We start from the raw sequence: 144,179 nt of genomic DNA, 5'->3' as shown, positions 1-144,179 counted from the left end.
TTGAACTTACATTTATTTAATAAGTGTCCTATCATAATGTTTCTTCTGGAAGGCTACTTCCTGGTGGTTTCTTTCTTTTTTCCATTCCATGTACTGATATATTAGTAAACTCCATTTGCCTTTCTTCCTGTTGGGCGAACCAGCTACTAAGGGGCACTATTTGGGAGTGGAAAGAAGGAACAGGAGGGGCCATCATTTCTGCCATGCATACGAGTCTATTTTTGCAGCTCTCTGTGATCAGGTATCGTTATAAATGAAGCGCATTCCGTACAAACATAAAAGAGAAGGAACACAAAGAACAGTGTCCTCTGTAACATGGTTAAAAACAGGGATATAAAGAGTGAAGTGGCACTAATAGAAATGAGCTTGACAGAGTAAAATTCTTCTTTATTTTCCACTTTTGAATAAAGGAAGGAGTCATATTTCGCCTATATTTCTTATTAATGTTTAGCCCCCAAAATTCTGTTAGAATGTAAAGCACAATAATATAGATAGGAAAATATACTCTTTATCATTGCACTAAAAACTTGCACTTGGTTTTACTTTAATCTTAAACAAAATAAACCAATGGGAAAAGCCATGAAGTTACTTCTAAGTCCTGTTGTCTGTAATGCCACCTCTAAACTGATACTGGAAAGTTTGCATTGGCAGTTTTCCTTTGAGACCCACTTTCCTACTCATTAACTTATTTTATCTTAACATGTAGTGTTAAACACATCTCATCTCTGAAAATCAAATTAAAGTATATAGCCTGGATGCACTTCCATCATGCCTTGAATCAGAAAGTTTGCTTATATTTGGACAAGCCACTTAAGCTCTCCAAGCATGTTTCTTCTTCTATAAAATGAGAATAGTAACACCTACTCACTTGAGAGCCAGATTAAGCGACTTGCCCACGGTAATATCAAATGGCTGGCAGAGGCAGAAACTGGAACTCGGGTCTTTTGCTGTTTTTAGGATTCCTTAAAAGTTATTATAAATCATTTCTACTGTTTTATATATAAGTATATAAAATTATATATTCTGTAGAAAATTTTTTTAAGTAATGAATTAATTTCATAACACTTCATATAGGCTCATTATAAATAATAGACAATTTTTTAAGTACGCAATAAAATATCCAAGCCACATTCTTCTACCCATTGAGATGAATGGAACAGCCAACGTCTCTCATGCCTATATGTATATAGGAACAGATTAAAGAGCAGAATTTTTGCTTTTTGTCTGTCAGCAAAGGCCCAAACCTGCAAACCATGGATGGGAAGTACTCTGATACCCTACAGAAGCATGGAAATGCTGCCAGATACTAAGGGTTTCTAACTTCAATCTCTTGCTTTCATTTTTTTTTTCCTTAATTTTTGAGAGATCTTTTAGAAAACAGTGTCATTTATTCTCAATTAATTGTTTTCATTTAGCAATCTTCAGATTTAGTTCTTTCACTTCAGAATTATTTTTGTATTAACTCTTGAAGATCTTTTCTGCTTCTTTGTTAGAATCTACTTCAAAAACATCAAGTATAGTTATGCTTTATATTCTGTTTTCTTTACCTATAATTACGTCTAAAATTTCTTTAGACATTTTTTTTTCACTCAATGCAATCATTTCAAATCCTTTCCTCGAGGTCAGTAATTTGAATATTAGTCATGTATATTCTGTTGTTGGCATTTTCCATTTACTTATTTATTCATTACATAATTGTGCCGCTTAGGTGGCACATTTTTTCCTCATCTCCGCCATTTCTTGAATCATCTTATTCTTTTGATTTATCAGAACTGCCATTTTACCAAATTTGTGCTTGTGTTGATCCTTTTATAGCAAGAAATGATGACAAGCACTTGCTTTCTGAGTCTTGAGTTATATTTTTTCCAGTCTCAGTTGTCCATTTTTCTTTCTCATGTTTCCTTCTTTCAAACTCTTTAATTACAAATTGTTTTCATAGTTGACAATTTTTTCATGAATATTCAATGTTAATGTTGGCTGCTCTAAATATGTACTTTATTTATTCTGCTATTCTGTTGATGAATTCTCTAAAATTCTCTTCCCACCTTATCTGGGCTGCAGTTTGAAAATGAAGGGTGAGTTTGGTGACATATCAACTTGGGCTTAGTGCAATTGTGAAAGGGCCGTAGTAATATCCTCTTTTTTGACATTTTCTTAACTATGTCTTATCATTGTTTACTTGATCTGAAAGGGGATATAGTCTATTCAGTGAGGGTATTTTCAGGCCTTTTATTGTTACCTTCATTTAAAATGGAGCACCTATACTTCATCTGACTCAGTCTATACTGATTATTAACTGTTGTTAATAATATTAACAGGCTCATATTGTCCCTCTCCTCAAAGCTACTTCTAGTCCATCTAAGACAAAGGGGAGAGAAAAAAGTCCAGAATTTGATTGACTCATTTTATCTCTCTAGAAATGATTTTGTGGAATTGGGGCCAAAAACAACAAGGCTTAGTTCTTTTTTCTTTCCGTGACTACATATATTGTTTTACTTTTATGTCATAAAACATTTCCCCCTTTTCCCTGTTAGATTTCTTTTTTTGATTTCCCTGTTTGATTATCTTTTTTGCTACTTTTGTTTGTTTTCATTCAGTCAAGTACTAGAGAAGGAGATTATGTGATTCGTCCTCACTCCATCCTTTTTACCTAGGTATTATTAATAGAAAATACAATTATCCTGCACTCATCATGTTTTTATCTTTTATTCATTCAATATGAAATATTTATGAAATACCTACTTTGTGCTGAGCACTGAAGCTATACTCCCACAGGCCAGAGGAGAAAAGGATTGCCATGATGCAAAATCTGCATGATCTCTTTCTCCAACATCTCCAAACATTGTCAGCCAGTACTTTTGATTAGATCACTTTGGCAACTCATAAACTTTTCAAGCTCCCTAGTTAATTATACACAATCTTGTCTACATCACCTGCATGGCTGCTACTCTCTCTCTCTTATGTTCTCTAAAAGCTTTGACAGAAGCAGAAAGAACTCTGTGCCACAAAGGAAGGCTGTTCATTTTCAAATAACTATAGAACTGAGACTACAAATAACAATAAAAGTAATTGGTATAGACCTTGGGGATACGGGTTGATATTTACATGTGGATATTACGAAAATGAGAGAAACAAACAAATCTATTAACTAAGTAAGTATCTGTAAATTGTTTTTATTCCCAGGATCCTCAGCTTTCAAAGACGTCCCTTCAGTCTCTGCACACATACACGAATAAGAACTCAGAGTGGCTGTGACCATGGACCTACTTTTCTCCTAAAGCTCAGTCGGCCCTGATTTAGTGAGGAAAGGATAATATGACCATTAGTTTTGTTTACTGCTTCTGCAAAGAGGATTGTCAAGACTGAGTGTGATTGGCAATCTCTTCAATTTTTATTGAGCAGATCTAGGGATGTTATCAAGCAGCATAGCACTTTCCAGATTGAATGCTGCCATGCATGTAGCAGCGTATGTGCCTGGTGTGCAAAACTAGAATGTCTTAGTGGAGCATGTGAACACATAGTATTTGTTCTGTAATCAGAAATACAAATTTCTGCACAATAATACCCCATTATGTGTAAAGTATTTCTTTGCAGTAAGTATAGACTGTTATATTCTGTTACATAGCCATGCCTAACCACATGTTGCGATGAGCACCACACCCCTCCTTGTAAGACTGCTTTATATGTGTATGTTAAAGTTTAAATGTATGGTAAACATCTTGCTTCAGCACTTTTGATGGTATCTCACATTTTATGCAATTATTCCAACAAAGCAAATGTGGAAATTGGAGTATTTGTATATCTTGCAATGAACTAAAGCAGAGACTCTCTTAGATGCTATAATCTGGGAATAAGTTAATGTTGGGCAAAGAATGTGATATTTTAATTTTTTAATGTAAGTCAGTCAAATATAATGACTTTCTTAAATATGTAATTAAAATAACCTTGACAAAAGGTGAGATTTTCAAAATGTATTAAGAATCTACGTTTTCTCAGACTCCATCACTTAAAATTTTATTTCAAGATTCAAAAATCTTATTACAGGCTTGAAATATTTGGGACTGATAGCCCATTAAATTCCTGAAACTTTTATGTAGATGATTATGGTAGTTTAGTTAGCTATTATTCTTAACCCAGCACCTATACTTTCTTCTCTTGATAACAAATCATGATTTTCCAAAGAAAAATTATTATCTCCCCTGCTTTCTGCCAAGCTCATGAGTAGAACATGTGATTCAATCCTAATTTAAATATATTCTAAATACAATCAGTATAACACAGCATCTGGACACATTTAGTGCTTGACTCTTGAAGGGCAAAGATATGTTCCCAACTGGAACATTCATACCAGCTATCTGATTCTTCTTCTACAATGTCTGGAGCAAAGGCCATCACAGTCAGAGCTGTTACAGGAAGTGTCTTCGATATAAATCCATAAGAGCTTGAAATAGAGGAAATTTTGAGGGCTTCCAGTCAAGATGGTAGAGTCAGTAAACACTGTGCTTGCTTCCTCCCAGACCACATCAAAATTACAATTAAACTGCAGAAGAACCATCATTGAGAACTGCCTTAAGTTTAGCTGAACATAAGTTCTATAACTAATGATATGCAAAAGAAGCTACATCAAGACTAGTAAGAGGGGTGAAGACAGAACAGGCTGGTCCCACACTCACATGTAGTGGTTCAAAATCAGGAGGGGTATCTCAGCTGCAGAATTCCTTCCTGAGGATCAAGGAGTCCCAGCCCCACACTGGGCTCCCTCGCCCAGGGTTCCAGTGCCTGGAAGAGAAGTCCCCACAACTTCTGGGTATGAAAAACAGTGGAGTTTTGGTTAACTGAGACAGGCTGCTAGAGTCTCAGGTGTTTCTCTTAAAGGGCCCAGGCACAGGCTTACTCACTGATGGACTCATTCACTCTGAGCTCCAGCACTGGAGCAGCAGCTCAAAAGGCACAGGGGACATGCAGGGAGGAACTGAATTGTCTGGCTGCAGGGTGAGGGCTGGAGGAGCAGCTTTCTCCCAGACAGAAGTACTGACAGAAGGCATTCTTTCTTTGTTGAACCATTCCCCTACAAGCAGGTTGGCACCATATCTGAGTCTCCATCAACCTAGCTAACACCATTTTCCCCATGCTGGTGATTCCCTGAGACCCCACCCCACCCAACATGCTGGTCCACCCAAGCCACTTCCTGTGGCTTTTCCATACAAACAGCCTGCCTTGGCTCATGCTAAGACTTTCCTAAAATCTCTCAAAGATTCACAAACCCCAAAGAAGCAGCATCTGGCCTCAGTATGTCCTGTATCTCTTGGTGGGCAACCCAAGCCCGGCACTAGCAGCAGACAGCCTCAGTTTCCACCTTAGCCTCTCCCAGGCACCACAAAGCCCAGAACAAGTGGAAGCCATCTGAAATCACTTTGAAGCTAATACCAAGTGTCCCACAGGCAGCAGCTGACTTTGGCAGGCAACAGAGCCCCTCCCAAGAGGCCCCAGAACCAACACACTTGATAGCCAGCTTCAGACCCCACCAGAGAACCAGCCTACAACCTCCACAAATGACACATCCAAAGGGCAGACTCAGCAGGCACCAGAGCCCCACTAAAGCAAGTTCTGTTCCATAGGATCAGTCCCTACACAATAGCTCCTCCAGTGTAATCACAGCCAGTCCTCACAACCAATCAGTCTAAGGGGCAATCCCTTCTATTGACATGCCAACAGCAATCAAGTCTCAACTACAAGAGGAGGACACATATAACCAACATAAGGGACACAACTGGAGCACCCCACTCAGGTGACCAGAGAGACTGCACCACTGGGCCCCACAAGATACCTGCTACATAAGGCCATTCTTCTAAGACTGGGAGATATAGCAGCTCTACATAATATGTAGAAACAAAAATAAGGAAGCAGCTAAACTTGGGAGACAAAGAAACATGTCCCAAATGAAAGAAGAGAACAAAGCTCCAGAAAAAGAACTAAACAAAATGGAGACAAGCAATCTATCACGTTCAGAGTTCCAAAGACTGGTTATAAGGGTGCTCAATGATTTCAGGGAGAACTTCAACAAAGAGATTGGAAGCATAAAAATGGAGTCAGGAAACATAAAAAAAGAACCAATCAGAAACGAAGTATACAATAATTGAAATGAAGAATACATTAGAGGAAATCAACAGTAGATTAGATGAAGCAGAGGACAGAATCAACTATTTGGAAGATAAGGTAGCAGAAAACACCCAATCATAACAGCAAAAAGAAAAGAAAATCCAAAAAAATGAGGACAGTTTAAGGAGTCTCTTGGAAAACATCAAGTGTACAAACATTTGCATCATACGGGTATCAGAAGAAGAAAGAGAGCAAGGAAACCGATTTGAAGAAATCATGACTGGAAACTTTTCTAGCCTGGGGAATGAAATAGTCATACAAGCCTAGGAAGCACAGAGAGTCCCAAACAAAATGAACCCAAAGAGACCCACACCAAGACACATCATAATTAAAATGCCAAAGGTTAAACACAAAGAAAGAATCTGAAAAGCAACAAGAGAAAAGCAGTTAGTTACCTACAATGGATCTCCCATAAGTCTATCAGCTGATTTCTCAACAGAAACTTTGTAGGCCAGAAGGGATTGGCAGTAAATATTCAAAGTGATGAAAAGCAAGGACTGGACCTACAACCAAGATCACTCTAACCAGCAAAGCTCTCATTTAGAATGGAAGGGTAAATAGTTTCCCAGACAGGAAAAAGCTAAAGAAGTTTATCAACATCAAACCAGTATTACAAGAAATGTTAAGGGGACTTCTTTAAGAAGAAGAAGAAATAAAAAGATCAAAAGTAGAATGGCAATAACGACATATCTGTCAACAATTACTGTAAATGTAAATGGATTAAATGCTCCAATCAAAAGATAGAGTGACTGAATGGATAAGAAAACAAGATCCTTAAATATGCTGCTGACAAGAGAGTCACTTCAGACCAAAAGACATATGCAGACTGAAATAAAGAGATGGAAAAAGATAGTTCATGAAAATAAGTGTAAATGCACGGTGAAAAGTTCACAAACTTAATTGTCAGACCGCGTAGAAACAAACAAACAAAGCTGTGTTAGTAATATTTATGTTAGACAAAGTAAACTTTAAAACAAAGGCTATATAACAAGAGACAAAGAAGGAGCCAGCAATTCCTCTCCTGAGTATTTATCTGAAGAAACCGAAAACACTAACTTGACATATGCATTCATATTTTCATTGCAGCATTATTTACAATAGCCAAGATATGGAAGCAACCTAAGTGTCTATCAATAGATGAATGGATAAAAAAAGATATACACAATGGAATACTACTCAGCCATAAAAAAGAATGAAATCTTGCCACTTGCAACAACATGGATGGACCTAGAAGGTAGTAAACTAAGTAAAATAAGTCAGACAGAGAAAGAAAAATACCATATGATTTTACTTACATGTGGAATCTAAAAACCAAAATAAACAAACAAACAAAACAAAGACAAACTCATAGAAACAGAGAACACTTTGACCTTTGCCAGATGGGAGGGGCATTAATTAGACAGATGATAAAAGGGAAGGGATTAAGAAATGCAGACGTAGTTACAAAATAGTCATGGGGATATAAAGTACAGCATAGGGAATATAGCCAAAAATACTGTAATAAGTATGTATGGTGTCAGACGGGTAGGTTTATCCAGGTGGTCAATTCATAAATTATATAAATGTCTAATCACTATATTGTATACCTAAAACTAATATAATATTGTATGTTAACTCTAATTGAAAAAAATAAAAAATTATTTTTAAAAAGTTGAATGGAAAGTTGAGAATGAGACCAAGATATATTAAGCCAATGTGTAGAATCTAAAATAGTTCCAAAACGTGGAGCCTTAATCATGCAACAGCAATTGGAACATTATATATATATGAATCAAAAAGCCATGTGTGTATATATATATATATATATATATATATATATATATGAATCAAAAAGCTAATAAATGGTAGCTTAAGCAGATATCTGATAGAAGGCTGTTGTCCAAGAGTAGCTTTTACCATTTCTTGCAGCGTTATGCTTAGATAAATCAGCTCCACTTAAAGGTAATAAGTATTCACTTGTTATACAACAATATGTAGATCATAAAATATCCGTAGAGCTAAAATAGGCACTTACAGATTATTGTGGATCTGAGCATAATGCTGTCATTAAGTTTAAACGTAAGCTTTATATACAGCCTAACGGGAATCACAAGAGATGAAGGACTGAGGACAGGAGGGTTCCTGGAAAACATGTGTACAGTGATATTCCCAGAAAGGACAGCAGAGGAACACAGTGGGGGGTTATGGTTTAGTAACGTAGACATTCTGGGGAAAGTTTTGGAGGAACTGAAATGCTGTTAATCGTATTGTCAAACCCCTGGCCCTCCTGCAGACCACACTCAAATACTACAGCTTCATATTCAGCCAGGAACCAAACAGAAGAATGGGAAACTTCTCCTACTAGACAGTAAACAGAAACAACAGCCTCAGAATCGCTGCTCTGCTGAATTCCCTCCTCATTAAATTGTATTTTTAATGACCAGAGGCACAAAGGATGTCAGCGACTTAAGAATCACTCCTGCTCTGCAGAACCCAGCTGCCCGAGACTAATTCCTGCCAGTACTTGAACAGGTCTCCCAGCAACACACCTTCCCCTGACTAATTACAGGACAGCAGGGCTTCTCATCCCTGTCTTTTCTTCCTTGTTCTCCTTTGTCACTTTATTCCTTCTCTCTTTAGACATTCCTCCAACTCAGCCCCGGTATCTCTAAATCTTGAATTCTCTGTGTCCTACTTCCTCTTCAGAGAGGCTTCTCACAGCCAGTTTTATCAGGGTTCACTCCTTCTTTGCAAGCATTTTGTTTTGCCTATTGTTGTACAATGAGTTCCCTTCTGTGTTCTCTCTCTTTTTTTCTCATTCTTTTCTAATTTCTCCACTTTCCCCCTAGCATTGGGGGTTTCTTCATTCCTCAGCATATTTCCTAATCTTAAAAAGAGTAATTTTTCTGATAATTTACCCTCCAGGAAAGCAGCTAAGTATTTAGTGCTACATAAGTTTCAGTAGACATTCTTCCTTGCTCACCTTTCCTCCATTACTCTCACTTTCCTTTTTAGCACAACTCTGATTTGATTCAAGTAACCACCACTATTCCACCAGCAAGGTGGTCCTGAAAAAGTTAACTCCACTCGGGAGTCAACTCCAGAATTGATTCCTAATTAATATAAGCTAACTGCCATCATCTCATTCCTTTTTCCAAGTATAGTCTAAGAAGAAGGAATTGAGACATGAGAGGAAGTCTGCTGGGGACTTAAGGGAAAACAACTTCCATGGTCATAAGAAGACCCCAGATAAAAGCCTCCTCTTTCTTCTAAAATCCATCATCATGCTTGGATATGAGGCCTGGACCTGTGGCACTTGCTCATCTCCAATCTGAAGTTAGAGCCAGCACGGGCGCAAGGAAGAGCAGAAGCCATTAGAGAAGCAGCCCCGGGTTACTACCATCGCCATGGGACCTCCACGCATCTCGGTACATGGGATAATAAATGTCCTTGCTGTTTCAGAGAATTTGAATCAAAGTTGTCTGTTGTTTTCAATCAAAAGTATCCTAATTAATACAAATATCACCTACCTTGGAAAGAGCCAAACTGTAGCTCCACCCTAAGATGACTTACGCAAATTGATTACTTGCTCTAAGCTCCATTCATTATCTTAATAGATATGACCAAAAGATCCATGTGAATACAAATGAGGGCATATTAAAATGTGAGTCCTGAGATTCTTAGCCCTTCCCTCTTGATATCAAGATGACAAGTCCTGGTCCCCAGTTGTCTACGTGCCCTAAGGGAGCTTACATGGATTCATTAATCAGCCAGGCCTTACAGCTCCACGTAGCTGCTGTTTCAAGCGGGGCCTTCATGCTCATTCTCTTTCTGCTGTGTAGATGTTAGTGGAGCTAGAGACCTATATGCCTGGAGAGCAGTGGATCTGAAATACCCCAGCCCCTCTACGCCAGGGATCTCTGTCATCATTCTTGCAAAATAAGGAAGAGAATGCCCCTTGAGTGTTAAGTTAAGGAGGTTCCCACATGATTATTTGAGTCCCAAATAACTATTCATTGTAGTCATCCCACAGCAAAATTTCTGTGCTCTGAGGAGTCTCAGCATCCAGAGATGTAACTTTCAATTTACACATGGTGTCTGTAGCAGATATTGCAGACTGTTTTGTGTTTTGTTTTTTGCACTCTAGAAGCTAGAAGATTATAAACATTTCTCAGACCCCTTTCTTCAGCTCAGGTTCTGTAGATAGGAACCCAGCTTCTCTAAGCAGATACATCTACATGAGATTTAGAAGACAAGAGTGATGTGAAGGCTACACTTTTGTTGCTTTTGCCTTTTTTTTTTTTTTCCCCTGGCATGGATGCATTAGGATTTTCTGCAGCAGTGATACCAGGGCTCCCTAGCTTAGTGGCATCGGGAGTCAGGGCATGGGGTATTCATTTTGCGGGCGTGGATCATGGCTGAGGTGAACAGATCTAGAGCCAACAATGGAGCTGGCATCTTCTGGTTCCTCCGCTGGTGGATGAGGTGTGCTGTTCCGCTTCCGGCAGCTTACTGATTTCTCCGTTCCTGATGGCGATGTGACGATTGCCTTGACTGGCCAGTTCCACAGTATTGTTCAGGATGTCATCCTTAGAAACTCAGCCTAACTCAGGGTCCTCTGGTCCTTCCAACATTTTTGTAAGCATCTATGTCAAATCACTTTCTGCTTTATTTCTATGATCTGGAACGGAAACTCTGATTGATATATACAGTCCATTACTCACCAGGATGCAAACAAACCAACAGAGTAGCGGACTGAGAGCAAATTCCATTACCAATACCATACTGATACCCGCAAACCCCAGCATGCCCCTTTGAAGAACAGGCCATATTGCTATGTTTAGCTTATAATGCCAGACTTCTCCCTTCCTTATAGGAATTTCACTCACAGAGGCTCCATTTTGTTCTTGAAAGCTGGCATCTGTCAGGATCACATGAATCTGTCAAACATATCCATTTGCACTTGAAATCTAGTACCTGACAAGTTTGAGCCCTTTGCCCAAAGACAGAATCTCTGTGGATCTGTGGGTATAAATGGGCACAATAGAGAGTGTGTCCATCAGCTAATTCCACTTGCCAGGAGCCTCTGTGCTCTAGATCTCACCTGGACAGATCGGACTGCTTATAATTTTAATTCCTAGGAGTATCTGTCCAGCTAAGACACCCTGTTACATCTATGAAACAGACATGCTTTCGTTATGAGGACCCAGTAAAATGACACAGGTGAAAATTCTGACCACTGTACCTGTATCACAGTAAGTGCTAATAAACAGTTTCTTTGTCTTACCAGCTCAATTTGGAGTAAAGTAGGTAATCAGAGCAATTCTTATAAAATGATTTGTGATTATTTTATATTTTCTGGAGAGCATCTACGGGGCCTGATTTAACATTATATATAGTTTTCTTTTTCATGTATTTTACACTCAAGTGCTAAAAAAACATCACTTCCAAGTATTCTACCTCTTAAACATATTTTGTAAGCTTTCCTAAATGGAGCTCACCATTTATCCATTAATTCAACAAATATTTGAGTGCTTTGAGTTGGGCCCTGTTTTACACATTGGAAATACAGTTGAAAAAGCAATGAGGTCCTTGCACTTACAAAGTTTTCATTCTGGAGGAGGTTACAGACAATTAATGAATAAAGGCATAAAATACTCCTAAGCTCATGCTATGGCCAAGACTAATTAACTTTTCTGTTTTTCTCTCTTCTTTTTAATCTAGCTACAATCTTCTTCCTTTCTTCCTTCCTTTATTCCTTCTTTCCTTCCTTCCTTTTTTCTTTCCTTCCTTCCTTCCTTCCTTCCTTTATTCATTCCTCTCTCCTTTCCTTCCTTCCTCCCTTCTTTCCATTAGTTAATGGTACCCAATAATTACTTATTGCCAGACACCATTCTCGTAAATAGAGATATAGCAGAGGACAAAAAACTACAAACATCTGTGTTTCAGAGCTTGTATTCTAGCCAGAGAAGATAGACAATAAATAGTTTAAAATAAACAAATAATAAGATTAGCACATACTGCAAGGAAAGAAATAAATTTGATGATTTTTTTTAAAAAGTGACTAATGGATAGGAGGGAATTACTTTTGATAGGATGGTCAAGGGAGCTGAGAACTGAAGGATAAGAAAGAGTCAGCCATTTGAAGAGCAATGAAAAAGGCATTACAAGCAAAGATTAGCAAGTTCAAAGACCACAAGGCAGAAACATTTGGGTCTTGAAGAAAGAGAAAGGAGATGAGTGTGGCTAGAGCTCAGTGAGCAAATGGGAGAGCGGAAGAGATGAAATTACAGGGTGGGCAAGGGGATGGCCATGTGGGAAGTCTTAGGGCAAAGTAAGGAATTTGGGCTTTATTATAAATGTGTTGAAAGACATCAAAAGGACCTTGTTCTCATATGCTTGTTTTCCATCTGCACATCCCTTATGGTTCTCAGACTTTGGGATACCATGGTATTAAGTATGCATGTCAGAGTGTGACAGACTATGGCCCGTGTAAGAATGCCAACTTTCCATGTCCAATCAGAGCATTAAAAAAAAGGAAGTAACATGATGTACTATCATTGCATTTTTTAAAAAAGAGCATTTTCATTAATACCAACAAAGCAAAAAGTTAATAAAAGCATCATCTCAGAGTTTTTATCATTTTCTTAAAATTAGTGTTACAAAAAATTCACTGCATTGTCCTTTTTCTTCGTTATTTCACCTTAGACCAGTAAATGACAAGTGTCCTCAGGCTAGAGTTTTGGAAATACTTCTCTTTATAGTTGTCTATTTTGTCTTTTCCTACAATTGTTTTCCATTTTAAACTCCGAAACACCTTCATATTTTCTTTTAAATCCATTCTTTCAATGTACTCATACAGGGATAGTCTTTTATTTAAGCTCCGGGCTTAAGAAAATGATTTTTGAAGTGAAGCAACTCCATGCTTCCAGATTTTCATATGACCATTCCTAATTTGGACAACCAGGTGTTTGAGAAAGGACTGTGATTTTTTATACAACTATTTATGATGTTGTATTAGTCAGGATTCTCCCAAGAAACAGAATCAAAAAGATATTGGGATTTGTTATAAAGTGTTCATATGATTATGGAGACTGAGAGGTTCCATGATCTGCTGTCTGCAAGCTTGAGACCAAGGAAAACCCACCAGTGGTGTAGTTTGAAGGCCTGAGAGCCAGGCAGCCAATGGAGTAGGGTCTGAGTCTGAAGGCCTGACTCAGGAGCATGGAAAGCAGGAAAAGAATGGGTGTCCCAGATCAATCAGTCAGGCAGAGAGAGGATTTGACTCTGCTTTTTTCTTCTATTCAGGCCCTCAATGAATTGGATGATACTGTCCCACATTAGGGAGGGCCATCTGCTTTATTCAGTCCATCAATTCAAATGCTAATTTCTTCCAGAAACCACCTCACAGATTCACCCAGAAATAATGTGCAGGTACCCCATGACCCAGTCAAATTGACACATAAAATTAACCATCACAAATGTATATGCTGTAGTGTGAAAAACATCCCCTACTTAGCCTTCAATCACCCTACCACTGGCTTTCATGGATTGGAAACAAGCTTTTTTGTCAGTTAGCTGTGATGGGATGCAATCAGTTATCCATGCCTGCAAAAGGGGCCCCATGGAATGTGGCCCCTTGGAGTCTACCTTGGAGACTCTCTTGGGTAGCAGACACAACCTATAAGTCATTAAATATCAGAAAACATGTCTTAAAGCTTCTATTTTATAAAATGAGAGTATATTTGGCGAAGTGCTTGGATTTTCAACACATATTTTAGTCTTAAAATTTTCTGAGATTATCTCCTCCAAAAACAGTAACTTAAATTGTAATTAGCAATAAATAGTCTCATTAATTTTAATAAAAGAAAATCCATAAAATCAGAGTATCTTAAGAAAGAATATTTTGGAAAATAGTATGTCAGCTTTAATTCCTAATTAATTGAAAGTACCTGTACACAGTTCAGTATTATAATTTTCATATTACTTCATAGATCTTAAACTAAAACACTGCATATTTTATATGAAAAGAAAAAATCATGGCCGTTGAAATTGTTACTGTGTCATTATTGATTGCAAGCCATTATGTGTACTCTGCCATGCTCCATAAACTTGATTTAAAAATTGAATAACAATAGAATTTTTACCTTAATGATTCAAAAAGAAACATGGACGGTAAGAAAACAAATCTATATATTCCACATACTCCTTTGCTAAAACACTTGAGACTACTATTTTTAGGAATGTTTTTTTTAACAAAATCAATTTTGAAAAAGAATGTAGTCATTTAAAATGGTCTCTCACTTAATACAGCACAGGTAATAACTGTTCCCTAGTTATCTTTAAAACCAGAAGACTGAGTTCATATCCTATTCTGCCACTGCATTTTGTGTGACCTTAGGCCAGCCACTTAAAAACTCTGAATCTTAATCTCTCCTATTTAAAAAAATAAAAATAATAGCTATACTTTCTCATAATGTTGTTATAAGGACCCAATGAGATTGTTTAAAATAATATACATTGTAAACTTAACCAAATGTTAGTTGTTCCAATTATTGTATGGATGAATAATTAGCATATATATCATATAATTATCAAATAATTATCATTTATATCATATATAAAATACTAAGCTACTTCCTTCCTGTTGCTGCTCCACATGAGATTTAACCTTGGACAAAGCCATCCAGTTCTCCTAGATTGGTCCTCAAACTGGGATGCGTGTCTCTCTGAGAGTACATGAACACTCCAAATTGTATATAGTTATTGATAGTTGCAGAGGAATCCATTTCCAGATCCTCTACTTCGATGTGTATCCTTTCCCAGCATCATATAGCTTCTTATTTCTCATTTCCCTTTTCAAAGTATCTTTCTCCTATTTCCAAAAAAATAAAGTGTATTCTTCTCATCCACCCAGAATCTTACCGTGATATACTGCACCAGAGTGTGCAGAAAATACACATATATGAAAAAAGTGGGACATCTCTAGTTATTTCTCGACTTAGAGACAACAACAAGATTTTGATGTATATCTTTCCATCCTTGATGGATAAATAGATAGATGTGTGTAGATGACTAGATAGAAATGTGTATGGCAATAACCACGCACATCATTTTATAAAAATTGGATCACATTTGCTGTTTCGTAGCCTGCAATATTTGCATTACTATCCTTACAAATCCATCTTTATGTGTGTGTCCAGTTTTCTCCTTAGGGCATGTTTATAGACTGTTTATGTTTTTATGTGAAAAAAGTGAACTCTTACATTGATTACAACGGGACAGTGTGTATTGTTAACCATACACATAATTGCAATCGCGTGGTGAAGATGAGAGAGATTTTCCTACAGAAAGTTAAATTTACACAAGGATAGGTAGTAACAACTGTGGCACTCTTATTCTATCTGGTGGATGAAAAGTTTATTTTTAAATCTATTATAGCATTTGTATCAAATTCAGGACATTAAAAATGTGAGAAAATATGTGTTTTTTTGGAAACTGGGAAATTTGGATATTATTAATTTGTTGCGAATTAAAATGGGGAAGGGCAGACACTCTCTCACTTTCATTTCAATGCTTTCTTGTCTGTCGTTGCCCTTTCTTCCTTCTAGGGTAATGACTGGCTACGCTATCATCTTCTGTAAATAGTGAATATTTTAGGCTTTACAAGCCTAATGGTTTCTGTCACACTACTCAACTCTGCCACTGTAGAACAAAAGATACTATAGAACATATGTAAACAAATGGATGCAGCTATATTCCAATAAAACTTTATTTACGAAAACAACATCAGGCCAAAATTGGCCCATGGGCCTCAGCTTGCAAACCCCTCTTCTAGATTGTTCGGACACTGGAATCATTTTGTTTTGGGGAAATTTCATGGGAATTCCACCAAGGGTTAAATTAACCCGGGGTTAACATTTTTATGAGAATGTGACTTCCCATCTTGAAGCAAGATACATCCCTAAATTGATTTAAATTTCCTTTATGTCGCTTACCAAAATATTATGCATTTTAAAAACTGTCCAAATTGCTTCTCAACTGCTTGCTTCTATAGTGCACATACCGGGGGTCATGCTTTCCATTCTTTAGTCAGCTCTCAGGATACACTACTTTGTATGGAGCCCATTCAAAGGAGAGTGTTCTTGTCTCTTCCCACTTGAGAGTACAGTTGTGTGGGTAGCTGATTGTGTGGTTCAGCTTCTATTTTTTAACTTTGTAATTTTTTTAGAGAAGCTTTAGACTTAAAACTGAGAGAAAAGTACAGAGACTTCCCATACACCTCCTGCCCCACCAAGCGCAGCCTCCCCCATTATCAATGTCACTCCAGAATGGTACGTTGGTCACAATTGATGAACCTACACTGACACATTATAATCACACAAAGTCTATAGTTTACATTAAGTTTCACTCTTAGTGTTGTACGCTCTACGGGTTTAGACAAATGTATAATGACATGTATACATCATTATATCATATAGAATATTTTCACTGTCCTAAAAATCCTCTATACCCTGCCTACTTATCCCTCTTTCACCACCACCGAAGGCAATCACTGATATTTTTACTGTCTCCATATTTTTACCTTTTCCAGATGTCAAATAGTTGGAATCAGAGCATATGTATCCTTTTCAAGTTGGCTTCTTTCACTTAGTAGTACACACTTCAGCATTCACTGTGTCTTACCATAGCTTAATAACTCATTTCTTTTTTGCACTAAATGATATTCCATTGTTTGGATGTACCACAGTTTATTTAGCCATTCACTTACTGAAAAACATTTTGGTTGCTTCCAAGTTTGGGCAATTATGAATAAAGCTGCTATAAACATCCTTGTGCAGATTTTTGTGTGGACATAAGTTTTTATTCCCTTTGGGTAAATATCAAAGAGCATGATTGCTGGATCATATGGTAAGGGTATGTTTAGTTTTGTAAGAAACTGCCAAACTGCCTTCCAAAGTGGCTGTATCATTTTGTATTTCCACCAGCAATGAGTAAGAGTTCCTTTTGCACCACATCCTCGCCATCATTTGGTGTTGTCAGAGTTCTGGATTGGGGCCATTTTAATAGGTGTGTAGTTGTATCTCACCTATTTGTTTTAATTTTCATTTTTCTGATGACATATGATATGGAGCATCATTTCATATGCTTATTTGCCATCTCTATATATTCTTTTATATATATAATATATATGATATATATATATTATATATATATCATATATATAATATATATACCTGATAAGGTAATTGAGCCATTTTTTAATTGAGTTGTTTTTATATTGTTGAGTTTTAAGAGCTCTTTAGATGTTCTGAATGACAGTCCTTTATCAGATATGTCAATTGCAAATATTTTCTCCCAGCCTGTGATTTGTCTTCTCATTCTTTTGACATAGTATTTTGCAGAACAGAAATTTTTAATTTTAAAGAAGTCCAGCTTATGAATTATTTCTTTCATGGATCATATCTTTGGTGTTGTATGTAAAAAGGCATCACCATATCCAAGGTCATCTAGGTTTTCTCCTGTTATCTTCTAGGAGTTTTATGGTATTGTATTTTACATTTAGATTTATGATCCACTTAATTTTTGTAAAGAATGCAAAATCCATATCTAAATTCATTTTTACATGGTAATTTTATTTTTTATTGAGGTATAATTGACATAAAACATTATATTCATTTCAGGTGTACAACATAATGATTTGATATTTGTATGTATTGCAAAATGATAACCACAATAAGTCTAGTTAACATCATCACCATACTCTGTTATAAATTTATTTTGTGATCAGGACTTTTAAGATCTACTCTCCTAACAACTTTCAAATATGCAATACAGTATTATTAACAAGATTTTTTTTGTTTTTTTTGGCATGTGGATGTCCAGTTGTTCCAGAATCATTTGTTGAAGAAAGTTTCTTTGCATCATATTGCCTTTCCTCCTTTGTCAAAGATTAGGTGACTATGTTTATGGGGGTCTATTGCTGGGTTCTCTACTTTGTTCCATTGATCTATTTGTCTATTCTTTTGCTAATATGCCACTGTCTTGTTTACTGTACCCTTTTTGATTGTTTTGTTTTGTTTTAGTTTAATAAACATTTCTTCTTTTAGTTGAACAACCTCTATATACAAAATAAATGATTTAAGATTTTTGAGTGGAAAGGAATTTAGGTCTCAAGAGGTTTTATGAGTCCGCTATAAGTTTTCTGGAAATCATTTGACTGAACCTTTTAAGACTCCTAATGGCTGCAGCCAGACAGAAAGGAAAGAGCCTTTCTCCCTGATTACTGCAGCTTTATAGTAAGACGAAGTTGGGTAGTGTTAGTCTGCCAACTTTGTTCTTCTCCTACAATACTGTGTTGACTATCCTGGGTTGGTTATCAGTTATCTTACGCACAGAATTTAAGTATTAATAACTGTTCTCTCTTACAGGCTAAGGCTTCAGATCAACTGGAAAGAAAACCAAAGAGGGTGAGAGGGTTGAGGGAAGAGGGTGATAGATTTGATAACCATAATTCTGAGAAGCCAGTTTGGCCTTAATGCCTTAGCTCTCTCCCTTGCCCTCTTAAAAGAGAGAGACCTGCTAATGATTTTCCATTTATTCCCAGAAACACTTTCTCCCTTTCACAGTATATAGCTAAGATATAACGTGAGGCCTTTTCTCCATTTGGCACCCCTTTTTATTACTGCTGTAATCGGGAACAGTAACAACCAACACTTATTTCGTTGGTCCCAAGACAATCATATTCATTATTAATGTGTGTGTCATTTTCTCCATTGTATATATGATGGTATGTTTGGAGCTTTTCCATTTTCATACAGTTTCCTTAGAAACGTTTGCCTTGCAGAAGAATGAATTGCATCGCAGAAGTAAGAGTTTGGTATAAGGGTCATTCTGGAGTAAGTTTAGCTGAACTCAGATAGAATGGAACCGCCATATGCCCCATGTTTATTATATAACAGTGGTATCTTCTATTGTAGGAGGGAAACATGCAAAAACAAAAGATCAACTTTCCCAATTCAATTTAAAAAAGTAATAAGATAAAATTTTAAATCTATTGACATTGGTAGAAGAATTATTAGGGACAGACCATTTATCCAGAATCTAGGAAATTTAATCAAGCTCTTTACTCATAATATATGCTTCACTCTATCCTACAAAAAGAAGAGGAGGAGGAGGAGGAGGAGGGGGGGGAGGAGGAGGAGGAGGAGGAGGAGGAGGAGGAGGAGGAGGAGCTCCTTTTCCCTAACCCCATTGCCTTAGGTATCTTAGGGATTCTCTGCTGCACAGAACTACACAATTAACAGGTAATCAATCATATTCATTGAAAAGAAGATTCCAGTTTTGTTTTTACCATTAGCACTAAACTGTATGTTTCTCTTATACCGATCTGTATTTAATGTTGGGTGGACTCATTTTTTTCCTTCTATTTGATATATTTCTTCCTTCTAAATTACATAAAACCTCTTCTAATTACTTTCTTCTTTTAAATGTTCATAATTCATATCTGTTATGGAAACATTAGAATTACAGGTAGGAAGAGGGGGTGAATCATTCAAAATTCCACTACTCGGTGATAACCACTGTTAAATTGTTGGTTCTTCCTGACCTGTGTATCGCATACGTGAATACATACAAGTAAATTTTAAAACATGGAATTTTATTCAACATGTTCCCCTATCCCTGCTTTTCTTTGAGCATTTTCTATATTGATAAATATAGACTCATATCCTAATTTGAAAGGATTTCACAAAAAGGATTCTATCATATGTATACCTGATAATTAATTTAGCTAAACCTTTATTGTTGAATGTTAAGATTGCTTCACTTACAAAAATGTCTTTGAAAAAATATTTTTGCATGTTTTGTCTTTCTTTAGGATAGAATTTAGAAGGAGTTACTGGATTTAAGAGCATTTAATTTTTAAGGCTATTGATGCATTTTGTCAAATTATTTTTCAAAAAGGCTGTAACAATTAGTTGGGAAATTTTCCCAAGATGTACTGTAACCAGCCTCCAAATGAGGACAGGGCCGTGAGACCAAAGAAAGAAGCTTCTAACTCCAGAATTAAACGAAGAGTTTAAGGGAACTTACCAACGGAAGAAGAATCTTGGGTGGCAGGAAGACAGAAAGGGGATGGGAGCTTGAGATAAATAGCATCCAGGAACAGAGGTGTTTGTAGCCAAGTGGCACATGCTTGTTAATAGTTGTATATTCCAAAGTAATAAACAACTTACTGGGCCTATTTATCTGTGTGAGAACATTCCTTTCAGGTGTACTAGCTGTCACTGAGAGCAACTTGTTTCTTAAGATGGCATCAGTCATGTCAAGCACCCGAAACCATTTGCCTACTATAATTACACTTCCACCTGGATTATGTAAAAGTTCCTATTTACCCCCATCTCATCAATACCAAGTATTTACATACTTAATGCTAACTTCCTTCTAAAAGACATCTTTTTATTATCAAGTGGTTGATATGGGTTTAAAAGGACCAAAAAAAAGAAGATCAATATAATTTTTGAGAATCCCAAAAGAATTATTGGTTATATGTCATTTACTGAACCATCAAAGAGCCCCACCTCAAATCTCTAACTGTTATTAATATAAATCCATATTTCTTTATTATTGTAGTTAAATTAAATGTATTAAGGATTGCTTGTTTTCAGCAAAGCCACTATTACACTCAGAATGTAATTCATTTCACGATCCTGCAGCTATCAATTGAAAAAGCTTTTAACCAAGTCCCTAAGGCTGAATATTGGCATCCTTTCCCAATAGTTTAATGAAATAAACAGCAAAGAAAATAGGCTTAAATTGAGCTGCCAGTTTAACTTGGAACTTCTGCCATCTTCTGACTGAGATTTGACCCAGCTATTTTTTTACTTCTAATTGCTTCTGTACAGGTAATTCTTCTCCAGTATTCTTCAAAAGAGAGATTGCTAGACATTTTTCTTCAGCTCCTCGAAATAGCAAAAGAAAGAGAAATCAAATTCTGTGGGCTTTTTCATCCCCCATTATGAGTTTTAAAAAATGTATCAGGATGTTAAAATTAGATCTTCTTATCTCAGTTTTGACTAATGTGATACATAGCAGATATCAAATTACAGGTACAGCCCATAAAGGTGTTAAGAGAGCAAGTATAAAAATGGAAGGATTTGTAAAGAGATTTCTTTGAAAAGATCGTGGCTTTTCTTTGATACCCCAACCTATTCCACCCAAAATGAGAGGAAGGCTTATGGACTTCATCTTTTGCTTACTTGGGGCAGCGGGGGGGGGGGGGGGGGGGTGCGGGGAGGGGGCAGTGGATCCATTGGCTTCTCTGAGAAATTTCGGTTTTTCTCTGAGGCTAGAAAACAGTAAGGAATGTTGCCTTAATCCTCATAAGAGAAGGATGAAATGGTCTGGAGATAAAGGTTAAAAGTTACTGCATTGCCATGGGCCAGGACTCCCAGACTGGCAGAGCAAGAGACAAGTGTTCTTCCTGTGGTCCTGATATGAGCCAGACGGGAGAGAAGACCAACCTGGAGCCATGTTAATAGAACTTACGGAAAACCTGTACTGTTTTTAGTTTTAAATATAAGAGAAAACTTGTTAGTGTCCTGGAAAGGGATACTCAGGAACAAAATTTCATTCCCACTTTTAATTAGCATCTACTTTCAGAGTTTGAACTTTGACACTTCTGATCAGTCATTTCTGCCGGCTGTCATTTTAGATGAACTTGATTGTTAGACACACAGTATTCCCAGTATTCATCATATTATTGTCCCACTCTTTCCCTCAAGGCTCAGCTCAAGTCCCATCTCATTTGTGAGAAGTCTCAATGGTTTCTCTTTCTCTGAACTTCTGCATGGTTTTGTCTATACCTCTTTTTTTTTTCTTTTTTTTCTGTCTTGGGTAAGCTGCATCAAATCAGGCATTATCTATTATTTTATATTCAAGCCCTGCATTAACAAGTTTGAGACTAAAGACCTTGTTTTGTTCTTCTTCATATCTACTGCAGCCATGTACTCAGTTGTGAGACTAGTCCAAAAAGATGGAATCTAGAATCAGGTGGAATGGCATCATGGAACTTAGCTACATAGCAGCTTCCAAGAAATAGCCAAGATCCCCACAATGCCCGAAGGGAAGAGCTGATATTCAAAATATTTAAGCAGAATGGGCTCCCAACCAATCAGAAGGGACACTGACTGCTAAAACGTATCAGTGTCCAATGGCTAAATATTCTCCCTGCCTAAAGGGATACTAGTTATGGTATACGACTCAGGGATATGAGCTCTGGAATTAGATGGACTGAGTTGAATCATACTGCTATTTAACCTGAGGGTAATTGGCTTTGCTTCTCTGTACTCAATCTTCTTATCTTTAAAAATAGCATAATAATAGTACTTTCCTCGTAAGGTTGTTATGAAGATTAATACACTGCATAGACAACACATTTAGAATTATGCCAAACACATAAATGCTAACTTTTCTGGGCTATGGGGTCCAGTCTATGCATGTAATTGCAGGAGCAGATAACTTTTCCCTTCTTCCTTTCTAGTTTCTTTGGCTAGTCTAATAATTAAATTGACATAAGACAAATTAATCGGAGAAAAACAAATTTCATATGTACGGAAGCCCTAAAGACATGAGACCCAAAGACAGTCAGGCAGTTGATGCTTATATCCCATACTGAGCTAAGGCGAAGGGGGTAAGATTCTGGTGCTTCAGAGGGGAGGAAGACAATTCACAGGAAAATGAGAAGAGCAAATGTTTGGTAAATAACAGTTTGTCACACTGTGCAGATAGGTCTTTCTGATAAAAAGTTATCTTCAGTATTAGCTTTCTCCTGCTATAGGCCCTCTATCTAAATTATTTTAGGTAGATAAGGGGAAGGTAAACAGCTGTTCCTAGGGCTGTAGGGCCTTGATAATCAAAACAATCCGCATGCCAAAATGGCATATTTGGGGGTCATGTATTCTGTTCCCCCTCATAACACAGTAGGAAGCACTAGGCAGAGGTGAAACTTGCACTCAGACAAATTCTATGCTGTATTCCATTAGTTGATCATTAAGGAAGCAAATCCCCCTCCAGACAGTAAAAGAGGCACATAACTCCCGGCACGAGGCTGAGGCTGGGAGGTCTATGCACAGAAGCAGCTCACTCTGAGGTTTCATTCGGGTCTAGCTCTTGTTGCTGAGCTTTCAGCAACAAGATTTACTGGAGAGCCCCTGCCCCTGGTGAGAATGCAACCTGTGACGAAGTCTTTTAACACAAGCTCAGGGCTGGGCGAGGCTGCTGATCTCTATGCTGATGGTCGCTGGTGCCCACAGCTAAGCAGAGCTGGGGAAACAAGGACCTTCCTGAGCTCCCTACAACATGTGACTGCTCAAGAGGATGGTGCTGCTGCTGATGATGATATTCAAGGAATCATTTAATTATTCGTCCCATTAAAACATTTTCGTGAGGGATTCCTATGACCTAGGCACTGCTTTCCTACGGGAGTTCAATAGAGAACAAGACAGACACGGTCTGGCAGGGCCAGGTAGATTCTAGGCTACTTTCCAAATGCATCACCCTTAAAAACTTGTAGTGACAACATAGAAAAGCAGATGTCCTTTACTTTGATAAGGACCTTCTACCTTCCAAAAATGTGTTTGGCTGGTAGCCTATACATCAGGGTGAAAAATATTCAGATTATAAATTTCACAATCTTACCCCAAAGCTTCAACTCCAGGCAGCACCAAACATTCTAACACTTCTAAATTCAAATCAGAAGAGACGCTTTAAAAAGAAAAAAACATCCCTTCCTCCTGAGAGTGCTAGAAATGTAGGGCAGATGTGATGTGCAAAGTTTGAATAGAAATACCCATCTTAGCACATTTCATTCTTCCCTTAGAATGATAACAGCATACTGAGTCCTTTCTTTTCTCTAGGGTGAGTGCTAGAAGGTCTTAGAAAATAAACATGCTGTGCCGAGGAGAGAAAAGCTTTGTTCTTCTCTTTGGCGTCTCCCAGTCCTTTTTTGGTGAGAAGTCACGCTTTTTAATAATGTGGTCGAGAAGGGAGCGTATACTCTGCCTCTGCAGATTGAATTTTTACAAATGGAGCTGGAGGGGTCAGAGACCAAGCAGATGAAGGACTCCAGAAGGCCAGCGGTGCCTTCAAAAGCCAGCATGACACCCATTTCAATTTCATGAAATTGAATTTGCCCAAAATGATAGATGCTTTGGAAATAGAGAAGTCCAGGTCAACAGTGCTTAACAAACACACACACACACACACACACACACACACACACACACACACTTGTTCTTTCATTCTTAACCCTTTAAACTAGTCAAAGGGTGGAAATGAAACTCTTTTTCAAAAACTAATTGAGCTTGTTTTTCTTCCTTTGGCCTCCTAATGAGCTGATCGGCTCTCTCACTTGAGGAAGTAAATGTCCTCATTTTCATAACATCAGGTAGCAAAGGGCTGCCCAGCAGGTGTTTGGTAGCTCAGCATGAAACACAGCAAGTATTAGGTTCAAGAAGATTAAACTGAGAAAAAGAGTTTCATTTCCAGCTTTAATCAGTGGCTCTGTGGAGCACCCAGGTCAGCAGGCAGTCTGCATTCCGTACTTGCCTTTCTTTCACAGCGAAGGAAAATGGAAGGTGGTGATGAGAGAACCAAGGCAGCCTGCAGGTTGTCAGTGACCCAGGCATTCTGGACTGATGCTTCTCTTTATTACCTGCCCAACACACACGTGCTTTGCTTTTTCTAATCCTAACTCTATATGAGCTTCCCTAGAGGTAAACCCTGACAGCAGAAGTGCTGTTTGTTTGTTTTTTTAACGTTAGCAATAGATTTTATTTAACCCAGAGTATTCAACATATCATATTGATGATCATATTGATGTGGAATCAATATGAAAGTTATTGAGATGCTGTGAGATGTGCTGATAGTTTTAAAATCCATTCTAAATGTCACTGTGACCTGAGCAAAAGAGTTGCTGCAGAAATGTTAGATCATGATTATAAGAATGGAGAATGGGAACAGCAGAAATCCCAGCTCACAGTATCCCAATGGTATTCATACATTCATTCAAGCAAACCTTTGAATGTTAAGTATCTATTGAGGGATTACTATGGGACAGACACTGATGGTCTTCACAAAAGTGAGTAAGAAATGGTCATAGCCCTTGCTCCATGGAGCTTACATTTGAACGGGGGAGACAGAAACAAATCAAATGAGTGTGATCTTGCAATAGTGATCACTGCTAACAAGGAGAAGTTCAAGGTGCCATAAGACGACATTTTAGAACTTGATCTAGACTTAGGGCTCTGGCGGGGGCTGTTTTCTAAGCAAGGAATGTTGACTGAGATCTGAAGGATAAAGGAATTACAAGACGTGGAGGGTGGAAAGAAAGCAAAAGTGTGTTTTCAACAGAGAAAATAGCAGGGACACAGCACCTTGAGAACTGAAGGCAGACCTGAGTGGCTGGACTACAGAGGGCTATCAGAACCAGTACAATATAAGGCTGAAAGGGCTTTGTATCTCATGTGAAAGGTTTGGGACTCAACCCCAGAAGCAGTGGAGAACCATTGAAGATTGTTTTGTGAGGGTGAAGGTGGAAAAGTTTTGCATTTCAGAGAGTTATCTCTGGTATTTGCAGTGAGAATAGATTGGAGACAGCCAAGTTTTTGAAGGAGGTGTCAATATAAGAAACGTCCAAACCTACAGGGAATTTTTATAAGAGTTTATCTGAGACACACTGACGACATATGCTGGGGAACAAGATTTCAAATGCTCTGGGGAATAACAGTTTTGCAGGGTTTTTTATGCATTTGAAATTAAGGGGGGAGATGTATGAAGTTTACATGAGGGTGGGAGAAAGCAAAGCGAAGATTGGATTACAAGATTATGTGCTTAAGGGTTACCCCTTCCAGCGGTATTACTTCTGGCATTTCAAAGGTGTGTTAACCTAGATGCACAAGCACAATGGACAGGGCTGGCTTAAAACTCTTTCCCTATAGAAGTTATATAGCTGGCGCTGTGACTACCCACCGTGACCTGCTCAGTTAGGAATTTATGATCAAATCACCCTGTGAGGTTACTTTCCATGGAACCCCTTTTTCATCCACAAAATGGATGGTGCTTGGGCTGACAGTAGAAATGGAAAAAAGTAAACAGAGCTGAGGTGTATTTAAGAAATATTGGCATACTATTTTTGTTATTCACAGCTTGAATCAGATAAACGCTTTTTACTCATTCATTCGGTCATTCATTCAACATTTCTTAAATGCCTGCTATGTGCTAGACTGTGGAAGAACAAGCACAACGCATGAAGATACAGTTCTAATTGGAGAACACTGTAAGGTCCACTTAGCAGAGCAGTCAAGAGCATGGGCTTTGGAATCAGATGGACTGGGTTGAATTCTGATCATGCTTCTTACCCACTATGTCACTTTGGACAAGTCAAAAACTCTGAGCCACTTTTATAAATGGACGTAAATGCTACCTACCTCATCCAATTGTCTTGAGGATGAAATGAGATGATGGATGTTAAATTAATGATAAGATGATTGCATTTATTAGGTTGGTGCAAAAGTAATTGCAGTTTTTGCAATTATTTTTAACCTTAACCGCAATTACTTTTGCACCAACCTAAGAGCAAGTTTTTAATAAATGGCAGCTATTTTTCCAGTTCCTCAGACCATTGAAATATCAAAGATACATGAAAGTTGGTTTATTTGCAAATACAGTGCTTATTTAAAGGATCCGTGGTTATAAGGAGGACACTTGGAGTGTCCTTTCTAGTTAGTGACATGAATTTATCACAAGCTAGCCTCCCATCATAGACGTTAGGCTATACTTCCCAAATCCTGCCCCAGTGTGTAAACTGGTATAGAAGACATTAGCAACATAACCTATGTTACATAAATAACTCCTTCCATATCCTCAATAAGTAGGATTCTCAAGACCCACCCATTTCTGTCATGGCTTGTAAAAGAATGACAATTTCAATAGAGTAAATTTGAAGATCTAATTGGCTTTATTAATTGCTGAGTCAAGCAGCATGCCATCTAGTAATCAGAGAGGTGCTCTGAGAAGCTGTCTGATATGAAAGGCTTTTGTAGGCAGAAACGAGGCAGGACAAGAAAGTTATTAGGAAAAGAAAAGAAAGGATTGTTTCAAGCAAGTTTACCTTCCTTGGGGAAAGGTGGGGTCTTATCAGGCAGATTGCCTTAGCTTCCTTTGAGAGGACTGAGAGGGCCCACAGATTACCTCACTGGTGCTAACTAGAAAATTCCAGACTACCAATTAAGCTTACATTCCTGGAGAAGGTTGAAACTGCAATTAGGTCAGGTATTAAGTGTAGGTTTGGTGTCGTGGGCTTTTAACATAATAGGTGACTCCATTTTGTGCCTGGGATTTTCTCTTTAAGAGGCTAAAAATAATATGATTTGCTCAATAAAGGTAGGTATAGACTAATATACAGAGTAAAGCCAGAGTATTAATTTGATCTGAAAAAACTTGCTGTTATAATCTTCCTTATCATAATAAAGCCTCATAGTAATAATCAGCACTTTTATGTGTGATTGCTCATGACTTTGAGCAACTTTATCATAGATCTGATACAGCAGTAAGTAGACAGTATTGTGGATCAGCTGGTTGAAGTCAGATTCACTGAGTTTTGAGCAAGGAATCAATGAAGAAGATAAAGTATTGGAAAATCTCCTTCCACCAAATCTTATTCCATTCAGAAGTTTTCAAAAGCATTCATGAATAGCAAATGACCATAGAAAATTTCAGGATAAATAATACTAATTTTGAAAGCAGTCTGAAAATTCTTGGAGAAGTGAAACTGCCTATACTTGCTGTAGGAATATTTATCAGACAAGGAAGACATCTGAAGTTTAAAGTTAAACTCTAAAGTCAATAAAACCCACGTAGAAAAAAAATCTTCCAAAGGGAACATTTATTATGTAAATTCCATATTATGTAACTGTTTCATTTCCTTGGAGTTAGTGTGGTTTGAACTGCGATCTCAGAAAGAGGTTGTTACCGTGCAAAAGGTCCAGCCGCTCGCCGCTAGAAAGCCAAAACTCAAGAGGCAAGGTTGGCGGAAAGAAAAGCAGATTTTATTCCAAAATGCCAGCATCAAGGGAAGACAGTGGACTCCCTGTCCCAAAGACTGCCTTCCTTCTCTTCATATGGCCCAAAGCTTTTATAGAGGCACAAGGAGGGGTGGAAGGAAGAAAGGAGAAGTTGGCCAGGCAACTCCAGGTAAAGGTGCTTTCTAGCGGCTGGTCTGCCCCAGGGTCTGGAGTGAATCTTACACAGTTGCAAAAAACCCCTCCCAAGTTACCCAGCCAGATGTGCACGCTGGTCCGAAGTGAACAGAACCACTGCAACTGGGATGCACAGTAAATGTTCAGTAAACAGAAGCATCAAGGTCTGGTGGGAGGGGAGGGAGGCAAAGAAAGGAGAAAAAAACTTTCAAGAAGTCCCAAGCCAAGCCACTGTCAAATCGATTTACATCAGAGTTTTAAATTTCAAAAACAGAAGATACAGGGTCACAGTTGCAAGATCACGATTTTTAACATTGATCCTATAGGAGATAAGAATTCTACTCACAAAGGCACACTTGCAACCATCAGCCAGAAATGAATTAAGTCAGTGGCTTTCAAGCTGTTCTCAGGTCCTAATGTTTCTTCAGAGGTGTATCAGGGCTGCAGTGGGCCTGGGGGAGGCGAGGGATTCCTGAATGAGTACAGCAAATTGTGCATCCATCCCCAGCCTCATCCATTTTATATGCTAACCTTTGGTACACAATTTTACAGACGAAAAAAGTCTGCTGCTTTTTAAAAAAGTTTGAAAATGACTGAATTAGAATTTTTGCCAAACAGAGGGAGTAGGACTGACCGTTGTAGGGACCCAAAGCCTCAATACTTTTTTTTTTCTCTCTCTACAACCATCCTGTTTTTCCTATTACTCTTCCTCTTTGTTTCTTCCCTTTCTTCTTTCTCCCTCTCCTCCCCTTCCTTCCACTTCTTCTCAATCGCAATTAAAGATTTGTTCCATACTTTACAGCACTGGTAAGTCTCGTTGAAAATTTTATATACTATTCAATACTTATTTATCTCTGAAGATGCTTGGTGCTGGGCATTTAGTCAAGCTGCAGGACAGAGAGGAATGCACAGAAGCAAATCAATAATGGCAAGAGGCTCTGTAGCAACACATGCAAGTAGAGGGCAGATTAGTGCAGAAGTATAGAGATCCAGAGCAGACTGCCTGGATTTGTAATATTCTCACCCACCGTGTTCCTAGCTGTGTGATCTTGGCAAGTTGCGTGATCTCTAAGCTTCAGTTACATTATCTGTGAAATGGAGATGACATCATTCTCTACTTCATTTGGCTGTGGTGAAAACTAAATGAGTTAATACACACAAAAAGCTTAGAATAGTGCTTATTAGCCTGTGGTAAATGTTCAGTGAACGTGTGTTTGCGTGTCTTAAAAAAGATGTTGTAAACGCAGGGAGACCTGGACAAAGTAAAGAATTCTGGGAATCAGTGATATTTAAGCTTAGTTTTAAATAATGACCAAAAAATTATCGTCAATAAACAAAGAGGGGGAAGTAATATTCTGAGACGTGAGAAGAGCTTTCCAAAAGCCCTACAGGGAAAGAAACCATCATTCACTGGGGGTTAGTAATAACAATAATAACTCATCATAAAATTTATAAAACACAGACAAGTACAAAGAAACAAAACTAAAATTTTCCTTTAATTTCACCATTTAGAAATATTACTAAATAATTTGCCTCTCTCCTTCTACACTCTGTAAAGCCCCAATTTTAAAGCTGTGAGTTCATAAAAATCCAAATGCCTTATAGACCACTTATTTTTCTGATTACAAATTTATTGTGTATATTTCTGTATGTCAGTATTCTTCTACAACACATTTTAATAGTTACATAACATTCCATTTGAAGTTATAAATAGTATGCTTGTTTACAATATTTTTAGCACATTTTACTGATTTCCTTTGAATAATTTCCTAGAATTGCTGAGTTAAGGAGTATACCTATGCAAGACTTTTGATATATATATATGTAGAGTCAAGATACCTTCAGAATGATTGTGTTGCAAACAGGGAAGTTGCTGAGTGTCCTTTTGTCACAATAATGCAGGCACTTACTGGAGGATATGCGTCTGGCCAAAAGTAAGGACATTTTATAGGTCAACCCCGAGTTCATGTGTAACTGGGGACACAGCAATTAATCCCACGTCCAAAGGAAAATATAAGACAAAAGCCAGGAGGCAAGGAAAAGGACACTCAGTTTCGTGGCATTGCTGATCATACATTTGTTTCATTTAAAAAGTATTATTTCTACTTGGTAAATTAGTTTGCATTCCCCCAGTCCACTCCCATTAGAGGCTAAAATGCCATCTACCTTATTCCTGTTCACTCCCAGTGGAAGAGTGTGTGTGAGAGTAAATTTCCATCTTTGCTATTGGGTAGGTCTTGGACCTAAATCAGTTTGGCTTTTTCAATTAAAAAGCACTTTTGCAGCCCAAGGTGAAAATTTTGTGAAGACCATTTTGTAGGTTAGAGGGATGGGGAAAGTTCCGTATTTGTTGAGAATCTATTGGCCAGCAATTTACCTACACATATCATGTAATCCCTCAATTCTTGTCTATAGAGTTATTTTTATAGTCATCACTATTTTTTTTAAATTTATTGGGGTGACAATTGTTAGTAAACTTACATAGATTTCAGGGGTACTATTCTGTATTACATCATCTATAAATCCCATTGTGTGTTCACCACCCAGAGTCAGTTCTCCTTCCATCGCCATATATTTGATCCACTATTTTTTAAAAGACAAAGTTGGAACTCAAAATGATTGACTTAAATAATCCCGCTGCAAGTAACTGGCAGAACAGGGGTGCCACCCCTTGGACTCTGCTGGAGTCCAAGGCCCGTCCTCTTCTCCACAGCCTCCAAGAAAAGGAGATAACCTCAAATGTAAACTCCACACAAGCTTATTCTACCAGATACTTCAGGGAGCTTCAGCCTTTTCCACTGTTCCTCAGGATAACTGGGCAGCCTGAACTGATGTGTTAAACATCTGAATTTAAAAACAAAGGGCTGAGGGAGTAATGGTTCAGTGCCTTGGAAAAGGCCAGGTGATGTAAGCAACAAAGAACCTCACAATCTGAGTGTTTGCTTACTATGTATCTGAGGTCTAAAATGGTATAGGCTGTTTTCAGAGGCTGCTTTATTCTTTGCTTTCTTTACATTACCACCAGCTAGCCCGTCACGGTGATGACACATGAAACCAGAATATCACTTAGGGACTGGGATTCAGGTCCTGCTTTCCAGGCTCTCAGTTAGAGCTCTGTGCAGAACTTCAGATCAAGTCTAGCCAAGACGAGTCATTGGCCTTTGAAACCTGAAAGGACTTCTACATATGAGTGTGGGTCTGCGTGTGCTGGGGGTGAGGGGTGAACTAGATTATAATTAAGATGAGAGGTTTTGAGAAAGAGATTTGCTTCATGACTCTGCTTTTGGGAGAGTGAGGCGCCTTCTGCTCCAGGTTGTCTCCATTGGCTAGACAGCTGAGTGGAACTCTGACCTTAAAAGGATTCTCCTTCCTGTTCCTGGGACCTCAACTTCCTTCTGAACTGAATCTACTTCATTGAGAAGGAAATAGAAGCCCAGAAAGGGGAAGACATGTAGCCAGGGCCACACTGAGAGTGGACGACGACAAAACCACAGGACAGAGTAAAATTCTTACTTTGAGCCTGGTGTGAGGGCAGCAGAGTTTTGAAATTCCTGACGCATTGTCAGTGGACCCCACCCCGCTCAGGGCAAATACTTTCCACATATGTTCACACTTCTTGGTTTAATTCAGCACCTTTGCACATCAGCTAGAATTAAGCAGGTGGCAGGAGGTAAATGGAGGGGCTTCAGAAGTAAAAAGCTGCCTTCTTAAGGTCAAGGAAGGCTGTAGTTGGATCTGAGGTTCTGAGTGGGGTCAAGGTGCGGAAGCCTGGGCTTCTCAGCAGGATTTCCCCCTCCCTTTCAGCAAGCTGTTACTCCAAAGGACATTCAAGGGGGCTTAACTTCTCAGCCCAATCACCCATCCTAATTTATAGTCTTTACACATCATCTTTTCTGTCTTTAAACAAAGACTAAGGTTGAAGTCTTAAAGGCTAAACTTTCCAAAAGATAAGTAATTTAAAACTCCGTGGGCCTGGGGTCAAAGGCAAGTCATTAGTTATCTTCAGTATACATGATGAAGCTTACAAGCCAATAAAATTCACTAAAAAGATAAGGGAGGGGAGCCAAAGATGAAGACTCTCCCTAATCTAAAACTGACATGTTATAACAAGAGACAGAATTTTAGAGTTCATGCAAGCAAGGCCATGACAGGTACTTTCTGGGTACCAGGCCCTTAGGGTATTGGTAGAAGTAGCCCGTTGTAATACAATTGGATGTGTGCAGTACATGGCGCATGGAGCATATGTGCCCAATATTTAAATGGAAAACAGCAAATGAATAAACATTTCATCCCTAAATTTTTCACTGAGACAATCAAGGAAAGAAAAGGGTGTCATCACTTATGCACTCCTGTACATATTCAGCAAACATATTTTAGCCCAGTATAAAGATGAAAGAATTCTTCATAGAAAATATCAATTAGTAGAACAAATTATCTGTCCAAAGGTTTAGGTTAGAAACCAAACTACAGTAGGGGAAACTAAGAAAGTTCTGTAGTTATAGAATTGAGCATACAACATATTTTTTTTTTCATTTGGTGAGCACCTAAATAATAAATGAGCAAAGTGGTAAGAAATTTGGCATGGCAACATCTTCAATATTTTCATGTAATTAAAATTATTTTTCCTGTTTATTAAACTGTTGATTTGGGAATTTTTCAAACATTTACAAAAGCAGAGAGAACACTATAATGCAATCTCAGGTACCTAACAGTTTCAACAAGTGTCAACATTTTTCCATTATTATTATTATTATTTCATTAATACCTACTCTCCAATGACACACACACATTTATTTTTTTCTTTTGCTGGACTATACTACAGTAAACCCAAGATATTGTGTTATTTCATTATAAATACCTTACCATATATGGTAAGGTATTAATGACATATATGTCATAAATGACATAAATGACATAAATGACATATGACATATATGACAGATGAGGCCTCTTACTTTAACATAATCATGACACCATTATCATACCCAATAAATTTTTTTTTCAATTCCTTAACAACGTTAATTTCCAACCTATGTTCAATTTTCCCTGACAATTAAAAAAAAATTTTAATTGAAAGTCCATATATTAATAGGTTCCTTAGGTGTCCTTTAATATATAGCAGTTCTTCATCTTTCTTTGTTATATATCTATATATATATATACTATATACCTATATTATATAGATATAATATCTGTATTATATGTCTGTTGAAGAAAACAAGTCATTTGTTTTGTGGAATTTACCACATTTTAAACTTGGCTGAGTGTATCTTCATGGTATCATTTGACATCTTCCTCTGTGCTCTATAATTCTTGGTTACTTGAGGTTACACCGAAAGCAGAAGACAGCAAACTGTAGCCTATGAACCAGCTATTTTTGTAAATAACTTTTTTTTTGGAACACAGCTATGCTCATTTATTTGTTTATGTATTGCCTATGACTGCTATAACAGCGGAGTTGAGTAGTTATGACAGAAATCATACTGCCTGTAAAAATGAAAATATTTACTATGTGGCCCATTAAGAAAAAAATTGCCAACTCCTGCTCTAGAGGCTTGAATAAATTCAATGAATTCTCTGAGTTCCAAACATATTCCTTCATAGCCCCCATTACTAACACCACACAATAAACAGGGTCCAATATGTCAAACGATAGAGTAACTCCTTTATTTTCTGGATGGGTTGTGTGCATGAGGAGCCCAAAGTGGCCAGGTGGCAGTCACAGCTTCCAACTCAGGAAATGGTGCAGAGTCATGCCCCAGAAGAGACATTTCTACCCCCGCGGGAATCAGGATCCTAACACAGCAGAGCTTAAGGCTGTAAGGACAGAACGCACAAATACCCTGATTGAGTCACTGGAAATGATAAGGTCAAACTTACTTCCATCTTTGCTTCCTGGATCCATTACTGAAGCCATGTGGACAGGGCACCCTATTAGCCACTGATATCTTTAGCATCCTGAATGACAGTGCACCACTCGTGAATGGTCCTATCTCAGGGATAGTGTTTAAGTTTAGCCTTCAAAAGTCCATTTCAGTGACGATGCTACAACCAGTCTACTTTGTGCTAGTATAATTTCCTGTCTTCACTTCCCCCTGCCTATAAAATCTTTCATTGTATATAGCTTTTTGGCGCTCCTTTTTATCTGCTAGATGAGATGCTGCCCAACTCATGAATAGTTGAATAAAAATAATAAGATCTTTAAAATTAAAAAAAAAAGTCCATTTCAGTACTGTTGGGACACCTGCTTCTTAGTGATAGAGTAAATAGTACAATTAATGAATCATGTGGTCATGTGTCCATTGTTGCAGTTTCTTTTCAGTAGTTTGTTTCCTTAGTCTGAAGCAATATTGCATCAGCTATTATATCAGGTATCATCTCAATAGGTCATGATTTCCACAAGCCCTCAGATGGTAGTGCTGAGAGAGACACTGCTGGCAATGAAGTCATATCCATCCTTGCAGCAGGTATCAATTGCTTTAAGAACAAATTTTTTTCCTTTCCATGTTTGAAGATGTCCAATGTAAACACTTCACCAGGTAGATGGCTGGTGAGGGCCAGGGCAGTCACGCAGAGCTCCGTGCTCAGAATGGCCCACGCTGGTCTGCTATTGCTGTCTTGAAATTCTTAATGCTTTCTGACCATGGAGCCCCACATTTTCATTTTGCACTGGGCCTTGCAAATTATGTAGCCAGATCTATGGCTCGTCTTAGAGAGAAGAAATCCATGCATTGGCCCCAAGAATATTGTCTACTTCTACAAAAAAAAAAAAAAAGGCTGAAGTGTTCATGGTCCCACTGCACAAACACTGACATGGCTGAGGATAGAAGCTGGCTTGACATCTACAAGAGAAGTCATTCCATCCTCCTCTTAGTTCCAGGCCTCTTCGGGTAGGTAGTAACACCTCGGTGGGGACCAGTTATGCCTTCATGTCAGTACAGGGCCGTCTCGTATCCAAACTCACCTTTATCCCATGGTGATCTTTGCTGTCAGGGGATATCAGGAGAGACCACATCAATTCTACAAAGAGTTTCTAATAACCTTGAAACTCAACAGGGAAGAAGTCAAGATTTATTCCCTTTGCTTCTGAGAAACTCAGTCACTTCTGTTGACCTCTTTCCCGGAGACTGGGTACATGCCTTTTGAGCACGTGCAGCTATTGCCAGGTTTCAAGAACTCCTATTATGCCTTTCCGCAAGGCAATGGGTACAGCTTGCCTAACATTTACGTGTAAGAGAGACTACCCAACCACCCCAGGGACTCTTCCCAAAGCATTATCTGCTCCTAAGGATGCCTTCCATCTACATCCCTCGGCATATTAGAACTGGAAGACTTTAAATGGCAACGTTTCTTGCTTAAAAAAAGGAGTCCTCATCTGGAGGCATCCCACTACAAGATCATAAAGGGTAGGATAAGCCATATTAGCCAGTCTATCCTTTATTTTAAAGGTAGAATTGGGCCTTATGGATTTTAATTAGAAGAAAGACTTTGATTAGATTCTATCTGGGGAAAAAATTACTCTCAGTGTTAGGTGGAAATTGAACTTTAAAATAGCACATTTGGAAACTGAGATACCTGTGGAGAGGTTGCTGGAAGTTATTGTAGGACAGACTAGTGACAGAGATGATAGAAATAAGTAAATCGAATGCAGATATTTAATCTATAGGACTTATCTCTATATGGGACAAGAGGAAGAAGCCGGGATCAAATGAACACCCAGGTTTTTAACCTGGACAACTGGACAAACTCCCGAGTTAGCTATTCACACTAGGAATGCAGAGGGGAAGAAGGCCGCATGGGAGGTAAGGACCATCGACTCAGTTAGGGATGTTTGGGTTTAATGCCGATTAGGAGAGCTTTTTAACCACACTCTAGATTGAAACAAATTCTCCCTCCATCACAATACAAGCTGTCTGGTGTTAACTAGAGAACATTCAAATAGGCATGTCCAGATGTCAGTTGGATAAATGGATCTGAAAACTGAAGAGAAACGTCTGGGCTGAAGACATGAATCTTTGCCTGATGAAGACATGACTCTTCATCAGAAGACAGATAATAACTAAATCCATGGGACTGGATGAGCTATTCCAGGGAAAGTGTAGATTAAAGAAACAAAAGGGCCACCATTAGGACTTTCAGTAATACGAGGATAAAGAAAGAAGGGTCTTCATAAGAGGCTGAGAAAAAGCGGCCGGAGAGGAGATGGGAGGAGACCATAAGAGTAAAACATTGCAGAAGCGACAATGATATAATGTTGAAAGGAAGGAAAAGTTGTCCGCAGAGACAAATGCTGCCAAATGCTGAGATAAAATAAGATCTGCCACAAGGAGTTCGTTTTCTGCTTAAACGCCTTCAGAGACTCACCTTTCCCTACAGAGAGATATTCACGAGCACAATGTGACAGTCGGGCTCTGCTCCGGGAGAAGACACATTCGTTTTTTTAGAGAGGACATTTAATACCAGGAATGGATAGCACAAGTGTTGGAAGTCTGAAAGAGCAAAGGGGACCCAGAGAATAAGCACTGCAGGAAGCAAGTCACAACTCCTAGGAACGAGGAGCCTGAAGAGGGTCTTTCCAGAACAGAAGAGCTTGGAGAAGAAGTTCCAAAAGCCTGAAATTCAAACTTCTGGGAGGAAACTTTGAAAGCTGGTATGCAAAGCATTCCAGAAGGTGAAGAATCCCCCACAAGCTTGATTGATTATCCAGGGATTTTAAGGCCCATGTGGTGAAGGACCATGGCATGGCTGGTTCACGGACTGCCAAAGGGTTGCCACCCAGCTGCTGCTGGCAACCAAGGGGCATGGAAAGGCTGGAGCCAACTGTCCATGACTCCTGAGAAACATAGACAGGACTAGGACTACAGAAACGACGTCAACCTTTCTTTTCCTTCTCTCACTCCCCAGCCTCTTTCCAGTGCTACCCAACAGGTAGCACTGCCCTCACAGGACAGCAGCTGACAAAAAAAAAGTCTGGGAAATGCAATTTTCAAAGCCCCAGGCCCAGCATCACAGATCCCGTGTAAAAGGGTGGGTTTGTTGCTGAGAGATAAACAGATTTTTAAAAACCAGCTCACAAGGCACCTAAGATCCTGTATAATCTGCATCCACAGAAACAATATAGCTTGAGTTGTGAAAATCAAGCATTACCATTTGCCAGCTGTGCAAACACAAGCACGTTCCATGCCTCTAAGCTTCTATTCCTCTGTTATAAAATGAGAATTTAATAGTACGTGTCTCTTATTGTACTACATATACAATCCGTAAGAAGTTCATGTTCTACAAAAGCACACACTAAAAATAAAAAGACTGAGGGGAAAAATGAAGCTGGGCAAATCTCTCAAAGCTGTGAAGCATTGCAATCAGAACACTAATAAAAGCAATAGTTGGAATCTCAGGAGGTAACTCACGACGATCTAAGCAGGATACTCAGCATAGTGGAAGGCTGCTTCAGGGAGTATTTAAAAGCATAAACTTGTAGAGTGGAGATGTTATTGTGTAGGAGCCAAGAAAATGCAGATAGAAGCAGAGCTCTGAGCCACGGGGCCACAGTGAACGTAGACAGAGGGACACGTATGAGTACTTGCCATGAGCCTAGAGCCTGTGCAAGGCGGGGCTACGCCGGAAAGGAGCCTCAGGTCAGGCTCTCATTTTTAATTTCTTAAGATACAGCGTTAGGGCCCCAGCCTAAAACATAGTTGGGCTGAAAGCCCAATCATTTTCTGATTTATTTGGAATTCTGATTTTATTTGGTGAATACTGGGTTGAAGGTTCTAATTTTATTCCTGTTCTACCAATTTCCTTTGCCAGAGAAAAACGTGTTTGAATCAACCAGCTTCATCATACGGAAATCATTCTCCAATCATGTGTGAGTTAACCGGTGTTACAGAAACATGTACCATGGCAGAACAAACTATACCAATATTATAGTGTTTTGTGAACAGTACAGAGGAAAGCCCATGAAAAGTGTGCAGCAGAATACTGGGCCCCTACGAAGATATTCACATTAGAGCTGCTGTTCTTACGCCCTCACCGTCATGTTCACCTGCTTTCTCTCGTGCAACCTAAGCTCCGTCCTTTCTAAACTACTTGTAGTATCACCCGCCATGTAGTCTTGCCGTTCCATGCAGCTGCATGGCTGTTGCCCTCTGTCTAAAATGTTCAACAACCCCCCGGCCCCACCCTCGCCCATTCCTTATCTGCCCTTAGCCTCATACTCTCTGCTTAGATTCCCAGAGAGCCCCGGGCATCCCCCTAGAGCACTTATTACACTGTTGGCTGTCTCTCCAACGAGACCTGGAGCTGCCAGAGAGCAGGCACTGTCTCACTGTCTCTATAGCCTCAGTGTCTATTATAGTGCCTGGAATATAATACCGTGTTTCCCCCGAAAATAAGACTAGCCAGACAAATCAGCTGTAATGTGTCTTTTGGAGCAAAAATTAGTATCAGAACCGGTCTTATTATACTATAACATAAGACTGGGTCTTTATAATAGAATAGAATAGAACAGAATAGAATAGAACAGAACAGAATAGAATAGACTACCCGCTCTATATTAATTTTTGCTCCAAAAGACGCATTAGAGCTGATTGTCTGGCTAGGTCTTATTTTCAGGGAATCTGGCTGCTGACTAGCTTACAAGGAGGGGACCAGTAGACCTTATGTCTGGGATTGGATTGTGGAGGGGCTCATATTCTGATTTTATTTGCTCAATACTGGGTAACTTGTCAATGTTTTTGGCAGAATAGTCAAAACTGTCCCTCAAACGGTTGAAAGCAGCATCTCTAAGTCAGACGGACTGGACAAGGGCAGACTGTGAGCAGGACACTTCAGGACGCTAGTGTTATGGGTGAGCAGAGGCAATGGGATGAGACAGGGAAACCACAGTGGGAAGGAGAGAAGGTAGAGACATCCAGGAGACAGAATCTTCAGGACTGGGCCATTGTTTAAATGGTGGGAAACGTGAAAAGGAACTCTCAGATTTTATGCTTAGGTTTCTGGAAAGATGATGGCCCTGTTTGCAGAAAGAGGAGGAGAAGAAAGAGTTTATCGGGAGTAAGGAGAAGTTGAGTTTGATTTCACTCATGTGGTATTTCATTTGCTAATGGGGGGGCGGGGAGCCTAGGGTTCAGCTCCTCTCAGCTCAAGTTAAACTATATCGGTTAATAAGTCTTAAACTTTGACAATGCACAAACCTCTCCAGTGACAAAAAACAAGTCCTTGTGGTCCCCTCTTTTGCTCCTTTGACTTAATACTGAACGAATAATGTGTGTTTCTAGCTAGACACTTGCTTATGATCATTTCACGTGGCAATGGAAAAACAAGTTGGAGTGCGGATGGGACAATTATGGTGAACAGGAAGGGCTAGGGACAGAGGTGCTGGCAGGAGATCATGGGTGAAAAAGGAATGGAAACAGGTGGGGACGGACTAGAGGCCAATGCCAAGTCTCTGGACTCCAGCACCAGCAGTGCCACCCAGCCAAGCTAGTGATGGCTTTAAGGAAGACTCTGACCTCTGTCTTCAAAGTGCCTATGTGAGTGAGCGGCAGTGATGAAACAGAGCTGCCCTTTTGTTTTCTGCTTTCACATCTCCTGCCTGGGAGACTTGCATCCATCCTACCCACAGCCAAAAAAGTCCTGGGTCCACAGGTCTCTCATTAAGAAACATTCTTTTTTTTATTTTTTAAGTTGAAAATATTATGCCAGTAATAAATGCAAACTGTAGGAAAAAACTAGAAAATGCAGTAAGGGAAGAAATGATCACATCACTCTCAGATAAGTACTGTTGATATTTGGTCTTTAACAGAAATTTTATACTCTTTGTATATGTGTGAATAATGTATTCACACATATTTCTTACTGTTTTCCCCAGATTTCGGGTGGAAAATTAATGGGCAGTTGTCTAACGTACTTAGTGGATGGTTTCCAATCCACTGCACAATTTGGAGTCTGAGTCCCCTGCTGACAACAATCCACCTAGTTGGAGCCCTGGCCTAACTAGGTCAGCTGCCTCCAGGCTTTCTACTGGCCCACAAACCCCTAATGAAGAGGCTCTCTCTTGCATAAGTCCACGAGCTGATATTTTTAGCCCTAAGAGTCCTAAACACTAGTGAGAAGTCCCCATCTCCTTGGGACTATTTCGGACTCTAAGTGTACTCTACCTAGAAGGACTGCAAAGGCCAGCCATTGGGTGGGGGCTCTGGTGAAGGGAGATGGAGGAACTCTTATTTGGAAAACGCCCACTGTGCCCGCCAGTGGGCACTGCTGAGCCGTCCAGAAGAACCATCCGTTACATCAAAGGTTCGGACGACCCAGGGGAGAGGCATCTGCCTGCATCCTGTTTGAAGCCTGAAACCAGATTGGAGGCAGAGGTCCTTCGCTCAGAACTTCTCCGAGATGCCTAAAAATATAGAAACAAGCCAAGGGTCTCAAAACAAGCTCCTTGAGAAGGACTGCAGGTGACGCTGTAATCACACTCTGCAGGGTGGAGCTGGCAAAATCCAAGAGCACGGACCAAGTGTGAAGCTCCATTCTGCCTTCCCATGGATGACCAGCAGGTGGCAGAAGAGCACAACACAAATCAGGAGGACTGTTAGCAGGATCTGGGAATCACAGAACTTAAAACCATCATACCTTTTTTTTCCATTAATTAATTGAAACTTTTTTTTTTTTTTTTTACTTCCTGGATAACTTAACGAGTCCTACCCCAAGTGAGCAGCCTATGATTGTTTCCTAACCCTTTGGAGATTTGGAGTCTACGAATCCTCTGTCTTCACCCACTGCAATTCCAGTTTTTCACACTCCAAGTTAGGATATCTCTGCTACAAGAAGCACACCATCTGACAAACTGGTTTTGATGTTTATATGCCTCCAGGCCTGGACTTCTTCCCTTACTCGGCAACTTACTAGTTCTGAGTTATTGGAAAAGTGACTAAGGCCCCATTTTCTCACTGGGGATATTAACCATTATGAGAATTATTTAGGGAAAAGTAATAATGGGTTTGCTTTGTTTCCAGCACTGTTCTAAGTATTAAGGATATAGAATTGAAAGAACAATTCCAAGCCCTCTTGAAGCTTATAAGCTTATATTTCAGTAATATACAGGCAATAAAATAGTAAGCAAAATAAACATTAATATAACTTTAGTTAGAGAATGGTTTTATTTCAAAAAGAAAGACTTGAAAAGGCACAACTTTAGATAATTTGGCTTTGGATGGTCTCCTTAAGGTGAGGAAGTCAAATTGAGCAGAGAACTGCCTGGAGTGAGGCAGTAACCCCTGCAAAAATGTGGGAGAATAGCCTTTCAAGTTGCCAAGTACTAAGTGAGAAGTAGGTTTGTAATGTTTTGATAATCAGATTCCAATATGTTCTTATCCAGATTAATTTATTTGACCTCTTGACAAGGATTTTGGTGGGTCCTCCTTATTTGTGGGTTTCTTTATCTTCCTTCTCTTTTTAGGAGGAGCAAGAAAATACTAGTATAGCCCATTTTAACATTTATATTAGGTTGGTGCAAAAGTAATTGCGGTGGTTTAAAAGGTTAAAAATAATTGCAAAAACCTCAACTACTTTTGCAGTAATACATTACTGCCATGCCATGTTGGAAGAAATGTAACTTTTTTATTTCTACAAAACACTAAACTTACTTAGGAATCTCCTTTTCTGCTGAGAGGAGACTAAGAAATCTCCCTTCCTTTCCTTGTCTACTCTCCCCTCTTTTCCATACCTCTCCTCGCCTCAGAAGTCTACCCCGTCTGGATTGCATCAACAGGCCCTTTTTGTCTGGTTGGTTTTGTCTAATTGAAGCTCTGGGAGGAAATGGGAGGGAGGTGTGAAGAGGGAGGTTGAGGTAGTCATTCCCTTGGCTCTCTCCCCGTCCAAAGATGAAAAGCCTCCAGCTTTCTGTGTCCCTCAGCTGAGACTTACTGCTCCTCTCAAAGTGGCTGACTCTTTCTCTCATTATGTCCTCTGGTGGGAGCTCCGTCCCCTCATCTTTTGGGGCCTGCAGATGGTATAGTTTGGCTGTTACTTCCTTTTGTAAAAGGAATCCATAGAGACATAGGTAAGTTGGAATGGATCTATTACGTGCAACCTGTTCAACCATCTTGTCACATTCCTTTCACCAATTAAGAAATGTCTTCATGAAGGGACACCTGCAGCCTTGAAGGGCTCTGTGGTGGCTGTCCTCGAGGCTGGACATGACGGTGCAGTATGATACAATGGAACTGGGTTCCTGACTTCAATGGGGAAAATAGGATATTGGCATGGTAGAGGCCAGGTGGTGACAGGTAAGAATCAGTGATAAGTTGGCACACTTACCACTGTGAGCCACAGGAAGTTAGTCAGAATGTTTAAAAGTAGCTTTAAACTACCAAAAGAGGAAAAAAGACAGCTAGAAAAATTAAGAAAAGAATGAAAACTAAAGCATGACAATCTGTGTCTTGCTCATTGCATTTGAGGGGAAATCTGTCTATTTCATGCAGTCGTCTACTTGATTTGGGTGGGAGCTGTCACCCTCTGGGAGACCATCAGTTTGTAGAAGATCCCTAAGAATCCCCAGCTTGTGATCTGGTAGGAGCACCACAACTGCAGCTCTCAGATCTTTGATGGTGGCAGTTAGCTCTGCAGTTGTCCCAAGGGCTGTTGCAGCTCAAGGATTTCCCCTTGTCCTTTCCTACGATAATAGCTCTCACTCTTTGGGTCAGAGAACAAATGTAGTGATTCTGCCAGTTACAAAGAAAGCCTATTCCCACTGTATAATCTGGGACTGGGAAAAGAAACTCAAGGTAAATCTGAGGCTTAGGCCATTTATCACTGATCTTCATAAAGTCTAACCTGTGGTACAGTGGCGTTTCCGATCTCTGCGAGTCATTGTAAAGTCAGAGTTAGTATCTAATAACCCCTGGAAAAATGTATTTCCCTATCCACAGTGCATATTAATTGAGTAAATGGCTGCAGTTGCTCTCCGTTGAAGGTCTTTGGTTTTATAAACTGAGTTCTAGGAACTTGCTAAAAAGTTGTGAATCTCTACTATGGGTTCTCATGTCTTCGCAGCAAACCCCCAATTTTTCTTTCTATATGACAAGAAACACCTTTTTAGGTTGCCCATCTATTCCATTTCTAGTGATCAATTAGCCATTACCTCAGATCCCTGTGGTTAAACCAGTCGGGCAATTCTGTATTCCTAGTTAGCAGGTATGATATCACAGAATAGGTAAGAAGTTTCCTTGGGTAAAGGTCTGAGAGTGAGACCAGTTATGGGCTGGAGCATGAGAAATATCTGAGGATTATTAGAGATACCCACCATTGGAATTTGTTGATTTCGAGGGAGAGATTATGAATTTGTGGAAGGTTTAAGCTTTACATTGTAGGGCCTATATCAATCAAAAATTTGCAAGGTTATCCTTTAATATATAGAAAAATTTCTTCTCGTGAGTTAGTCAACATTTTTATTGTTTAATACAGTCAGTTTACCCACATGCTTACTAATTCTTTTGCTGAAAAAGACATCTTGGGTCTCACTTTGTCCCTCTCGGTTCCATTTCTTTCTCATTGATAACATCCAATGGTTCTTTCAGCAAAGGTCTATCAGTGGTGAACTCCCGGTGCACTGTGATTTTCTCTCATGACTTCCCAGGTATTATTCTATCTTGGCTTCTACTCTTGCTTTTGAAAAGTCTATTTAGAGTTTAATTGTTCTTTCCTTGTAGAGAGTCATTTTTTTCTGATTTCTATTAATATCTTTTTTCTTTGTTTTTATAGTTTGAACGTTTCATCATATGTCTAGGTACGGATTTCGTTTTATTCACAATTTGGACTTATGATTCTTGGACCTTCACATTCATGTTTTTCATTAATTTGGGATTAACATTACATGTCTGTAAGGGATTTTTATTTTAGAAAACTAATTTCCTCGACTGTGCTGTTTTAGAGTCATATATTTTTCTGGCTTTAGGTGTGTATACTGTGTTTCCCCGAAAATAAAACCTAACCAGAAAATAAGCCCTAGCATGATTTTTCAGGATGCCATCCCCTGAACATAAGCCTTAATGCATCTTTTAGAGCAAAACTTAATATAAGACCCGGTCTTATTTTCGGAGAAACACAGTATTTCTGGTGAAGCTAAGGGTGCTCCATCTGTCCTGTATCTCTTAAACGTCCAGGTAATACTCAGCATGAATCCCTTCCTTCCTTCTAAGCCTGATTTTTCTCTCTAAACATTTTCCCTCTCTTCTACTATGCTATACTCCTTACAGTCATAACGTCTCTATAATTCCCTTATTCTCCCGCACTCTTCGCCTCCACATCTGCTGAGCTATTGAATCCAGCTATGCATCTCAAGTGGGAGCAGTTTCTCTGCCCAATCTTCATGACCTGAGTGTGCAGGCCAGGTAGCCTTGTACCAGACTATGCTGGGCACATCGTGCTGAAGTTGTTGAAAGGGGAATTAAGGAAATTCGAGTCAATCTGCAACAAGACCTCTAATGGGTCACTTGCCCTGGAGAAAATAATGAGCGTGTCTCACTCTAGTGCCCTCTACTGAAGATCGAACACCTCCCAGCTCAGAAAAAATAGCCACCTACTGTGTACCTTCCATCCATTTCACCAAGATTTCATTTCCTTTCAGAATTTTCCTATTCAAATGGCCTCATTTGTTAGCTATGAATCAACGCTTCCTCTGATGTTTGGACAACAACCTTATCAAGTGTAAGTGATAAATGCATCTGGGTCAACTGTGTACGTGGAAAAAAACAGAAAGGGATTGTGGTAAGTGAAATATTAAGATGGTCTGCCATGATTCCTTCCCCCTGGTATCCATGCCTTTGTAAATTCCCTTCCCCTTGAGTGTTGGTAGGACCAGTACCTTGCTTTTAATCAATATAATATGGCAAAGGTGGAGGAATTTTTAAAATGTAATTAAGGTCTCTAATCAGTTGAATTCCATCCTGGGTGGGCCTCACCTAATAAGTGAGCTCTTTACAAGAGGGTCTAGGGTGAACAACCCACAGTAGCAGAATATCCCTCTCTCCCTTGCTGGCTTTGGAGAAACAAGCTGCCATGAATTCTAGAGCTGAGTAAACTCTGCTAACAATCGTATGAGCTTAGAAGAGGACCTCGATACACAGATGTGGCTGCAGCCCGGGGAATGCCTTGATTGCAACTTTGTGAGACCCTGCGAGGAGGAGCCAGCTAAGCCGTTCTAAGACTGCTGACCTATGGAAACGATGAGGTAATAAAGTGTGCTGTTTTAAGCGACTAAATTTGTGATGATTCATTACGCAGCAATAAAAACGAATACAGAGGCCCCTAGCTCGTATCATACAAAAGCAAAAACAAAACAAAAGACTAAGTCTAGATGTATTGTAAAAATAAATAAAAGAATATATTTATAATCCTAGGGTAGGGTAAATTTTTTGAAACAGACTCAAAACACTGCTAACCACAAAGAAACATATTATACTGTATTACAATTATGCATTTCTGCTCATCAAAAACTTTCATTAAGAGAGTAGAAAAGCAAGCCACTGAATGGCAAAATATGTTTGCGATTCATATATCTGACAAGGACTCCTATCTAGAATATATAAAAATAATTTTACAAATCAATTGAAAACAAAAGCAAACAAACAAGTTAAAAAAAAATGGGTGAAACATTTAATCAAGTACTTTTTAAAAATGGAGATCTGAATAACAGAAACATGTATGAAAAGCTGTTTCATTTCATTTCGCATCAGAGAAATGCAAAACAACGGTCTACCATACTATTTTACATTCACCCAAATGCCTGAAATCAGCAGCAGACAATTGCCATCCTCTGGTGAGATATCATGAAATCCTGGACTAGAATGATACACAGAGGGATGAACACTGTGGATAGGCTTAGAGGGTGCTCAGGAGAGAGAAGTAGTAGGATGTGGTGATACACTGGGCATGACAAGCAAGTGAGATGGTGGGGTCACAGTCCCTGGCCACGTGCCAAACCTTTAAAGCAAAAGGTTTAAAGGCCCCGCAGCAGAAAGCTGGACATCAGGCCATGTGGGGATTTTAGAGAAGTCCGGCGCAGTTTCACAGAAAAGTATTTATCCATCAGAGACTCAAAAATTTTCACTGACAGCCTTCCCATGAAATGACAGGGCCTTGAAATACCAGGCTTTGAGCCTGTGACAAAATACTTACTAAAAACATTTTCATTAGAAAAGGCATCAGTGTTCAGTTGATGTACTTTTATATCTTATATGAGTATATGGATAAATATAGATAGATAGATAGGTCTTGCTTTAAAATAAATATACGTGTGTCTACTTATAGCTATATATACATATAGAAATGTAGATTTCTCTTCAGCACATATCCCAGTGTTGTCAATAGAGTGTACAGTTTCACCTGTCAATAGCTCTACTTCCACCTACCACAAGTTGATAGTTCCCATCAGTTTTAACCACATGAAACTCCTTTCCCAGAGGTTTAACTCCCTATTGTGTCTAAAGCACATTTGTTGCACGTGGCCCTGCTTCAAAGCCTGTTAAGTGTGGCTGCAGGAGAGCTCTTGAAATTCAGATCAGTGCAGCAGAAGAACCCAGAGTCAACAAGAAAAAATACAAGTGAGAGTGAAAATGCCCCCCTTTTATCTTTACTGTTAAGATCAATAATCTCTGTAAAGAGAAATATTGGTAAAGAAACATGGCCTTAGAAATTTGGAGTTGAAAGTTACCTCAGAAATTAAGTAAAGCAAGCTTCTCATTTAACAGTTGAGGAAATTGGAGACCAGAGGGGGAAAGATCTACTAAGGTCACAAAATCACTAAGGACAAAAACAGACTGCAAATCTAGTCTGTCTAGGAATCCTCAAAATGGACCATTTTATCAGGATGCAAAAGAGAAGACTTTCAGGAAAGTTTTGCTGGACATGTCAGCCAAACAACTGCCAACAGCATTCAATGTAACTATCTTTTTATATCGAGTTCTATTTTGTGAGAAGGAATCTGAATATTCCTCTTGTATCAAATTGCCTAAAATTTTCAGGGAGAATTTCAAGGAATTCAACAAGGTTGGCTGGAACCTCTTATGTAGATTAAGTTTTCTTTACCTGTATCTTGTCTCAGGGTCAATAGTTACTGCTTGAGGTGCAGTGTGCTATGTCAGGAATTTCTAACAGTGTAAATGGCATCCATTATTTCTAAAGAAGAAAAAATATATGTTAAATATTCTTTGGTTTTATTGGGTTAAAGATCTGTATCATCTTTAAGATAGTGAGTTTCCTTCAACTTGAAGCTTGATCTTTCTTTTTCAGTTTAGTAGGACTGGTTCTCTAATACCAGAAACAGAAGAACCATCTTTCCTCCTTCTGTAAATCAATCACATTGTGTTGCTATTTTTGTGGTAACAGTCACACCACTCTGAAGTCAGTTCCTTTTTCTTTCCATCAGTTGAGATGCTTTTAGCTATAAGTAAAACTCCCCATTAAAATGACTTAAACTATAGGAAAAAAATATCTCCTCTCTTAGAAGTTCAGAAGTAGGCAGCTACAGGATTGATTCAGCAGTAAAATACCGTTTTTAGGGACCAAATCTTTTGCATTTTTCTCCTTTGCCTTCCTGATCATATTGGCTTGGTATTCTGGTCTTGGTGTTTCTGATCCTGTCATCTGTTGTTCCAGTTGATTCTCACTAAAGGGGTCCATGTCCTTGTTTAAGTGATTTTTGTCCATGACGGTATATTCCTTGGAGTTGTGAGGTCTTCTGGATCTAGGTTGAAGGTGGGTTTCCCCAGAGACCACTTGCATTTGCTTCTGTGATGTACCTTAAAGGCTCAACCAATCTGGGACTCTTAAAACTAAATATTCTGCTTGTGCTTTTCTGGCCACGCAAGTAGTAGGAATTCTGGCCCCAAATCTATATAAATGAAAATCTTAAAATACAAATCTGAGGGTAGGGAATCTCAAAGGAAGCCCTTTTTTCTCTTTTATTTTTTTCAACTCAGTCCAGAGCAATGGCTGAGATAGGAACATACGCCCTGCCATCTTCCTCTGCTGGGCACAATTTTATCCTGTTCACTTCTGAGGTCCTCCACTTGTGGTAAGGTCTCCCTTCTTTTTCTCCCTCTGTGTTACCCTCTCAAAACGAGGCTATAGGTCCTGGAGATCAGTTGACGCCAATGTTAGCACACTCCCCTGAAATTTCCTTATTGTCCTTTCAATGTAGCAATACATTAAAATGATTTTTCTACTCTAGCATTGTTTCAAGGTATGCTATGTTGAGAGAGATTTCTCTGAACATCTAGTTTACCATGTTGCTGGATAAAGAAAGCTTTTATGTTATTTTTGAGAAGCAGATACTTAAATCCAAACAATAGCTATTTGCTACTAGACAGTGTTTTCAGGTGATACAATAGGAGAATATCTTGATATTCTTTAAAGTACACCATGATTTCCAGATGTTCTATACCTGAACACGTTTGAAAATGACTAGTGCATTAAAGAGATAAAAATGAAAGTAACAATTATTATCAGGAGGGCTAGTCCTTTATAGGATGACCATATATTTTGTTGTCAAAACTGGGACACCTATGAGAGTGAAAGGGGTTATTATTTATACATAAAGGAAAACTTGGCCAGCCGCAATCAGATGGATAATCACCCTGTTTATAACCCTATATCTAAAGCATAAATTTAAAGTACCTACCACATTTCTATTCTCCAGTGTCAAAGGTGGATTCTGGGAAGAATTTAATGGTTCAGACATGATATGAATTATTTATCTCAATTATTATTTAAGAAGATACAAGTAAAATTTTTCTCCCCAACTTTTTCAATTGATGGATAATCTTGGATAACTAAATATTATAGTGACAAAAAGAGGAGGTCCCAGATGGTGAATCAGGTAAATGCTATGCCTGCTGCCTGCCTGTAATCAAAATTACAACTACATTGTAGAACAATCAACCTCAAGAATCATCTGAAGACTAGCCAAACAGAACCCCTATAACCAAGGATATAAAGAAAAGGCCACATCGAGACTGGTAGGAATGGTAGAGATGTGAAATGGACTGACCCCAAACCCATAGGTAGTGCTTGAACACTGGGAGGGACATCTCAGTGGCAGAGGTACCCTCTGAGTGGAGGGGTCCCAGCCTCACACTGGGCTCCCCAGTCCAGATGTCCTGTGCTTGGAAGAGGAGTCCCCACAACATCTGGCAATAAAAAGCAACAAGGACTCTTTCCGTCCTGGTGAGACAGAAGGCAGCTAGAAACCCAGACATCGTCTTAAATGGCTCGTGCATAGACTCACTTGCTTGCAAATGCTCACCTGGGCTCCGGTGGAGGGGCAGCAACTCGAGAGGTGCTAGAGGCATACAGGAAAAGACAGTTGGGTGGCTTCATGGTGAGGGCTTTGTCCCTGTGTGGAGCCTACTTCATGTGTAGCCTACAGGAGGGCACCATCTTTTCTGTACTGAACTGAACCTCCCCCAAAGGGCCAAATCTGAGACCGAATTGGTCTGCAAAAACCCACATGTGCACATCACCTTGGTGATGCCCTGGGTCCCTGCCCCACCCAGCTAGTGCTGCATTGCTGAGGGCACTCCTGGTTCCTGAGCAGCCAGCCCTGCCCCACAAGCTTCAAAAGCTTTTTACAGCAGCAGACAGCCTGCAGCAGCCTGGGGAAATCTCAGTCGTGGGCAGTTAGCCACAACTTAAGCTGTATTCTCTTTTAGGTGGCTCTTGGGGATCTAGGGAGATGACGCAAGCAAGGGCTGGCCATGGTGAGCCCAGGGCATTTTGCAAGGTGTTCATGGGCTCGGCGCTGGTGCAGCAGCTGAATCTGCATTGACTTTGTGAAAATTACTGGCCACACCTCGTGACTCCCTGGGGACCTACCCCACCCAGCTAGTTGCTACATCACTGGGTACAATTTCAACACCGGGTTAACCAGCCTGGCCTGTGCACCTAAGAAGGCTCCTCCAACTGCTGAGCTTTATGGGCAGCCAGCAGGTGGCAATAGGCCTACAGGGGTCCTGGGCCTATTGCTAAGCTACCCCAGGCCCGATACTGGTGGCAGCTGGCCTCAGTTCACAGCGATGCCACCCCAAAATGCCTCCAAGTCTAGTACAGGCAGCAACCAACCACATATAGTTTTGTTGCTCCTACCAGGTAGCCCCAGGCCAGTCACAGATGAGGCTGAAATTGGCCTGCACAGAAGCCTCTGCCAAGAGATACCAGAAGCCACACGCCCTGAGGCTGGCTTCAGACCATACCATAGCACTACCCGCTTAGTCTCACAAACGGCACACCCAAAGGGTGGTCTCAACAGGCACAAGAGCCCACTGGTATGAATCCCTCTCTGAGGGGTTAGGCCCCACATAGCAACTCATACACTGTGGAAATAGCCAATCCACACAGCAAGTCAGCCTGGGAGTCAATTCCACCCATTGATGCATCAAAAGCAAGCAAGGCTCAACTACAACAAGTGAATACAGACAACACACACAAGGGACACTCCTGGAACACACACACAGGTGATAAGGGAGACTGTGTCACTGAACCTCACAGAATACATGCTACATTCAGCCAGCTGAGGAAGACTGAGACACATAGGAGAACTACCTACTACATAGAAGGAAACACAGAGAGTTAACCGAAATAAGGAAACAAAGAAGTATCTCCCAAATAAAAGAGCAGGAAAAACCTCCAGAAAAAAAAACAAATGAAATGGAGGCAACCAACAACCAGAAACAGTTTAAAACACTGGTTATAAGGATGCTTAACACTTTTGCTGTGATATTTGTGTATGTTTTCCTGTGGCTTGCACTATCAACAACAAGGATGTTTTGTATGCCATATTGTAATAAATTTTTTATGTCATCAATGCAATTAAATTCTAATTTATCTATACTTAAATCTAATTGATGCCACTTAGTATGTTTTGAGTATTTTTTGCTAAAATTCAATATAATAGTAAATGTATTACCATATAACAAAGGTTTTAAAATTAAAAATAATGTCATTTATGTACAAAGCAGCTCAAAATGTTATTATTAAATGCATCAACTTTTTTTGTGTGTGGATTTTTAACACGTTTTAGAAAAAGAACCTTGAAATTAATTAATGTACTGAAGGGTTAAGGAACTTAGTGAGAACTTCAACAAAGAGATAGTAAGCATAAGAAAGATATAGAAATCATGAAAAGAACCAGTCAGAAATAAAGAATACAATAACTGAAATGAAGAATACACTAAAAAGAATCAACAGCAGATTAAACGAAGCACAGGATGGAATCAGTGATTTAGAAGATAAGGAAGCATATAACACCCACAACAAAAAGGAAAAACAAAAAAACAACAAAAAGGAAAAAAAAATAATAATAATAGTTTAAGGGACATTTGGGACAACGTCAAGCATAACAACATTCGCATTATAGGGGTACCAGAAGGAGAAGAGAGAAAGCAAGGGATTGAGAACCTATTTGAAGAAATGATGACTGAAAACTTCCCTAACCTGGTGAAGGAAATAGACATACAAGCCCAGGAAGTGCAGAGTCCCAAACAAGATAAACCCAAACATGCCCACACCAACACACATTATAATTAAAACAGCAAAGATTAAAGACAAAGAGACAATCCTAAAAGCAGCAAGAGAAGGACAACTAGTTACTTACAAGGGAGCTGCCATAAGATTATCAGTTCATTTCTCAACAGAAACTTTGTAGGACAGAAGGGAGTGGCAGAAAATATTCAAAGTAATAAAAAAAAAAAGGGGGTGCCTGGGGTTTACAACCAGGAGTACTCTATCCAGCAAGGCTATCATTTAACATTGAAGAAGAGATAAAGAGCTTACCAGAAAAGAAAAGGCTAAAGGAATTCATTATCACCAAGCCAGTATTACAAGAAATATTAAAAGGACTACTTTAAAAAGAAGGAGAAAAACAAACAAAAAAGATCATAACATGAATAATAAATGGGAACAACTATGTACCTAATCACTTAAATGTAAATGGATTAAGTGTTCCAATCAAAAGACGTAGGGTAGCTGAATGGATAAGAAAACAAGACCCATGCTAGAAATTGAATGGGAGATCCAAGATGGTGGAGTAGATAAACACTGTGCCTGCTTCCTTCTGTGAACACATTAAAATTACACCTAAATTATAGGAAAATCAACCTGGAGAACAAGCTGATGTCTAGCTGAACAGAATTTTTATAACTAAAGATAGAAAGAAGAAGCCATATCGAGATTGGTGGGAGGGATAGAGACTCTCAAACCTCTGTGTGGTGGTTGAGAACCAGGAGGGATATCTCAGCCATGGAGTTTCCCCCAGGAAGAGCGAGGGACCACAACCCCACACCCAACTATCCAGGCTGGAGTACTGGTGCTGGGAGGAGGAGCCCCAAAACATCTGGCTGTGAAAAACAGTGGGGATTCCAATCATCTTGGTGGGACTAAGGCTGCAGGAAACCCAGACGTCCGTCCTATTAAAGGACCGGCACACAGACTCACTCGCTCGTAGGCACTCACCTTGGGTTCCAGCGGATGGATGGTGACTTGGAGACATACCGTGGCAAGGGCAGACTGAGGTGTGTGGCTTACGGGGAGAACTGGAGGACAGTCGGCATTTTTCCTGTGTGAGATCCTTCTCCCGTGCAGCCGGCAGGCAGGCGCCATCTTTCCTGTGTTGAGCCCACCCACACACGGCCAAATTTGAATCTGATTGGCCCGGTGAGCTCTGCTGCTCCATCCTGCTGACTCATTCTGAACCTACACTACCCAACTCCCCCATCGCTGGAAACACTTTGTCTGTGAGCAGGCAATCTCACCCACATTACACTCTTTCTTAGAAAGCTGTTGGAGTCTGGCAGGCCCCCAGCAGGCAGTGACTGGCCTTGTGTGCTCCGAGACTTTTGCTGAGTAGCTCCCAGCTCAACACTGGCACCAAACCAGAATTTACATTAACCTGCCGATCACAACACTTCCCTCTGTAGTGACTCCCTAAGACCCTGCCTCACCCAACTTGCATACCACACAAGGTTTTATCAGTGGTTGAAATTAAGAAAGCCAGCAGGTAGCAGCAGGCCTCGCGGTGTCCTGGCTTTTTGCAGAGCTACCCCAGGCCCAGTACTGGTGGCAGACATCCTTGGTTTGTAGTGTGGCCTCTCCCACACACCTCCCAGTTTAGCACAGGCAGCAAAAAGCCACGGATCGCTTTGTAGCTCCTACCAGGTAGTCCCTGGCCAGTCACAAGCAGTGGCTGACCTGTGCCTGCACCAGAGCCCCTCCTATAAGAGGCCCTAGAACCAACACACTTGGAGGTTGGCTTCAGACCACAGCAGGGTACCATCCAATTTGCCCCACACGTGGCACACACCAGGGCAGTCTCAACAGGCACCAGAGCCTCCTGGGGCAAGTCCCACTCAGTAGGATAAGTCCCCCGCACAGCAGCGCATAAGTTGTGCATGTGGCCAAACCCCACAGCCAGTCAGCCTAAGGGTCAACCCCACCCACTGACATGCCGGTAGCAATCAAGGCTCAACTATAACAGCAGAGCACACACGACCACACAAGGGACACTCCTGGAGCACCCGGTTCAGGTGACCAGGAAGACAGTGCCAGGGCCCCACAGGACACCTACTACATAAGGCCATCTGGCCAAGACTGGGAGACATAGCAGATCTACCTAATACACACAAACAAACACAGAGAGGCAGCCAAAATGAGGGAATAAAGAAATACATCCCAAGTGAAAGAAAAGGAGAAAAATCCAGAAAAAGAACTAAACGAAATGGAGGTAAGCAACCTATGAAATGGAGACAGAGTTTAAAACAATGGTTATGAGGATGCTCAAGGAATGTAGTGAGAACTTCAACAAGGAGATAGCAAGCATTAAAAACGACATAGAAATCATAAAAATAACCAGTCAGAAGTGAAGAACCCAATAACTGAAATGAAGAATGCACTAGAAGGAATCAGCAGCAGACTATATATAGCATTTCAAGAGACAATTAAAAGCTGTAAAAAAGAATCAAAAGGATAAGAATGCTTTTGATAGGTTTAACTATAGACTTTTCATAGAAATGACATAATTGGTGACCTCAAAGGTAGATGAAGCGAAAAATAATCATAACATAAAGACAAAAAAAATGGGAAAAATACACATGTGGGCCTACGCCAAAATAATTAACATGTGAATTCAAGAATCCCAGAAGGGGAGGATAAATAAAATGGGACAAAATTGATATGTGGAGAAATAATGGATGAGCATTTTCCATATCTAGTGAAACCTGTCACCCACCGATAGAAGCTCAATGATACCAATCTGGATAATTAAAAAGAAAATCATGTTATACTCAAACTGCTACAAACAAAAGGTAAAGAGAAAAATCTTAAAAGCTAACAAACAAAAAGACAAATTACCCTAAGGGAAACAACAACTAAAATAATGGCTAACTTCTCAACTGTAACTATGGAAGCCAGAAGACAATAAAGTGACAACTTGAGATGCAGAAAAACTACCAACTTAGAATTCTATAGTCAGCAAAAAAAATCTATCAAAATTGAAGGTAAAATGAAACAAAGCCTGAGAGAATCTATAACAGTTAACCCACATCCGAAAGAAAGTTCTTTAGGAAGAAGGGAAATTATCCCAGATGGAATCACAAAGATACAAGAAGAATAAACAGCGTTACAAAGGGCAAATTTAAAAGACTATTTAGTGTTTAAAGCAACAATGTAACAATGTTTTATGTGTTTATGAAATACACAGAAATAAGATACGTGACAAAAATAGCAAAAATGGCAGGAAAGATATTGTTACTTAAATTCATTATATATTATAGAAATGCAAACTAAAAGCACAAGAAACCAATATGCAACCATCAGAATGGCTAAAATTCAAAGGTTGACAATATCAATGTTGATTAGGATAAGGTATATGAAGCAACAAAACTCTTCTAAATTTACTGATGGCAGTGTAAATTAGTTCAACCATTATTTGGCAGTATCTATTAAAGCTAGAACCTATAAAATGATTCAGCAATTTTATTCCTAGGTAGGTTATCAGGGGGGAAATGTATAAAAATGTATTAAGTTTTACACTGATGGCTTGTGTACTTTACAGTACCTAAGTTATATCTCAATTAAGAAAAACTAAGATCACATGTGTAATAAAGAATTCTATGAAATCATGAAATTATAATAATCCAATAGAAAATTAGGTAATGAATATGAAGGTAGAGAAGAACAAATGGCTTATAAACATGAAAATAAGATCAACGTCATTAAGTTAAAATTAAAATATCAAAAAGATACTTCAGAAAATTTGAGTTGGTTTCTTACACTTGCAACCAAGAGTCCTGACAAGTATATTTGCAAAAGTGAGCCAACATAACATTATACGAGAATGCTCTCACTTCAATACTGCCCACAATATAGATTGGAAACAACATAAATATTCACCAATTGTGAACTATTATACAAATCATTGTACTTTGATACAATGGTATACTAGGAAACCATTAAAAAATAATGAAGTAGGTAATTTGGATTTATCTAGAAGTATCACCAAGATATATTAAGGGAAAGGGGTAATTTTATAACAGCAAGTGGAATACGATCTCAACTATATGAATTTTTTTAAAGTATGTGGCATATTAATACCAGAAGTTATTTTGGAGAATAGGAACTAAAGGAGTGGAGGGAAACTTGCACTTTTTATTTTATATTTCTCTGTATGTACTGTTTGAAATTTTTCCTGTGTGTATCTGTTCTATTTACATTTTGAAAATAAAAATAAATAAATAAATAAACAAGAAAGAGAACATATTTGAATACTAGCCTACGGAGTGGTTAAAAACTCAAATTGCTAGAAACCTAAGTGACAAAGCACATGTTTGCAAATCACTGTAAATCAAGATTACTTAAGAAACTAAAGAAGTATACTAAAGAGCTCTTGATGTTTAAAATGAGTAATTTTTCATCACAAGGAGCTACAATTCTAGAAAGAATTTGTGTGGGATGATGTATTGAGTAAGTACCAGAGAGAGTAAGAATAAGAGGGAGAGAACTGCATCTAAAATATTTTGAAATTCCTTCCAAAGGCAAGGTATTAGGTTTGTAAGAATTTTTGAAGATACAAAGGCTAACAATGGATAAATTATTTACATAAACTACAAGAATTACTTCTTTATATTTTCAAATCTTTGCTGAAAGTAGTTATCAGACAGTAGATAAAATAATCCTAAAATAACTTAAATTCATAATGATTCTATTTGGACTTTCTATGTCTCAAAATTCTGACGTTGCTTATGATGCATAATTATAAAAATAAAAATATTAACTATCATAATTTATACTTTGTGACTTTAGGAACATAAAGAAGAATTAGGATAATTAAATTTTATAGAACAATTAGTGATACATATCTCAGCACTTGTTTATAACATTTATTAACACACCAATCATGACTAAAAAGAAAGTGTTAACTGCACGCCAACTACTTAATGACAAGTTTTAAAAGTACAATATCTACAATATAAGTGTTTCACTACAAAATTAAATATCTTCCAAGTTTTTCTCAGTTCCAGGTTTTTGAATGAACATGTCATTTAAAACATCCTGTCAGTGATCCTCACGAAATTGAATGTAATGCCACAGATCTTCAGCATAATTAACTTAGAAAACTAGATATCAGCAGCTTTCCAAAATAAAAACTAATTGATAAACTTTGTATCAAAATAATTCATTCAGTATAAAAACCCATGGAAACCACTTCTTGATGCTCATACAAATGCATGCAACAATGTCTCGGTTCCAGTACAGACCTTTGTGTTGTGTTGTAAGTTGCTCTTGCAACATCATGAATAGGCACAGGAGTGCTTTACTGTTTTAAACTAGTTGCTCAAGAAAGAGTAAAACTATTGAGTGTCTAGTTTCCTTTTAGCAATAGATCTTCCTATTTTTTTTTTTTTTTGGTAACTATGTTTTTTTTCTTAAATGCAACTTCTTCTGATCATATTAGAGTGGACAATTTTAATTTTGTGTTTGAAATTTTGAGAATGTGTTTTCTCAATAATGGAAACTTTAGAAGAGTTTGCAACCATCAAGATGACACTTGAAAGATGAAAAGTAGAACAAATTTCTTTTTAAAATGACAGGAAGTAATTTGGAGAGAGGTCTTTTTTTAATTCCCGTCCACGTGACACATGGTTGCAGTACGTCATGATCCATTTAGCACACTGTCCAAATCCACATGAACACCTACACACAACTCTTACAATCTAGTCTGTACACTGTACCAACCAAAGTCGCTTTGAAATCTGGTATCAATTTGTGGGGGAAATATATCTTCCCTCTGCTTTTGGGTACGTAAGATGGATATTCCTAAGGGAATATGACCACATGTTTGATATCTGGAAAGAGGAAATTGATTTTATTGGAGAGGGATGAGAGGAGGTAAAAGAATGCCACGATTGGGGCCATAAAACCTTATTCTAGGTCCAGGATGACACACTGGTTTGGGAATTTTATCCATGACCTTATATTACTTGAGACTGTGCTTAAAAATAATATCTGTTCCTATCCCTCTTGTCAATATATAGCTCATCTATAAATGGGAATATAGGGCTCCAAAATAAGACCTCTACTCTTACTGATAAGTGTACCTTGATTTTTTTTCTCTTTGTTCTTGGGGGGTTTAACCTAGGAAATCTATAATCTCATTAACCTTTTAAAATGATTTACGTTCAAATAATCTGTTTAAACTTGAAGCCATAGTTCAAATTATTAATTTCTGAGTTTCTTTTCATGAAGTTCACATTTATAGAGACTGATTAGTAGCTTGTGTTACAATTTAAGGCCTTTAAATGAAATATTCAAAATTCCCAAAATACCCTAAATTTAAAACTCCAAAGCCATAGTTCAGGTCCTCTCTCCCTTAAAATTTCTTTTCCAGAATCTCTGGGAAGAAATGGAGAATATCTGACCATTTTGAAGTATAAAGCAAAAGCATTCTAAATGTTACCTAAGTTCTTATGAAAATCCACTATTTAATGGCACATAATTTTCATAAAGACCCAATAATATATAGTAATATACAGTGAAATGAACTTTCAAACATGAAAATCAGAGTCCTAGCACACTGACAATAAATATGATCTAAATCTATACGTTCTAATAGGCTAAACTGTACCACTTCAGCCGTCCCCATGAAAGAAAGCCCCTTGGAATTTCATTATTTCTGAAATGGTTTGTTTTTGGAACTGAAGCTGCACCAGGATGGTTTCAATAATCTCAGGGTGATGTGCTGTCACTAAATTCCTTTAACTCAGACCTGCAGCATTCCAGTGGTCCTGGGACCTCTGAATTCACTACAGCCTCCACAGAGCATGGTGAAGCTTGTGCTAACTGCACGTCAGTTTCTCTTCCTCGTTGTTCTGGGTCCCAGACCATAGGCAGATGTTGTGTCTTACGTGGTGGACATGCTCAGTCTTTAGTCTCTAATGATATGCAGAATGGGGCAAAATGTAATTTCCAAACACTTCTATAGTGTACACTAAATTAAATGTCTATATTCTATAGAGCGACATTAAAAATACTGGTCCATTTTACCAAAACTTCCATATATGTAACAATTTATTTCTTCCTCTGAATCTGTAAACCACTTAAAAATCAGTGAGAAAAATATTTTTTTCCTTCAATTTGTGTTTGTATAGAACTAAGGCTTTCATACCACACTAATTATTCCGGGAGTTGACATGGGCCCTCCATCTTTCTCTTCTAAGAGGATTATCAATTGGAGTATGTGAGATTCTGAGACACGAAATGGACGGATGGATTGATTTCTAAGTGGCAAGTGATCATGAAGTGTGAAGAGATATCCATCAGGTAGGGTCTGAGATCTTTGTTATTGTTTAGAACTGCTCATTTCATATGGCTACAACTAGAATGGAGATGGCACACAGGACGTTATTTAAGGTAACAGTAAAATCAGCAGAACCCCTCTGGAAGTACGAAACTGGTAATATTTAGCAACCCATAGGCATATTTTTGAGGACTAAAGTATTTCTTTTGATGATGTTGATAATAGTCAAATTCTTACTAATTGCCATTAAACGTCTATTTGTGCAGGTTTCTTAATTTAGTTTGTTGCCCAATATGCTGTCATTCTGTTTTTTTTACCACACCAAAAAGCTGAAATAAACAATAAACTTTAAAGTCTTTAAAGGTAAAGACAGCATCTGTGTAATTCTCACTTAATTTTCATGCAGTATTATATTTCTACTTAATACACTTTATTTGATTACACATTTTATTTGATTACACACGCACACGTGTGTGTGTGTTTACCAGATGGCAGTGTAAGGTATAGGATGAAAACATAATCACTAGCATTGAAAACACCTGGGTTTAAATCTAAATTCTGGTTCCATCTTCCACTAACCCAACAACTTTGGGCAAATTACTTAATCTTCTAACCTTTAAAAGGGTTCTAATAGCAGTACATGTTTCATACAATTATTTTAATAATAAATTGAGTTAAAATATGGAAAGTATTAGCACAGTGGTGGGTTTACATATAGAGAGAATGCTAAGTGAGAAAAAAATTGTGTACATGCAAGTGGGAATGGGGGAAGACAATGATTCCAGAGTGACACACAGGAACATTTAGCAATCTAACTGTATCAGGATTCTCTCTGGATCAGAGAGTAACCATTTCAACATGTTTTATAGAGAAGAATTAAGACAGACATTGTGTTTTTTCAAAAGTGCTTGTGCTGTTGTCAAAATACTGGTTGTGGGTATTGCCATTCTAGTAAGCAGTTTCATTCTATGGTACATATCTTAGATTTGATACATAAAGATTGACTTGTCAGTCTTCACAAGTATATCCAGGGCTAAATCCACTATCTGCAACATTTAATGGAGTGCCTAATACAGAGTAAGTGTTCAAGGCAAGTTTGTTAAATTGAAAAACCTTCAAATAACACAGTCTAGTAGCACAAAATACAAATACATCACATATTTTTAAAATGCACAAGGATACCTAGTAGGTATAAGTGTGTGTATCTGTGTGGGTAAATTAGGGCAAAACAAACACAACTCAAGGTAAAACAATCACATTCTTGAAAAACAGTTATATCTCACAAGTGTCAGTTTGAAGTCTTCTTTCAGCTGTAGGTGTAATTCAGATTAGCTTTTGCTACACAGGTGTAATGTTCACAAATGGTATTTGTTGGACTTGTTTCTAGCTATAAACAAGTCACTGGAGACATTCCCAATGTAGTTGTTCATAGGGTCATTAGAAGAGTCAGTCTAGATGGCTAGGCTCATGAAGGCTTTCTCACTTTTTTTTTTTTTTGGCTTGTGTTACTGAGTGATGACAGATACCATTAATTTTAGAATAATCATTTTCAAATTTGACTCAGTCTTCTTTTCTCTCCCCTATCCACAACTACAGTGGAATATGTTACACTTTATATGACTCATTATAACATAATCTGAGAGGTTTCTTGATTGAAATTAGACAGTCAGATCACACATCTTGTTTTCCATTATCTTCTGAGTCTGAGTGGAACAAGTCTGAAACTGAGGCAGGTAAGATACAAAAGTCTTCTGACCGGAAGTTCCTAAGTTGAAGGTGTTTTCTACAAGGTGAGAGCAACTGTCCTGGAGGATCCTGTAGCCAGTGAATAAACAGTGGGCTGGGAATGAGCACAACACACTTGACTCATCAGTCAAAAACACACCACTCTCTCTTTTTTTGATCGAGGTGACCCCTAAATAATAGACAGATTTTTCATCATTATTTTCTTTAAGGAAATTTCCCTCAAGTTTCAAAAGTTTATCCAGTCCTTCTGAGAATGTAAGGTGTGGTGAAATTATATTGGGATGCTGATCCGATAACATAAAAAATGCCTGTGTTTCTATCTCCCATGAGCTATTAGAGAAAGAATCCTGTGGCAGAGAATTTCTGTCAGAGAAGCATTTGCTGACTGAGCTATTTATAAGCCCTTGCTCTTCATCGATTTCAATTGATTTGGAGCTGCTGAGCAGGGTGGCATATTTAACAGAAGGTTCTCGCCTGCTTTCATCCTCACAGGTTATCGTGGTGCTCTCGGCCTCAGAGAAGTTAGCACTATTGCACTGGTCAGTAATACAAATAGAACCCTTTTCAAGATCCGGAGTTGTCAAAAGTAGAGAGACCATAGCTGTTGGCGCCTTCTCATCTTTAGTTTTCCATGATGTATCAACACTGATATCTTCTGAAATGGTTTCAGGCTCCAAAAGAAGAGAACCAAACGTCACTGATTCTGTATGCTTGATAAAAAGATGCTCAAATGTTTCTGGCTAAAAGAAAAGACACATTTTAATGTTCAATTGTGTTAATTTTGTTTGTTTGTTTGTTTCACTATGACATGTTTGCAGAAATGGAAGTGTGAAAGGTTAATGCTAAAGGACATAAGTCAACCACAAATAACTAGTTTTGGACTGAAACAGATATATCAAAAATTATAAATGAGAAGCAGTATAAGATAGTGTTCAAAAGTTGGATGAGACTGATTTAGGTTTGAGTCCTACTTCTCAGCCATGGACAAGTACATTATCCTCATGCCTTTTAGTTTCTTCATCTGTAAAGGTGTGTTCAATACTTACTTCATTGTTGTGATGAGGAATAAATTAATAATGTCTGAAAGTGCTTAGCTCTCAATAAAGAGTCATTATTGTAACTAGAAAGTGCTATCTTCTAAAGAATTTGTAATATTTTATAGCAAATTAGATTTCCCCAAATGAAAAATTTAAACCTCTACTAATAAAAGTAAATTGAAATAAAATCAAATGAGCAAAAACTTCTCCAAAGATAGTTAAAATAACTACTCCATGACATAAGATGTGATGTGAAGGTAAAATATTTGTGACTGCCTGTTAAGAACTTATCTGCCTTACATCATACTGAGAATCTGTTTTAGACTATCAGAAAATAAGAATGAAGAATACCTATTTATTGAAAACAATGAAGGTGAAAAAAGATGATCACAAACTTTTAAAATAAAATTACTGTTTCTTATAAATAACTTAATATAAAAATACATACTATGGGACACGTGGAATGAAGACAAAGACGAAAACAAATGCACATCATATTTTTTATAAGAATGGTGGTTACAGCACAACAAAAAATCCTGTCAAGCAGCTACAAATCAAGAATCTGTGTGCAAAATGCTCAACTCATACAATGTAAACATACCGAGAAAATAAATGCAAAGTAAAGAATTCTGTGGACACATCGCACTGAAAAATTAACTGCTAAATGAAGTGCTATAGAAAATGTGTTCAATTTATATATCATTCACATAATTGAACTTTTGAATATTATAATTTTTAAACTAATAAAATGAATTCAGATTTATTGCCTGAAATAACAATATACCCAGCTATTCTTCATAATGGCAAACATATTCCATATAAAACCATAAATCATTTAGCATAGTTTTGAATTCTTAAATGAAATATATTGGTGATTATAACCATAAAATAAGTATACCAAACATTAAATCTAATAATAGTGGAATACACTTATATAGATATTAAAATACTACATAGTGACAAATGCCATGTTAACATAATCTTTTTTCTTATTCTATAAACATATATATGAAGAAAAAACTGTTCCTATAACTGTTTTCCTTCTGATAGAAATTTATAGAATGCAAACTCACATATCTTCTTCAAATGACATTTGGCATATTTCATGCCCTCTAAAACTTCATAATTGGTAACTATTTATTGATACCAAATAATTTACATGTCTTCAAATGCATTCAGATGGGAGACTTCACTAATAATCAAAGAGAAATCACATGCCCACATATATTATTGAAGCCTATTTTATGAATGGGTCACAAACATTTATTAAAAGTGTATTCATCAAAAATCATTTCAATTACTATTTATATCTAATTTTTGAGATTTTAGAACAGTCTGGGAACGCATTAAATATGTAGTCAGGTGGAAGGAATTAAAGAATGTCTGCCTAATTTCACACTTAGATTTTAGATTCCAATGACATCTATTAAAAATCAATGAAGGGGCAAAGGACATGTTTCTCCTGATTTTTAGTGGTTTTTCTTTTTTTTTTAGATTAAAATAAAACTATGAATGAAATCTAAATACAAGTGATCCATACGTAGCCTAAATTTGATTATTTGGGCTCATCAAACAAAGGCTTTGGTTCGTTATGAATGTGAGCAACACAATTAGTATGTCTGATTCCTAGAAACAGCAAGTGGTCTTTTTCAGAAAGAAAAGTCCTAACTTCATCATGAAATATTTGTAAAAGCTCCAAAGAGTCTCCCTTGTTGCGTCACTGTCCACTTCCCTACCTGCCAGAAGCTTTGGGAGGCTCAGTGTATATAAATTACATTTAGGCAAGAATTCCACAAAGAGGTTGAAGTGGAGGCCAATGTGTTTTCTGATGTGGTCAACTTGACCTAGATATGTCAAGGCATCCTGATATGAACTATGATTTCCATTGGCCTGTGACCAGGACAGACTGTAACTTGTGGCTTTCTTTGAAATGAAATAGAAGTTAGCACTTGAGCCATTTCTGAGGCTATTGAAAATAGAAATTCCCAGATTGAGCAAAGTTAGCTATAAAAACTACAAGAGATTCAAAAGAACACCCAAATGGGTCAGTTTATAGACTGAAGTGTCTATAAAGGATTATAAAACAGAAAATTTTGGACACAAAAATATAAACTAAATACCTTTACTGCATTATGTAATTAGAGTCATTATATTTGCAAAGCTATGTGTCAGAAGTTGTAGTTTTCACCCAGTTACAGCATTGTTTACTATATATTTGATGATATCTAATAGATATGTGGTAAGAGCAACAGTCAAAATTTTTTAATGTTTTATGACCAAGTGATAAATCAAAAGCCAGATATCATGAATATTACTTTTTTAACTTTAGATGACTTGAAAAGTAATCATATATCCAAACTGAATTGAGCTCAGACCTATATCTTGGCCCCAAATTTACTTGTCTCTTTTTAGTTTTAAATCAACATAATCCATCATATTTTAGTTCTCAATAGTTCAACAAATTTTTATTTTTTTTTTAGATTTTTCTCCCCTTCTTCCAAATGTAAAAATCTTATAATACTCTATAGAAGTATGAGATGTTGGGAAGTTGATACACTGGGTTCATCTGTAGTGATCATGATTAGACTTCAAAGAATGTCCATTTTCTGTTTAGATAAAATAAAACAAAATAAGAAAGCAAAATAAAAAATCACTCAGAAAACAAAAGATAAAAGATTTCAAAACATATTCTGTCAGACAGGAGCTCTGGACTATAAATTCTTGAGTTATATTACAGTTATGCATCCTTTTTGGAAAGGGTAAAATTTTTAATTAAATTAGCCTCTTCTACTTCCTTAATGCATGCTGTAATATCACACTCTAAGGACAGTCTTACTTACCCCAGAAAATGAAAAACTATAGAGGAATAACAGACTAAGTAAAAGGAGACAAAAACAAAGAACTGTAAAAATAAAAAGGGGTGTGGGGGAACAACAGCAATATTAGATAGTTTGGAACAAGAAAAAGTGAGAGTAGAGCAGCGAAAACAAAAATTTAAAAATTAACAGAAAGAAGAGCTGAAATAGTGAAGAATAGAATCACAGAATCGTTATCATGATTTTTTTAGTTAGATGAAAGATCTAAGAAATCATTTGATACAACTATTCAACTACATATATAGCTATATGCAACTATTCAATAATACGTAGAGCTATACACAACTATTCAACTACAGATTCAGCTATATACAACTGTTCAACTAAATATACCACAACTCTACGAGGTCTGTCAATTAAGTTCGCAAACTCACCCTAGGAAAAATGCTACACATCTCATTGTTGAATATCACTATGGTCACCTTTGAAGTACTCCCTTTGGAAAGCTATGCACTGACTCCAGCACCTAGTTCACACTTCAAAGCAATTTTGGAACTCTTTTTCTGGAATGGACATCAGAGCTGTCATCATATTACCCTTGGTATCCTGAATATCACCAAAATGTCTTCCTTTCAATATTTCCTTTATCTTTGGATAAAGAAAGAAGTCATTGGGGGCCAGATCAGGTGAATAAGGAGAGTGTTCTAATAGTTATTTGATTGCTGGCTAAAAACTCCCTCACAGACAGTGCCATGTGAGCTGGTGCAATGTCGTGATGCAAGAGCCCTGAATTGTTAGTGAAAAGTTCAGGTCATTTTCTTCTTTTTCACGCAGTCTTTTCTGCACTTCCAAATAGTAAACTTGGTTAACTGTATCCAGTTGGTACAAATTCACAATGAATAATCCCTCTAATATAAAGAAACATTAGCAACATCATTGCAACCAGTTCGTGAACTTGTCAGACCTTGTATACAACTATTCAATTATATGTCTAACTATATACAACTATTCAACCACATATATAGCTGTATACAACTGTTGAACTATATATACAACTATACACAACTATTCAACTATATACACAGCTATATACAACTATTCCAAACACACACACGGGGGGGAGAGAGAGAAAGAGAGAGAGAGAGACAGAGAGAAATCATCTGGTCTATGTCTCTCACCTTTTTTAGACAAAACAATTGAAGCTTAAAGTTACTTAGCTAATTAGAGCAGAATAAGAACCCTGACTTGGTTTTGTTTTTTGTTTTTCCCAGTCTAACAATCTTTCCATAACACAATGGCAGATGAAAAGACACCCCAAACACAAATAGGTAGAACATGTTTTGTTTTGCTTTTCCTACTTGCTGAGATAGAATTGAGCTGAGTAATTCATCGCCTCTTCTGGTTCTTTATAACTCAAGGGCATATGCATAAATATTAAGAACAAGAAAATAAACAAAACTGAAGCCATATTTTAGGGAATGGAAAGATACACTTCTAAGCCCAGTCATGAACACTTCTAAGTGGAACCTTTAACTCAAAACTGCACCAGTTCTTCGACACTTATAGGAATGCCAGGATGTTCTGTCTCAGATCTGTGAGGATGGTGTTCTTCCATAGGTGGTTGAGCTTCTTCTTTGGAGGCCAAGAGCAGGCTGAGGAATCTAAGGTAGGCTTTGTGTCACAAGTAAAAACCCATTTTGTTCTAGCTTTAACACTCCTAAAGTAGGTTGTTAAGTGGAGTACACTCTTGTAAAAATTGGCATAAATGTAGACAACAAAAGAGCAGGGTTAGATTTTTTTTAAATACAGATGATTTGGAATTAGAGGAAGAAAATCACAGATTAGGCAAAAATGCTAAAGAAAAGGGTAAGAAAATGGACACAGTCTTTTAAACACTGTGAAATTTGAATTAGAAAAAAAGCAAGGCTACAGTACATTTTCCTACAACAAAACTTCAATCTAAGATTCTGATTTTTATTTTTATTTCATTTTTTTATTTTTTAAAGATTTTTATTTTTAAAATATCAAGAAAGATAGTGTAGAAGAGTAATATAATTCAAGATGACAGATTAAGCATATATGTTTCTTTCTCATTTCTGCAGAGGCTGTTAGAATGAAACTACATGAATAAATTAAATATACACCCACAACAAAGAAGGTAATCAGAGAAGGCTAAAATAGACTAAGATTTTTATTTCATTTTTTAAAAACGGAAAACAACTGGATGAGTGTAGACCTCAGATGAGCAAACCAGAATGGAAGCTGCAGACCAGAATGTTTACAGAGTGGGCTGTAGCTGAAGAGAAAGCCAGTTTGTCAAGTTAAATACAGTAGAGATGATGGATGACGAGATGGCAGGTAAAAACACAGGAAAAAAATAAGAGCTGAGGCTGAGAACTGGAAATTCTGCATATAGAACGGGGCTCTTCTACTCCGCAGCTGCACATGGAAGAGCTTTCATAGTCAAACCACTTTCCACAACCAAATTCAGATTTTGTTTTCAAAAGCAACTAAGGAGCTATCTGGGGAGAAACCAAGCAGCCATGGGGTGTTAGTATTAGTGTCTGTGAGCACATCTTTCCTCATCCAGCCAGAGCCCTGTCTATCCAACCAGGACAACAATCCCCGCCTATATATAGGCACTGTGCTCCCAGTCAGCCTGTCTATTGTTTCATTCTTAAACATGAAAGGAAAACAAAGGATTACTACCAGATATTAGGGGAAAGTCAGAGATAAAGAAAAAGAAAGGCCAGGATAAATAAGAGGAGAACAGGGTCCTAGCAGAAAAGGAGAATTCAGGGAATAAAAGAAAAGAGAATTTTTAAAACAAACAAACAACGATTCTCTAATTGATATTTCTAGTAAGATTTAAGAAAACATTGCATGTACAAAACCAGAACAGAATACTCTGAAAAAGAATACTTGGAAATTTACAAATATAATAGCAAATTAAAGTTCAACAGAAGCACTGAAAGAGTAGGTTATGGCAAGGTCTCAATGTGTAAAACAAAAAGACAAAAAACAGAGATGAGATAATGAAATATAGAGGATCTATGCAGGGGGTCCAAAAGCCAATGAATACAGATTCTAGAAAGAGAGAACCAAAGAAACAAGAGGAGAAGAAATTATCAAAGAAATAACATAATTTCTTTGAATTGACAGAAGACATAGAATTGAAATTGTCTTTAAATGATGACCAAGTAAATTAAAAAGACCCTCCCTAGACCCATCACTGAACTGTTTGTTTGTTTGTTTCCTTCAGTTTTAGAGTTGTATATACCACAGTTTGCCTATCATTCATCATTGGAGGGACACGTAGGTTGTTTCCACATTTTAACTATCATGAACTTTCATGTACAAGTTTCTGTGTGGACATATGATTTCACTTCTATTGGATATATATGTAGAAGTGGAATGTTGGGTCATATGGTAATTCCACGTTTAACTACTGAACTGCTAGACTATTTTCCAAAAGGGCTACACCACTTACATTCCCACAGGCAGTGTATGAAAGTTCCAATTTCTCCACCACCACTTATTATCTGTGTTTTTTATTATAGTCTCCCTAGCTAATGATAAGTGATATCTTGTATTTTTTATTTGTTTTATCTAATGGCTAATGATGTTGAGCATATTTTCATTTGCTTTTTGGCCATTTGGAGAAATGTCTATTCAAATCCATTGCCCAGTTTTGTTTTGTTTTTATTGCACTAAAACATATACTCGTATAACATAAAATTTACTATTTCAATTGTATTTAGGTGTCCAATTTAGCAGCACTAAGTATATTAAGCAATTAATTGTTAATATGGAATTGATGGTAAGAGTATCGGTTTGAACCTGATGGACCTGGGTATGACCCAAGGTTTCTACATGTACAGGTGGGATGATCAAGACACACTACGGAACCACTGTGAGCCTCAGTTTTGTCATCAGAAAATATAAGGCTATGAGGCTTATGACAGAATTAAATAAAACAACATGAATGTGAAAACATAGAGCGGTCAGTAAATTTTCCTTGTACTCTTTATTTATGTAACATGTTTCGTACGGCATTATTTTTCCCTAAAAAAGTAAATTTTAGTTATTTAGGTGATTAAAGCAACGAGATGCAAAAAAGATACTGAATTTTAGAAGATTTTTTTCATTAGTAAGATCTTTGGAATTATATTCTTTTCCATTCTTCAAATATTCCTGTTAGATTCCAAAAACTGATTTATTCCTAATCACGTTATTTGTGTACCTGTTAAGCCCCAGTGCCAACGAAGCTTTATCTTAAGGGCTGTTTGTGCCTAAAGGATATCTTTGTAGGATTATATAAAGTCAAGTATTTGCTGTGGTTTAAAATATCTGTCTTACAAATCAGGGCATTCACACACCCACTGCAGGTAACTTAAAAATTCTTCACACTTTTGTAGTTTACCAGAACGTGGCGGGAAATGGTGATATGTTAGCCTGCTTGTATACAATGTCTGTCAGATGACGTGCTGTGGGACAGTGCTCATCTTCAGGGGGCACATGTGAGACAGTGGGGTAGCACGTAGTGGACAAGCATTCACTGACTCAACCTCCATCTACTGACTGGTTCCTTTGTGTCAGGCATTGTCCGGGAAAGGGAACGGTCACTTGCTGCAGGCTCACACTGCATGGTGCTGAGGTGGACCCGGTCATTTCCCTGTCCCGGTAAACACTGAGAAACCATTTTCATGGTGGTTCACAGGGGAAATTTCAGAGAGAGAAAGTGTTTAGCTTCTTTCAAAGAGACAGTAAGATGGTTAGTCCCTGCATGAATACGTACTTAGATAGTGAAGCTTTACATCTTTCTATTGAAATAGATATTTAGATATTTTTGACAAAAAAAACTCTCAGATTAAAAGAAAAAAAACCCTCACATTTAAGAAGAAATATCTCCTCCTTACTCTTTGCCTTCTATTCTCCCCATGTTCCATTTGTGAGTGTGCTACAGCCCTTCCGGCCACATGGCTTTGTATTTATTCGCAGGAGGCTTTGCCTGTGTTCCCCTCCACCATAAAACCCAGTTAATGACTAGTCATCTTCCACTCTGTAGCTCCCATGTTGCTTTCCCAGCATTATTGGCAATAGTCACAACATGGAAACAACCTAAGTGTCCATCAACAGACTAACGGATAAAGAAATTGTGGAATATATATCTATGCAATGGAATATTCTTCAGTCGTAAAAAGGAGAAAATCCTGCCATTTGTAAACAACATGGATAGACTTTGAGAGCATTATGTTATGTGAAATAAGTCAGACAGAGAAAGACAAATACTGTATGATCTCACTTACATGTGGAATCTAAAAAATATCAAACTCATAGAAAAAAGATCAGATTTGTGGTGGGTGAGGAGAAGGAATTGAGTGAAGTTGGTCAAAAGGCACAAACTTCCACTTATAAGATAAACAAGTACTAGGGATATAATGTACAACATGGTGACTAAACACTGCTGTATGATAAATACAACAGTTAAGATATTAAGACTGCATTGATAACCTCCATATGATTGTTTAAACCATCGTGTAGATATTTTGACATGAAAACTAAATCCTTATTTTTCCAGTTTTATGGGTAGAAAAACAATCTTATTTCAAATTTTGAGAGTTAATAAAACATTTGCTAACCTCTAGAGCTTTCTAAAGAATTCTGTTCTAGACGTAGGTACGAATTAAGTTATTATAGTTGACTAATTATTTCATCAAGTCCTTCAGCTTGAAAGAAACTATTTGTATAAGTGTAAGATTGATTATGATAAAATTGCATTTTTCATATTGCAGTGTTTGAGGATGGAATTATTTTCATAGTTTTTGAATTCATTTAAATAATTACAGAAATAATTATAGGTATTAAAAATATTGATTCCAGCCTAAGGACAATCAATTTATTTTTAAAAGGTATCCAAATATCCATTCTCCATCAGATTTGATCATTAATATTCTAATATTTGTTTTATTATATATTGTGACACAGAAAAGATATGCATATCATTAACTTTCATATGATAAACTACCTATTGAGTTTTGTTTCCCCTGATTTCAAATCCTTGAATCCTGCTAGTCTTAAAAATATATGGTAGATTAAACAGAAATATTAAAATGAATTGAATAAAATAAGAACTTTTAAACCTTAAAAATGTTTCAAGCTCTAGAAGGCATGTGGCATGTAAAATGCAATCTTATATATTTGAGGTTAAGAAAAGTGAAAAAGGGACCTTCTGAAAATTAAGTCCTTGTGCCCAGGAACAATTCTTGGGATTTGGAACATCTTCCCAAAACAGTTTTTTCATTCTACAAAGGATAAATATGGCATTAGAATTAGAGAAAAACACTCATATTGAAAATGTTAACAGTTAACAAATGTATAACTAGAAATTAACGCCTCAGTAGGGTCAGATTCATTTTCATATGCTATTACATGAACATTTCCACCAACAAGCTTTCTAGACCAAAGTTAATAATCATTATAATAATAAAACTAGACAACACTTATTGAAAGCTGGGTGCCAGGCACTGTGCATAGGCCTTTCTCAGAAAAAATAATATTAAAAACGGTCATCAATTGAGTTTCAGAAACAATTCTACTTGATATGGCCCCCATAAGCTCAACTGACTGACAGATAAATTCAGATTCCAAAATCTACTCTCCCTCTTTTTTGCTAGAAGACAAAAGTTTCTGTAGAGATTCATCACCTGTGAAATAAACTCATTGGTCCAGACCTCTCAGCACAGAGTAATATGGCACCCATAGAACAATAAGAAAGTCAAGGCCATTTGCCAAACCAGTCTGGAGCCATGCAGCGCTGATTATCAAAAAGCAGAATGCTTGCTGATCTTAAGTAAACTGACTGTTCCAGGTAAATTTTCACCACTAATGTCCTCAACCTGTATTGCACAACTCTGACAGCCATTTTTGCCATCTCCAAGAACATACTGCCTAGGATTTCCTGTTATAGGCTGGTCACTTCCTGAATGCATATACACAGAAAGACGAATTTCTCCCATGAGGCTTATGCTATGCTAGCAATATGGAATTTGGCTTTCTGAAAACAGTCCTTTTTATTTTTATGCCATCTTAAATTGTACAAAAAAAAATATTTAGAATACTTTAATGTTTCTGATTTATATTTTAAATCAAGGTTTAAATATGCTGAAGATTCTTAACAATAACTATAGTACCTTTGATGTGATATTAACAATGTTCCAAGCAACAAGGTTGAAGAGGAAATAATTATTGGCACAAGTACATATAGACCTGAGTCATTCTGGCGCTTTTCAATATCATCTGAAAAAGAAATACAATTCACACAATTCAGAAGATTGAAGAAATAGTATCTTTCTGTATCAAAAATTATCATAGGTTTTTTTTCTGATTTCATCATAAATCTGTATTACCTCTAAAATATAAAAATAAAAAGATAAAAGTATAGTCGTGATCACATTAATAAAATAATTATTTTGTTCAGAATTATGCTTAATTTAGCAAAACATTCTTTTCAAAACGACTTATTTGTCAGTTCTCTCCATCTGATCACTTTTAGGCTGTATGAGTCAAAGTACCAATGAAAATTGCTATGATGACTCTCTGTCTCAAGCCAACCTACAACACCTGCCAGTCTCTATATTGTTCACTCCAGACATATTGACCTCCTTGCTGTTTCTTGAACTTGGTACCAAGCGTGTTTACTCATCAGAGCCTTTGCACATGCTATCCCTTTGCTGAAATGTTCTTCCCCTTTGAACATGCAGGGCTTTACTCAAATGTCACCTGCACAGAGAAAACAACAATTTTGGCCATCTTAACTGAAGCACCACATTTTAAGTCTATCCCTTCACCTTACTTTTATTCTGCTTCGTGGCACTCATTTTTATGTGACATTATTTTATACATGATTTGTTTTTTGGCTGTCACTCCCATTAGCGTACTGGAGGTTAAGCTCCATAAAGGCAGAGACTCATGTTTACTCTTCAATCCCCAGTTCTTAGAAGAATGCTCGATATATGTCTGTTTAATAATACGTAAATGAATTTTTATAATTATTTTAATTCTGAAACCAGGTAAAATATTTCTCTTGAAACTTCATTATTGGGGTGCTTGGATTAGAAGACAGCTTGAAAAGTAATAGCAAAATGTTGATACGTCAAATATGGTAAGATGAATCAGAAATATAAGAGGCCCAGGGAACTTATGTCTGTATTATCTCTCCAGTTTTATTTTTAGAGGAAAAAAATATTTCCTTTAGAAGACTGATTAAAATTTATAGACTCACAAATATATGCTCCAAAACATAATGCTTCGGGAAAGTGCATTTATATGAATTGTACAGAATATTAATATATGTTTCTAATTAATCTTTATGAAGATGTATTTTATTATGTAGCTGTGGATTTCCCTTTATTTTGTTTCCATCTACTTTTTACCCAATTTGAGACTGAAAATTTTACTTACCAATACAAGAATTCAATACCATCACTGATTATTCTCCTTCTTACTACCCCCATGGAACTACGTATCATTATTGTGTGCACCCCTTGACACATCTACTACATAAGACTCTGGACTCTTCCATGATTCCATCAGAAGGAGAATAATCAGATGGCACCATTACTGCTAAGTAGAAAACCACAAATCTGTATAAAAAGAAACTAAAAGATAACATTTTTACCTTGGGTAAAACTATTAATTGTCTTCGGTTTCCCCACTCCTTCTTTAAATATTGGATAAAGACTGAACTGATACTTCTCAATGGGGATAAAATGATCTGAGGATAAAAAGATATTAAAGGGTCATTCCTACTGAATTAATATAAATGAGAGAAATCTACGTAAAAAAATTTTAAGTGACCCTCCTATTTTCCCAAACATAGAAATTACTTTTTAGTTATAGACTGATACTTATGATTAAGGGAGCTTCAGAAACAACATAAGCACTCCAAATTCTCCTTGAACTGACAATAATTTTACAAATAACTTTTAAAAATCTAACCCAGTGATAGAACACAGCAATTTTTCAAAGGCATGTTCCAGTGATAGCCACTTTATTCAAGTTCAGGGTAAGTGAGTTGTCTCATTTACCTGTCTAGGACAATATGCTTTACCTCCTCTCCCATATCCCCAAAGCCAGCAATATTCCCCTTACATAGGAGTTCAGCTTACTTAGTTTCTCCATTCAAGGCAGCTGAGAGACTAAAGTCTCGCAAAATTCTATACAAGGAAGATGGGGGTAAGGACCAGAAATCTCCTTGCAACATCGAGGAGTTTAGATTCCTGGAGGATGACCATCGCCATAGAAAAGCTCAAAACAAATCTATCAGTGATCTATCATTTTTACGTGCTATTAACACATAAATATTATTCCATAAGAGATAAATCTCTTCAAAGCCTAAATTCTATATCCACATGGGTTAAAGAAGCATCTGGACAAGAGTGGTAACGAAATGAATTTAGTTCTCTATCAATAATTTGTTTCTATTTACCCTAATGCTAAATTCTAGGCTTTGAAGTAAAATACAAGTATGAGTCTTTGGGATGACGTTGTATAACAAGATCATGACAATCCTTAGCTTTCCTGTACTTAAACCTTACTCAGACTTGGAGATGCTGCTCTGTGCACTTAAACTTTGTACTTTGTACACCTCCTGGGGCAACTGGTCTACTTTTGGGAATTTACACTAGCCTGTGCCACCAGGTCCTAGATCTTCAGGCCTTCAGCTTCGCATTCCAACTCACCGCGAGTGGGATTTATAAATTGGTACACAATTTGGGAAAATTTGGCAATAGATATCAAAAACTGTTACAAATTGGCTTAAAGAAAGAGGTAAAACTGGAAGCAACATAAATGTTCTCAAATAAATAGTTTAAGTAGAGTTCAGGGTAAAACGCTATATGATCATCTAAAATGATGGTTAAAGGGATTGGGGAGAAAATAGAAACATGCTTGTGATATATCATAGGAACAAATTAGAAGGAAAGTGGTATATGATGTGAAATGGTGACAACTGTGTAAAATATTTAAACGGAAAAGAATCAAATGAAATGGAATGAAATGTTTGTGGTTAAAGTGACAAAATTGCATGTATTAAGATAGGAATATCATCCATATTTTTGAAGTTTAAATTAACTGGCTTATTAATTAAATTAATAATCTGTAGCATCATACTAATCCATAAGAGAAACACATTAAAGTACAGGAAACTTACCATGGATGTAATACTTTTTAACAGATGAAGGGATTCTAAGCCATTTAATTTCATTGTCTTCATTAAGAATTTTCCACTCAAGAATAAAATACATCAGATTGTAATCACTGGGTGACAATGTCCATGAAAGAATCATACAACTACTGTTTAAAGGATAAGCACTGAGGGACTGCACGATATTTACTGAGGGGAAAAGAAGGAAATTTATTTTTAAAATCAAAATTAATGAAAACCTCCTAATACCTTGGAAGAACATGTAACCTACTGGAAAAGGGGAGAGGGAAAAGAAGGCAGACATATACACAAATAGATGTAACACATGACAATTATTTTTGCATAATATTATAAGAGTCATATATCATAAGCAGAAAGATGTGGGAATACACGCTATTGAGGAGAAACAAGATTCTACCTAAAATATAAAAAAGTGATTTTTGGATGTAGTCAGAAAAGTGTTCTCCACTAGCCTATAGATCATCTTAATTCCCTCCAAACTCTTCTCTCCCATTGGTACAAAAGATTTAAATATTAGACTTATTAGAATATTCTCTTATTATAATACCATTTCAACCATGTTCAACCATGCTCTACCACATGAGAACCCAAGGACCATATTACATAATCAGGGTATAATCTAGTTTGTTATTTTTCAGACAAAGAAGAAACAAAGGTGAAAGAGAGACTTTCTGATTCAGGCTTCTTAGAAGACATTTAGAAGGGGAGGAGTTTGCAAAGATTAAATATTAAAAGGGACATTGGTTTACTGGCCTGTACCTTTTCTTACCTTTGCTCATAGGCCATGAGAATGTTAAATTGAAATTTGCAAGAGAGGCACCAATTGAATTGACAGCCAGAACTGTAATAGTATGTGCTTGCTCTGTCCACAGGAAAGTGAATTTAGTGTGATTTCCCACATCTTCTGACCATGTTCCATTTCGGGAAGTGTGATGTTTTACCACGTATCTTCTCACACTGCACAATGAGTCATTTTTCATCAGGGGCTGTAGTAAATATAAAAATTGATTAGTTTAAAGGCTACGGTGCTTTTTATACCAACTGACCTCATGGAGCTCTTACCATTCATTTCCCATTGGGAAACTGGAGCAAGCACTGCCTATTTCCAGGCTGTGGTATGGGGAGGGAGGTAGGGGAGGGCCTGCCTCTGAATATAGCCTCAGTGAAGGTGTCTGAATGGGTATGGAGCATAGGAAACTTATTTTCTCCCTTCAGGGTGTTTTTATCCTTAAGATTCAGAGAATAAATCATTGGAAGATAATGAAGTATGGGTACAAACAGAATGCTTTTCTACCAAGAAGTTTCACTCTAAGAAAAGAAAGATTTTTTTTTTTAATCTAAAAAGAGAGAGGAAAAAAAAGGATAACGCTCTCTGGTTCTGTACAGAAACAAGAAAGCTGAAAGTTGTTAATCATCACATATGAGGTCTGACAATTAAGTGTGCGAACTCATCCTAGAAAAAGTGCTGCATACCTCATGCTGAAGATCACTACGGTCACCTTCGAAGTACTCCTCTTGGGAAGCTATGCACCTAGCAATTTGAGAACTCTTTTTCTGGAATGGCCATCAGAGATGTTGTCATATTATTCTTGATGTCCTAAATGTCATCAAAATGTCTTCCTTTCAATATTTCTTTTATCTTCAGGTAAAGGAAGAAGTCACTGGGGCCCAGACCAAGTGAGTAGGGAGGGTGTTCCAATACAGTTATTTGTTTACTAGCTACAAACTCCCTCGCAGACAGTGCCGTGAGAGCTGGTGCATTGTTGTGATGCAAGAGGCATGAATTGTTGATGAAGGCAACATCGTTGCAACAAGTTCTCAAACTTAATTGTCAAACCTCGTAAGATTTGTCACTCATTTTCCCTTCCCTTGATATGCTGCCACTTTAACGTAACACAGGCTATCAGGATAGTGTATATGGTACCCCAGAATTTCGGTCCTTATAAGTTAAAAAAAAAATCATACCAGGTCACTGACAATTCCAGTGTAAAATACATGCTAAGTTCTGACAATTAAGTTCGCAAACTTGTTGCAATGATGTTGCTAAACTTTTTTGATATCAGAGGGATTATTCATTATGAATTTTTACCAACTGGACAGTTAACCAAGTTTACTATTTGGAAGTGCTGAAAAGGCTGTGTGAAAAGTTAGACAACCTGAACTTTTTGCCAACAATTCATGGCTCTTGCATCACGACAATGCACCAGCTCACGTGGCATTGTCTGTGAGAGAGTTTTTAGCCAGTAAATAAATAACTATAGTGAAACACCCTCCTTACTCACCTGATCTGGCCCCCAATGACTTCTTTCTTTACCTGAAGGTAAAGGAAATATTGAAAGGAAGACATTTTGATGACATTCAGGACATCAAGGGTAATACGACAGGTCTGATGGCCATTCTAGAAACAGAGTTCCAAAAATTGCTTTGAAGGGTGGACGAGGTGCTGTCATCGATACATAGCTTCCCAAGGGCAGCACTTTGAAGGTGACAGTAGTGATATTCAACAATGAGGTATGTAGCACGTTTTCTAGGATGAGTTCTCCAACTTAATTATCAGAACTTGTATTTATTCCAATTCTATTATTCCATTCTACAGAATACACCACTTCCCCCATCACCTTCACCTGTCTCAGGTAAGAATAAGTGCTGCCAATCCCTTGTAAACCCATAGAAAGCTTGACTCTATGCAATACACTAGAACAGTGCTTCTCAATTTCTTCCTTTCTTTCTTTTTTTGTAATTGAGATTCCTGTAAGTCAGAAATATCAGAAAAAAAGAAACACAAACACATAGACATGTATCTCTGTGGTGTTTGGAATAATCTGAGTAAATGGGGGTGAGATTTTTGCAGCCATTTCAAGAAAGAAATGTCTGAAAAGTCATTCAAATTTTGCTTTTTGTTTTTAAAAATCTATGTCAGTTTTAATATACAGATATTTATTTTTGCAACTATCAATTAAAAATGAGGGTAAATGGGATCAAATATATGGTGATGGAAGGAGAACTGACTCTGGGTGGCAAACACACAATGTGATATATAGATGATTTATTACTGAACTGTACACCTGAAACCTATGTAACTTTACTAACAATTGTCACCCCGATAAACTTTAATGAAAAATAAATTATGATAAACTTCCTTATTTTTGGTACTATAAAGGTGCTCTAGCCATTTTTCAAGGAACCTTAGTTCCTTTTATTAGAGAATGGTATTAGAAACAAATCTGGGTATGCTCCTTCTACTGGAGTGCTGTTACTTCAAGGCCCTCTCAGCTTATAAATCAAGGAAATATATGTGTGTATACTATCTCCTGTATTATACATATCTATAAATAGTTCTAAATGAATCCATCTGTAGCCATATTAAGGTAAACAGGAGTTCATATGATGTCTTCAACTCTGACCCATTACCACATGGATTATTCTGGTCTTCTCCCCCTTGCTCCTCTATAATTAGTCCAACAGTGAGAAATCTGGGTCCCACCATCCACATCGATTTCCTTAATTATTCAATTCCAGGTTGTATGTATAGTGGTACAAGAATTGTTAACCCATACCCCATGATAAAGAACTTTATCAACTAGAACCCAGTGCATATGTACTGTTTCTTTTGCCTTTAAAGAATCCACTCATTTACAGTGACTTAGGCCTGTACCTTTTTCTCCCTCCTCCTACAGTGAGGTTTTTCATACACTTGTAGTACAGTTAGAGATTCTTTTGTCACAGTCTGGATTCCATTCCGGGATTCTCCAACCTCCTAAATGATTTATCTTTAATTTGCATACATTAAGGTTTGCTCTTTGTGCTATAAAGTTCTATGGGTTTTGGCAAATACATAGTGCTATGTACTCACCATGACAATTTATACAGAATAGTTTCACCACCATAAAAAATCCCCTGTACTTCACCTTATTCCCCATTAGCCAAACCCCTAGAAACCACTACTCTTTTTATCATCTTTATAGTTGTGCTTTTCCAAAATGTCATATAAGTGGAATCACTATGTATCCCTTTCAGACGAGCTTCTAGTACTAAGCTACATGCATTTAAGATCCATCTAGGTCTTTCTGTGGCTTTATAGCAATTTCTTTTTTTAACACTGAATGGCATTCCATTGTACGGAAGTACTATAGTTTGTTTATCCACTCACCTACAGAATACCTTGGTTGCTTCCAGGTTTGGGTGATTATGAATAAAGCTGCTATGGACATGTACGTGCAAATTTCTATGCAGACACAAATTTTCAAATCAGTTGGGTAAATAACTAATAATATAATACTGGATCATATGGTAAGACTATGTTTAACTTTGCAATACTTCCAAAGTACCTGTATCATTTTGCAGTCCTACCAGCAAAGAATAAAAGTCCCTGTTGCTGTGCATCCTTGCATCAATTTGTCAGTTACATGTATTGTAATCATTCTGAGTATGTAGTGGCATTTCATTGTTGTTTTAATTTGTAATTCCTAATGACATATGATGTTTGCTACAGACTGAATGTCTGTGTGTCCCCAAAATTCTGACCAAAAAAATCCACTCACTTGGGATAGAAGTCAATTCATTTGGGAGACAGAAAGCCTTGAAAATTGCCAGGCTGAATATCCATTGTTTATGGAAATATCCATTGTTTATATGCCATCATACAAAAAGAATATCTATTGTTTTAGATGCCCTTGAGGTATGTAGGGAAGTCCACATTTGCTTTGTTTAGAATTAAATATAAATAGAATTTTGGGATTGAAAGGAACACTAAATATCATCTACTCCAATCCTACATTTTTACAGATGAGGAAACTGAGGCTAAAGAGTCTAGGTGAAATACTTTGCCAAAGTAATACAGACATAACGCCCAGGGATGCAAAAAAAAAAAAAAAATGTATACAAGTGGCCACTTCGGTCAATGTTGCTCAAGCAGTAGTTCGCCGTAATCAGAAGTGTCTGGACGCTGATGGTAACCACTTTGAGCACCTCTTGTAACTGGAGAAGTCAAACATGACTTGTATTCAACTTTTGTAATTGGTATATATTGAGTATTACAATTTTAATAGTTTTTTCCTTTCTTAAAGTGTATATACATTTTTTTTGGCACCCTCTGTATAATGTGTTCAGCTGAGAACAGAATTAAATTATCCTAACTCTGTCCTGGTGTTCCCTCCACTATGGATCTTAGCTCTCTGTAATCATGTCTCAAAATATAAATGAAATATGAGATTGAAGAGCTTAAAAATGACAGAATTATGAACCATGAAGTAAATCTTTCAAGAGCAGAAAGATAAATTTTAAGAATAACATAAAACGCAGGAATACCTTCCAAAGTAAAGTGACATTTCTCTCTTTTTTAGTAGTGTTTTCATCAATCCTTCTCCAAAATTCAGGTCCTCTGACAGGAACTGCAAAACAACAAGAAGCCCAAGTTGTATATGTGTTCTCGGGAGGACTATTTTTCAGTCATATTTGAAACACACACTTATGCATTTTTAAAGTATGTTTACAAAACCTCTACAGACCTTTTATATCCATGACGACTGTGTAGGCTGGACTACTCCAATTACTCCAATATCCCAGTCCATCCAGCCTCTTACAGCGCACCTGAGCAGCATAGACGGTACACAGGTCTGGCACTGGGAGGCTGGCAGATCTTGACTTTGCGTCATACACCTCATGTATCTGCAACGTAAGTCAAAGCATTAGACTGACCATGACTGACACACACGCGTATCTAGCTAAGCAGGCCCTGAAGTGCATTTCATTTTAAACCTTAACACTACACTGTTCCAAAATTAAGAGGTAATTGACTTCGTTTCTTCTAGCTTTGGAAATAATCACATTACACTTGGCTCGTGAACCCCTTCGAGTTAAGGGTTGTCTTAGTCCTCTAGTTATTTCCTTCACAGAACAATATTTGGCCTGGTTCACTTACAACTTCACTTCCCACTCGCTCTCTTAACTCTGTTACCAACCTCTGTCCACTAATCCTCTAACCATAAAAACTTTCAAGAATTTTAATTTAGTTGCTAGTAGGGCCTGCTATATACAGGGCATCTCTGCTAGTCAGTCTCCTGAATAAGCAGGTGAACAATCACATTCTTTTCAGTTGAAATCATGATCTAATGACAAAGTTAGGGTTCCTGATCTTTCTAGGTCTTTGCAGACTGCCATCAGAAAACTGACATGGCAAGTCATCATGTGCACACTTGCCACTATGGGTATGATTCTGTTTTTTTCATAAAAGCAGCTTCTTCCAAAATGCGTTCCATTGAACATATGTGTACTAAAGAATATTATTAGATGTTAGAGGAAAAAGGGTTCCTTGGTAAAATAAGCTTGAGAAACAGGATGAAATAAAGTCACAAATGTTTCTTTAATGGAGGACCTCTCTAAACCTTTAATATGTAATATACTGTGCCTCTACACTAGGGACATACAGGAATTCCTAAACTTATTGAGCCATATGTTCCCTTTGCAAGGAACATTTTATGAGGCCAACGTTCTATAAAACTCAATTTGGAAATGGTAGATTGCAGGACATTTCATTTCTTAAAAGGGTTAAACTTAGAGCAATCTGTTTAACAAAAATACCTACAGAATACAGAAGGATGTATTTTTATGCCAAAAAAATAAATCTTATGCAATAAAATTCTTAAACAATATAAGAAATACATTTAGTGAAGCAAGCTAAAGAAATTTCTAGGTAAAAGGTACCTTCCATTGTACTTCTTTTCCACTTAAACCATAACGAATCTGGAACTGAAGATTATTCTCTGGAAAAATTGGTTTTTCCCAAGATATTTTCAATAATCCAATTTTTACAGTAATTTCTGCTTTCACACTGGGTGGAGGCAATGGTTTCACTAGAAATTTAAAAAACGGTATGATATGACAGTGATAATGTTTAAAAACCATTATTATGTTATACACTTTATACCTTAAATTTATAAAGCAAGATTTCTTTTTCAAAACTTTCTCATTCCTCATCTCATTTAATCCCCTACAATTTTATGTGATACATATGAAAGGGTTTAATCTCTATTTTGCAAATAGAGAGGTTGATTTAAAAATAATAATAAAACAATACATTGTCCATGCCACCCTGCAAGTTAATAGTAAGACCTAATTAGAAATTGAGCTATTGGCTCTGCCTGCAAAAGATATCATACTGAACACATGATAAATATCAACAGCAAACTCTGTTCTACATAGAACTTTAATTAAAGGCAAAAATATGCACTGTATCCATTTCCATATGTGTAAATTTCAAAATTTTCTCCTGCTGTCTATTATTAAGTATTTCTAGGCCAAGTTCAGAGTCAGTCTTGCAGAGTAAAGCCCTGGTTCTCTATAATCTAAAGAAAACAGGCTTTTAAAGGGCAGAAACAGAAGCAAAGATGACCAGCATGGTAAGAACGTTTTAAAAATATAGTAAAGGATAGTATGGAAATTCAATGCATTTGGAAACAAAAAGTCCCAACGCCCATGCACAACAGTGTGAGCCTCTGAAGCTCCACATTTCATCAGCAATAATACTTTAAACTGTTGATAACCAAAACTAAACTTTTTCATTAGTACAGTTTCTCACGAATATTCAATTCTTCAGATACCAAGAAGACATTCTTCACCAACCAGTAAGATGATGTATATTTCATCTCTTGAAAAGATAATTTCTTCTCAAGAAAGGAAGTATGAATGTTTGAGAGACCTTAAGACATCAAATCTGTGATCGTACTTGACTGAATTATATGGATATCATATGATTCCATTCCATGGATACCACAACTCCATGAATATCCAGTTTGCAGAAAGGATGCTTTGAAGTACAATAGTTTACCTGGTCCCCATAAAACCCATACTGGGGAGGTATGAAGAGCTTTCCACATTTAATGGGTGATAAAATAGTCACAGACTGCTTATGTGACTAGCTCAGGTTTATAAAGCTAGTAAGAGGTGGAGCTGGCATTTGGATTAGTTTAATTTCCACATTGTTTTCTGGTACTAAGCAGGCAAAATGAACCCAATTTAAACTCCTTATTTAAGTACTAAAAAGAATAACATTGAGGTTATTCAGATATAGAACTGAATACATGTTGCATTTGTCATATATTACATGTGAGGGTACATCTGTGCATGTTTGTGGGGTGGGGAGGCAGTAGGGTTCTTTCCTATACAAGGATATTTAGTACCAGATATGTACCTCTTGTAGTAAAATCACTTAAAATGGAATCAAACTAAATAGTGTGTGTGTGTGTGTGTGTGTGTGTGTGTGTGTGTGTGTGTTAATTGGGACTTTATGTTTAAAAAATCTAGCAAAGTCCAGCACAGGGAATATAGTCAGTGGTATTGTAATAGCTGTGTATGATGTCAGAGGGGTAGTAGACTTGGTGGGGTTATCACTTTGTGCTGTGTGTAAATGTCTAATCATGATGTTGTTTTGTACACCTGAAACTAATAACAAAAACTAAAATTAAAAAAAAATCTAAAAATTGTGACAATGCTATCTTATATTTAATGAAATGCAAGTTTTAATTCAGATGTATACTAATTATTTGAAAGTATAATGAATCAAATATTGATTTTTGGCATAACCTCCCAACAAAATAGTATGTAGCACCAAAACATATTCTTTTACCACTACTGCACAATCATCAATGGATAATTTCTCAAAGATTTCACAGTGATACCAGAAGGATATATCAAGTTTCCCCAGGGTTCTGTTAATCCTTTGAAATCAAAATATCTTTTTAAACGAATGTTTAAAATATCATAATGGATGTCATCATATTTGTCTGTTTTCTCTTCTTCACGTCACTTTAGTTATTTTGAATTCTTCTCTCTACGCAGCCTCCTAAATGAATGCCTTGGGTGATTACTACTCAGATTAGAAAAACCATCAGAATACCCACATTAGACTTCCAAATTAAAAAAACCAAATGTTTTCATAAGTACATTGGGAGAAAAACACAAAGTAGTGCGTTATTCAGAATGATATTACTAAATTTCATTCCCAGTGACCAATATAATTCATCAAATACTATGCTGAAAATATTCCTACTGCTACAAAATGGTGCTATAAATAATTTAAAATAATATCAAAACTGTAAAACGTTCTAAGGCTGATTGTCTTTTTAATTCCACTGAAAACAGGGAAAAATTTAAATCCAATGTGATTAGAAAATGGTAAAATAGAACAGTTACCTTGTATCAACCTAAATTCAAATCTGCTAATAAAAATGAAGACACACCACACAGTTTAACATACCTACAGAATCAGGAACAACACACGTGGGGGGAGAAGCAAGTGAACCCAAAGAATGATTGATCCTAATCCACATTGTATAGCCGGAAAACAGAAAGATTGGCTGAAATACGCATTCGTAAAAACCATCTCTCTGCAAATTGCAATCTTTGGGTTCAGAGGTGGGATGAATAGATGGAACATCAGAACAGTAAAGGCTGCTCCTTAAAGGATATGAAAACAGTCAATTAATACGCAACGTTGATGAAAGCAGAGATAGCTGAGAATTCTGCTTTGATGTTAAAAGGTACATTTTTTGCTTCATCTGAAAACAGATTTTCTTATTAGACAGTTATTTTTTAATTCCCAGCTACATCACAATCTTGTCTTTCCATAAAAACAGACATTAATCCATATTAAATATTTCATTAAACACCAAGTGAGAATGCAAATGAAATAAGTAACATTGCTATAGCAAGGATATCATGACCCAATGAGAGATAGCACCTATAACACTTTGAAAACTAAGCTATTATTTAAAAAGCGATGCAATTTAAAAAGTATAGATAAAAAGTAGTAAGGGGCATTCCTGAGATGAGAAGGAAGGTAAATTCCTTACACTTTCAAGATGGATTAAATTCCACGACAAACTGACAATATAGTTGATAGTAAATTACAGCTTAATTACAGTGTCGATATTTTCTAGTTCAAAGCAATATAATTTTTAAAATACCAATTCTTGGTTCCTATGTGAATCACATATCAAATATATCACTCATTTTCTCAGAGAAGAAAATACCTTTTTTATAAATGAGTCCCTATCAACACTCCACATCAGAATACACAAAGCATTTCTCCTCCTCTTTGAAATAGCCCTTCTGCCGCTATTTGCTCTTAATATGACATTTACATGGCTACAGTAGCATTACTGTTTCCTAATTAAGTATATTCTACCTTCCTCTTTCAAGAAGGAAATCTACAAGATGACTGTTATGGCGACAGTTCTATGGGAAGTTGTTATTTCACCATATCCGCAGAAAAATAAAACAGTAAAAATAATACATACCTATGATACCTCATCTGCAAAGTACTTCCCACGAGTGATTGGATTGTGTTGGTTGACCATCTGCAAGTCATTTTAGTTAAGTACCCATCAGTTTCACATGATATATTGATATTGACATCTATTTAAAACACATTACAATATTAATACAAAGCAAAAAACACCAAAAAAATTTTAATGAAAACAAAATTTCTTTATATCTTCAATGGGACCCTAACATGGGGTCCATAATAAAAATTGATCTTGTGGAACAAAATGACTAAGACCTCAGTATTCTTACCAATCACATATAACTCAGCATAGCGATGGTGGCATTCATGCTCATTGCAGCAGTACACTGCGTCGTAGGTGAACTTTCCTCGAGGTTTGGTTGCATTCACATTGGGAAAAGTAACTTTACTAACATGGTCACCCACAACATTATAATGGCTTTGAGGAATTTTCTCAGCTAAATTCATCCACCAAACAATCTTTTTGGAGGAAACAATCTTGTTTTCATTTTTATAGATGCAGTGAAAAGAAACGTTAGACCCAACAGTTGTCAGAATTTTAGGTGGAAAGTATATGACATCTGTAATAAAGGAAGAAAGGTGGAATGTCAGATGAAGGCAGAAATCATCATGTAAGCAATTTATATGTAAAAAAGATTCACAACGCGTTCAGGATTACACGGCCAAAATAAAATGAGTGTGCTAAGATACTACAAAACTGTAATTGTTTGTGTACAGTTAGAGTCCCAAGCGCTCCCATTCTCAAATGACCTGAGCTTGCACAAATGTCTTCTATATTTTCTAAACATAGAGACATTTATTATAAAATAAGTTTTAGTGAGTAATGGTCACTTGCTAGCTGATAGGTAGAAAATTAATGAAAATGAAATACAATGAAATCTAATTCCACAATGGCATGTCTTCCATCAGACTCTGCTTTCAGAATCAGTGAAGCTCAGAGCCACCCAGACCTCTCCGGAGATGGGAATGATGATGATGTCCATAAAGAAAGTGGTACAAACATACTAAGTGGACCTGGAAGGAAAAGTTGGGGGAAGGGAAAATGGAAGTCAAAGAAATGCAAATATTCTTTCAAATGTATAAAAAGTCTCAAGGAAGATCATAATCAACCATTGTTTGAAGTTCAATTTAGCTGGCACAGGAAAAAAGGAGATCCACTAGCGTTTGCAACTGTAGGTTTACTTTATACGAATGTCACTCACAAGGAGAAATCCAGCTGTTGCAATCCTATGTGGATGCTTGTGCTAATGAAAACGTTTACACTTGTGCATGGACATGACAGCAATCCAAGCCATCCTCTGCTGGCTGTAGCTGGATCTAGAGGCATAATTAGGATAACTAATCCCATAACAGTGCAGTGCGTAAAGCACTGTGTTGACCATGGAAATGTTATCAATGAGTTGAAATTCCACCCAAGAGACCCACATCTTCTCCTGTCAGTCAGTAAAGATCATGCTTTACGAGTATGGAACATGCAAACGGACACTCTCGTGGCAATATTTGGAGGTGCAGAAGGGCACAGAGATGAAGTTTTAAGTGCTGATTATGTTCCTTTGGGTGAAAAATAATAACATCCTGTGGTGCGGATCACTTCCTTAAACTTTGGAGGATCAATTCAGAGGATGATTAATGCGATTAAGGGATCTTATGATTACAATGCACATGAAACGAACAGAAAACTCACTTTCCTGACTTTTCTACCAGAGACATACATAGGCATTACCTCGATTGTGTGTGTTGGTTAAGTGATTTGTGAAAACAACATTGTGTGCTGGAAAGCTGCTAAAATGGAATGTGATGTAGATAAAATTAAGCCCAGTGAGTCTAATGGGACTATTCTTGGGCAATTTGATTACAGCCAGTGTGACATTTGGTACCTGACGTTTTCTATGGATTTCTGGCAAAAGATGCTTGCAGTGGGTAATCAGGTTGGCAAACTTTACGTTTGGGATTTAGAAGCAGAAGATCCTCACAAAGCCAAATGTACCACACCAACTCATCATGAATGTGGTGCTGTGATTCAACAAACCAGTTTTAGCAGGGATAGCAGCCTTCGTATAGCTGTTTGTGATGATGCCAGTATTTGGCTTTGGGACCGACTTCGATAAAATATTTTCCCTATTCACAATGAGTGTGTCTTCTGTGTACAATACAATTGATGTATCTTGCCAGTAAGGCCACATAGAGCATTTAGAGTTGTCTTTCAGCATTCAGTCAGGCTGAGCTGAATGTAATGTTTACATTGTTTACACCCTTTGTGCTGTCTCCTGCTCAGACTCTACTGGTTTTAATAAAAATGTATGTTCATAAAGCCAAAAAAAGAAATCAGTGAAGCTTAGAGCAAGTTTTTAAACCACTATAAGACAAAATCCTGAAAAAGAATAAAAAGAAAAATGGTGGTTGCTACGTCTCCTTTGGATATATGAAAATTTCAAATTAGCAGGTAAAGTGGAGAAATAAACTTTAAATAAGAAAACTAGTTAGGAAATGTAAAATTAATAATGCATCAATATACAAAGCAAGTCTGTATATTATCGGTCTGTAGTATCATTTTGAGTTATTTAATGCCAGTCTCCTGTGGCTGAGAACAAGGGAACAAGTATTTTTCTGAAATATTATTTTTAATGCCTATACACGATTCCATAATATTTTTTCAGTTCCCTATTGATGGACACATGGTTTGCCTATATTTTAAATTAGAAACAGAATAAAATTAAATGACTGTTAACATAGGAGAAATTATTTCTGCCAGAGTGCATTACACAATCAGTCTATTTCGATTGTACAATTTAAGGTAACCCTTTTTTTTTGTTTTTTGTTGTGTTTTTTTTTGCTGATAGAATACGAATGTCTGTTTCCATATATAACATCTGGATTACCTCCAAAAACAGAATTAAAAATCTATGTTGGTTTTTATTGTTTTCTGTAATAACACGCTGAGCTCCAATGTCTTTGTATTTGTAATCCATATAAGATATTGGCATTTTGTATGTCTACAGTGAAACAGAAATAGGAGGAAAGCTTAATAGCATGAAATTACTGGACAGAAGCCAGTCCATTAGCTTTATAAGCTAGTCTAGGATGGCACTCGAGCCTCACTGGTACATTACATGCTGCGTACAAGTACCTAGCACTGACATGAGAGATGATTAACCTACCTTGAATATGTTCCCCACCTCATTACTGAAGTGCTTCAAAAGTCTCAGACTAATCCACTTTTTAAAAGAGCACAAATGAGCTTTCAGAAATGAAGTTGAAGCTTTTAGTTTTAAAGATAACTAAACTCAAAGCATTTCACTTCAAAATCGTATGCATATATTTAAGGCTTAATTAAGGAATAAGATTAAAGTCAAAGTATTCTGGCATTATTAAATGCTGAAATATTAGCTTAAAAATAAGAAAAACAATTTATTAAAGACCTGACAATTTATAAAACTTACTTTGAACAAATGTATTGAAATTGATGAGGTAAATGTTGAATATTTAAGTTTTAAAATAATACATATATTTTATTCTCACATGAGATACTCTACAATATTTAATTTGTAAGATAAGAAAACAATAATGATTTTCTCCTTATGGCCAAGTAGCAATACCTTTGCAGAATCTACATTAATGAACTTTATTAAAAGAGGAAATTCTATTGATAAATATTAGTGAATTACTCGAAAGAACATAAATCAAAACATTTTAGATAAAGTTATTTTAAAATGTGTTTCTTTATTATAGCTCCATAAATAGATTTTCTAATTCTTGGAGATTACCTAATTTTTTTAAGGGGAAAATATTTCCTCTAACCCACTATAAGAGCTGCCAAGCATGAAATGCAGAAATTATCTACTATGCATAATATTTATCCTTTTCTTTCATAACAAGAAGAATATGTCAATAAAGGTATTACAAGCATTCCGCACTTCTAAAGTTGTTTTTAGTGTGTAGCACAACAACCTCGATGCAATATTGTTGGACTTCATAAGTTCTGCTAGAGTCCTGGGTTTTCCTCTAAAAGACAAGACCTCCCAACAACTACAGAGAAAGAACTTAGCCAATTCATTTTATAGGAATCCATAAGAATTCTTTGACTAGGAATAGTCAATGCTTCCTGAACTGCACTTGGTAGGTACAGCTCTAATATCACCAACATCAATGAATAAAAAGTAGTAGCTATGAAGTAACTGATACTCAGCATTCTTTTTGCTATGGCAGCAATACACCAGGTAACCTCTGTTCAAAAAAAAAAAAAAAGTAAAATCCAAAGTATTTGGAAATGATAAAGCAGGTGTTCTAATTCATTCTAAATAAATCAATGCCTCAATCGTACAAAATGTTTCTGTTTGGTAGATGGCATTACAGCACTTATCAGTGAACAATGGAGGAGAAGCTAATAATATTAAATACCTATATTTAAGGGAGAAAGATTCAAATCCCTTTGCGCAAAGAATAGCAAGTACCCAAGTTTAGAAAAACATCCTTTGCTGACGCACACCATTCAGGGAACAAGGCTCAAGTGTGGTAAGCACTGTGAAGTATGGAAATTGATGATGCAACGGTAATTCAGCAAAACGAAATCTTAAAAACCTAAGCAAACACCAAAACCTCAATTAGCAGGAATCATGAAGGCAATGAGGTGTTACACTAAAATACTTTATGTAACTAAGCTTACTGCTTATTAGCTTGGAGTATCAATTTTTAGTGCCACTGGAAATCTTGCATAATTACACATTATGCACTTAATCCCCTTATTACCATATTAGTGGTTACAAATATAAACTTTGGAATTAGATTGCCAGCAGCTCTGTTACTTTCTAATTGTATCAACTTTTAGAAGTTACTTAACCTCTCTAAATCTCAATTTCTTTGTCTATAAAACAGGAACAACAGCACCTATCACAAAGGATTGTTGCAAGAATAGAAAGATAATCCGTATATATAAAGTACTTAGAACTGTGCCGGAAACACAGGAAGTACCCTATAACTCTCATCATTACCATCATCATTGCTATTATTCAATAGGGAATTATGAACTTAACTGTATATTTTATTTGCAATTCAGCACACATCAATTACAGTAGATGACATTGTAACAGACAAACGCGCTTGGGAGCTACGAAAGTGTGTAAGCTTTTATCCCCACTCTTGGAGCCCTTAGCATGCTTTCTTTTGGTAAGTTTCTATCTTTCCCTTAATATTCATCTGTTTCCACTCAGTGGCATCTAAGCTATCCAAGATTGTTGAATTAATAAGCCTAACTTTATACTCATTGCTAAGTCAATAAACTCCACCCTTTGGAGCAGCTATTTACTCACTGTCCAGATTTTTTTTTCCACGTATTTTCAGATTTTTCTGTTTCGGATGTCTAAAGTCACTAAAGGGACACTTGTAGTTAATAAATAAAAGGCTAGCTATTAATGGTAATATTGTTGGATATTGTACAAGCAAATAAATTGACAAATTTTCTTTGCAGCAAAACATATCTTTATTACCTTCATGTACACAAACACTAAGTATTTGCATGTGGAAAGACATATATGTGTATGTGCTTTATAGCATATATTAATAAAGTTGATTATATTATGTATGAAAACATAAAAATATGATCCAACATGTTAAGAAACCAAGCAAATTTAACCCTATGGACATTGACATAAACTAGGGAAGTAAAAAAAGTATAAAAGGGTTTTATATAAAGTAAAATAGAACTAAAAATATGTCTATCCAAAGGTCTAAAAGCAAAACAAAATCTTATGTAACATGTAACACAAATAACTATTATACTGAATCAAAATTTTCATCTTAATCCAGCTAAATACATAACATTACTAAGAACCATTATTTTAGAAGGGTGTAATTTGAATAGTAGCAACCTTTAAAAACAATAATGAGTCTTTTAGAATTTCCCTCTTCTGCAGAGAGGGTAGGTTTTCAGATCAAATTAAGAAGTAAAACAGTAAAGAATAAATCCATTTTCTTGTGGATGAGAAACATTTCACCTGATGATTAAATAAAAGCGGCAAGCCACAGGCCACTCAGATTGGGGGTAGGGGCTGTTGCCTCTCCTTCTTTGTCAAACTTCCCTCCTCACCACCCACTTCACCACATCCCACTGTATAAAACCCACCATGGGACATGCTTTGAAATTTGATGCTAATTCATTCCTGTCTATTCATTCCTGTTAATTCATTCACATCTGATCACTAAGGCCCATTAATCAATGGTATAAAATTTTAATCTTCCTTCCAAAAGCTTGTCAGCATCACATTACACACATTATGATACCCAATAATTATTTGAGGAATACTGATGAGAAATGCATGCCTTCTAAATCTGTTCACGCAAGGCCCAGGACTTTCCCAGTGAGAATTGATCACTCCCTTTGCTGAGCAGTTTGTCAAGCTCTTCTCACAATCTTACTGGTGCTAAGCAATTAGTTATGGACCATGTCAATCTCTCACCTTCATTAGACTTTGAGATTTTGAATACTGAGATTGGGGATTTATAAACTATCAGAGTATCTACTATTTCCTGAGTGGTTAGTAAGCGTAAGTAAGCCACTGCAGTAAGTTCTTTATGGGCATTATTTCATTCTATCCATATAAAAACATCCCTATTTTACATACGAGGAAACTGAGGCATAGAAAGTTTAAGAAACATTCCAAATAAGTGAGGGGGCCAGGATTTCTATAAAATTCTGTCAGATCTCTGAATCCACTTATGCTACTTACTTTTTGACTAATCCTTGCTTTTTAAATACTAAGTAATCAAAAACTAAATGAATTAGTTAAATGTCTTGAATGTCTGCTTTGTGTTTGACACAGTACTTGGTATCTCCATATGTCCATAATCAACCCGAGTGAGTTTGAGTAGGAATAGTTTTGCCGATGTGACAGACAGATAACTTGTCAAGGGACCATGAAGTGTCATCCTACAGTAACAGCTGAGCCTGTGACACGGCGAGGGCTATTCTAAGGCCCCTGGACCTCTATGGGAAACACTGCACCTCAACTTCTAAGGAAGTTGTGAATAAGCTCAGTGTTTCTGATGCTAAAGATAACTTTAAAAATATGAAAAACAAAAGTGAAAACTCTCAAAACCAAGTACCGGGAGCAAAAGGATTATGTTATTATATGACACGTACTATTCACATAAAATCGTAATATTTAAAATTAATGTCAAATAAATAAATATGTCTGATTTTCAAACTGTAAGTTAAAGAAACATCAACACAAGCAGTGTTCTGAATGTGTGGATTTGGAACTTTTATATTAACTCTATCTTTTTAATAAGAAAGTAATTCAACAAGACACTGCTATGGATGCACATAAACCTGGGAGCTCTTATACAAGTTTTCATTAACATAGGAACTTGTTCAGAATTTAAATAGAAAATTAATATTGTGTCCCTCCTTTTGGTTTCTTAGTACCACAAAATTTAAGATTCTTATGGTATGCCAAAAGTAACTTTAGAAATACATTTCCCTCTTAATAGCAGGGACTATCATAAAACCTACCTTGTGTAGTAAAAATCAGAGGACTACTCCAGTCACTCCAGACGCCAGGGCCATCCAATCTCTTACCCCTCACTTGAACCTCATACGAAGACCCAGGAAGCACACTGCCTACTAGCAGAGATGTAGCTGAAACAATCTCATCAGTCTGTTCAATATTATTGGAAAAAACACATGAGAGCATCAAGTCAACGTGGAACCTTTACCAAAACTGATCATAAGCAGGTCTCAACAAACTTCAAAGAATTAAAATCTTACAGAGTAGGTAGCTGGCCACAGTGGAATTAAACAGACATCAATAACCAAAGAACATATGTTGTCGCATTAGCCAAAAAATTTTTAAATAGTGCCTAAGTTCAAGAAAACAATCACAATGATAACCAGCAAATATTTTTAACTGGATGATAGTGAATATTGACCTTTCAAATTTTGAGACATATACCTAATGTTGCTGCGAAGCTTCAAGCCACTGCTGACAAGTGTAACTCACATGTTAGAAAATGATGTGCAGGGTAAACAGAACTATAAATGTTCCTAGAGGAACACATCACAGAGGAAGGGCACGAATAATATTAAGAACCTGGGCCTGATGATAAGATACAGTGAATCAAAGTACAGTTTACAAACTAGAGGGAAAATATCTAAGAGACCTAACTCTGCATAAAACAACCACTAGCTAAAAAGTGCTTAGCAAATAAATTCAGTTTTCAAATGCTATACTCGAAAACTCGCCGGCCTCTGAGACTGTGGGGTGCCACAGACTGAAAATGGTAAAAGGATGAGGAACGCATTAAACGGTATCAGATCACCTATACTGGTAGTATTGTAAGTCTTATTTTCTCCGTTTCACAGACGAGAAAGCTGAAGCCCAGAGAAGTCTTCACTCTGCTTTACCATGCTCAACATAAAGGATACCTATCCTGCTCTTTATGAACATAAATTCTTAACAAAGTTAGCCTATATCTAAAAAAAAAAAACAGTTGCTTACCTCTAAATGACATAACAATTAGTTTCATAAAGTGCCAAAGTCCTTGCATGGCCCAGGAGGTTCATTAAAATCTCCTCCTTCTCCTCCCTTGCCCCACTTTTTTTTAATTGCACATTTATTTATTTTTACTGGGATAACATTAATAACATTCTATAGCATTGGGAAAACTGGACAGCTACATGCAAACACAATGAAACTAGACTACTCTTCCCTACTCTTTTTTGATGCATCTACTATTATTCTTACTCTCACTCACTCCCCTGGCTTCCAGCTTCTCATCCAACTTAGGGCCTCTGACTTGCTGTTTTCTCTATTTGGAATCCCATTCCCCCTCTAATGTCACCTTCTCAATGAGATCTTCCCCACCTCCATTTACTATTACAACCCACCCTGTCCCACCAGCACGATCAAACTCCTCTTATCCTGTTCTACTATCCCAGTGTATCCTGATGAGAGCAGAATAGTTCCTGACATCCAGTAGGTACTCAATAAATATTTACCAAAAGAATGAGAAAAGGATTTAACGTACTTAACAGTACAAATGCATTCACGGCATGTAAACAAATATATTGAGTAATAAAAAAAAAGATTAAATGTAAAACCAGAAACCAGAGGATATCTGTAGGTGAAAAAAAATTATAATTATGAATTCGAGTTTCTATAACCAGACTTCCTGTAGCCATTTAACTGTGTGTGTGTGTGTGTGTGTGTGTGTGTGTGTGTATAAATGGGAGAGAGAGAAGAGAAGGGAAAGGGAAGAGGGGAGAAGAAAGAGGAAAGCAAGATCACAATCAAATATATATTAATCTTTTTTCGGAGGAGGAACTTTTTCTGGCACTAAATTCTGGAGGAATTAGTCATGTTCCTCAATATATAACATGGATCCATAAGAGATAGTGTGTAATGTCAAACAATTTTCTAAAAGCATTTTACAGAAGATGCAGAAATGCTGTTTATATGGTCATTTCCTATGCTGATCTTCAATAAAAGCCAGCAATATAATATTAAATTATAACTGCTTCTGCTCTACAAAGAATGTGCACACTTGGTAAGGGGGGGGTGGGGGGGAGGGGGCAGTGGGGGTGGGTGGGGGCGGGGGGCGGGGCCGCACTTTCTACAGGACCTGGGGATCTCACATTTACTTTAGTTACATCTCAACGTTTCCTTTTATTTAGTAAAGTGTACTTACTTCTCTCATATTTGTTGTAGAATTCTCTGAATATTTCACTTGATATTGAAGCTGAAATGGTAGCAATGTTGGGCTGGACCAAGAAATCTTTAAATGACCACTATCTGTGATTTCCATACGCAAATCTAGTGGTGGATCAGGTTTCACTGAAGGAAAAAAGAGAACACTTTTAAGTCAAGCAATTTTTATGATAATCATAAAATGAAGTCAAATCGAACTTTTAGCATATCCTGGTCTTTCAACTATTTAAAGGATGACCTTACTCCAGGGCTAATTATATAAACAAAATATTGGGTCTTCTCTTGTATCTTATCATAGCATTCTCATTTCCTTCTCCCTAAGTGATAAAAACCATAAATCACCAAACGAGGTTATTTTGATAAACGTGAATCCCTGCTGTTAAAAAAGTCTGCTTAACTTTACTTAACCTAGCATTTCCCAAACTTATTTGAAGCCTTTCCCCACTACACCTACCCATTTGTTTTAGTGGGTAACAAGAAAGAATTTTGCAGAGCACTATTTGGAAAATGTATACAGATTTTGCATGCAAAACTTAATGCAAATATGAATGTGAATTAATGCAAATATGCATGCAAAATTCAGCAAATCATTTAATTTTGAAATACAACAATCCAGACACACCTACTCAAATAACACACAGCATGCATATTTTAAATGTCATAAACAGCATTAGCAGGCCCTGGCTTGTCACCAGAAATGGGGATGAAATTTCTGAGCCTAATGGCGTATTTAACCTGGTAAATGATTTCTGAGTTCATATGTATACATATGTGTTTATGCATGCATATGCATTTGTGTATATAAATATGGAGATATGTGGCTACGTGTATAGGTTTAAACTAACAAAACCTTTAAATTATTTGTAGAAACAATGTAAACATCTTACAATAAAGGATTGATTGAATAAATTTATCCCTACAAGGGAAATCCCTACAAGGGAAATCTACACAGCCATTAAAAATCATATTGAGAAGAATATTGAAAATGTTTAATATTGTTAGTTTTAAACGTTTATTAACCCCAATAAACTTTAATTTAAAAAAAGTTTATTAAACAACACTATACTTGCATTCCTGATTTGTAAAAAGTAACAAATAAAAAGCATATGTAAAAATATGTATTAAAATAGAAAAAAAATGCCAAAGGATAGAAAATAGATGACTCATTTTTCTTCTTAGTGCATTTCAATTTCAAGATTTTTACAATGAATAGGAATTACTCATGCACATAGAAATAATCATAACTTGAAACACTGACTGATTTGAATTTTATTTTCAAGAAATAAAATGGTACATAAATATTTTTCACATTCTATATTTTCAGAAATTTGGATATAGTTTTTCTCTTTTCCTTGAGTCAAAATTAATAGTTTTTTACTTTACGTGACATGTCACAAATTTTAGTTACTTTAAAGAAGGGACAGCTAAACATTAAAGTCTAAAAAACACAGTTGAAATACACTGAGTTTCCATGACTAAAAAGCAAAACAAAAACACCAAATCATAAAATATAAACTACTGTACATTTCCTACCTGCCTTAATATTCCTTAATATTAGAAATCTAAAAATAATTTTTCCCAGGCCAACCTATATACTCAGTCCCAGATACACTCCCATCTATCAGCTTATTTCAGAGCAATAGTCCTCAAAAAAGTTGGCATTACTCTCTCCACTTTGCATCCCATTCCCTAATCAACCTACTCTGATCATGTCTCCCTCCTTAACTGTCCACTGAAACTGCTCTTATCAAGTTCACTACCCTTTGCCACATCCGATGTCAATTATCTGATTCATTTTACCCCACCTCTCAGAAGCATCCCACACACCTTCTCATTGTGGGGGAAAAAGAAAAGCTTTAATACTTTTTCCACTTGGCTTCCAGATTACCACACTTCTTTACTCCTCACTTTTTCTGATGATTCCTCAGTCTTTGTCTCACTGAACTCTAAATGAGTGATTTATACAACCCCATAAATATCTATATGATAGCGACTCCCAAATATTAATCTCCTCTGAACTCTAGGATCATATCTCCCACTGCCTACTCAACATTTCTTCAGTTTCTAAAAAGCGTGTCAAACATAATGTGTCATTCACCTAATCCCCGCCAAATTTTCCCATCTCAGTATCTAGTACCACCATTCACTGGTATGCTCAAGTCCAAGCCTAAGTGTTATCCATGATTCCCCTCTGTCCTTCACACTACACACTCAATCCACTAGGGAGTTCAGTCAGTACCATCTCCCAAATAGATCCGAAGTCTGCTCATACTTCTCCACTGATTTAACCCTAAGCCACCTGGACAATTCCCACAGCCTCCTATCTGGACCCTCTTTCACCCTTGCAACTATCCTTCCCCTCTTCCCCATCAATTTCTTCTTCCCATGTAAAGTAACTATTAAATATGCACATGTATGCGCGCGCACGCACACACACAGACACATGCATACACCTGATCATATAACTCTCCTGGTTCAAAAGCTTCCATTGCAACTAGAAAAAATCCAAACTCCATAACCGTAGCCTATGATATGATGTGGATACGGATAACTCTGACCACACCTCCAAATATTCTCCTACCTCATTCACTCCAAACACAAGGATCTTCTCTTTGGTTCCTTTAACAACCAAGCTCATTTCATCTCAAGGGTTTTGTGAACGCTATTTTTTCTGCTTGTAGTACCTTTTGCTCTGGATTTTTGCATGGCTATCTCTTTATTCAACTCAAATGTTATCTCCTAAAAGAGGTTATCTATGACTTCCATAGTTGAAATTACAACCCTTACCCCCTAATACTCTCCATCACACCATTTCTTTCATGGCACTTAACAATTTTTGGACTTTATAATATACTTTGTAATAACACCTAAATACAAGAAAAAAAATTCCCCAAAATTGTCCCTGAAAAAGATAAAATTCTTTTTAAAGTTTTTAATAAAGTCTATCATAGCACTTTCTCTTTATTTAAAAAAAAACAATTCAATTCAATGATGGCTCCAAATGCTTCTGAAAATCACCTGATAGATTTGGTTTTAAAAAGAGATGATGATGATATTTAATACACATTTTGCATCTTTTTTCCTGAGGTAGAACTTCGTGACTGAATTGCTGGGCTATCATTGTAATAATGTTGTGAATATCATAAATATATCCCTAGATGACAAATTATTTGAAAGCCCTAATGTTAAAATATAATACTATATGCAGATTCAAAAATTGTCATATCCCTGGTAACTTAGAAAGAAGCAAAGAAGAAATTGTGTGGCAAATTATGTCAGATACCTTAAAAAATGGCTCTAGTGATGTCAAAAACAATGATGAAAAGCTGCATATAAAGCATTTATATACAATTATTTCAGGAAATGTAAGTGCAGAATAGTAACACTGTTAAATTATATATTATATGTAATATTGAATTTAACATATGTACACAAAACTGAATTAATGGGTCAAATACTTTAAGTTAACATGTACCTGTTCTTTTCACATTTGTAGTTATATATTCAAGTTGATCAAAAGAAATTTGGGTCATCCTTGTACTAAAAATGTGGGGCATTGCCTATTATTTGAGTTTTTCCCGTTATCAGATTTGTATAGTAAATTACTCTTTGTTTACTTTTTTGCTGTTTATCTCTGCCTGCTATTATTTGTCCCTGCCCTATGAGGCAAGAGCTTTGTCTCATTCCCCACTGTTTCCCCAGACCCTAAATCATGGGTGTCTAAGAAATATTTATTGAAGGAATAAATTCAGGCCAAAAAAAGGCTTCTAATTATTTTCATAAATAGTTGTCTGAGATGTGAAAAAGTATTAACACAACAATACATATCCACTAGACAGATCCAGGATTTCAAGAAATCAAACTGTTTACAAGAAAGAATTTAGTTATAACTGCAGAGATAACAATACCACTGTTAAATCACTCCAGAATCTGCTCCAGATACACCCCACCCCCCACCCCAGCACTACAGTTACCATCATTACAGTGTTGGTTAAAGCAAGGTAAGCTAGTGACAAACTTTTCATCAATCTTTAACCTGTTTGGATGACTCCTGTTTAGATTTATGATCTTTCCTACGCGCAACTTACCGATATTTATAGGCTGAACTGACATTAGAGGTGACTGAAAAACGACTCCAGCAGATGTAATTTTCAAATACATGAAAAGAGTGTAGTTGAGTTTGGCTGTTGGCACTGGCACACGACATTCATAACACTCATGAACACTGCAGTTGCACTGAACAAGCTGAAAACTGCCTTTCTGGGGGAGCAGGGGTGACTCTTCTAACACTTCTGGCCTATATGAAGAAAGAAGAACTAAATGTTAATATAGTTGTGAAGGTACTGGACATATTGAAAATGTAGGACACAAAATCCAAATTGAGATAAACTGCTCTGGACACCCACCTTAAAGGGCATCTGGCAAAAAGATACATTATATCAGGGAAACAAAGATAAGTGTTAAAGCAGGTTAGCCATCAGAAATAATATAAGCAAGACAATAGTGAGCAACGAGGACGTACTGATAGGTGAGGAAAATTGCTATCCTAAAACCCTATATCCAGAGAACATATCTTTCAAAATAAACATGAAATAAAGGCTTTTTTCAGACATGTCAAAACTGAAATGATTCATCACTATTAGGCGTGCATTATAAAAAATGCTAAAGGAAAACCTTCAGGCAAAAAGAAAATGATAGCAGATGAAGTCTGGTTCCACACAAAGAAAATAAAATTTAACTAAGAGGGTAAATATTTACTTACTATTTAACGCAAAAATAAAAACCATGTAGTATAGGGTTTTTAACATAGGTAGAAGTAAAATGTATGACATTAGCACCAAGCTTCGGGAGGAGGAAGATATGTCAGCATGCAGTGAAGTGGTATAATATCACTTCGAGGTATAATATCAGGCTATAATAAGTTAAAAACCTATATTATAAATCCTAAAGCAACGACTAACATAATAATGCAAGAAGTTATAATTAATAAGCTACAATATTCAAGCCAATCGACTACTAGTGTACAGATAGAAAAAATAAGATTACTGGAAAAGAATAGAGAGCAACACTTACATGGAAAACAGAATAGAGACCAATTTTTTACAAAGGTTCAAAAGCAGTTCTGTAGAAAAAGGGTAGTCTTTTTAATAAATTGTGCTGGTACAATGGGATAGCTATACACCGGGGGCGGTGGGGGTGGGGGGAGAACTACTTTCAAGCCATACCTCACACCAGATTCAAAAATTAATTCAAAAGAGATTATCAATTCAAATTTAAAATCTAAAGCTATGAAACTTCCAGAAGAGAGCATGGGAAAAATTTTGTGACCTTGGGTTAGGTAAAAATTCTTAGCTGCAACATCAAACGCGTGATCCATAAAAGAACAAACTGACAAACCGGACTTTTGTCAAGATTGAAAACTTCTGTTCTTTGAAAGACACAGATAACAAAAAGCCAAGCCATAAATTGAGAGAATACGCCAATCATCTATCCAATAAAGAACTTGTATCCAGAAGATACAAAGAACTCTGAAAACTCACTAATACTAAAATTAAAAATCCAATTAAAAAATAGGCAAAGATTTCAACAGTCACTTCACCATAGAAGGTACAAGAATGAAAATAAGCACGTAAAAAGAACCCAATATCATTAGTTATGCAGGAAACACAAATTAAAACCACAACAAGATACCACTATTCACATATTATCATGGCTAGCATGAAAAAGATTAATCATACAAAGTATTGAACAGGATATAGTGAAATTGGAATTCTAACGCTATGCTGGTGGGAAAGTACAATGATACAACTTTGGAAAACAGTTTGGCAATTTGTTAAGTTGTTAAACATACACCTACCATATGATTTACACATTCTACTCCCAGGTTTGCATCCAAGAGAAATGAAAGCATATTTCCTTAGAGATTTGTGTACAAATAAGTACAGAGACTTGTAGCACCTTTATTTGTAATAGCCAAAAACTGTAAACAACTAAAATGTTTATCAACAGGTAAATGGATAAACAAATTGTGGTATATCCTTATAATAGAGTACTACTCAGCAAGGAAGAAGAATGAAACTACCAGTAAATACACACAACATGAATGAATCTCAAAATCATGCCACATAAAATCATGACAAAAGTATTGTATGATTGCATTTATAAAAAATTCTAGGGGCGGCCAGATAGCTCAGTTGGTTAGAGTGCGGTGCTCTTAACAACAAGGTTGCCAGTTTGATCCCCACATAGGCCACTGTGAGCTGCACCCTCCACAACTAGATCGAAACTACTTGACTTGGAGCTGAAGGGTCCTGGAAAAACACACTTAAATAAATAAAAGTTTTAAAAAAGAAAAGAAAGAAGAGCTTATTTTAAAAAAGAAAATTCTAGAAAATGCAAAGTAACCTGTGGTGACAGAAAGCAGATCAGACATTGCTGGAGGACGGTGGGGGGCAGGCATGGTAGTGGTAGGGTACCACATGTAGGGGTGGAGGGTGAGATTAAAAAGAGGCAGGAAGGAATTTTGTGATTGGCAATATATTCATTTTCTTTATTATAGTGATGATTTTATGACTGGTTTCATTTATCAAAAACTATCTTTATACTTTACATATGTACAGTTTATTGTGTGTTAATTATTTCTCTAAAGTTGTTTACAACAACAAAAATCTAGGAAAAGAAACTTAAGCAATACTTTGCCAATCATTGTAAACCTACAAATGAATGGGTTAACCTTAAAAAATAATTGTAATTAGCTGGGTAAAGTTACCTAACTCAAGACACGAAGAATAATATAGCATGCAACCAAGACACAGAGAGTGGTTATTTCTGATTTTCAGTGTTTTTTTTAATCTGCTTGGTCCCCTAGTCTAAGCCTTGCTGTAAATGAGAAGACTTCAGGGTGGAAGTAGGCAGGGGGGGGATACAATGCCTCAAATTCCCGTCTTGCTTGAGTAAGCCCCATTCTGTCCATAAATACCTCTTGCCTTCTATTCAAGTCACTCTATACTTTTTAAAGAACTTAGAGATAGGGGAGAGTATTAATATTTAAGCATGGTCACTGCCTTCAGATATCTTGCAATTCTTTGGGGGGAAAATCTGTAAGTGATAAATATACTAATTAAAAATTCAGTGTGGAGGAAGTGTTGCTTTAGAAATTGTGCCAACTAGCATATACATGAGCATTCAGATATAAACACAACATGAAAGAAATGGGCCCTAATCTTTCCATACACATCCCACTAGTATTAAATGTTTTGAATTATGATACACTTTCATAATTTATCATAGACCCTAGTATTAATTTAGTCCTAAAACGATCGATCAGAAAACATTTACAGACCTTTCAATGTGCAAAGCCGTCTACTGGGTACTGTGTAAGGGATAATGAGAAAAGCACACTGAATTAACACTGAGATTTAACTGAAGTTCTGCTGTTTGCTTATGAGCCATAAGACCACAGACATGTAAGCGCATTTTGTGAACCCCCGTTTCCTTAATCAATAAAATAAAGAACATACCTGCACCACCTATTTTACAAGATGGCTATGAATATCAAAGGAAATTATATGAAAGTATTTTTGTAAACTTTAAGTCCTGTACACCCATAAAATACTTTCTTTAATCAGAGGTGCAACGGTGAAATGACTTAGCATTTTCAATTTTATCTAAATGTTTAAACAAAGCCAATAAAATACAGTTTTTAAAAATGTCACACCATGCCTTTTATGAGTTTTTCAAATATTAAAATAAAAGCTTTTATCAAAAGGGTATAAAGTAAATTGAATCCATTGTGGTATTTTATGTCAGAAGCTTTGACTGAGGAATTCCCAAATCTTAAGGCAAAAATAGAACTGAAGAGAAAATAAGACATATATTCTCAACTACTACTTTTTAAACAATAAGAAATTCTAGTGATATTTTTCTTTTTTAAAACAAAAAAAAGGTATAATTACACTGTGTTAATTTAGATGATCTTGCCAATGCCATCCTTTTCTAAACACAGTGGACATTTGTAGGATAAATTTGATTACCAATTAGATTAACTCTGTGGTTTCTCTAACATTTCACTGTTAATCAATTTCACTATTTAATCAATCTTCATTTTCTTTATAATTTCAATATACACAAAGAAAATAAAACATATAGCATATATCCAAAATTACATAATGACTATATATAACATATACTATATAATAGATATAACAGTAATTCAAAATTTGTTTTTCTTGAAGCATCTCCATTCTAAAATTTTCCAAACCACCACAACAAATAACCCCATCATGAAACTCTAAGACTCAATCTAAAACTAATTTTTGGATGTTCTAAGCAGGAGTTAGGAAACCACAACCCAACAAACCAAATATACCTGTTTTGTACAGCTTGTAAGTTAAGATTGGTTTGTTACATTTTCAACTGGTTTTTAAAAAGAAAAAAAAAAGGAAGTATGTTCTATGACAAATGGAAATTATATGAAATTCAAATTTTGGTGTCCATAAACATAGTCATGCAATTTTCAATCCCAGCAATAGTCCAAAAATGTAGACCTGGAACTCATCTGAAGTCTTGTGCTTCCATGTTCAGTGCTCTTTTCATTACATCGTACTTGTCTTATTATCATATGATAAATTTTACTGTTACCATTGTCATTTTATTTAGGAGATTAAGAAAGACATTAGTGGCTCCAATTAAACAATATTTTAACTGTGTCATGTTAATATTTCTATAAATAGGAACATTAGAGAATTATAGAATTATTTCAAAGTATATTTTTCCTCTAGGAAAACATTAGATATTTCTCATATTTATGACAGCAGTTTTTCCAAGTTTGTGTGAAGCCTTGTTACTTGCCAAAGTCAGAACAAGAACTTTGTACTTCCAAAAGACTTTTAAAAGTTTTAAGTATTTGGCTGATAATTTTCTTTTCCTCTACTTTCCTTGTTTAGATTTGCTATTGTATTAAAGCAGATTAATAAAATAAGCTGAGTAGTTTAAAAAAAAAAGTTTTAAGTATTTATGAACATCAAATGATACCCTAAAAAATTGATCATTTTAAAATATAAGGATTAAAGTGATAATCAAGTTTTTTTAAATAAGAAAGAGATACATTGGTTTCACATAACCAAAACTTAAGAATTTTTGACATTCTTCAAAAATTTTTATGCAGCAAAATATTTTATGCCTTCCCAATTCTCTCTCTCTTTCTCTCTCTCTGCCACTATTTATTTAATTTCTCTATATATGAGTAAACTTTACTTGAAAGTGAAGATAGTAAAAAAAAAATTGTCAAATAAATTTTAAATGGCTTCTTTACAAATTTCACCATTTGGTCAATTTTTCTACACGGAAATTAGATGTGTAAATATTTAGTATTGAAATTTCATTTTCGGTAGACACAGTGGTTTACAGAAAGCACATTCTGTCCTCTGACCTTTGGTCAAATTATTTGTTCCCAGAACATTTTTCTATGAAGATGATAAAACTTCTCTAAGAGATTTATACTAAGTTATTATAAGAATAACATCAAATGGGTACCATCCAAATTTCTGATTGTGACACAAACTAAGAGCAAAACATAGTAGACAAACCAGTTAACAGGAATTAGAAAATTTAGTATAGGTTTCTATATCATTTAATCAAGTCAATTATTTTAAATCTCAGAGTGGTTATCTATATAAATGTTACCCAAAAAAATCTACTTTGCCAATCCCAAACAATTTCAAAGACCAGATTAGTATCCCAGACTAGTTTCTTCATAAAAATTACCTGGAGACTTGTTAAAAAAATAGATTCCTAGACCCTCCAGGAAGAACTCAGTAGGTCTGGGGCTAAGAAATCTGTTTTTAATAAGTGTCATAAATCAGTGGTTCTCAAAACCTGGTTGTCAAACCAGTAATCACCATCACCTGGAACTTGACAGAAATGCAAATTACTAGCTCCACCCCAGACCTTGAGAATCGAGTCCAGGTGAGAAGTATTGACCTAGATAAATCTTATCAAGGAGACAAATTTAAGAAGCATTGTGTAAAACACAAAGTACTCTTCACATATAAGGTATGACCACACACGGAAAATCAACAAGGATAGGGAAGAGGAAGAAAAGGAGAAAAAAAAGGAATGAAACGAGAACGAATGGCCCTTAATGTACATCAAGTTAACAATATCACTACATGGGCAGAGGGGAGGAAATCCTAATTAACTTTGGAACATAGTATTTGACCATAACCTTTAGCCTTAACAAAGACAAAATAAGTCTAAACAAATATTATACTCTAGCTAACATGTTTGTTTTTCACGGTGCTATGGATTAGCAATTTCAAAACTACATGTATTCTAGGACTGAGCAAATGAGTACTATGTTGCAGGAAAGGGAAGCCAGGTTTCTCACTGCTGGAGAAAGGAGTTAAGAAAAGAAAAGAAAAAGAAAGAAAGGGAAGGCTAGAATGAATTCTGTTGCTTTGGACTAGAATGGGAGATATTAGTATGGACACATGCTTTTAACATATGTTTATATAGAGAGATATAAATTGTGTATATTAATATATACACGTCATGTATAAATTATGTGTGTACATATGTATATTATGTGTGTACATAAGTATAACTAGCTCTGTGCTGAGAGAGCCTAGAAACAATGCAACTCAAGTAACAATGAGCACCTAGCCCCGACATACTGCTTTGTAAATACTATTCTCCAATCAAAAGGAATCAAGTCTCCTTGGACAAATTGCTGATTCCAGCATTATAGCAGGCAAAATATAAAATCAACCTGAAACATTTTGTAGTGGTGGAAGAACACTATTCCTAAAATGTCGCAATTAACATTGAGTACTTTTGTTTACTTCACAAATTTTTTTCTAAAAATTTCAGTCACTCCTTTTTTACATCAATAATTTCTCTCCTCATTATATCCATGTTTTCCTTTATAGCATTGAGCATGTACAGCATACTAATAACTGTCTTTGCTTTCTATCACCTTTGTCATTTCTGGGTCTGTTTCTATTGATTGATTTTCCTTTTTCTCCTGATTATCGGTTACATTTTCCTGTTCCTTCATACAAATATTCATATGCAATTTTTTTTACTGGATGCCAGATTGTGAATATTACATTTTTGAGTGTTGTATTGTATTGCTTTGCTTTAAAGAATGGTAAAAAAAATTTTCTGGCAGTCTGTTAGTAACTTGGGCACCAGTTTGAAACTTTAAGCTTCTTTTAAGTTCTTTTTGGGGTAACAGAGTGTAGCCTTGACTCTAGGGCTAATTAGGTCCCACTTTTAAAGTACAGCTATTATGGGGTTTCTAAAAATGTCATTGATATTTAACAAGGTCTCACCAAACTGTTTGATGGAAACTTTAATTATTCCTGGCCCTGTGTGACTTCTGGGAATTGTTTAGCTTATAGCTCCTGGTAATTGTTATCTTCCTAGAAGTTTTTCTTACCCAACATCATGGGCAGAATGGTATTCTGTCAAAGAGTCAAGGGGACCCCCTATGTACTTCCTGGATTCATGAATTCAAGCCCTCTTACACTCTCTGAACTTCTATCGATGTTTCCTTGATTCAGCAATATTTCTGGGCTCTGCTTGAGTTCCGCAACCCTGTGCCATGTTCTGGAAATCGCCTCTCCAAGACGGCCTGAGTGATAGAGGACTCATTTTGTTTCTTTCTCTCAAGAATTGTAGTTCTGTTCTGTTTTTGTCCAATATCTGAAAATGGATGCTTCCTACATTTTATCAAGTTTCCTAATTGTTTATGATGGAAAAGCAATCCCAGATCCTATCATTCCCTCATGGCCAGAAGTCACTTTTGTTGACTTTGTATATTAATTTCTGAAGATATAACGTATTCGCACAGTCCAAAACTGTGTTTTCTTTAAAGGGAGTAGTGAAATGGGGGTAGTTATTTGATGAAAATGTGTGATCAGGTAAATCCATGTTTTAAGTGGGAGCTATTCCAGCACGTCTGTCATCTGAGAGAAAAACTTTAAGATGCAGGAAAGAGAAGGGATCACTGCAAGAACAAAGTTCTTGAATAGGCAACAGGGGATGGGACTCAAAACCCATGAGAAAGGGTTCACTTTAGACTGGAACACAGAGACTTCATCTACAATGAAAGAAGCAAAGGAAATTGCGTAGGCACTGGCATGAGTAGGCTGATAGATTTGGGGAGAAGAGCAATCATAAGAGAACCTCCCACTGCTCCTTTTTTCCTGGTGAAACTCAAAAACAAGGTCATCAGCGGGTCTGTCTGGCTCTCTCTAAGAGAAGCCAGCTGCAATGTTGTAACGTGCTCTATGGAGAAATTCATGTGACAAGCACCTGAAGGAGGCCTCCAGTTACAGGCAGGAAGGAACTCAGTCCAAAGACCTATGAGGACCTTGGAAGTCCAGGGAATGAGCTTGGAAACAGATCTTCCTGAAGTTGAACCTTCAAATAACTGCAATCCTAGCTGACGTCTTCATTGTAATCTTGTGAAAGACCTTGAGGCAGATGTTCCCCAGTTAAGCTGCACCGGGATCCCTGATCCATAGAAACTGAGAGATGATAAATGTTTGTTGTTTTAAGCCACTAAAATATTGTGTAATTTATTATATAGCAGATAACCAAGGCAGATGTAGGTACCTGGAAATGAGATATTGCCATAATAAATACCTTAAAATGTGACAGTGGCTTTGGAACCAGGCAATGGGCAGAGATTTAGAAAAGCATGATATAGAGAATGCCTAAATTGCCTTGAACAGACAGACTGCTGGTAGAAATTTTGAGGACATTGCAAGTGAGGGAACAAAAGAAATTGAGGAACATATTATTATTTTCGTGCAAAATTGCGGTTTAACAGGTTAAAAATAATTCCAAAAAATGCAATAACTTTTGCACCAACCTAATAGAAACTGGAGGAAAGGGGATCTTTCTTATGTAGTGGCAGAAAGCTAAATGCCTACTGAACTGGGTCACCTACTTCAAGAGATTTTTAAGCAAGTGTCAAAGGTGCCTCTTGGTTTCTTCTTGCTGCAAGAGGAGAGATATACATTGAGGAAAGGGCTGTGAAACAAAAGAAACCAGGACTTTAGAGGTACGTATGAAATACCCAGCCTCTCCAGATGGCAAAGGATGTTAAAATTAAGAAATGGCTTCTAAGCAAAGATCAAAGAGAAGGGCTTATTTCTAAGAAATCTGTGAGCTTTTGTCTACTGGAGTGAACCCGAGTAAGATTCACAGGAGGCCGTGTGGTCTTCTGAGAGAATTAGAATAGCAGAAACACAATAGCTTAGACTGAAAGAATACAAAATGAAACAAAGCCACTGGACTCCCCAAACTGTGTTGACTGGAAGCATACTGACAAAAATACTCAGCTGCAAAGTTGTTCACCTTTTCATGAAAAAGGAAGGGTGATGAAGAGGGCAGAACCACATGCCCCAATCGCAGACCCAAGAAACATGTAGAAATTACTTCTGAGGTTGAGGTAATAGAGGAAATAAGCCGAACAAAAGGAGTAGGAGAAGAGATGGTCAAAGTGTGGGATCCTTGAACTGAGATTATACAAAGAACATGCTTATCAGTAATGACAAGGTTTAGGGTATGTTCATGAGAATGGGTGAACCAAGTGGAGTGAAAAAAATAAGAATAAAAACAAAGCATTCAAGAAATTAAATATCATCCATGTGGATATTGCAATCACTAAAAACGCAGATAGGACTAATAGTGAAGAAACAAAGTTAACTAGGTGTTAGCAGTTACAAATGTCCAAACTCCCTGGATGGTCCTTGCTTGTTCATCCACACTGACTTCTCATCATTCCCCTCCTTCCCAACCCAACCACGCAATGTTTCAAGTCCTCAAGTGTCTATGTGTGACTACAGACTTTTGCAAATGCTCTTCACTCGATCTGGCTCATTCTTCTGTGCCCCTCATAATCTAGGCAGATATTTCTGGCATATGATCCCCAAGTCCCTGTGTTTATTATATCACAGTCTTTTCAAACTTCGTTGTTTTGCTCTTTGTCTTTACTGTCAGCTCCAGGGGAAGGGCTGAGTCTCAGTTGTTTCACAGTGTTTCCCACACTCAGCTCTGTGCCTGGTACACACAGTCTGTACCTTACGAAGGAAGAAGATTTCCTTCCTAGGTCTAAGATAAAATGTCGAAAGCTGTTCCAGAATAGCACGTTTCTATGCTATCTCTCCTTCAAATCCTCTGACAAACATTAATATCTGAGCTCAAACAATGCTTTCCCTTAAGGGACATATTTGTAGGACTTTAAATCCCTTATAAACATTAGGGTTTAGTTCCTTTTAAAAATGTAATTATTGACACTCGGAAGCATTTGAAAGATTTCTCTTGTGAATTCCCTAATGTCCAGAGAAGGTGATTTTGATGAAAAACTTTTGTGGAGTAACCACCATTATGGATTTTCTCTCCCATGGAGGTCTCATTTGTTATACTGACCAGCTCTTCCTCCTGATCTGGAGTCTTATTTAAATTACTTGGAGATACATTGCCCAAAGATGTGCACAAAAATGGAATTCAAGGCAGAACTAGCATGTAACAATTGGTAAAATATACATATTAACGAAATCATACAAAGGATAGAACAATTAATGTGGCAAAAAAAAAAGAGAATGTTTCTCAAATTGCATGCACTTATAACAGGTTTTCCTGTACTAATAATTTTAGAAACCTGAGTAAAAATAAAAGCAGGTCAAAAGAATCTGCAAAATTAATCCTATGATCAAGTTTAAAAATCTAGCTAATTTATCATAATTTTCTGGGTTCTACCATTTAGATGAATAGACCAGTGAGTACTCAGCTAACTAAAGGTCTCAGCTGTAGTAGCTAAGTTACTAGGCTATTTTGTAATGCTCTGATATATTTATATAGAATACCTTTTTCAGAAAGTGCAGGACTCAAGACATAACTACAGTCTATACACATTAAAACTTAAGTCTTCACACATAGCCACAGAGTTTTAAAACTGAGCACATTGCTCTAACCTGCTAATAATATTTGAAATTCTCTTGAATAGGCACCCAGAGAGTTTTTGATCACCATCCCAAGTATTTAGGTCATTGTAGGAATGTACTGCATTGCAAAAGAATTCATTTCTCTGAGCTAAAATCTATTTTGCTCAATAAAATCTATTTCTGCCCCAAACTTCAAATATTTCTTCATGAACAACAGTGCTTCTTTTCTTCTCTCAATATTCAGAAGCTGAGGTGAGCCTCACCTCACAATTTTTTCAGAATATATGCCCATTCATACCTACAATGTCCTCTACCTAATCAACAGAAAAAGAAAGGAAGAAACCTAATGGAAAAGAAAGTTGTATAAAAATTATATATATACACGTATATATACTATATACATATATATAGTATGTGTGTGTATATATATACTATATATATATAATATAGTATATATACATATATGTATGTGTGTGTGTATATATATATATGTATGTATATATCCTCCTAGAAATATACAGAGATATGAAAAGAAATGTAGGAATAAGAGAGGTTTAACAGTCCACTTCTGCATATGGAAACTCTTGCATTTAAATTAAAAAAAAAATTGAAATGTCCAAATTAATTTACTTGGTACTTACAGAACATATAAAAGATGGACCTTAAGGTCATAATTCTTGACAGAATTCTTAAATAATGACTCCATATAACAGATGAATAATTTCAAGTCCTCTTTCATCCAGCACTGTATGTTCCAGTTTGCGCCTGAATTAAAAATAAACTACATTAAATCAGAAAAACATTCTGAACAACTCAGTGAAAGAGAAGAGCTAAATTAAATTTACCAGTGTTCTGATACAACTTCCACTGCGCATTCTGAGAGAAAAAAACAGACTCTACCTAGTGGTATGTGTTTGCCCAAGTCATTCAGTTCCTTTGGCCTTCAGTTTTCTTTTTTGTAAAGTAAGAGAATTAAATTCAATTATTCCTTCTCAAACTTTTTTATCCTGAACCACTTAAGAAGGACAAATCCTCAAAACTCACATAGCTCGGTTAATGCTCACTTTCCCAGAGAAAAGAGAACATTAAATATCAAAGTACAAGCAAATTTGGAGCAGTATTTATGTGTCTACTTTAGCAATAGAAGCATGGTGATTCACATTTGAACTATGATGTATGTCTTAAATTCTTGTTATTGTAATATTACAGGCTCCAAACACAAATGATGAAAGTTTATTTCACTGCACACTGAAAAACTTACCTGATAACGAAATATAAACTACAAGTGATTTTTAATTTAGAAAGCCAAGAATAGCAACAACTCAAAATCATGACTAACTTCAGACGAGACTAAAACTATCTTAAGGCAACACTAACACATTTTCCCAAACCTAAAAGATTTCTAGCTTGGCAGCACTCTTGACCCCAATGAAATAAACCACCTACTTGGCAGAATACTAAGTAGAAATCCGCAGTAACCACCATTTAAACTAGTAATTTTAGTTACAAAAACGTAAACTCACTTAGAAGTAACTAGGTATTAGCCCTTATTTATACAGTATATAAAATTAAAACCTACAGCATCATGGCCATGCCTCTTAAGTGAAGAAAGTGTTGACACTTTTTGATCATTTCAAGGCTTATCCCAAGGACCCTGACTTCTTAAGTTCATTCTTGGTACATTTAATAATCACTGGAATGGCTAAGTTAATTTCCCTTACAAATTGAAAAAAGAAAAGTACTTCATTTAAAATTAAATTACATGACTAGACTCAATTGGAGACACTGGGAGCTAGTCTAACTTGTTTTAGAACTCTGATATTTATTGCATATTTATGCTTTATCCTTATTCCTAAACTGACTTCAACACACTGGAGTGTGGAGTGTTTCTTCCATCTAATCAGTGGTGTTCAAGCAGCGGGGATTTGGTGGCCCACCAGGAAATAGCTGGCAAAGTCTGGAGATACGTTTTGATTGTTACAACTGGGGAGAGAGTGGTATAGCCATCTATTGATAGTAGGTAAAAGCCAGAGATGCTGCTAAATCTCCTACAAGGCACAGAACAACTCCCCATAACCAAGAATTATCTGGTCTAACATGTCAGTAGTATTGAGGCTGAGAAATCCTGATTAACCCTACAAAGGAGTGCTATACTATGTGTGTCTTTATTCCCCTACTAAAGATTTCTTCAGCTTGCTGAGTCAATTGACTTGGCTCCATTAGCTCTTCCAGAAGGCTTGGAAATAATTTTGTTGTTTAGATTTCCAGATGCAGCATTATTAACTACACCAGCTAAATGCAAGATTTCAAATATATATTGGTTGCAGAGCGATTCTTTGCTTGAACTAATATTATTCACAAATGCTTTAAAATCGAACTAATTTAACAGTTTAATATTTTCAGTATTTTATCTATTTAACAAAATCAGGTGTGCTTTTTCTATTTTAAAGCAAAATTAGAAGTCTACACCAAATGTTTTTATAGATAAAAAGAGTTCCTTCATTACATTTTTATTTTAGTTTTATAGGGTATAAAATACTTCGGGGCTTATTAGTTTGGTCACATGATGAATCCTGATTTTGTTACTCATATAAAATGATGATATGTGTTAAGAATCCCATCCATAAGACATCTATTTCATACAGGTTCCAGAGAATGAAAAGATTTGGTTCAATACAGTTAAATAAAAGCTAAATCTTGGAACATTAAAATACTTACCTATTTGTTGAAAAACTACAGAGTTTACTGTTGAAACAAATTCCTTCCCTTCAATGTTGTCTGCATGTACAGAGCAGTTTTTATCTTCCTCACTCCAAAAGCAACAGTGGACAGTTGGTTTGGATGAGAAGTTAGAAAAGTAGGTACCACTTGAATTAAATTTAGCTTCAACAGCTGCCTCATATTGTCCATTCAAATCTGAAGTATTCTTTGAGATTCCAGAAGGCAAGACAACGTCCTGGGTTGTATTTGGTGGCATGCAAAACAACTTAAATCTCCAGGGAGTAATTGGATATGAGAAGTTAAACGCTGTTATCACATAAATAAATTCTGCTAGGACATTAAAAAGACACATAGGAAAATAATTAATCATTTTGACTAAAACATACATAGGAAGTATCTAAGATTAAACCATACCGTGCTCAGCAGTAATGATTTAACTTTTCAAGTGCTCAATCAGCGCCTACTACACAGCTCTATGCTTTGACTGTACAGGGTGTTATATTTAAGAGGGTGCATTTATTTATAGAGAAAAACATCACTCTCTAGCACCCCTTTTTGGAAATTTATGCTTAATTTTCTTCATTAATCTAACATTTATATTTTAATGAAAGGGAATTATAGTTAAATATTTCAATCTCCTTTCTTAAAAAGAATTCTAATGAACTCCAGCAGAAATAAGAAATATCTGGATGTGTAATTATATAAACAAATATTAAAGTGTTGTTTTAATATTTCTTAAAGAGAATAACACCAAAATATTAACAGTACTTTCACTGAGTGCTTTTAGAAAGATTTTGTTTTCAACATCAGGACAACTAAATGATCTCCTGACTCTGCCCATAATCTTCCAGATATAGGACATCACACAAGACATATCCTTAATGCATTCTCCAATAATTGATGCATATTGACAGACTTCTTACACAGACTTCCATTGTTGATTAAAGACAATTATCACTTTTTAGACATATAAAAACTAAGAACAATTATATAATTTTGTACAAAAAGAATCCTCAAAAGTGACACTTGTGTTTTAATAACTAATTCTTTGAAAATAAAATCACAATTCTCCATAATTCTTTCTTTTACAAATTATGCAAATAACCCAATAGCTGTGTTACCTCATATACAATGAGAATTCTGAGAATTTTATGTGGATTTATATGGGATAAATATTTTGAAGGATTAAGGTAAATGTAAAATTGTAAGAAAATAGAAATTTAAAAAAAAATCAACTCATGATCATTCTAATTACAAAAATAATATATGTAAAAATATTCAAACAATATGTAAGTAATGACTGTTCACAGTTTGGTTTCTAAATCTTTCTATAAATGTAAATATGTATCAGATGCAAAAATTAAGACAAAAATAATTAACATGACTGATACGATTTTGCCCACAGTGATAACAATTAGCCAGAAGTGAATTCTCATTGCAACTGTGTTCCTTTGTACTTCAATCTTCCTAACACATTTCTAAAATCAGAATATCTCAATGAAAAGAGACTAAGTTATTTCTTTTGTTTTACAAAACCGTGAATATGTAATGTTACTAATTAAAAACATTATATTTTCAGGCTGTACACGGAGGAAGGATTCAGTTGGCTGAACTGAAATTAGCCTAAATTCCTCAAAGAAGTATTTGAAATTTAAAATGTAATCATGAATGTCATAGAAACAGCAACTATTGAATCAGCTTAATTAAATGATGATTCTATTTTGTTTACATGCTTCCTTTGCAAATGATACTTCTTTCCCTCCAAATGAACCCTAAATAGCAAGGAGTCTAGTATTTGCATCTGAAAGCATATATTATCAGGGTAACAATATCCTGAGAACTCTTCTGATTCACAAAACTTGATCAAACCACAAACCTCTTGGAAAGCCAATGTGAAACATTTGAGAGTTGGAGCTTAATAAAAATTAGATAGATAATATAAGAGAGATAAGTATGCTATCACTTTTTGATCCCTTATGGCATAGTGTTTTGTTTTGTTTTGTTTTGTTTTGTTTTGTTTTGTTTTGTTGAAATTGGTTAACAGTGGAGTTCTGTTGGGTGTTTTCTGTAAATATATACATGTCTGGAAATGAGAATGAATAGTTTGTACAACAAGACTGGTAGAGAAGCTCATAAGAGCACCTTTAGATTGGAGTAGCCAAGGAGATGCTCAGAACTAGTTAAATACACAGGTAATGGTTGACAGATAAAATGGTTTTTGTTAAAGATAGCCTGACTTTAATTTCAAAAACTTGGAGAATAAAACTAGAACATGGTAAGAAACAAATAAGAATAGTACACTCCAAAGTCATCAGCAATGTATGATTAACTTCAAACAGATTTCTGCTATAGTTTAAGGCAGTTAAAAATAAGAAGACATTTAAAAAAAACATCTGTAAGCTTTCTCTTAAGGATATTCCTGCAATAGGAAGGAGAAAGACTAGTAATACACATATAATTTCTGAAAGCATTCTTCTGGTGGTATTCAAGATAGAAATTCCCAAGGTATACACCATCCCTTGATAATAGTCCCTTATAACATATTTGTTATTGTTTATCAGAGTTATAATGCAAAATAGCATTTCAAATGACATCTCCTTTCCATATGAGAATAAACCCATCATTTTGTGTCATAGTCATTTATTTTAAATATGATCACCAAGTCAATTGCTCCTTGACACAGAGAATTAAAGATTTGACTATTATCTTGTAACAGAGTGAAATATTCGGTCTCTCTAACTCCATCTTGTTCAAGCCTGGGTTGTTCCCATGACCTTCAGGCTAATAGCTCCTGCTTAGTCTTGCATATAGACATACCAATCATTAGAGGAATTCTGCTTGCAGCTTGAGTTTTACTAAGACAGCCCCTCCCATTTCTCCTTCCCTTGACATAAAAGAAGCCTGAACTCTGTACTTTCTTAAGGTGGATTTGAGGATTAGGTCTCCTGTCTTCTCTGTTGGCTCCTTCTCAATCAATAAAACTTTTCTTACTCCAACCTCTGAAGTTTTGAGTTTTGGACTTTCGAAGCATTGGGCACATGCACTTTGGACTAGTATCAATCTGATATATATATAGATCTATATATGATGTGTATAGATAGATAGATAGATAGATAGATAGATAGATAGATAGATAGATAGAGCTATATCTATATAGACATAGAGATAGATAGATAGATAGATAGATAGATAGATAGATAGATAGATAGATAGATAGATAAATAGATAGATAGATATACACTGAAGGTGCCAAAAAAGTGTATATAAGTGGACACTTTGGTCAACATTGCTCAAGCAGTAGTTCGCCATAATCAGAAGTGTCTGGACGCTGATGGTAACCACTTTGAGCATCTCTTGCAATTGCAGAAGTCAAACGTGACTTGTATTCATCTGTTGTTATCAGTATATATTGAGTATTACAATTTTAATAGTTTTTTCCTTTCTTAAAATGTGTACACAGTTTTTTGGCACCATATATATGTACATGTGTACATATATACATATATGTGTAACTTAATAGTGGTACATTTGCTAAATAAAATTAAAATATTCAAGGGTCATTGTATCTTGTTTCTAAGTATGTATAAGGGTGTTAATGTATATATATAAATTTTCTGTACTGTAAAAGAAAACAAAGTTAAAAGAAAATGATGGGCAAAAAGAAAATGATGGGCAAAAAGAAAAAATGTGCAAAACATAAGAAATTGTTAGGGCTATGATGGCTAATGTTATGAGGCAACTTATCAAGGCCCACAGGGTACTCAGACATTTGGTCAAATATTGTGCTGGGTATATCTGTGAGGATGCTTCTATATTAATTTAACATTTGAATCAGCAGACCAAGTAAAGCTGATTGCCTTCCCTAATGTGGGTGGGCCTCATCCCATCAATTGGAGAGCGGAAGAGAACAAAAAGTCTGAGTTACCGGGAACTCCTATTGTCTGACTAAAATCTGTCTTTTCCTTCCTTTAGACTCAAACTGAAACATCCATCCTTCTTGAGCCTCAAACCTGCCAGTGTTCAGGTTGGAACTTATACTATCAGCTCTCCTGGGTCTCCAGCTTGCCAACTACATATCTTGGGGACATCTCAGCCTCCATAAAGTTATGTGACAATTACTTATAATAAATTTAAAATTTCTTCATATATATATATATATGAAGAAATTTTAAATATATATATATATATATTTAAATATATATATATTTAAATATATATATATATATATATATATATATATATATCCTGTTTCTGTGGAAAACACTGACTAATACTGCAAAGCTAAATATCTATTACATTTTAGAAATTTCTAAAAATCAACTAAGACCAATAAAATCCAACAAGAAAAATGGTCAAAGTATATGAATTAGAAAATCATATAATAAATATAAATGGTCAACAAACAGGGTTCAACCTCACAAATAATCAAATAAATAAAACTGAAATGAGATTCCATATTTTGCTTATCTGACAGGTCAAAAATGTAAAAGAATGATCATATGTATCTTAAATGCGCATGCATCACAAAAGCAATGGAATAGCACCCATATACTTACGTTCAGACTGCAAATGGTACAAAGTTTTATGGAAAAGATTTCACAGTACCTATCAAATTCAAAAATGTGCATATATTCTACATAAGAATCTCTCTTTAGGAATTAATCTACAGAAATATTCTCCCAAATCTACAAAGATATATGTATGTGGATTTCAATGCAGCGTGATTTGTTACAGAAAAAGAAATATCTACCAATGGGAAACATCAAATAAATTAATAAATTAAGGTACATTCATACAGTTAACTGCAGTGTAATCATTAAACAGTAAATACTGAAAAAATTGTCATGATAAATTGAAAAGCTGAAGAGTGTGTGTGTGTGTGTGTCCGTGTGTGTGTTAGTGTTATAGTTCTGGAAGAATACACATCAGGTTGTTTCCAGGAGGTTGGAAATGGTTTTCATTTTCACTTTTTCAAAGGGTTAGAAGGATTTTCATTCTCACTTTTTCAAAGGGTTAGAAGGGATTTTCACACTTAAATTTTTGTTTAGTGAGCATGAGCATGAGAATTCCTAACTGGAGATGAGAAATTCTGTTAGCCAATAAAGTAAACAGCAACTCCAAGGGAAAAATTTCTACCTTATTTATAGACAGATAAAATGCAAATGACTTACCCCAGTGTAACAAAGCCACAAAAAATTTTTGACACGTCATCTTACTTCAGAGAAGTACACCTGAAAAACAGTAAATCTAAAAAACTAAAAACCCTGACATATATACAAGCTGTCCATAGAAAATATAAAAGAAAAAGGATTATAAATCAGTTCTTAAACTTGGATTATCTATAACACTCTGGATCAATATCAGAGAAGTATCTCAATTAAAGTATAATTATGTTATAAACTTATTCTCGTGCACATGTTGTCTTACATAGTTAAAATCAGCCATATATTCATATGACATAATCCAACAATTGTCTCTGTCCTTCGTATGATACTACAAAGCCAAATGGTTAGAACATAGGTAATGACTGCATATTTATTTACAATAAAAAGGAGGAAATTTCCCAATATGATTTTGGAAACCCACTGTTCATTTGCAGATTAGACAATATTCACTTTGGAGAGTTATCAGAGTAATTTAAGGAAAGTTCAATGGCTTAATATAGCCAAACGATAGAGTGATTTTAGAGACAAGCTTTCCCATGAATTCTATTCAATTCAAAACACATCATGAACAAGATTATTTGCACCAATATGTCATGAATTAGAATGCTACTGTTATGTTAATATATTGGGCTTAGGTTTATAATGAAACACTAAAGGCTTTTTATAGTCCAAGCTTTTTTATTATCTCAAATTGGGGATTAGGTTCACTACATGCAAGTTCACCTGAGGCTAAAAAAAAAAAAAAAAAAAAAAAGACCCTGAATTAGGTGTCAGGAGTCCGGGGTGCCAATCTAGACTTTTTTAGTAACCACTGTATGACTTGGGACATCAACATTCTAGACCTCAGGTTCCTCATGTACAAGTCAGACTGATGGATGATCTCTACCATCCCTTTCGGAACTGCCCATAACTCTGGGTGATTTTATTTGAAAATAGAAGTCACATCTTTACGACAAAGAATGTTATAAAATATTAAGTACAAAATATGTCTCAAAAGTCATATCTGAGAATTGATACCACGTGATCAGCAAACAGAAAAACATGTTTGTTTATTTCACAACTTAATAACTCTTGGGAAGAAAATGGATGTGTATAAACATTGTATAGTCTGTTAAATTTGTTTCTGAGACTATCAGTTTTTCAGCAGAATTTGGGTTCTTTAATACTGACATCGCAATGTTTCTTTAGGATTTCTAAAACTTGGTTCAGTTTGGAATCCTCATTATCTAATCATATGAAATGTGTACAAATTTCTCCTAGCTTTTTATGCTACCTGTTTCTGATACAAAATTTTCTCATGAAATAAACCCAAGGACAAGTTTCATAATCAAGATGTGTCATAGATACAACATATTCATAGACTAAGTGTTTCAAATGAACTGACTAGCGACTAATCATTTAATCCAACAATTGATTTGACTCACCTGTAACTCAACTGATTATCCGCTTAGCTAAATGACAAAATAGATCAGCTGTTTTTCCTTACATAAGACAATCATTCTTTTATTTAATGTTCCATGAAAAACACAAACTATTTTTATGGTTTGAAATCTTGCAGTCAGGTTTTGTTCTGTATAACAAAAAATCTACCACAAGTATGAAAAGGGCATAGATGCAACCTTGAGGAGAAGGTGAAAGGTGGTACTTTCCATAGCTTCAAAGAGAGAAATGTTTATGTGCACCCTGACTTGTACCAGAAAAGAATATAAGAAGGTTTACAAAAACAGAAATAATACAGAAGAAACATGACAGAAAATTTTAAACTGTGAGGGAAAAAAATCATGCAAAGTGGAAAGTAATGGTAAGGTGACCAAAATGGTCTAATACACAAAATGCCATTAATTTGAATTCACTTCCTAAGGATGAGCTATTAATTTGCTTTAAGCTTTCTCATGGTGAAATTATCCAATTATAAATTCAGAGTACTTAAAACCAACTCCTTAAGGGAAATGTACAAATAATCCTAACACTAAAAACAGAAAGAAATGTTGCCTTACTAACTCTATAAGATAACAGGTACCGTTCTCATGAACATCCTAAGAGTAGTCGAGTTTCATGGGAATTTCAAAATTCAATAACTTCTCAACCCCTGCTTTGCCAATACCCCATTCTAAGCCACTATTACCTCTTCCCTGGAAGATCAGAAGAGCCTCCTAACCTCATCTCCCTACTGCGACCCTAATTCAGTCTATTCCCAATGCAACAGCGAGCGTGATCTTGATAACACACAGTGTTATCTGGATAACACACAGACAAGTGATCTTGTTTCACATTCCCAAAACACAGCAGTACTCCCGTTTTCACCTGGACTAAAAGTCCAAGTCCTTGCAGAACTACAAGGTCCTGGATCTCTGTTCCAGGCCTCTCTGACCTCATCAACCACTACTCTCCCTTTTGCTCAAGTCACATTCTCAGAGGAGCTTTCCCTATCCAGCCTGTCTAAAATTTCAACACCTGCCCAACCCCAACATGTCATATCTGCTGTTCTGCTTAATTTTTTTCTGCTTATTACTGTACACTAACGTGAATATGATTTGTTAATTTTCTTGCTTATTGTCTGATTCTCTCCACTGCAATGTAAACTACACCAGACCCAGGGATTTTTTGACTATTTCCTTTTCATCATTATATCCTTCACACATAGTAGCCTGCCTGTCACATAATAGATACTCCATATATATTAACTGAATGAATGAGTGAATGGCAGATATGACTCTTTCTTAAAATATTCTTCAAAATAGGCTGGTGGCATCACACCAAGACAAAACTGAATAAAAGAAATCTTTAAAAGAGGCTTTCTAATATCATCCATATACAGCTCTTTGGGACTCTGGCTTAACACCAGACAGAATTTCAAAATCGTGATTTTTAACCATTTTTGGATATGGACCTTGTTGAGAATTTGGGGAGAGCAATGTACCAACTGCCAGGAAGAGGCACATACACCCCAAGTTAGGGCTATTATTTCAGGGGATTGACAAACTCTCTGAAATTTATCCAAAACTCCCAGATTAAGAATTCCTGATGTAGCTAAACAAATGGAGTGCTCATTCCTCAGGCAACCCTACACAGGTAGAGCTCCCTGAGTTGAGCCATTGATGCACACCACGCCTTGAGGAGTTTGAGATAATACTGCGTAACATTCCCCTCGAATGTAGTCACTCTATGCTGACAGTTAAAAGAAGTAATGTGTCTTATTTGAAATAGGACATAATGAAGACATCTTTATGAAATATACAAAGACTCATCCACAGTCTGAGCTAAATGATGCATCCATGATACCTGGATGTGCAGGCAATAATTTCCTTTGCATAACACACCAAACACAGTATCACTAACTCTTCATATCACATTCAACATATCATTAACTCTTTCATTATTCCTATAAACTTTAAACAAAAGGAAAATCAAAATCTATATTCTACAGAATTATACTGTGGGTTTTCAGAAGAAAACCAGGCTGTTTAATTTCTGTCAGAGAGAATTCTTTGTGCTATTTTTATGTATCAAATTCTACTTAAATATAAAACAGAATAGTCTCAATCAGTGTTTGAATGAGTGATTAGGCAAGAAGGAAATTATTTACAACTTGCTCCAATGATCACAAAAGGTCTCTAGGTTTGTAGAAAGGTTTGTAAGAAAAGCGATTCTGACAGTTCTGTTGCCTTGACGAATAAACTCAATAAGCTCCATCTGCCACTAATTTTTGCTTTTCCTTTCTGCTGGAGAAATAGCCATCTGCCTTTCACTTACATAGCAACATTTAAGCATTTTGTTTAAATATAAATGAAAAACACTATTTCTTCAAGTGTGAAAAATTTAACAAAATAAATATAGCCTGGTCTATCTCTAGTAACCATGTTATTTTAAGTATGTTTACTTTTATTTCTTCACTTAGGATAGAAATTGGTCTTGTTATTCCCATCAAGTACTTGTTAAAGACCTAAATTATTTTTGAACTTAAAAATATGTATATTTTTCCCACCGTCCTGTCATAAGCATTTGTCACTTTGAAAACATAATTTCAAGTACTTTAATTCCTGATATGACTCTAATTGTGTGACCTTGTCACAAATTAACTGCTTAAAAATGCAGAGGGATAAACTATGATTCATAAACTTAGGTGCCATAAAGCAAGAAAGTTGAATCAGAATAGGCATCTTACCTACAAAGTAATTTAAAACTAGGTACATAAATCAATTCATTTAAATATTAACTGAGTATTTAGTAAAATGTAAGTTACCACACAGGGTGCTAGAAATACATAAATTAATAATTTACTTAGTCATAATTTACTTTAAGAAGTAACATTATTTTATGACTTTTACATTGCAACGTAATATGAAGAAAGTGCCATGGCTCTTCATATTCAACATGGCAAACTGAATGAATGAATGGATCTTCTCTTCCTTCGGAGATGCACTGAGAATTAGAGTAAAGTAAATCATATCGATCCATTAGAACAGAGAGAATGAGAGGGAACCAGCAGCAAAAGAGAGATTTAAACAAATTTCTGAAAGATGAAGCAAACACTAATGAAATAGAATGAAGGAAGTAACTACTTAGAATATTTGGGGAAGGAACTGTCATCAATGAGAAAACAAATTTACTGGGCAAACCTTTGGAGATGTTCTGAATGGTAAAGCGCAGAAAGGCAATGCGCGGTGCAGCTGAAAGGAGAGGTCGTTTTGCTCTCTGTATGTAATATCTGACTTACAGACAATTCACAGCAGCCAAACCTAGCTCCCTGGAACAGGCAGGCAAGTGGTTTACAAACAACTGAAAATAACTCTAGCTAGTTTAAGTACAAAGGAATTTACTAAAGATTTGGGGGTACTACCTCAGCAAGGACTAGAGAACTTGACTAATAAAGCACAGAGCTGAAAACAACACCCGGAATTCCATGTAGATTGGTCTAGAAAAGACAGCCCTGCCCACCCAAGACACTGCATGTTATGACTGAAACCTCAACGCCTACTACCCTTGAGTTCCTTTGAGCTCATCTGCTCTTTCGTATCCCACATTTCTGATCTAAAACCTGGCATGAATGCCTCTAATTCGTAAAGCCTGGTTCACAGTCCACATGCAAGCAGCCAGGAAACTTGAAAAGACACTGATTTATAAAGTGGTGAATTCCCCAAACATAAGCAAAATATTCAAAGATGTCAAATAGCCAAAGATAATAAAAAATTGTCCTATATACTCTTATATGTTAAGGAGTAAAATGTAGACAGTTATTGGAGGAGAATTGGGGCTTTAAGTATACACGTAGCACCAACATGGTAAAGACCTTACACTTTCAGACATTTAGGAGGATAGACCTTCAGCATAAATGGCAGCTCCTGACTAAGTGCCTGAAATGACGCTTCAGGCAAACCCTGCCGATATGCACTGAATTCACATTCTTCCTATTTCTTCACTAATAGCCTGACTGAATGGAGACATTAACTAAAACTTGAAGAAAGTCTTCAATATAATGGAAAATTTTATGAGAAAAAAGAAAACCTACCACAAGGAACATAAAGATAAATCAGAGAAGAAAAAACATCTTTAACAAATGTTAGTAGTATCTTCAGAGACATTTCAGAAGACTTTGAATTCATGAATTCAAAGATTGTTCTAACAAAGGAATAATCAGAGGAAGAAAGAGCTTTGGAAAATTAAATGCATAGTTATAAAAAAATTTTCAATGGAAAGTTTACAAAGCACATTTGCATAATTAATTCCTCCCAAAGGCCGTGGTGGGGTGGGCAGGGTTGGTGGCCAACTGAGAAAAGATGCTTTAAAAAAAAAGGTCAAGCGATCCATATCCAACCAATAGTACTTCCAGAAAAAGAGAATAAAGAAAAAATGATCAGTGAAGTAATATGAGAAAATTTCCCAGAGCTAATAAGAGACATAAGTCTTCAAAGTGGAAAAAATAAAAGTCTACCAATTTCCAAGGAGGAGGACTAGGGAAAAATCTAATTCATTTCCAAACAGATCATTAAGAAATTGCAGAAGTGCAAAAAAGAAGAGAAGATAGAAAAATTCTCCCAAGGGGGAAAAAAAATCACTAAAGAAATGAGAAACAATGGAAATAAGAGTGTCATACCAAAACACTGAATGCTAGAGGACAATCCAGTAATTCCTGACGGAAAATTATCTACAGTTTAAAATTCTATTAGCCAGTCAAGCAAGTATCAGAGCAAAACAAATATATCTTCAATACCACAGTGACAGGAAATTTATATCTTATGAATCTCTTTCTCAGAACTACATTAACATGAAATTCCAGCAAAATGAGTAAACCAAGAAAAAGGAAAACATGGATTCAGGAAAGCATGATGGCAGCCCAGTTCATTGCTCTGCAGACTTGAGAATGACCAGTCCAGATAGCAGCTGGAATACAGAGGTTCCCAAAAAGGAATAGCTAGGAGGAAGGTGGGAATGGAGTCAACATGATACATAATATGATTCTGAAGCTGTAGAAAATAAAACAAAACCCAGAATAGCACAAAGGAGAAAAGGAAGTTATAGTTCAAAATCGAAGCCACTAGTCCAAATATGAATATGAATTCAGTGGTCTTCAAAAAGAATGAAATAGATTCCAAAAAATAAAGAGAACGAGTTAAAAAAAATGGAAAATTAAAGATATAAAGAAGAAGGCCCACATATTTTCTCCCAGTAAGAAGAAATAAAATTAATTGAAAAAAGCTGTACAAAAAGTCCTGATCTAAATATGAACAAAAATAAAATATGGAATAATTCTGAGCAAATGCTGGAACTAAAGAATCCAGTTGAAAGAAAATCCATTATTTAACAACAACAACAAAAAAAATGACTTATTTGCAACACACCCCAATTTACTGATTTTTTAAATTTTGGGCTCAACCAATAGACAAAATGAAAGATTTAATTAATTAAAATACTAAACATAAAATGTTATCAACATTCTCCACTGTATAGTTGTCAAAATTGGGGTAGTATAATTATATAAGGAGAAATAGTGAGAAGTCAAAAGGTAAAATATACCAACCTTATAAAGTAAGGGGCCAAGAGAAACTGTAGTGAATAGAATAAGAAATAGTGGTGGGCATTACAAAGGTAACCAATAAAAGAGCTTAGAAAATTAATATAATTATATGTGGAAGAGGGAAAAAAGAAGGCTAAATCAGTAAGCTAATTTCTCTTCTACCACAGTATCTGTTTACAGTTGTTAAATAAAGAAGAGAAGAAGAGAGAAAGCAATCGGTGTAAGCGTATGATTTAGCCCTGGACGGATAGCCACAGGTCTAAGAACCAACACCAGAAATGGTTCGTTAGTTGTTCCCACGGTCGGGACTGACATAGTGAAGGTAGTAGTTCAGGGGACTACAGTTTTCTTTTATGACAGTAGGTTTTTATAACCATATGCATTGATTATATTCATGCAAAATTATTATTCTGTCCTTTTAATTCAAGTGCTATGCACTTTCAGAAAAACATAGCTACGTACTAACAAAATCCTAGAGAACAAAATGTTCATAGAAGTGAAATTTTAGTTGAACTCCAAAGAAATACAAAGGAAGAGAATAGTGTTTTATTTCTTCTATTTTAAGGTTCACGATATTTTAACACCTCTGACATCAAGATCTTTGTTAAAATCGATGTTATCTGACAATTACCAGTGGCCTGGTAGCAGCTGCGATCTAGTAGTCATTGATTGCATACATACAAACTGGGGCACTTTCCTCATGACAGACTAAAATTTTAACCCATCAATATTTTGGTCAACAAACTATTTAAAGAACATTTGATGAAGGAATATGAGCCCTGAGTGTTGTCTAGAAACCTTATGTTGATATCTTACGGTAAGATCAATAAACAGCCAGCTTTAATAAAATGTGCAAAATCGGCCAACCTAGAAGATCTCAAGAACAATAGTGTTACGTCACAATATTCTTGATAACCATAGTATGATGTTGTTTGGGAAAATATTGACATCAACAGCATTGAGTTGAAGAATGATTCAAGAAAAACCAGATTCTGAATACGGAAAAGAATTTCTTAACCAATTTCTTTGATTTATACTTTCCTTATGAGGGGGATATGCATTCAACAAAAGCTTTATTAAAATAATTCTTAAAAGCCTCTCTTAGTAGGTACAAAACGAAAATTCTAAAGGGTGAGAAAGCATTGTAAAATAGTTAAATAGGCAGAGCTTTTTCTTTCTCATTAGTACAAAAATGGTGGCTTATCTTAAAAATCCACGATGTCTAGATGAAAAGAATCACAACTACCTAGAAAGAGTGGTAACTAGTAGAAATCAGAGTTACTTCTAGTTTGGGGGAATCATAACACATCCCATCGAGGAGTGAAAATTTAACTGCCCCTTTGAAAAATGAGGAAGCTATGAAACATATTGTAAGTATTACAAGAGAGTTTCCCACAGAACTTATGGTCAGTGAAAACAAAGATCAACCAAAGGATATCAATAAAGATGAAAGGAACTCCTGTGAGAGAACTGATTTGCAAACTTAGAATCAAAATACCAAGAAGCCACTTGCCCAGATGACTGCTTTTTATAGAAAGAACAATTTACGTCCTGTTTGTTCTGTACAAAAACCTTTTCTCCCCCAAATCAAACCTGTGACTAGCAGTGTTATTGCCAGACACCCAGGTCACCCAGCTACCTCCTAGGTAGGTCTAATATGATAAGTACGTCATAACTCTAAGAGATAACATCTTAGTAACATAACAGCAACTACAGTTATTGGGTGCTTATTATGTACGTGCCAGTATGTTTTCTGTTTATCTGTGTGTGTTTATAACTTATTTTCTCTTTCCATGTGTTTAGAATTTATTTTCTCTGTTTACTATATGTGTGTGGGTTTATCTGTGTTTATAACTTATTTTCTTTTTCATCTCTTAAACATTGGCCAGTATGGTTCAGAAATGTTGTTGGTGCATACAGAAAACTAATTGTTTGATTATCTCATGTTTATAGTTTCTCAATTTTCATAGGTTTAATCACCCAAATAACAGCTTCTAGTTAAAGTGAAATGGGAAAATATAATTCTGACAAAAACTAAGTTGTTCTACGCCTTCACAAGACAGATATTTAGTAAAAGCTGTTCTTCAACATGAGTCCACATTTTTAAAGCCTATTATAATACCATTATAGAAGCTCCTGAGAATCTATTTGGCTCAAACTTTTAGCTATTATCTAGTACAAACAGATAAAATACTTATATGCACCCACAAACTTTATAGAAATTATTGGCACAAAAGTAGAGCCTTTCTCTCTTTCTCATTCACTGTTATACAAACATATATATACATGTTTGTACATCTATATCATTTCTGGATTTTTCCCCACAAATTGTCAAAGACTTTAAAACTAATATTACTACCGTAATGCCCCTTAAGAGTCTCCAGTGAGGTCATTTTCAGGGGCTAGTCCGTAGTGCTCTAGTTGGATTTAAAGAGATCCATAGGGTACCACAAAATTTTTCTTAAATAGTTCTCAAATGCATGACTCTCTCCTTCCAAATCATTTACAGTGCACCAGGCAATGGCTCCCCGCAGCTGTATTCTCTCCTCAGCAAGTCTCCATGCATTGCAAAGCACAACCACAACTGGGACCCAGCTGAGTAGATTAGCAAATCATTTCAATGGCCACTAACTGAAAGTGGACTGTATTTACATTTGGGAGATTTTATTTGGTACCATAAAATTGTGTAAGAGGGAAGAATCTAGCCTACTAAGTTTACGAAAGAATAAGTGACTTGCTGGCTTTCATTTGGTGAGAATCAATATTCCCCAAAATTTCAGAGAGCCTACTTGAAACATATTAAGTGTTGACAATTCTGAAAAAGATTTTAAAATTCCAAGTTCATGGCACTTAAGTTTGACAACGATTTTTTCTATATATCCAGCATTTCTCTGTATGATATTTTTATGAATGTTTACTAAAATTCACTTGAAAATATTATAATGACATTAATCACATCTTTAAGCTTGGCACGTCAGCAATGTAGATTCAAGGGTTCAATGTGGATACAAGAATAGAGATATATGGTTTTCATGTTGAAGCCACCAGGAAGTATGAAGATAATCATAACTCAGAACTACTGAAAAAGGTTGATAGATACACACACACACACATATAAATAATATCCCCCCAATAAAGCCCTACAAAAGCAGAAATATAACTCAAGAAAGTCATTCCAAATTGATAAAAGCTTCCGGGAATATATAATAGTTTTAAATGTGTGTGTGTGTGTATATACATATATATGTATATATATACACAACATAACCTCAAAATAACATATGCATATTAAAATGTAGCTTCAAAATATATAAAGTGAAAATTCAGAGTACTAAGAAAAAGACAGAAATCCACATATATGGTGGAAGATTTTAACCCACTCTCCAAAAGAATGATAGAATAAGCAAATACAAAATACATGAGGATATATGAGACTGGAAAATTAACAAATGACATTAGAACAACATTAACCAATTTGACATACATTAAACTCTGCTCCCCAAAAATGCAGATTACACATTATTTTCAAGCACCAATGGTACATTTACAAAAACTGACCATACACAAAGACATAAAGCATGTTACAAACAAACCCAAAGGACTAAAACTGGACAGACCACATTCTCTGACCATAGAGATTTTAAGGCAGAAATAAATAGCAAAAATATAGTTGTACAAATGCTATATATTAAAACATTAAGAAAAATACTTTTGAGCAAACCACTGGGCAAAAAAAGTGTAATGAAAATCAAAATATATGTTTAACAGATGATAGTGTATAAAGCATCTCAAAACTTATTTCATGCAGACAAAAGGGTACTTAGAGGGAAATTCAGAGTCATAAACAACATTTCAAAACAAAGAAAGACTGAAAATTAATGAGCTATCATTCATTTTAGGGAGTTAGAACAGCAAAAAGGGAATATCAAAAAAAAGTAAAATGGAGGAAATAATAAAGATAAGAGTTGAAATTGGTGAAATAAAAAGCAAACATGCAAAAATAAGAATCAACAAACATAAAACTGGTGTTTTAAAAGACGAGTAAAAGTAATAAAATTTTGTGATGAGACTGAAGAAATGAGGTACAAATAACCAATGTTAGCAATGAAAGGGGGACATAAACACAGAATTAATTAGACAAACTTTATGCCAGTTAACTTTGAAATTTTAGATGAAACGGACAAACTCTTAGAATATATAATTTACCAAAGCTAACACAAAAGGAGAAAGAAAAAAAATGGGGAAGGAAGGAAGGAAGGAAAAAAGGAAGGAAGGAAAGAAGGAAAAAAGGAAGGAAGGAAGGAAGGAAGGAAGGAAGGAAGGAAGGAAGGAAGGAAGGAAGGAAGGAAGGAAGCTGAATGTTCCTATATTCAGTTAAAAGTTCAATCCATGGTAGAAACTCTGGTTTCACCAAAGATTTTTACAGTGGAAAAAATAATTTTAAATCAGCAAAAACTCTTTCAGAGACTAAAAAGAGGTCAACACTGATAACTCAAATTTATAGTTAACATAACCTTAATACCAAATCACAAGAACAATTTGAAAAAGAAAGATTATAGCCAATCTTATACATGAATACAGACTTTTTAAAATCCTTGGCAATATATTAGCAAATGGAATTCTGCAATGCATAAAAAGCTCATATAGCAAGAGTACGGTAGTGGAACAGGGGACTACTATGATTTAGTATTTTAAAAATTGGTATAATTTACCCCATTAATAAATTGGAGGAGGAAAAGCATCTGATTATATCAGCAACTATAAAAAAGCATTTGATAACAGTCAGCATCTATTCATGACCAAAAACAACAAAAAAACAAAAACAAAACTATTTGCAAGCTAGAAATAGAAGGAATTTGTTCAGTCTGAAAAAGGCTACCTACCAAAATCCAAAGCAAACACCATTCTCAATGGTGAAATGATTCCCTCTGTCAGTACTTCAAATTAACATTATACTTGAGATCCTAGTCAGTGCAGTAAGAGAAGGGGTGGGGAAGTTTAAAGATTATGAAGGAAGAAACAAAACTGTCATTATTCATAAGTAACAGGAAAAGAAGAAAATCCGAAAGTACCTACATGTAAATTGTTTGACTTAATTATAAAATTTAGCAAGGTTGCTGGCGAAAAATATAAAACCAAGAATTTTAAATACTTCCCAACTCATTCTGAGGCCAGTATTTCTGATACCAAAACCAGACAAAAACTTCACAGTAAAAAAACTACAGACCAACATCCCTTATGAATATAGATGCAAATATACTAGCAAACCAAATCCAACTATGTATAAAAAGTATTATCCAACCTACCTGACCACTGCACTATACACCTGAAGCTGAAGCTGAATAATATTGTTTTTCAACTATAATTTAATATATATATAGTCATGGGTTATGGAGTACAGCATAAGGAATATAGTCAATGGAATTGTAATGGATATATATGATATCAGAGGGGGAAAAGATTGGGGATGGGGGTTATCACTTTGTGAGGGGTGAAAGGTCTAATTATTACATTGTTTTGTACACCTGAAACGAATTAATTAATTAATTAATTCTAAAAAAAAAAAGTAATGCACTATGACGACCAAATATGATTTATCTCAGGAATGACAGTTTGCTATAAAATATGAAAATCAATCAATGTATGAATTAATGAATCATAATAATAAAATAAAAGACATGATTATATCAATAGAAAAAGCTTTTGACAAACTCCAACACCACTTAATGATAAAAACATTCAACAAACTGAAATAAAAGAGAACTTCCTCAACCTTATAACAGCTACATATGAATGACCCACAACCGAGGTAATATGTAAAGGTGAAAGACTAGATATTTCCCTGCTGAGATCAGGAATAAGACAAAGATACTCACTTTCACTTCTTATTCAGTATTGAACTGGAGATTCTATCTAGGGCAATTAGGCAAGAAAAAGAAATAAAAGTTATCCAGATTGGAAAGAAAGAAGTAAAACTATCTCTGTTCTCAGGTGATATGATCTTGTATATAGAAAATACTAAGAAGTAACGAAAAACATATTACAATTAATAAGTAAGTTCAGCATGGTTGCAGAATACAAGATAATATATGAAAATCATTGTATTTCTATACACTAGCAATGAACAAAATAAAATTTTAAAAGTAATTTCATTTTCAATAGCATCAGAAAAAATAAAATACTTAGTAACAAATTCAAGAAAAGAAGTTCAATATTTGTATATTGAATACTATAAAACATCACTGAAAGAAATTAAAGAATATCTATATTAATGGAAAAACATCCCATGTTCATGGATTAAAAGGCTTGATTTTATTAATATGATACTACTGTGTTTCCCCGAAAATAAGACCTAGCCGGACAATTATCTCTAATGTGTCTTTTGGAGCAAAAATTAATATCAAACCCGGTCTTATTTTACTACTATATAAGACCGGGTCTTATGTAATATAATATAATATAGTATAATATAATATAGTATAATTATAGTTTGGGTACTCCCCAAACTGATCTCAGATTCAGTGCAATCCCCTCAAAATCCTAGCTACATTTTGTGCAGAACTTGACAAGCTGATTCTGAAATTCATAAGGATATGGAGGAAACAGCCAAAACAATATTGAAAAAGAACAAAGTTAGGGGATTCACACTTCTGATTTCAAAACGTGCTTCAAAGCTCCAGTAGTAAAGATGGTGTGGTATTGGTACAAGGATAGAAATATATATCAATGGATTAGAATTGAGATTCCAGAAATAAACCCTTACATTTTTCACAAATTGATTTTTGACAAGATGCCTAGACATTGGAAAAGAAGAAGACATTTGTTAACTCACAGAAGGTGAAAATATTTGCAAATCATATTCCTTACAACAGATTTGTATCTGTATATAAAGAACTCCTACAATACAATAGTAAAATGACAAATAACCCAATTAAAAATCGGCAAAGAACATTTCTCCAAAAAAAGATATACAAATGGCCAATAAACACGTGAAAAGATTCTCAACATCATTAGTCATCAGGAAATGTAAATCAAAACCGTAACGTAATACCACTTCACATCCACTAGGGCAACTATATTCAAAAGTACAAACAATAATAAGTGTTAAGAAGGATGTGGAGAAACGGGAACCCTTGTACATTGCTGGTGGGAATGTAAAATGACGGAAGCTGCTTGGAAAGCAGTTTGGCAGATTTTCAAATGTTAAACACAGTGTTACCTTATGACTCAGTAATTCCACTACTAGGTATGTACCCAAGAGAGATATATACATTCACACAAAAACTTGTTCACAAATGTTAGTGGCAATATTATTCAAAATAGCCTGCAAGTGGAAACTACGTAAGTGTCCACCAACTGATGAATGAATAAACAAAAAGTGGTATATCCATATAATGGAATATTATCTGACCATAAAAAGGATTGAAGTACTGATTCACACTACAGCAGGGAGAGGGGGAGGGAAAGAAGGAGCAAGAAAGGAAATGATGTGACCCGCTTATCTGTAATCGGAATCAGTAAACAGTAAAGATATTATATTCATACAATGAAATATATCCAGCAATGAAAATAAACAAGTAATAGCCACTGTCAGTAACAGCATTCAATCAACAAAAAAATTACTGAGCATCTCTTATAGGCTCAGCCTATTTCAGATACTAGAAATACAATAGTGAACAAAACAGAAAAAAAATCTGCCTTCCTGGGGTTTAAATTCTACTAGAAATAAACAGGACAAAAAAACGATAAATAAGAAGTCATACAGTATTTTAAAAGGTGGTAAGTACTATGGAAAGAGTGTATTGCAAGGTAAGAAGATATGCAATTTTAAATATGATATTCAGGATAAGCCTCACTGAAAAGGAGACCACTGAGCAAAGACTTAAAGGAAGTGATGGTAACAAAGTAGTAAGCCATGTGGATGTCTGGGGTAAGAGCATTCCAGACAGAAGAAGCTAAAGTGCAAAGATGATCTCCAATATAGCCAAAGAACAGCAGGAGACCAGTGTGGCTAGAACTGAGTGGGAAAAATAGTAGGAAATGAGATCAGATAGGTAAAGGGGAGGAGGAAAGATCAGGCAGGGCTTTGTAGGTCATCTTAAGGACTTCGGTTCCTCCTCCATATACACTGGAAAGCCATTGGAGAGTTTGGAGCAGAAAGGGGACATGATCGGACATACGTTGTAAAAACAAGAGCTCTAATTGCAATTTTAAAAATGGATTCTGGAAAGCAAAGGGTAAAAGCATGGAGACCAGTTAGGAGGGCCTTGCAATAATCCATGTTAGGCATTATGGTAGCTCAGACCAAGGTGGCAGTGTGGAGATGATAAGAAGCAATTATATTCTGGATTTACTTTGAAGATAGAGCAAAAAGGTCTCCTGACACATTACATCTGAGGTCTGAGGGAATGGGAAAAAAATCAAAGATGACTCCAAGGTTGGGGACGAAGCAATTTGAAAGATGAAGATGGGGAAGACTGCAGGTAGAGTAGACTTGGCAAGATGAAGATTCCATTTGGAGTATGTTGAACTGGAGATGTCTACTAGACATCCAAATGGAAATGCTGAGTAGGCAGCTGGATAGAGGTCACAGGGGTCCGAAGTTTGGGGAGAGAAGTTAAGGTTTGAGCTATCATTTTGGAGTCATCAGTATACATAGACATTGCAAGGAAAAAAAGAGAGAGAGAGATTGCATGAAATCATCAAAGACTATCCCAAGAACTAAACCTTAAGGCATTCTAAGATTGAAACCTCTGAGAGGAGAGACCCCCCAAAGTAAATAGAAAGGAGTGGCCAGTGATGGAGGAACATCAAGAGCACACAGTATCCTGAAAATCAATCAGGAAATATTACAAGGAGCGGAGGGTGATAACTGTGACAACGTACCAATAGGTGAAGTAAAATCAACACTGACAACAAACTACTGGATTTAGGAAAGGTGATTTCATTGGTGACTATCACAAGAGTAGTTTTTTGGCTGGGTACTAAAAACAAAAGATTGATAGGAATGGGTTTAAGAGAGAATGTAAAGAAATGAATTTGAGACGGAATATAAACGTCTCTTTTTAAAAGTTTTTGCTTTAAAGGGGAACAAAGAAATGGCTTAATCTTATAAACATAATGTTAAGCAAAAGAATCCATGAAAGAATGCCTCCTATCGTCATATAAAATTCCAAAAAAATAGTTGAAACGAAACTTGTGAGGAGGAAGGAACAAGTAAGAGATTTCAGAGTATTAACAATGTTCTATTTTTCAGATAAATAGTCGGGTATTTGCCTTACAATTATTTGCTATAATGATTTATTATACTATTTGTTGACCAGTACATTTATTTTATGTACTTCTCCCTATAAATATTATAGTTCAAAGGGTTAAAAAAAATTTAATTAATAAGATCGTGTGTGGGAAAAGACAACAGATAATGTCACCGTTGTCACAAAAGTTTTAGGTAGTATTTGAGAAGGAATATTCCAAATAATAAGCAGACCAAATATGAATTTAAACTAAAAGGTTATATGTACTAGAGTGGGTCAGGAGGTGAACATTTGTGATTTTCTGATTTAATTAAATGCGGAATTTGTAAATCACAGAAAATCTTAAGAATTAGAGCAGACTATAAGCCCTTTTCTTCATTTTAACTCCACAGGACATGTGTTTTAGTACTGCATGTGTGTTTGGCTCTCAATATGAAAAATGCAGTACAGTATGCCCAAGACAATTCTTTTTTTTTCCTGGACATTTTAGTTTTATTCCAAGACCCCCTGAGATATTGTACTTCACAAATACAAATCATTCAGTTATATAATAATGATCTAAGTGTGAAGGCATGACTTTTTTCTTGGTAAATTCATGAGAGTAAAGTCCCCATATTACAAAAGAGAAATAGAGCTTCTGCCAACCATGGCTTCTAAGCCACGAATGAGTTGGCTGTGGACCTTGAGCAGTCAGACCCATCCACTGTTTTCAGTTGTTTTCCAACCAGCAATGAGAAGCCAGGGCATTTAAGTTCTACTACTACTCTCTGTTCATTCAAAAACCAATTTGCTGAACGTTTTGAGCATCTGTTTCTAAGATACTCATCTTAGAAACATCTACTTCACTAGAGAATATGAGGGAAGACAAATGCCTGAATGATTCATGACACTGTCAGCCCCAAAGTGAAAAGGCACTGAAACTAAGTTAAAATGTGTTCATAAAAGAGTATTTCAAATCCACTCCATTATCCCAAACTGCATACAAAGTACATGCTGGTACAAACACATTACTTTAGATCAAAGCCACCAAAAAGAGCCAAAACACTTCTAAACCTACCCTAATGACTGATGACTAAGTCTGATGACTAAGTCTCAAATAATTTTGAATTACAAGTAACAACAAAAGCCATTCTAACATTCTCTATCTGCTTAAGCCAAAAGTTGTTTGTTGTCATTTTTTTATCAAAAGGAAATGAAAGGTTAGCTGAATAGTACCCACTTCTTATAAAACTTTTTGTGTGTGTCAAAACCTAATTTCTTATTTATCTGTTTGGTTAACCTCTGCTATTTTCTGGGATTCAATCCAAGACAACAAAAATGCTTTACTAAAATTGGCATCTCTGCTCCTGAGCTCATTTCTGAGAGGATCTGAAGTGGCCTGAAACCATTTTTTTAATATTTTGCACACAACTTTATGCTAAAAAGTAGCAAACACTTTTCAAGAGCAGTAATTGCTAGGAAAGGTGCGATTTTTGTTTTCCTCCAAAACAATTTTTATGTCCTCCAAATATACAATACTGAAAGAGAATAAGTACTTTGCTAAAGTCACGTGTTTTTGTTGCAGTGTTGTAAATACTAACTTAAAGTTGAACAGGATTCTTTGAGGTAGAGGGAGAGATGATCTAAATATTTACATATAAACTATGTATTTCTGAATCCTTTTAGAAGTGTTTTTCTCTTTAATTTTTGGTTGGAAAACCCTAAAAGCACAATTCCTAAATGCATATAAACAAAATGCCAAGATCAATATAGATTTTTTAAATGTCGTGAAATTATGAATCTAGCAATGTTTGTAGCATGTTAAAGAATTATAAATTTTTAAGTTGGGAAACATCTTAGATATTATTAAAAGGCCCTCAGAATCTTAATTCAACCCTCTAATTTGACAGATGAGGAAACTGAGGCCCACAGAAGTCAAGCTAACAGCAAAGTCACAGATAAAAGGCAATCATACCAAAATTCTGACTCCACGTCCAAACCTCTGAAAGGGTACTTGTTTCAAGGTACTTTAATACTTATGCAAATAAACGTTAACAGAAGACACTCCGAACCACCCCTCACTATTAGGAACTTCGTCAGGCTTACAAGAGCCAGTGCCATCTTCCGTTTGCAAACACAAGTCCTAGAAATGGCACCCACAATAACCATTTTCTTAGACTGCCTCGCCGTACCTGGGGTTTCCAAAGTGATTCTTCAGTTAGGTCTCTTTTTCTCGCCTCTACAAATCCCTTTAAATAAATGCTTTGCTTAGGATTGGGTTTTTTCTTTGTTTTGTTTTTTAATATGCTTTAGCAGAGCAAGAGAGAGTGGGAAACAGAGGCTCGGGTGTACAACAATTTTTTTTTTCTTTTGCATCCAAACCAATAAATCCCTCCTCCGGGCCCCCGGGCTTACTGGTTTACGAGTCCCTTCAGTTTCCACTGTAGGAAGGAGACCCGGAAAAGAAGTTGGCCGAGTGGCACGTCCTTTCGGGACGTGCCCGGCAGGTGCGAGCCCAGACTCGGCTGGCTTCACTTAGCTGTGCTCGCCGACCCCCTCGCCCCGGGTCCCCCCGATTCCCAGCCCCGGGGGAGCCGAGAGATTCCCGGCGCCCCTCTAGTGGCGCCTCCAGGCCGGCCCTAACTCCTGGTCCCCAAGTGGCCCACAGGCTCCGCGCGGCTCAGCGCCCCCCTCCTCGAATTGCCGGGAGCGGGAAAAGGTGGCGTTAGAGGGATGGAGGAGAGAGAAGCGGGTCCCACCTCGATGCCGGGATCCAACCCAGATGGAAGGCAGAGATGGCACCTGCGTGGCTCGCTCTCAGCCGGCGTGGTCTCTGCGATGGGGCGCTCCAAACTCCTCGCCGAAGATGCCAGGCAACTCTCAGGAGAGAGAAGGGCAGCAGAGTGTGTGCGGAGGAGGAGCTGGCGGGGAGGTTGGGGCGGGGGGGGGGGTGGCCTATGGGCTGGGGAGAAGGGAGAGAGAGCCGGGTGGCCGCCCGCGTGCCCGCGCACTCCGCGACAGCTCGGGAGCGGCAGAAGGGACCCCGCGGGGCGAGGGCAGGGAGCACCGAGGCGCGTGGCCGCGGGCCCGGAGGAGGAGAAGCGGAGACGTTGAGAAGGAGGACCCCCTGCCCGCCCCCGCCCCGGCTCCGGGAGTCCGAGAGCAGAGACAAACCCAGCAGGAAGGGGGCACCGCTACTTCATCCTGCAGTCAGCTACAGCGCACCCACCTTGAGCCAGCGGTTCTCAGACTCTGAATTAGGCTAGGGTTCCCTCTGTTCCTCCCACCTGCGGACTTCCATGCCTCTGCTCCATCAGGTGTGGAAAATGATACCATAAAGATTGCAATGATTGGGAGGAGTGGGAAAGGAGAACGAATCGGAAAGACCCGAAGTAGTGAGGTAGTGAGCTTCCCATCACCAAGGATGTTTCAGCCAAGCATTTTGGTCATGCTGTCAGAAAGGCTGACCAGGCTACTCACGCACCAAGTGGGGGTTGGACTAAATGACCATTTATCTTTCAATCTTGAAATTCAATGGCTTTTGATGTAGGAAAACAAAAATCCTTCAACAGCCTGATTCCAAACCCAAAGTAATTAGACAGTTTCTTGCTCTCCACTCAAAATGTTCACTCATGGATTTGTTGAGGACATACTGTGTGCCAGACAATATGCTAGGGGCAGTTATTATGTTCCTTGAACTTGGAGTTGTAATAGTCAGACACGCAAGTATTCATACATCTACCAACTGTGATGGGTGAGATGAAGGAAACCAACAGCGTGAGGAAGAATGAATAAAGGGGGAGTGGACATACTCTAGGTGGGATGAATGGTTAATTTTAAAAAGTCTCTAGAAATAACTTGCCTAACACCCTCGTAGGAAGAGGCCTCAGAGGCACAGAGAGAAAGTAACCCAGAGATGCCAACTTGTGGAGCTTCGTAAATGGAAATTTTCCCCTATAGAAATTTCCTCCCGGGACCAGTGTCACTTTTCTGCATAGCATTTGGATCTCCAGACCACCTGTTGAGGTCACTTCATTCAGAAATTTCATATTTGTGCACTGAATGAACTTTCTGGGGCATCTTTGAAAGGCAAAAATAACCCAGAAGCACTAACCTTTGAGTTTTCATTCAAACCTCAAAAAACAGACCAATGTCTCCATCGGGTGAAGGCAGGAATTGGAATAGAGATACTGACTTTCCCAAATTATTATGAAATAAAACAACACAGCAGAATCCTTAATTAGATAATTGGTATAAATTAGCATATTCATTTTCTAAGGTTGCTTTAACAAATGACCACGAATTTAACACTTATAACAACTGAAATTTATTCTTTCACTATTTTGGAGACCAGAAGTCCAACCTCAAGGTGTCCTCAAGTCTGTATTCCCTCCCAAGGCTCTAAGGGGAGAATCCTTCCTTGCCCCACCCAGTTTTTAGTAGCTCCAGGAATTCATTGGCTGGTGGTTGCATCACTCTAATTTCTGCCTCCATCATCACATGGCCTTCTCTGTGTCTGTGTCTTCTTCTCTTCTGTCTCTTATAAGGACACTTGTCATTGGATGTAGGGACCATCCAGATAATCCAGAAGGATCTCAACTGGAGATTCTTACTTAATTACATCTGCAAAGACCCAAATAACATCCATTCACAGATTCTGGAGTTTAGGATGTGGACAGTTTTTTTTGGGGGGGTTGGCAGGGGGAGCCACCATTCAATCCACTAAAGCTAGTAAACTATTAGGGACCAAAATTACCTACTATGGTATCAGGGTATCATTCCAGCATCATTGTCATAAATTATTTCATTGTGAACTACTGAAAATAAGGATCATTAAACCTGAGTATTATGAGGAATAACTGCCACAAGGAAAAGAATTACAAAGGCCCAAGCCTTCAATTCATGTTTGAGTCACAGGCAATACTTAAAGACCAAGCACAGCTCCTCGAAGCTACCATTGTTAAATTAATACAGAAATACACCCCCACATCCACGTGTATGGATTTCTGATAACATGATCAAATCTTGAATGCCTGCTAGGCATCAGGCTCTGAGTCAGGAACTCCTATGGAGGTTACATTCTAGGCTAAGGGACGCCTTTGAATTTCATTCCCTCTGGCACAAAGCCTGCTGTATATCTGAAGGCCAATAAAGAGCTGTTGACTGACTAGATGAGTAAAAATAAATCACTACCAATTAGGCAATTATTACCACATTGAAAAACTTCTCTATGATAACAAGAAAGGATTAACACCTTAACTCATTCGTGAGTGAGGAAAAAAAATCACTAAAAGGAAACATTTGATTTAAAAAAGAAAATAATGAGATCGCCTATCTTCTCTTTTAAAAAAAAAAAATCAATAATATGCCTATTTACACAGATACAGATCCTGCGAAGAGAAATCAATCATGACTGAAGTTACAGTTACTTACAATGAATAAAACAGTTTGTCCAAGTATTTTGGTTGTTAATTTCAAAATATATAAACCTTATTTAACTATTAATTTCATAATATTGATATAACATTCCTTGAAACTCTTTACAACAATTTTCATGACTCTCTCCTGGTTCAGCTCTTCTCTCTTTGACTTTCCTTCTCACTCTTCCACTCTTACAATTTGAAACAATTAACCAATATGTTAACAACTACCAAACCAAGTCTTATTTATTAACTTACTTGGGTCATGATAGCCAATGAGTTGGAATACAATGACTATCCAGGTGTGAATAACCTGTACGCTCCGGGAAAACAGAGACAGGGAGGAGAGTTGATCTCACCCTAACCAAAATATTTAGCAGGGGAAAAGTGGTACCCCAAAATAAAATTAGGATGCTCTTACTGAAGAAGTCAACAAAAAAACACAGATATCCACTACAATACACGTAGACACTCAGTAAGGTTTGTTGGAATACAGTTTGATTCAAATGGCACTTCAGCCTGTCTGTGGTGTTCTAAATGTTTTCTCGAAAGTCTTTTAAAATAAAATGATAATTATAACTATTGATTATATGTCTAATTACCACACAAATCTCAAATTTTGCATTTGTGAAGGACTTTGCAAGAAGCTTTGATATCTATCAGAGGCCGTATTGCTGAGTTTTTATGCACATGCACACTTATGATGAAATCTTGTATGAGTTCCCTCTTTCTGTCTCAGTTTCTTTTTGTGTAAAATGGAGGTGATAGTGATAATGACCTCTCTGAACAGTCATGAAAAGTAATGAGATAATGCGTTTACAATAGTACTTTTACCTAGTACTCAATTATGTTTGTGTATTATCATCTCATTTACTCTTCACATCTCTGGAAACCATTTTGGGAAATCATATTTTGCTCCCTTATTTTGCTCATTTATTGCTCCCTTAATAGATAATCAGTAGCTATTACATATCAGGCATAATGACCAAGACGAACAACACAGGTCCTTTATATTCAAGAGGAGTCAAGCGAGGGTTCTCATTGTTCAACTAGGTCGTGTAGGGCACTCCCCGCAGAGAAACAGAGTGTGGAAGGAAAGGCACAGAGGGGAAAAGGTATGGTACCCTAGGGGACAGCAAGTTGTGTAGCTAGAGCTCGTGATATGTTCAGGAAAATGTACCTGGAAAAATACATAGAGATCTATTAGGAAGAACATCGAAAGTTATATGGGATTTTGACGGTGGTTTGGATTTTAACCTCTATTCATGATGAAATGTCGCAAACTTTTAGACTCAAGAATTGTGTTTTCAAATTTGGAGGAAGGGAAGTACATCCTGCATATGTAAAGTCTGGCAGAAAAAGAAAAAGATGAGCCTCGAGCAAGGGTAACAGAAGAAACTAGGCAATTGTAGTAGACCAGTGCTTCTCAAACTTCAAGGTGCAACAGAATCAAACTAGGGATATTGAAAGCACAGATTCTGCTTCAGGAGTTCTGGGGTGGGGCCCTGGTGTCTGCATTTCTAATAAGCTCCCAGGTGATATCAATGCTGCTGGTCCCCAGCAAGGAAATAGACTATTTAAATACTATCAATGCCATTTCCAACCAAAAGAAATTGATATTTAATGTACATCAATCTTCTAAGTCCTCATGGAGAAATAATTTGCCCCCTGTGAAGGTGTAACTGCTAATTGAAGAACTATTGTGTACAACAAGCCAATAAGATGAAAACATCTTATCTTGATTCTGAAGATATCTCTGAGAATAAATCCCTTTAAACCCTGAACATTCAAATGAAAATAACTAGGTTATGTGTGAGGACGCAGCTGTGGTTAGTAAAAGAATTATAATATAGGATACTGTAATGGTCTTGGTGTGCTAACTTAACTAAGCTATAGTCCCCAGTTATGCAATCAAACACTAATGGAAGTGTGGCTATGAAGAGATTTTGTAGACATGATTAAAGTCCATCATCAGTAGACTGCAAGTGAGAGAAATTATCCTAAATAATCAGGGTGGGCCTGGTTCAGTAAGTTGAAAGGCAGTAAAAGTAGAGCTGAGGCTTCCCTCAAGAAAAAGAAACTCCACAGAACCTTCCACCCATGACCGAGAATTCCCAGCTTGCCTTTCTTGACAGTCTGCTCTACGTAAGGACTAGCCTAGCCAGTCTCTACAATCACCTCAGCCTTGCAATAAGTATCTTACTATGTGTCTCCTACTGGTTCTGCTTCTGTGGTTGAACCCTAATATTTTTTTGTAAGTGAAAATGAGGTACTGCTATAACAAAGACCTGAAAATGTGGGAATGGCTCTGGAATTGGGAAGTAGGCAGAAACTGGAAGAATTTTTGTGAAGCATGATGGAAAAAGCCTATCTTGCCTTGAACAGACTGTTCATGCTGCTAGTGAGGACTCAGAAGGAAGTGAGGAACATGGTAGAAAAACATATATCACCTTAGAGAATATTTAAATCATTATGAAGAGACTGTTGGTAGAAACACGGACATTAAAGTGACTGGTGGTGAGGATAGAAGTAAGTGAGGAACATGATATTGGAAATTTGAGGGAGGAGAATCTTTGTTATATATGGTGGCAGAAAGCTCAGTAGAATGGTGTCCTGCAGTTATACAGAAAGCAGAACTTGTATACTGATATAATGAAATTGGATACACAGCTGAGGAGATTTCCAAGCAAAGTGTTGAAGATGCATCCTGGCTGCTTGCTGCCTAGAGTATAACACAAGGAGAGAGAGATAAATTGAGGAAAGCATTCTTAAACACAAGGGAACCAGGATTTAATGATTTGGGAAATTTTCAGCTTATCCAGTTTCCAAAAGATGCGGAAGTAAGCGATTCACTGCCAGGAAAGCACGCTGTAGAGAAAAAGCCAAGCACGTAGCTGGTCAATCTTTTGCTAATACTTCAGAAAGACTAAAAAATCAGAGTATACAGTCACACAAAAGGTTCTTTGAAGAGATTAGTATGTAACTCACAGATCTCCTCAGAGCCCCAAAATAGAGATGGGAATTTATATAGGGAAGATCTACGGACAAGCCTCTTTTCTTCCAGAGTGAATTTCTTTAACATACACAGGACACCTACAAGGTTCTGAGAATTTTATATCAGTAGAAACACTGCAAGCTTGGAATGAAAGGGATAGAGTACAAAATGGAAGAAAACCATCGGACCGCCAAAATTCTACATACAGAAAACAGGCCGATAAAAATGCATCGCAGCAAACACAACTCACACTACAAAACAGACAAAAATCCTGGGGCCCCTCATAGATCTAATGAATAAAGGCCTATAGGCAGTGAGGAAAGAGAAATCTGTATTTTAATAAGCATGCCAAATGTAATTGGAGAAAATTGGTTTTGGTGGAAGGCAAGAATGATAGTTTATTTCAAACACTGGAAAGACAATCATAAAGAAGTGGTAGATTTTTCTGGATAGCTCCTGTAAACCAAACTAAAATCAGCAAGCAGAAAACACAGGTAGCCAAATTTAAACCAAATCAAAAGAATAACTTTCTAGTTCTCACAGCCATTAGAAGTGGCACAGGCGACCTGGTGAGACAAAATGAGCTCTTCAGCACTGGATATTTTTAATTAGAGACTAAAGGACTGTACTTCAGGGGTACTGCAGGACAACATTGGGTGGAAAAGAGGTTAGACTAGAATGATGGTAATTAATGTCCTCACCGCATCAAAGAAGCTATGATTTGGAGCTGCAACTTCAGAGCGTTCATATGATCAAGTTTTGGGGTGCGAATGACAAGTTCTATAGTAAAAATGTTACCTACTATTCACAGCGCGGTTGATTCACCATTTATAAAGCATGAACAATGTCGTCCCTCCAAAGGTTATGATTGCTTTACTTACTTTTCTTGCCTCTATTCTCCATTAAAATAAATAAACAAACAAACAAACAAACAAATAAATAAATAAATAAATAAAATGTGTGTGTGTGTTACAACACACACACATTTTATTTCCAAGAGAGTTGGGGTGAATCAGTACATCTGAAACAGGAAAATTAATTGACAAGGGCTTTTATTTAAACTTACATACCCAGGCTTTGATTTTAACCAATTCAGTCAAGCAGCCAAAAAACCACGAAGTAATTTGACAGTTTATATGCATATGCTCTGCTGTGACTTCCAGATTGATTATGTATTAATTCTTTAAGTCTGGGGCACCAACGATGGGAGATTCCCCAAATGTTAAAATTTCATGAGAGCAATTTGAGACTATTTATTTATCCTGATCCTAAAAAGCATCACTAAAGTTGGCCTTCATTTTGTGACTTCTGTGTTGCTACAAATGCTCCAATTTATTCTTTCCTTTGGAAGGGAAAAGAGTGATAGAGTAGCAAAAATGGAATCTCAGAATATATCATGAGGCTTTGTGAAATGGATACAAAGGCATTTGGATCTAAAATAAGAGCTGTATTTGAAAACTTAAAAGGTGCTATGGTAAAAAAAAAAAATTCATTAATACAATTAATTACGATAAATATTCAAGTATATTCTTATGTTTGAGTAAATGTCTTTTTATGTTTAATTGTACTGAACTGCATTATAAAGAATACAGTGCTTAATTAAG

At 36.5% G+C, this 144,179-nt stretch overlaps 1 protein-coding gene and 1 pseudogene across 11 annotated transcripts; one reads left to right on the top strand and one right to left on the bottom strand.

The window, feature by feature from the left end:
• Nucleotides 1–60,721: 60,721 nt before the first annotated feature.
• On the bottom strand, nucleotides 60,722–137,565 carry LEPR (leptin receptor). 11 transcript variants are annotated; one of them, XM_033115549.1, is made up of 20 exons: nucleotides 136,920–137,053; nucleotides 130,804–130,840; nucleotides 117,919–117,978; nucleotides 112,745–113,077; nucleotides 110,668–110,791; nucleotides 99,158–99,366; nucleotides 95,050–95,195; nucleotides 92,876–93,020; nucleotides 85,638–85,928; nucleotides 85,361–85,478; nucleotides 84,319–84,518; nucleotides 81,768–81,916; nucleotides 80,573–80,732; nucleotides 80,373–80,455; nucleotides 75,835–76,051; nucleotides 75,051–75,233; nucleotides 73,518–73,613; nucleotides 72,031–72,136; nucleotides 71,067–71,142; nucleotides 60,722–61,724 (listed from the first exon to the last, which is right to left on the bottom strand). In XM_033115549.1, the coding sequence occupies exons 3-20, from the start codon at nucleotides 117,956–117,958 to the stop codon at nucleotides 60,897–60,899; spliced, it is 3,504 nt and encodes a 1,167-aa protein (XP_032971440.1). In that variant the 5' UTR covers nucleotides 117,959–117,978; nucleotides 130,804–130,840; nucleotides 136,920–137,053; the 3' UTR covers nucleotides 60,722–60,896. The 11 variants fall into 11 exon arrangements, with proteins under 11 accessions (XP_032971440.1, XP_032971441.1, XP_032971439.1 ...); XM_033115550.1 differs by having other exon boundaries at nucleotides 117,919–117,994; nucleotides 130,804–130,836; XM_033115548.1 differs by having other exon boundaries at nucleotides 130,804–130,836.
• LOC117027622 (polycomb protein EED-like) lies at nucleotides 85,935–88,032 on the top strand (annotated as a pseudogene).
• Nucleotides 137,566–144,179: the final 6,614 nt, after the last annotated feature.

Source organism: Rhinolophus ferrumequinum, chromosome 9, assembly GCF_004115265.2.
Source record: "Rhinolophus ferrumequinum isolate MPI-CBG mRhiFer1 chromosome 9, mRhiFer1_v1.p, whole genome shotgun sequence".
NCBI classification, from domain to species: domain Eukaryota; kingdom Metazoa; phylum Chordata; class Mammalia; order Chiroptera; family Rhinolophidae; genus Rhinolophus; species Rhinolophus ferrumequinum.
The sequence above is the reverse complement of the archived record's forward strand: the minus strand, read 5'-3'. Positions and strand labels throughout refer to the sequence as shown.

Excerpts from the sequence above, each read along its gene's own strand:
- LEPR (XM_033115551.1), bottom strand. The coding sequence starts at position 117,958 with ATGACGTGTCAAAAATTTTTTGTGGCTTTGTTACACTGGG. Across the intron at positions 99,367-110,667 it reads GTCCATCTTTTATATGTTCT|GCCAGAAGTGTTAGAAGAGT; the intron begins GTAAGTACCAAG and ends TTCTTCATATAG. Across the intron at positions 61,725-71,066 it reads AAGGACTTAATTTTCAGAAG|CCAGAAACATTTGAGCATCT; the intron begins GTCCCTTTTTCA and ends CTTTTCTTTTAG.